The following is a 138105-nucleotide window of genomic DNA, read 5'->3' on the forward strand; positions in this document are numbered from 1 at the left end:
AAAATTGTTTGCTACAGTATATTCTGCACTTTTCTCTGAAGCATATAGTACTGGGCTGATGAACCCGTGTGCTTGATTTATTGGAGCACTCTCCATATTTTTATGTTTCTGAGCTTTTCCTCTCTGTTGCTCTCTTTCACACAGTTCCATTGGTTGCTATTCCCATCTTAGAAAAAAATGTACAGACTTTTATAAGCTTAATGGTCAAATGTTAACAGTAATAACAGCACTCAGAGTATAAAGTATTACAATAATTCATTTTAATAACTTGTTTATTAGGTCGTAACAACAACTATGAACATAAGTACCATTCAGCTCTTCTGCAGATACATGAACTTACTAACATCAAATCTTAACCAGAATCACGTATTCTTACAGGTGTCCCAGACACAACATTAACTTTATTAAGCAAAAGTTCATAAATAGTAAAAATGTCCTCTGTTTCACATTGCAGCGTTCCTCAAGCATGTATGTACAAGTCTGGAGTATCTTCTCCAAATCTATGTGTCATAAACTTCCTTAGCTGTTTTAACAACCATAGAGATGATTTTTTTGCCTGCAGCAAAGCCTTTTGTCCTTGAGCAATCTACAATTAGTATTGCTCTCAGCAGACATGAAAGTTTGTTTCTGAAATGAAAGTGGTGATGAAACACAGTACAAGATTATCTGCTCGTAGTTTGCCTACACACTCTGCCCTCATTATAAATCTTTCAGTTATAACACTGTCTCCCAAGAACAACATATCTCCCTTATATCAGTTCTTTATCCACACTACCTCTCTTTGAAGATCTTAAAATGGTTGGCTTCAAGCAACAGAGATATTATACTTAGGGTGGAGTGTGTTTGCAGTCAGTTATCTTCCTTTTTAATATTTACACAGTATTTTTAAGGTTGCTACAATTTATGAATCATGTACGTTGACATACATTTTCTGAAATGTTCACAGTGCAGTATTTTGTGGCCTAACCAAACCTTGTAAATGTCATTAAAAATAAACTTTTTTTTTTTTAATATAAAAATAGAATACTTTATGTGTTTACACCAACAAACCCAGTTCTATCCTATACTAAACAAGCTATACAGTAGTATGCACAGAATTCCACAGGAACAGAAATGACATGTGATGCTTGCCCTAAAGCTATAGTACTCCCCTCTAATGAATGAAAGTTTCATTTACTCTCTCTCTCTTCATTTTCTTTTTCTTGTTATAATGGAGAAATAAAAGTAGGTATCATAATTCACTTGGTTGTGTGATCCAAGAAGAGGTTAGGGGGCCTAAAGCTGTTTTCTTCTTTTGATCAGTCTTCTAGCTTCTTAGGGCTGGCATGAAAAAATTATCAACATGTCTGCTATGGCACAGTCTTCTTAGGTCAGGGCTGGCTGCAACACCTCCACTCTTTACTCACCTTTGGCAGCAGCTCCACCCAAGTGTAGGTGGCACACCTTCAGCTCCTTTGCTGTGTGACTCACCAGACAGCAGCTCCATATAGTAGCCAGCCTGCCTGTCTCCTCTACCTCTCTAGAATAATGCAGCCCATATTACTACATCTCAGGGATTAGCCTGGCATTTAATATGGATGCATTCAAGTTTTTAGTCTCTGAGAATAGTTACTTCTTTACTGAAAGAGTTGGAGGCTTTGCATTTTTTTCAGTGAGTGATCCGTCAATATAGGCTGTTGCTCAAGTGGTTGAATGTTGGAATGAAGTTGACACTAGGAATGCTTAAAGCTAGATGCTTTTCTGCTCATTTTATGTACCGTCTGACTACATAAGAGGACTGGCAAGGCTGACATGCTTATTTTACTGTGCACAAATTATTTGATGTTAATTTCTGCTGTTGAAGACATTCACCATGAAGCTGGCTCTATTGGCTGTTTATCTTCTAAGAAACCTAGTTAATATAGTGCAAAAATCCAAAGTTTGGACTGTGCAGGAGGAAAATATATTTTAAAACTCTTGTATCATTGTTTGTCTAAGCCTTTTGTGTGAAAACCATTTCTGCACTGCTCATTATCCTAAAGTACATGCAACAGTAATAGTCCTTCCAGCCTTATTGATTGGTATTCTACATTCTTCTTCATGGCATTAATGAGGAATCTTTGTTCTTGGGTCCGAGCTCACATTAATGAGAACTAGTGAGAACTAGCTCTGGATGGTAGCAAACAACGTTTCCATTTGGTAAATTGATGCAGTTGTCCAAATACTTGGAAATTACTGTGATGGTTTACAGAATCCCATAGCCTTAAACAATATGATATCACATCCTTGTACTAGTGCAACTTGGGCAACAACATAAACATGTGCAACAGTGTTCTCACAAAGACTGGGCAGTAAAAACTTGTGGACAAAAGGTTTCATTTTTTCGTTCATACAACTACGAATGGTTTTTCCTCTGTTTTAGACATACCCGTCATGTGTCTACATCCATGTCTGTATTGTCTTGTGATGATAAAAGAGAAGGATAGGGAGCAATGCACTTCACGTTGACATAAGTAGCATTGACATGAACATAGTGTTCCCCAATAAAAGTGGAGAAGATTGTTGATATTTTTGAAACAAGTTCAGAAAATGCTGGACGCATCTCAGGTTTTGGATGCCAACACTTCAGCATGACTTCATACCTGCCATTCAAATAAAAGAAGTGTTCAATTATGAAATTATGTAAAAAAGCAAACCAAAACAAAAAACACCCTATTTTTCCCCCACAGTGTCAGTTTCTGTAACATCAGAATCAGCAGCAGTTGCAGAAGGTTTTGCAAACTACTTACAGTGGATCAGGGCAGTATTCAGGTTGTAGCAGCCTTCTTCCTTGTAATAAGTAAACAGTTATATCGAAAGAATTTACATCAGGATAAGGTGGTGCCCCTCTTGTCATAAGTTCCCATAACAACACCCCAAAGGACCACTAAGAAAACAAAGAAATAAATAATAAATGATAGGTTTGGAGAGCTTTACATTCCAGTTTTAGAACATAGTTTGACAGATTTACGTATTCAAGTGCGTTGGTTTTCCTTTGAGAAGTTATTTTACTGCATTCAGCTTTCTTTTAAGTGGGCTAATAAACGCTGTAGGGACTTGAGGAGCCACTTAAATTAGAGCCAGAGAAACTCAACCAAATAAAAGAAAAGAAAAGCCTATAGGCCTACTTAGCTGGTATAAATTGGCAGACCTCTTTTGAGGTTAGTGGAGTGCTGCCAATTTACATGATCTGATGATCTGACAAAACCTGTGCAAATACATACTGAGGAGAGTATATGTGGTGAAAATTCTATGCTTCACAGGCTAATTTGAATCTGGATTGAAAGGAGGGCTAAAATACAAAGTAATCCAGCCAACTAATGACTTCAGATTATAATTTTTTCTTCATAAATGGACAGGTAATACTTGAGATTGCTGCAGGCAGTCAATAAGCATTTATAAAGCAAATAAGGACTTTTTGAGACCTATTACATTCTAAGAGTGTCAAAGTTAACCTGCTGTTTTGTCAAGCTTTCCAGAGCCCCTCCTATAACAAGGTTCAGCTCCAACTTGGCTCCTGGGAATGTCCTTAATTTCCCTTGGAGTGCGATTAAACTCCTAATTCTTTCCTGAGTAGTAACAGATAATTAGGTCAACATCTTGTTGCTTCGTGATTGGGACAAATGCTTTTTCTGGTTATAAAAACAGTCGCTTATTGTTACATGAACTAAAGTTAAATTCAAAAAGAAGTTCTGGTTTGGAGTTAGTCCATTCTTTAAATGCTAGAAGGCAATATGAGAGAAATTAATAGGTGATACAAATATGTTTCTACATTACCACATCTGACTTTGTTGTGAACTTCTGAGTTTGTAAACTTTCTAAAGCCATCCATTTCACTGGCAGTTTAGCTCCTGTTTTATTGTGCACACTGTAGTATTCTTTATCATAGACATCTCTAGCAAGACCAAAATCAGCAACCTTGACAGTGAATTTTTCATCCAACCTGGAGAAATGACAAAAAGTATTATCCTCAGCTGAGCAGACAGTATTTACAATGATGGCAGATTATAAAGACTGACTTGCATTTTTGATACCGTGACTTTGGAAGGCAGTATGTTGTCTTGGAACTATTAACTAATATTATATTAAAACAAAAAATGCAGCAAAGTATATTTGATACCCATTTAACAACAGTGAATGAACTCGGGAAATTACTGATACTGTTTTGATAATACAATTCAAATTACAGGTCTTTTGAAACAATTGCTCCATAGAAAAAGATCTTTGCTAATAACCTATATATCCTGATTAAGTGCTACATCATTTCTTCCACAGCTGTTTCTTCCCCTGTGTGCTTAGAAAACTCTCATTTTTATTTCCAAATCAAAGTATCACCTTTCCTATTCACTTTCAGTTTGGGTAAGGAAGGACGTATCATTATCTCAGTGACTGCCCACACCTAATAATTGATATAATAACAAAACCAATACCAATGAATCATAGAATCACAGACTATCCCAAGTTAGAAGGGACCCACAAGGATTACCGAGGCCAACTCCTGAAGGGAGAAGGAGGAAACCCTGATGGGTTGTTGGGAGGGCAGTTTATGACATAGCTGCTTCCTGCACCTCTTCTAGGATAGTGGAATAGATTCAATAGTTCATGGGGACTGTATTTGCATCCTGGTTTTCTTCTGGGGCTGCGTTTCTGAGTGCTGAATTGCATGAGTCCTCAGGGGAATGGGGGTCCTCAACCCTACATCTTCCTCTCATGTGGTAGCAGCTATCCAGTCTCTGAAGTACTGAGCCATATAAAAGCAGCCATTCAGTTGTCAATATGAGATATCCTGATAGCTGTTACCTTCTCCCCCAAGGAAGAGACAGCAGGTGAGAGGGAAGTGTCCTGTTGCTATTCCTTGGATTTAGATGAGACGAAACAGGACTCTTATTCAGTAACCCCATTTGTTCTTTGTTCTTAGGAAACCTGAAAATCATGTTGCTTGCTATTTTTTTGCTCACTGAAAAAAAACAAAAACCAGCAGCTGCAAGAAAATTTTCTTTTCCAGAGGCTGTTCAACTGCGTGTGTGCACACTTTGAAAAAGCATAAGAAGCCTAATGTTGCGAGTGAAAAACCTTTTTGCAGTCAGAGTTCCAAATTATCATGTTAAAAATAAACTCTATCATTTAGTACTGTATCTCATTAGTTCACAACATAGGTGATGAATCAGCATAATACTCTTTGCAACTACTGTATCAGTCTTTTTGTGAACTGAACTGTCTGGCTACCCAGAGACTAGTAAGATTCCTTGCATACTCTTATTTTTTAATGTAAATTTGTGTGCACATTTGAGACAAAGCAAACTCATACTTATGTAATGAAAAATTACTGTCAAGAAGTCTCACTGTTGTTTCTTTGTATTCCTGTTTTTCTCACAAAGTTCCCTACTGCTAGGCGCGGCAGCAGAGACGTGCTGCTTCTGAAGAGGTTGGGTGGAAGCACAGCAAGTTGAGACAACAGCAGTTTAACTTCCCTAAGGAGATGCCTTTTAAATTCTCTAACCAATGGTTTTGAGAGACTCCACTTTCACCTCAAAATTTCTTATTTCCCACACTCAAAAAAGCTTATGTGTAACAAGTGAGCCTTTAGCAAGCTGAGTAGCTCATCAGCATGCAAGACAAACACCGGTGTAATTGTGGAACAATGAAAAAACTCCAGTTTGACTAAAAAAGGAGAATCCTGGAAACCTTGATTTACCTCATCTCACTGTCTTACACAAAAGAGTGTGATAACGTAGCTAGAAATGTATGTTTATACTTACATACAGTTTCTTGCTGCCAAGTCTCTGTGCACAAACTTTTTGCTTGCAAGGTATTTCATCCCTTTTGCAACCTGAAGGCCAAATCCAATTAAATCTTTTACCGTTGGGTTCTGTAAAGTATAAACATTCATGGTATAATGAATGCAGAAACCAAATTGCAGACTGTTTTTTTTTTGCTGTAACTTTCAGTTTTTGACTTGCCTATCTTGTCACCAGAATGATCAAGACAAGTTGGTGCTCACAGTAAAACTGGCCTAAGTTCAGTCAGGTTCTTATGCCCAGTGAGGAAACACCTGAAGAAATCAACAGAACTGAAAGACTCCAGAAGAGTGGAGTTTGCAGCATAAGCAGCATTACTTGGGCTGGGAAGCTGAACAATATTCTGAAACTTCAACATCACAGCTGATAAACAGAATTCACATTTGTGAACTTAGAGCATGTAACTCAGTAGAAGTTGCTACCTGTGACCTTGGAGCTCATCAGTTGGAAATGGCCAGAAAAGAAGGCAAAATATCTGGGGCAAAATAAGTGCAAGCTATCATCAGTATGATGCCATGGAAAAGGTGAACGAGACCTTAGCAGTTACCAGGGAAAGACTGGTAATTCTGCTGGTCTACAATACACTGGTGAGACCTTACAGAAAATGTTAAATATAGGAATAAATAGAAAAATAAACCTGTAATTCCTTAATCCAACAACATGACTTGTTATGTGACAGTAAGGTCCAACAGATTATTGCTGTGTTGACATTGTTCTATATCCTTTTCTTCTATGCAACAATCCTGTTCAACTGTGGTTATTGTTCTATTTATTTCAGGGAGGCCCATGGCACTATGCACAGATAAGGTCTCTGGTGCTTGTAGAATGAAATAAGCTCAAAAGGGAAGAGGTACCTACCTTACAAAGCTTAACTCCTCCAACAATTTTTCAAAATGCTTTTTTAAAAAAATAAATTACTGGCTATTGTTGATTGTTATCAATGGCAAAATCCCATTGGCTCAGAAGTGATTTTATATTGCCCTACCATTGTGAAATGGGTGGATAGTACAGTAAAAAGTGCACCTGTAGTCTCATACTTGAGAGAAAAAAGTGAGGCCCGTATGAGAAATCTGTAGCCTTTCAATGAAAATTAAGAAAATCTCTGATGAGAAAGTAGTTTGTATAACAATTAAAAAAATAACAATTACTGGTTTACTCTCTTAAGATAAGAATTAAAAATATTGATAACAGGACTGTGACACTCTCTCGCAGGATGTGAAGATCCCTTACCTAGGAGCTGGAAGTGCAGATGGTGACAACTGGCACAGCTGTTACTGAAGCCAATGGAGATATGCCACTTTAAACCAGCAGATGGTTGGGCCCCTTGACTTAAATCTCATAACCACATTTGTTTATAAAAAGGCTTATGGATGGGAAATGAGAAATACTTATTGCTGATAATTTCTGGGAAACATTGTAGAAGGGAATTTGAGGGGGAAGGGAAGGAGTGGCAGCGCTGTGGTTGGGCTCGGTGCCAGCCTAGGCAAGTGCCAAAGGTTAAGGTGTAATAACAGCAGCAAGCTATATACGTAATGTAATTATCAGAGCTTATAACATGTGGTGTTGGAGCAGGGTGTGGCTAGACTTGCATTATTGTTTCATTGACCTCACCGTACTTACATGAGTCTCGTTCCTAATGAAGTTTCGAAGATCTCCGTGTTTCATGTATGGGAGGACGACTAAGGGGGATCCTTCATTAGGCAAACAGATTCCCAGGAGTGACAGAACATTGGGATGAGTGAAATCTTTCATGATTATTCCTTCTTTCAGAAACTGAGCTACTTCTTCCAGGTCTGTAATCCCTGAGAAATCCAGTAATAAAATGAAACAAATAAAAAAATTATTGAACTACGGTTCATTTCTGTACAGCATGTCTTTGCACAATTGAAACTGATAATGAGAAGCTACAAATGTGCTCCTCACCTCCCACATTACAACTAGGCTATGTGCATAGTTTTTCTTACAGTGACCAAATGCGCTGCTTTTAATTAATTTTTTTATTATTATTTTAAAATTCATTTTAATTACATTTCTCTTCTTCTTAGTATGAATGGAATAAAAACACTTGAATAAAGCCTTTAATAAATTTTGTTACAGTCTCTTCTTGTTTTTCCAGCAGTTTTGCCTGCTGCTCAGCAATTTAATTTCCAAAAGCAAATCTTAAGTAGTCAGTAGAATAAAAAATGACATTGTCTTTCCCTTATTTTCCTCTGTCCTGTTCTTTATAGAAAGAATACATGGTCATTTCATTTGATGAACAAATATATAACAATCTTATATAGCATATATTTTAGATACCTCATGGTATCTAAAGTCATTGGAGTTGCTCCATAGATAAATTTGATTCAGATGCAGCTAAGAATTTTTATTTGTGAAAGTACACTTCACTGTAATTGATTAGTTCACTTCAGTTTTCTTTGGAATTGAGGTAATATCTCACTATCAAACAGTTAACTCACTATTCAGTGACTTCACAGCGCAGTGAATTTTCCTGCCATCGTTATCCAGCAATGTCCCATGGTACACACACCCAAAATGTCCTGTATAAAAAATGAACAAGATTAGCTTTAATAAGTAAAATTAGCTTTCTTTTATTTTCCACTGGATAGCAATTATCCTTTAAGAAAGTAATCACACTCCATTTCTGTCCAATTCCCCACACTTGTAATGTGCACTTCAGAACTAACACATAAAACTGTCATTACATAAAATGAAAACTCTTTTTGCAGCATAATTGATATTTCTTTACCTAGATGAAGTATATAAATAATGACAAGACTGGCGCCACAACTGTTTCTTATTCTTGTAATGACTATGCACACAAAAACCACGTCAGCCCATTGCCACCATACTCCTGGTGGATATATGGAAAAGGGCACTGGAAGGTACAAGGCAGCAGCAGTTAGAAGGAGCTGATGTGCCCAACTTCAACACTTGTTCCCAGTGGTTTGTAATTCCATGCTAACTGGTCCACCAAATTGTACAGCCTAGATGTGTCTTCAGTGGTAATTTGAATAAGGAGGCACTGTGGGCTTATTATTTTTCAGATCTTGAAATAGAAAATGTCGGGTGTTAAAAGTGGTGTGTTGACCATGAAAAGTTTTGGAGTTGCCCTGCTGATCACAGATTAGCCACGTCACTGGGGGGTAGTCTATGGTTTCTGCCACGGCCTAGTGCCTAATGCAAAATATCACTGAAAAATGATGAGCCCAAATTGCCTTCTTGCTGACAGTCTAAACAGTGAAATAAACTGGAAGGAACGCATAACGCCTTCCTGAACCTGTTCTTTACTGTCAAAAAAATGGGGTAGTCTGCAGACTGAGGAGCCCTACTAGGAGAAGTCAGCTTGACCTTTTTGGAAAACACAGAGAACTTCGAGCTCAAGGCACATGCACGAATTCAACCAGATCAAATTATGTACATTCAATGGTGACTTTCCTTAACAGGTGTAGTACTTACTAGGCACTTTTAAAATATTAATATTTTCAGTTAGAAAGTAAAATAAGTTTTGTCGTTGTTGTTTGTTCATTTTTTTAGTTTTTAGTTTTTGTCAAGTGCGAGTTCTGCAGAGACCACAAGACTATTTGAATAATACTACTGTGTTCCAGTCATAAGCCCTGGTCAGAGCCTTGTTGGCCTTAATTTTGGCTTGGGGTAAAATTAATGCAAAGTTTGTTTTATAAAAGCAACTCAAATCCCACCAGACAAAGATCGTTAGGAGCCTGGGCACAAATCCTAAAGCTTAGATTGGGTGTGTCTGAAATATTTTTGGGTTTGGCCCATTTCTAGTTATGGAGGTGAAAATTAAAAAAGGCTTAATTTATTTGTTGTCATTCCTGATATTTTTCAGCATTTAAAAATGGGAAATTACTTGGCCTTCTCTGAACAAAAACGAAAAGCAAAAGGCCCACCCTTACTTTGGGGATGATGAAGTGTAATACATGGAAGGGAAACACACTGACTGTGTGTCTGATTTCTGGCTATTTTCCTGCAGAAGAGACACTAGGAATATCATATATAGCTATTTTTTATCAGGATTCTGATACTCAATGGGAGACCTCTTATGCATGATCTGAAGAAGTACTGAAAATCCAGTTTCCACTTGGGTTACTAGTGGGTACTCAATAGTATGGATTTTAATAAATGTCACTAACAGAAATACTGACTAGGGCTAGGAAACTGGGAGAGAACCCACTTAAGAAGTTGTAGAGGAATAGGGGTGACTGCAAAAAATCAGAAAAATAGGAGACTTACTCTATCAGGGACAAAAATAAAGGGATGGGAATCACGCGCTACACAGACCTGCTGTCGCGATGAAAGAGGAATGAAGGGGAAGAGAGAGCCTTCAACAGGAGGAAACAGTGAACTCTTCAGAGCTGGGGGAAACTCGTGAAGGACAAATGGGTGTGTGCATTCACCTGACCCATGGGGACTTTCACTGAATGCATTTAGTCACTGCGGGGATTTCAGTGTCATACAGCAATCCTGCCAGCTCTCAGGGTAGGAGTTTAGGACTCACTGGTGCTTCCTCCTTAGCATCCCCTGCTATTTAGGCATTTGCCTTCAGCTTGTGTAATGTTCTGCTGTAGCCTCACTCCTGCTCTGCAGCCTCATGGATCAGACTAAGATTTTTGGTGGCCTGGAAGAGGGTAAGAGTGAGGCAGCTGTCTCAAGCAAGTCTCTTGAGTTCAAAGGAATCTTGTTAAATGTAAGACTCCTTCCCTTTTCTGCTGTCTTCTCCAACTCATCAAACACACAACCCCTCATCTGACTTCAAAGAACCTCCTCGGTTCTCCCCTTGATTCAGTGCATGGGATGCAGTTCTGTAAGAGGTAAAAAGCCTGAAAAACCTCCATATAGATCCCTTATTCAGAATATTTTATGATGAATGGGTGTGCAAAAAGAACACCAGACTGCAAGGCAAAAGTCACAGTACCTACCTCTTCCTATTACTTCGCTGAAATGCACAATCAGGCTGTCAGCACCAATAACCACATGCTGGACTTCTTTGACCAGGTCAGGATTTAACGCACTGATATCAATGTGGACGTTGGTTTGAAGAAGTGGACTGGCTAAATCTGAATCCCCACTGGACAGAATTGGGGAGAGGTCAGAGTGAGGATACTGGGCAGGTCTGCACGATCCATTCTGAGACATGCTTGGAAACTGATCTGCAAGATGAACATAACACGAACTGTTATAATACTTTTAGGCTTCTCCTCAGAAAATGAAGAACTTTATTTCATTGGTGAGCTAGGGTTTGAGTTTACTGGTTAGGAAGTAGCTTAGATTTGCAAAAGTTTTGCTCAGAAAGGGAAAACAAAAATATGAATTGCTAGTCTGCCAAACTCCAGGAAAACCATGTCACTAGAAACTTATACTTGTCTCAACTCTACTTAAAAAAATAAAAAAATAAAGTAAATGGAAATTTGAAAGTAAATGGAAAAAAATCCACTTTTCTGAGGGGATCGAATGAGGTCTTGTCACTTCTTGCCAAGTGCAGTTTATGGCATTTCTAGTAATTGGGAGTAACAAGAGTAAAATGGAAATATGACAATAATATGGGAGGAGGAAGTAGTGAACAATTAAAAATATGAAAACTTGTATTACTGTCATGTTCTAATTTGATAGGTAGCTCTACTTTTCATGAAGGTTTCCAAACTGCTGGTGACTAGCTATATTTATCCAATGGTAAATATTCAACCAGGGAAATGCCTAGAGGTGATTCATATCCTGTAACTACTGAAGATAATACAGTTGGTGCTACTCATGAAAATAACATGAGCCAGCTGATTTAAAAGAGCAGAAATTAAAATGCTTCAGTCAAGAAAGGAGTATTTATTTGAGAAAATTATTTTTGTCAATATCATGTTCACGTATGTTAATTTGCTTTTGTTTAAATGATTTTTCATGGCATTTTAAGTGATAGAATCAAGGAACCAAGTTTAATTTACACCAATTTTGGTCTGGAATGATTCCAGTGGAGTCTGTGAGCAGGAATTAGCCCAAGGTCAAGAAGGAAAAAAGGGAATAAATCTGACAACAGAAATTATCAGTTACCTTATTGCACAGACATGCTTTATATATTTATGTATAAAACCTGAGAGATTTTTACATAGTGTTATCACACTAGGTGCAGAGAAAGACTCAGTATTGCTCTACCTAGAAGCAAGAATAAAAACTCTTCCATTTACAAAACCACGTTTATGTCACCAAAAGCAAGTATCTATTTAATAGGAATGATAAAATTAGCTATAATTGTGAAATAATTTTTACAGCTGCTACATGTAAGAGTCCATGTTTTCTAATGTTCCTGTCATTTTATTCTTTTACAGTAATTGAAATGAACATTCCTATGGCAATATTCAGTGAACAAACCTCCTTCTTTGGGGTGTTATCTGCAGTGCTTTGCCAGTGAATAGTGGCCCCAGGATCACTGATGATTTACCCCCCAACAAAGATCTTTCCACAGTTTTGTCTCTTGTATCACTTTCCCTTCTGAACACTGGCACAGGCTTTCCTTTCCTTCAGGAATCTTTCGATCAAGAAGCTTCCTGTGCCAGCTGATGGCAGCAATTACAGAATCATAGAGGAAGCTGGGAACTGGTCTGGCCCTCAGACAGCTCCATGTTTGGGAATTACAAAGGTAGAATAAGGATTTGGAGTGATTTCTATTAAGATGCATATAGCCGTCTTCTACCTGGAATAGTACAATAGTGTGCGTACACAAAGACTAACACACATCTGTGATATCTCAAATACCTTAGTATGGTAACTCCTAATAGTTAAGGACTGTTTAGTGGTAATCAAAATCATGGGTTCCACACATCTTATAGGACATTTTCATGCATCCTTTGCACCTCAATCTTTGGAAGCACCAGAGAAAATCAGTTCAAATAGTAAACCTATGAACAGTAAACCATGCTAGTCCCTATACAACAGAGACACAGGCAAACCAGATCAAAAATTGAAATTAAGATATCAGTCAAAATAGCTATAACCTGAAGACAGATGAAAAGCAAGATGTATAAAATGGCATTATCTGTACAGATTTACAGTAGAGATGTACCTTCTAGAAAAGTTGATCTGTAATCTACAGATTCACTTGAGACCATTTCTGTTGTTGGACTTACACTCCTTGCGCTCACCAGCCTGTCCAGATGAGGAGTGTGAACTCTGCCATCATAGCGCACTAGATCACTTCCTAGATCTGAAGGCGGAGGAGAAAGAAATATTGGAAAACCCTCATGTTTACTGTATGCCAGCGTTCATTTAGGTATTCATTTAATTTTAGATGTTCTACTCTGCTGGGAAGAGGGTCAGGTTGTTGTGGAGGCAACTATGGGCAGGACCTGAACTTCAGCTATTTCAGTAATACAAGAGTTGCTGTAACTTGTATTAAAGCCCCATTGTTGGCCATACTGAAAGATCCAAAGGAGCTTCAAAGCCTCTGGGGCCGGCTTCGTGACCTGACTGTGATACCACATTGGGACAAGACCTGGTTATATAGTAGCTCCCTCCTTCCCACTTGCATAGCACAGCATTTCCCACTGGAAGGAAACTCAGACACAGGGGACAGAAAGGAGGCACAGTTTGACCAAGTTCCTGATTTGGGTGAACAGGAGACCAGGATACTGCAGTGCTCTGTTTTGCACAATCTAGGCACAGCCTGAAGGACTACAAGGCCATTGGATGAAGCTGAAATACATGTGGTTGCAGGCGTGTCCTTTACTTGTCCCCTCTTCTAAGGCTGACAGAGGAAAAGAAGTTACTAAGTTTCCCTAATAGCTCAGAATTTCCCTCTGTAAATCCTTCTGTAGGCACAGCATGGCCCTTCACCCAGCTCAGGCAACTGCCAAGGGCTGAAATGCAACTGAACATTGGACTAGATTGTGAAAGTTTGGCTGGCAGGTTACAGAAGGGTATTGCATGGCACTTAAGCAGATCATAAACTGAAGTATATTTAAAATCTAAAATACAAAAACTGAATTATTTGATGGAATTGACTATGATGGACCTTTAATTTGTTTGTTCTTTCTTCTCCAGAAAAAAAATACCAAAATGATAAAAATTAAAACTGATGTTGAAACAACTCCAGCAATTAGTCCTGTGAAATTCTGATCTTGCTTGATGAGCACTTTTCCAATAACTGTTGACAAAACTTCTTGCTTCCACTGAAAAAAAAAAAAAAAGAAAAAAAAAGTAGATAGTGTGATGATATTAAAAGACAAGTAAGAAGTAGATTATTAGTACTGAAGTAAAGCTGATATATCCCATAAGAATTAAATCTTGACTTTATGATGCTCTACTGAGATAAGATACTGGGAGTGAAGAAATTATTATATTATAAAAATTATTAAAAATTATATTATTATACGTGAAACCAGTTCTACATTTTTATGATTCATTTTATACTTTCAAGAGGGACATGGCTATGTATGTGCTACACCACACAAATGGCACACACACCCTGGATAACAGGATCCCACTGCTGTCAGATGCTAATTCAAGATGCTAAATTCACACCTTTACTCAAATGGTGCAGGGATGGAGGGAAGTGAATGGGTCTGTGGATACATGGGCTGAGATGTATGTTAGAAAAACGCCCAAATGTCTTTGATATGTGTCTTTCTGGCATAAACACTCTGTAACATCATACTCTCTTTCTGTTGACAGTGTGCCTGCATTTTAGTTCCCAAGGTCACGTGAGTCTGTCCCTTGCCAGCTTCTAACTTGTTGACAGTTTAAAGAAACAAAACAAAACAAAAAAACAACCCAAAATCAACAACCGAACAAACACCGAGCAGCTAACAGGGAAAAACTGTTTTAAATCACACGGCACTAGCTCAGTCAGTTGGAATGCATTTGGCCATCTTTTCTCTTCCTCCCGTGGAATTCATTCCTCTGGGTACTGTAATGATGGATTTGCCCGTCAAAAGAGCAAATTTTCTTCTTCGCTGGGCAGACTTCAATTTCTGAGGCTCCTTGCCAGTAAACAAGCAGAAACCTTATTTAACCCCTTTATGCTGTATCCTTTTCTACATATGGAATATGTCACACGTATCTGTTTCTTAGAGGTTATGTCCTACCGTCACATTGTAGAACAGACTGAATGAAGTTGAATATGTAAAAATACAAATAGGTGCAGAATGTTAAATATGCACAAATATTGTATGAAACTAGGCATTTACAAATAAGAGAAACAGATTTGCCAAAAGGGGAGCTCATTCTAAAGTTGCCAAGAAACTGGATTTGTACTTTTCAAAGCAAATTCATATTAAAATAAGTTAAAACTTAATAGTTGCTCTATTAATAAAATAATTTAATGATTATTATTTACTTAGATTGTAGTAACACGTAAAATACCAGGATTTCATTGAGTTTACATAGACTTCGATCCTGGTCATACTTAGCTGACTTCCAAAGTTTCCACTGTTTTCAATGAATCAGAGTCCATGCTCTGCAACTTTGATTTGTTCAAATGTAACCCCCTCCCCATGCTTTTACATTTTTATATATATATAAAAAAAATAGATTCTGAAGGATTTGTGTCTTATTCTATGAATCAGTTGGTAAAAACTGCCTACAGTTTAAATCTGCTGTAGAACTCTGAATGACTCTAGTGAGACCACATTTACAGCAATGGTGAAACTCAAACATTTCTTCTCGGTGTCTGCATCTTACAGAACTAAAGAAACTAAATTATATATATTTATAATATATACATATATAACATAGAAAAAAATCCTTCAGAAAGGATCTGACCCTATTTACTGTATCAGAATATTTTTCTGAAAAAGGATTTGTGAACTCAAAAGTAAACCTACTCCATTACAGTTTCCTGTTCTTCCCCATACAGTTCCTCTCGTCTTTGGACTAAGAACTAGCATTCTATTTCTGTGCTTCTTAGTTTAGGTTCTGTTTTGTGCCTAAGGCTCCAGAAAGTCTCTGTACAAATGGGTAATAACAGCAATGATGATAACATTTATTTTAAAAAAGTCAATATTATTTGAATTTCCGTCCCAAACACACATGGATAGAGATATCTCTGTAAACACAGGCTTAGGCCTATATTTGAAGTTTGTAGGTTCAACAGTGTCATTGGCATTGATAATAAGAGTGACATGAATATTGCATGTGCCGTGTAGCTGCCTCACCTCTATATTTAGCTCACTGTTGGATTTCAGGAGATCACTTGGAACCGTACACAGAATTGATTCTGACTGCAGGAGGAGGTTTTCACAGCTTTTATTTCCAACTTTTAGCACCTCTCCTTTAACAGCTTCTGAATCAATATAATTTCCCTTGGAAAGAAAAAAAAAAGAAAAAATCAATCTAATATTACATAACCACCTCATGAAAGTTAAGGAGAAGGCCTTTCATTACCTTGTAAAATGTTTTTAATGGAAAAACGATTGTGAAATAAAACAGACTAACACAAGTTTATATTGCCCTGTCGATGCGCATATAACAGGTTTATTCATGTAAACGGGAGTTTGACTGACAGGCCAGAGAGGGGGAGATGATAATGTTTAAGGGTAAAATCTCCTGTCACTAACACTCATACAGCCCATAAGGACTTCTAAAAATGCAAATGTTTGAGGAATAATTTCTGATGGTCCTGTTTAGATTTTTGCATAATTTGCACAAGAAAGAAAGCATTATGTGATCCTGTTGTTTATACAAGACTGTCATTATATTATCCACAAACTAAAGGCATCTCAAATATTTTGTTTTGCAACTAGTTACGGTTGAGGGAGTGAAGCTTTCAAAAAAGAGCAAGCAAATTGTAATCATAAAAATGCACAAATCTGTCAGAACCACGTTCCATAGACCGAAAGCAGAACAAACCCTGGTAAAAATGACATGAAAAGTGCACTCTCTACTCAGAAAACCTGCCTTCACATCCTAGACTTGGATGAAATATTATTCCTTCTTGTATTGTGGCATAGTAGTGTCCAAAGGCCAAGGTCAGGATCTTTTGTGCTCAGGACTACATCGGTATTTAGGAAGCTGCAGTTCTGCCCTGACCTGTGTACAGTTCAGCTTAGATAAGATTAAAGAACAGGCATATTACGAAGGAGTAAAAGGGGAAAAGGGAGGATGGGGAGTAACAGTAATATGGTCTGTTGATGTGGGCTGAACTGGGAGTTTTTCATGAGAAGGGAGAAAGGCATCATGCCTGACACTGATGTGAGGCTTCGTCTACTGAAATGAAAACAAGAAACCCATTCTGAAGGGCAAAATAAATGTTATTTTGTAATATATTTTTTATGTCTGCTACAAAATCAGAAAGAGCTCTGGAGAAATTGTAATAAAAATATAGGAGAGCCAGTTTAGTGTCCTATTTTGACCAGCAAAGCCACACCCCAGGTGAGTGCTTTTTAACTGCTGGCAGAAAAAGTCCATTTTGCTCACTTTTGTCTATCTAAGCCATTCGTGGAGCCATTCTTTTTGGTGTTGAGTATTCAGTGGACCAGGGAGCATTGATCGACTGTTTAGTGTTTATTAGTCTGGAAACTTACTGCAGACTGTGAGCCATTCAAGTTCAAATCTTTCTTTCGAATCATGTATCTCAAAAGAACTCAATTTGGGTCTTCCATCTTCCGGATAAATTTATTGTCCTAGAGAGTGTGGATGAGTTGCCTCTCTTTTTCTTCTGCACTACATCTCAGAAAATTTTCTCCGCCAAAACTGTTGCTTACTCAAAGGAAAAAACATACTGACATTTCCTAGGGTGGTCATTAGCTAGTTATAATGAAGGCAGTAGTTTTTATTTATTACCATTACCATTATATTACCACTAATATATCATAGTTTCAAAAATATTCTGTATAATATCTGTCTATATAAAAAGTTTCAGAACTCTTTCAAACAGTTGTTTTGTTCTTCTAAGGACCAAAGAATTTACATATGATTTTAAGAAAATGAGGAAATTGACTCCAGTGAGAACCGGGAAGCAATATTTCCTATTTTAAAATGCATATTACCTCCTACTTGCTGAGTAATGTCCTTACCTGCAAGCTGAAGTATACAGTTATTATTCTGTGTAGCTGTCACAAACCAATCTGATAGACTAGCTAACTACCTTACAACTTTAGAGACAGAGGAATAATTTGGATGAAAGTCTAGAAGCAGTATAAAAACTGAAAACTGTGGTGTGGAAATTTTGATATGAGTGTCAGAAGAATTTTTGGGATTCCTAAACAGAGCAGATTAAATAGGGAAGAATGAGGAGTTACTGCAGTAGAGCTTCCACTTAAGCTTGCTCAGAAATATTTCCATTGCACTCTCAGACTGGACATTAACAGAAACATAATTTTCTGTGACATGTGAAAGAAGATGAAAAACAGACTGACCTGTAAATGAACAAGAAGCGTTTCTTAAGATTATCTCACAATGGATGTGTTGGATTGGTTTAGCAATAGACTAGGGGATTAAATCTTGACCGATTGTTTTAGGACAGATGTGGCAGAGAACAGATCTCAAGATCTCTGATGTGATGTGTAACATAACAAATTGTGCTACTTATTTCCTTGTCAAAGGTTTTATATTTATAAATAGATGTTAGTCACCTAGGCATAGGCCTCTTCAGGAAGCATGCAGAGCTCCAGCGCTGGCTTGGTGCATAGAATCATGGAATCATTAAGGTTGGAAGAGACCTCCAAGTTCATCTGGTCCAACCATCCCCCTACCACCAATACCACCCACTAAACCATGTCCCTAAGCACCAGGTCCAACCTTTCCTTAACACCCCCAGGGACGGTGATTCCACCACCTCCCTGGGCAACCTGTTACAGTACCACTCCTGACCATGCCAGGCCTCTGCAGGCCGTGCACCTCAGGCAATTACCAGAAGTAAAACAAAAAAAAGTGACACATGGGGAAAGGCAAGGCCCCTTCCCCACTGGTGCCTGCTCTGCTCACACTAGTGCTCCAGGACTGGGTGGAGGGAAGCAGTGGAAGAGCTGCTGCAGCCCTCAGAGGGTGAGGGTAAGTGACCTGACACACAGTCCCAAAACCTTGAAAACCTTGGGTCTGCTGCAGCACTTGCAAGAGCTGCCTTTCATCAAGAGGCCATTGAAGTACATTTTCAAGGGCCCCCAAAGTGATGCCATGGCAGAGTTAGGACACGTTCCCCCATGGCAAATACGAGCTGCCAAGCAATGCTGATAGGGGTTATCTTGTGTCTGCAATGTGTTATCGCTCGCAATATCTAAGGACAGGTTGCTTTCCTCCCCTGACCTCAGGTGGAAGTTCCCAACTGTGCAAAGTGACCTGAGGCTTTAAAGGGAAAATGACTAGACTACGAGTTTCTTTGTTCATACCCCAACGGCGCTTGCAGAGAGATCAAATGCCTTTTGCCAAGTCTGGGGGATAGTCTTCTGAGCAGAGGCATAGAGGAAATCAGCACAGGACCTAGTCCTCTGTACAAACTGTCCAGTTCTTTCTGGCCCAGGTCAGTGGCTCCTGTGGGAGGTGGTGAGCAGATTCTGTGCTCTTTAGCAGACTCATTTCTTCAGTTATCCCCAGCAGAGAAATGCCGGAATTTTGCCCGCCCTGTGAGCTTCCCATGTTGGCAGGAGATGGGAGCACTTCTGAAGTAGCGTCTTTGTGGTGTTGAAGCAGGGAAGTGCCTCAAGCCACTCTGCCGTGACCGCTCTGACCGGGGAATGGTGGGCAGCGAGAGACTTCAAAGAGTCACATACTTGGCAGAGGAAGGCAATGATGATGTAGGTCCTTGAGAGACTTGGTAGTGCGGAAGACAAAAGGGCTGGCACTGAAGACTAGAAAGGCTGGCATTTGTGGCGCACAGTGCCCTGACTGTGTTTAGATAGAAGACTTAATGTTTCCTTGCATTTAACATTTTCTTACAAAAACATCTTATGGTCATCAGGGGAAACCAAACAGCACCTTTCAATCGGTACCCACCATCATTTGATGAAAGCTAAATATGTCACAGTAGATTAGTTTGATTGAAAAACTTGTGATAAAAGCTCCCTCCACCTCTCTGAAACTAATTAAGAAAAAGATAAAAGAACTTTGGTTTGGTAGAACAGTCTGTTCACTGAAGCAAGCTGCCATTTAATTTCATGCTGAGCTTGCTTAATTACCACACAAAATATGACCATGAGGCATGTAAACGTGTGTGTATTTTTGTATGGGAGTACGGGGCTAGAGAAAAGTGTTGCCAATATGGCTTGTAATGATCTTTTGGCTCCCTACAGTAATTTCTGAAAGCCACCTCACTGTTTTGATGGAAGCATCCCACTATAACTAATTCTATTTAGAAGAGGATGTTAAATTGGTGCTTGTTCATGCTTTGTTCTAGGAGACCAGCTTTCACTAATGTCATTCTCCAGTTGGTTGCCAGGAAATAATCAGGCTTAGGTAGACATCTGCCTTGCGTGCCATGACTACAAGGTGACATCAATCCTACAAAATTGTTACTTTGGTCAGTGGTCAGTAGGACAGTCCTCAACCAGCCTTTCTATCTCATTATCTTCTTCTTTACAATAAATAGCACTAGGGACTTCTCCTTAAGGGAGAATAAAGGGTTCAAAAGTAAAGTAATAAGAGAGTTTAAAAAAACACTTAATTTTTAACCTAAGTGCCTGGGGAAGATTATGAAGCAAGTTCTCATGGAAGGATTTCCAGGCAGAGGAAGGACAAGAAGGCAACTGGAAACAGCCAGAACAGGATTCCCAAAAGTAGATTTTGCCCAAGTGCTTTCTATAAGGAGATGACGGGCTCTGTAGGTGAAGAGAGGGCACTTGACAACGTCTACCTTGCTTTTAGCGAGGTTTGCAACACAGTCTGTCCTAGTATTGAAAACAAATTGGCATGATATGGACTGGACGAGTGGACTATAAATTGCGTAAAAACCTGACTGGACCATCAGTTGAAAGATTATAAGTCTGACAAGTGGGGGATTTCTCAAGGGGGGATGCTGGGACCAGTACTGTTTAAAATCTTCATCAACAACCTGGACAAAGGGACAGGATGCACTGTCTTTTGAGCTTTCAGATGTCATTAAACATAGGCAAATGACTGATACTGGAGAGCAGAATCACTGCTCAGAGGGCCTGCAGCATGCCGGGGGAACGTGCCAGCAGAAAACTTATAAATTCAACAAATACAGATACTCAGTTCTGCACCTGGGATGGAATAAGCCCATGCACCAGGATATGTAGGGACAGCAGGGCAGAAAGTCACTTTGCAGAAAAAGACTTGGGGGTCCTGGTGGACCACGAGGTAAAATAAGGTGGCAACGTGCTGTTGTAGTGATGAAGGCTCACCAAGTATTTTAGCAGCAGCATAGCCATGAGATGGAAAAAGGTCATTGTTCTTCTCTGCTCAGCACTTGTGAAGCCACACCTGGAGAATTTTGCTGAGTTTTGGGCCCAGCAGTAAAAGAGAGATAAAGACAATCTGAGCGAATCTCAGCAGAGGGCCACTGAGACGGGAAAGATGCTGAAGCACAAGGTGCATAAGGCAAAGCGAGGGGAGCTGTATTTTTTTTTTTTTTTTTTAGCTGTAAAATCTCCATCCTTGTTGGAGATTTTCAAAACTCATCTGGACAAGGCCATAGGCAACCTGACCAAATTTTTAACTTTGCCCTGCTTTGAGCAAGGGGGTTAGACTATGAAGACCTCCAAAGGTTTCTTCCAATCTGATTTATTCCATGATTCTTCTCAAATTACTCTCCCTTCTTTCCAATTGGTTGAAATACATGACCTGGAAATCACTGGAAACTGCTGCTGTCACTGCACAGAGGCATTGAGCCATACCAAAGCTATGTATTCCCAGCTCTCTGTTAATCTGCACACCAGAACTCTTTCTAGTCTTTTTCCATGAACAGGCAAAAGTTCACCCTGCATTGAGTGATTTTGCTCAAAAAAGGACCTGTGAGCTCCTAAGTAAACCTGCTCCATTATAGTTTCCTGTTCTTCTCTACATGCTTCTCTTTGTCTTTGGATTAAGAACTAGTATTTTATTTCTGTGCTTCTAAGTTTAGATCCCAGAGCGATCATTCTTTGGAATTTGCCCAAAACATTTTGTGGTGTCAGATCAATATTCAGAGGGTTTGACTGGAACCCAGCATGACAGACAGAGACTCTCAGGTAACTGTCCGATTTTCTGCAGCCCAGAATTGGGTCACCAGATCATCTTGGAGTCAAAGACCTCAGGCGTCACAGATTTCATGGCTGGAAAATGTGTTGGCTCACAGAGCTCATGAAAAAATGACCCCACCATTAAGGTTGATTCTGTTCTTTAAAGATTTTTATATATTGTATGCCATACAAATTGTAAACATTCTATGGAAATGAAATGTACATAATAACAAATTTTCATCCATGTTCATTATAAATTAGAAATACCTGTATTTACCCTGTTTCTATTTGAAACTTTAAATCAGTAACACACTACAATTCAGGAAATCAGAATCAAAAATGGATTTAACTTTCTCTGCAGCACTTTATACAAAGCAAACTGTGCCTCTGAGGGACCCAGATTCCTGAGAGATGTTTCTCAGTGCCGCCTAGGCTATTCTGAGTTCTCTTTTAACTGGCACTCAGCATCAACTTTGCATTTTTCATGGGTCCATAAATATTTAGGCTACAGTGGTGACTGATCTTCATGAGTGACTTTGTGCACAGACCGGAATTTCCCTCAGCTCTAGAGAGCCAAAGTTGCTGGGACACTTCTCAAAGGTAACTCCACATCTTCCATGGGGAAGGATGCAAAACCGTATGACAGTAAGAGCCAGGACTCACACGCAGACCGCACACTTCAGGTTCTGGGCTGCTGGCCATGTTTAATTCTGAACTGTTGACGTAGCTTGTAGTAGTCAGAAGCTGATGCAGCCTGGTCGCCCCAGCTGGGGCCCAGAGGACAAGGAAAGCCCCTCTCCCTCTCTACCTGATCACAGTAACAGCCCTGGTACGTCTTTGGTTTCACCTCTTTATCTTTTAGGTTGCAACAACTGGGGACTTCGATGAACGCAGTCCTGAACACACTGTACTCAGTCCCTCCCTGCCTTTGTTTCCTCGGGGCTTCCTCTACTTCATCAAAATGTCTGTTCCACAGAACACTGCTGATGTGTTCTTCACAACTTTCAGTGCATTTATGAATACTTCTATTGTGTAAAAAAATAATAATTTAAAAACTTACTTCAACATTTCTTACCTTAATTTCCAGAACATTTGGGTTGCCTCTTGATATGAACACTGGCTTTTCAAAATGCTTAAATACAGGATTATTTACATAATCAAAATCAAAGTACAAAGAGCTGACACCATCAAAAATAAAAAACACTTTGGTTACAAAGGGTGGTTGAAGGTTGAAGGCTTTCAGGGAAGGAGTTGTACAGCAGATTATCTCTGAGCTAGAGCGGTGGCTACATGCCTATAAGAAAGAAAGAAATAATTGGAGTAAGTGCGTGCATAGGAAGTAACTGATGAACATAGCTTTTCTTTAACAATATACATATATTGAAAAAATAAACACCAGAGGTCTTGTTCTTCTTTAACCACAGCAAAATCCTGAGCAGGGCTACACAATGTTTGTTTAGAGTTGGGAGAAAAGTGTAAAAACTCAATGGTGTTTGCACTCTTGTTGAGGAAATGTTCAAGTAAACAAGCTTCCTGGCCTGATTGTTCACAGTGCTTTTAAAGTAAATATTTTGAAGATAATTAGTGGAAAATGATTTCCAATGCCAAGGACCATCCGGAGGCTACCCCTTCACTGGGCTGTACTGGGACACAAAGCAGCCATAACTCAGTTTATCCAGCCTATGTAAGAGTGACTACAACATGGACTTCTCTTCCTTTTATACTACAATAGCAAGGGACCAGAGGAGAAGATAAAAATAGGGCCAATGCATCTGACTGAAATAGTGGAAAACAAAAGTAAAGCACTGTTTACTCACGGTGCAGCTGAGCTGCTACGTTTCTACCAGAAGGGAACTACGGACTCTGTGAGAAAGTGCTTTAAAGCCAACACCTCTGTGGGAATTTGGGCCATGAAAGTTCAACAAAGCATATCTTCTTTCTAAAAAGGTATTTGTAAGACCCTGAAAGCGTGGAATTTGGTGCTTAGGTGTGCTGGTGTAATACAAGTCCCTCCTGGGACTGTTGGCTGCAGGACATGCTTCATGCTGTATCTCCCCACATGAGTGGGGATGAGATGTTTGCACCTCAGTGCCATGCAGAACCTGGCTGACAACAGGTGTGAAGCCACGTTTTCCCCCAGCTTGCAATTATTCCCACTTAAGGCATGCTCTGGACCAAGCAGTGCTTCCCAGGGGAAAGATGCTAGTGAGCCGCATGCTCCAGAAGACCTGCCAGGGAGTGCTCTGTGCCCTGGAGCTGCGATCCAGAGTCAAATATCTGGCCAGGGTGCTTCTATCCATGCTGTACCACTTTGACACGGGTCTCTTGAGACAGATGGGATGGACCCTGGTCCTCCACCAAAGGATTCCCGTGTTGCAAGCAAGGCAGCTTGATCTGAAGCTGAGTTTGGTCAGTTTACAGGGACAGCATGAATCCTTGCAGGTGGGATTCATCCCGCCTGCATCCAGTCACCTACACTGGAGTTAGTTGTCTAAACTCCCTTATAGTCAACAGAGTGAAACACGCTCACCTCGAGAGAAGTTCGTCTGATCTGTTTTGGACAACAGCTTTAATTAGATGAACAGCACTCCAGAAGGATCAACTTTTCTCTCTTGACTGTAGAGGTTTCTAGATGTCTAATTGGATTATAATATCAACAGCACATCTACGAGCCTCGATGGGAGGCTTGGTGGGAGCTGGGCAGCACCACACATGCTGCAGAGCAGCTTTTTTGCTTTTGCGTTGTGTAAGCCTTGTGCAAGTAGTTCCCTGTACACTGTCCCAGACATTACACTTTCTCACTTTCTTTTTTTTTTTTTTTCAATAGAGTGGCTGACGTGGCCCAGTGACAATGGGGTTTATAACCTAGTCATCATAAATCTTACATTTGTTCTACAAGGAATTTCCCTGGAAACCCAACAGTGCTGTTAAATGTCTTTGTGCATCTAGAGAGGGATAAAATATATATATTTTTTCTGTTTTGTTTTGCAAATTAAATTGGTTCTCATTATAAAATGCTGCCTGAAGAAGCTGTGAAATTAGTTTACATTTGTCTGTAATATGCTAAATTAATGCAATGTAATTTTGCTGTGTTTCAAATCAGTGACATAACAGTTCAAACTGTATCAGTTATATATTCACATTAACTTTGAAAGTATGATTAAATTAGATATCAGCACTTTTTCTTATCACCATAGTAATTCATGTTTCTTCGCATAATATTATGAAAACTTTAATCTGCCCAGAGAAACATTTTTAAGGCTCTGAAACTGAACATTAGACTTTTAAAGCTCTACTGCAAGGTCTACATATCTGTGAGCCATGAGTTCTGTGCTCAGTTAAATAACTTGGTGTAGCTCTCAGTGACACTAGGGGGACTTGCACCCATGAAACTAACAGCCTGGTTAGATTCCTAGCACAAATTCTGAAATATATGTGCACCCTCCCATAAAAACAAGGTAATCTGTGGGACACAAGTCAAGGCAGATTTTTCCTCCGTTTGCTTACAGTATTAGAGTATTTTTGTCCTTCCTTGATGTACACCATTTACCATATCTCATGCTTTGTTATGAGATGCCATGGATCTAGAACTTCATTTGAATCAGTATGGTAATAATAAGGTGCATCATTAGTATAATATATGATCAAGTCATGTTTTCCCATGATATATGAATATTTGTAAAGTTATCTATCATATTGTGTCGATTCTAAAAAGAAATTACTAAAATATATAATTATAAAACCAAATATGTCCTAGGTAATCATTATATTTATTTGATTAATGTAAATTCATTAGTCTTTTTATCTACTGTAGAGTACTGATGTCTGTTAAATGAATAGCAGTGGTATTCATAACTTTGTTTGTGGCTATCCATTAGAACCAGATACTTTACTTTATCAGGCTGGTCTCTGAAGAGGATGCTTTCAGAGAATGATAAAAATCTAATAATACTCTTTGGAGGGGATGCAATGTGACTGATTGGTAAGGTCAAGAAAAATCTTATTTGCAATGCCCTTATTGGTACATGATTTGACATGACATTTTTACCTTGAAATTGGTTTTAGCAATTGAAGAATATGATGGTTTAGTTTTCAAGAAATATTGGATTGAGGATCTATAAGAAAAAAACTAACTCAATCTATTGCCTACTCAATTAAGATACTGCCTATCACCCAGCACCTTTAACTTTTATTTAATTAGACTTTAAAGTACATTCCCTTTAAAAACTAAACCTGCACTCGTCCTGCGAATATAATCTACATCTAAGGACAATAAGGAAGAAAAGATGTAAAAATTATGGAACATTTCACAAGCATAAGTAAATACTATACCCCAAAGGGAATAATAATCCATTGCACAATGCATATGACTCATCACTTAAAGGTATGTATTCTTGCTTCATTTGTAAAATATGACCCTTGAGGCAATTAATTCAAACCTGACCTACAGAATCTGAACTTCGGTGCCCAATTCAATTTTTTTTCATCTGAAACAACAACAGGAAAAATATGAGGGAGGATCTCAGAGCTCCAAAGGTCTCCCAGCAACTGACCCAGATAAGAGAGGGGCAGTCAGATGTGTATTACAGGATCTGTAGCAGTCAGACAGGAGAAAAGGGCCAATTTGTCCTTTTATAAAAAATCTAAACTTTTGGAGTTCCAGTGAGAAATGAAAGTTGAATGAGGTTAAAGTCAGACTGGGAGACTGTCCAGCTGTGTCTGCCAAAGGATGATCTCTCAGAAGAGAGATGGGAAGGCAAGTCCAGCTTGAGGAAAACCCGTTCAGAAAGCTTTTATGTGTAGGTGAGAAACTGAGCAGTGACACTCAATCAGGATATCTTCAAGATTTTTCAGAGGACTCATGGGCTTTTGCTGTCATTTCAGGTGGTGCAAGAAATGGTACTAATGGTTCAGTACCATTTTTATTCTAGTTGTCTGACTGGATGAAAGCAAGGGAGATGGTACTTCCAGTCTATGAGATCACTGGACCAGAAGGTAGAATAAACCCTTTCTTTCTACTGAGTCTGACAGCCAGCCCTTCACACAACATGACTGATACTGACTGGGAGCCCAGTCTCCTCCTTGGGTTTGGGATGGTTAACGTGCCTGACAGCAGTGCACCCCAGGGAACCCTATGAGTTCACAACTTAGGCTTTTCACTGACACCTGTCACTGAACTATTTCCTTTGCAAGAGATGTACATGAGATACAGATTCAGCACAGAAAGGCCATGGTTCACCTTCATGAGGGAAATTCTTTTCTGGGCTTCTGTGGCAGCTTTAACATACAGAGTCAACATAACTGGAAGATCTGAACCTCAGCATGTTTGGATACATAATCAGGAATAACTTCGATAATCACATGCTCACCATCCACAGTTCCCAGGGAATTTCTTCTCTCATTATTTAACAAATCTAAGCTAGACACTCTCAGGTGAATTCTAGGCAGTTTGATGGGTATTACGAATAGAGATTGTTAAGGGACTTTAAATGTAGAAAAAACTTTAGGGTATTTTAAAATTCTCCTGCAGCACAACAGGAAATGGCATCTAGCAGGGAGTAATTAAGAAATACTATAGATTATTCAAGAGGCTACTTATTGAAGAGATAATTAAAAGTCTGTGGAAATAGATGATCTTGCATAGCTACAGGGTCAGTTGTTGTTGGAGATCATTCATTAAAAGGTGCTTTTCCTTAGGTTTGCAACCTTGGACATGTTGGCAGATTCATAGTTAGAAGGGATTAAGCAGTGGGAATATGTATCTGAATTAATTAATGGATGGAACTTTCAAAATGCTACAGCAAAGGATCCCCAAATGACAACTTGTTTGTTACTGGGGAACCAATGCAAAATACATGCTGTCAAAGAGAAAATATTGGCCTCAAGCTTCTAGCAGGACTTATAGCAGAAGTTAGAAGGTACTCATTTTGTAAATAGGCTCCTGATCAAACATCATCCCAAACCACGCCAAGCTTTTACACAGGCACAGTACAAAGTGAGTGGAAGGAATAAGCTGCTTCCTTCCTTGTGCATCTCACACTGGAACTGAACACGTGAGCCTAAGTGAGAGGGTTAGTGCATCCTTATGCATTATCTAGAGCTCTCGGGAAGAGTAATTTATGCAGAACTCCCCAGATTCATATTTTTTGTTCCTAATCGGAACAAATGGTCAAATGAACTAATGAAACAGAAATTAAAAAGAAACACATTGCAAGTGCTGAAACATATGGTTCAATAACTGTAGAACATTTTTTTCACTCGTGTTGAAATACCGAATTTGAAGAAGGCAAGACATATTATTTTGATAGTGTTAGTGGAATGTAATATAAACAAAATTAGTGTGAACACAGTATTGAATAATTTCAATGAAATTTAAATAAATATGAAAAGAAAATGATAAAATTGAAGCAAGGCATTTTTACCTTATAGAACAGAAAATTTCAGAAATACTGAACTGCAAGCATGAGAGCTGATATAGTCAACTTAGAATAGTTAAAGAATTATAGAATGGTTTGGGTTGGAAGGGACCTTAAAGACCACCCAGTTCCAACCCCCTGCCATGGGCAGGGACACCTCCCACCAGACCAGGTTGCACAAAGCCCCATCCAGCCTGGCCTTGAACACCTCCAGGGATGGGGCATCCACAGCTTCTCTGGGCAACCTGTGCCAGGGCCTCACCACCCTCTGAGTAAAGAATTTCTTTTAATCACAGAGTGGATAGGTGGTCTGTGGGCCTGAACCTGCACCACAGTCGCTTCTGCTCAGACCTGTGTGGCCTGTGAACAGTGGAATCGCTAAGCTACTACCAGCCCTAAACTTAAATGTTTCTTCTACAGGAGGCTGGCATATTACACACCAAACTTTTCAATTCCAGTGAAACTGCATTTCTTACCGGGAGTTGTTTCATAGAAACTCATTTGCCAGCTCTACTGCTCATCTCTCCCTCTGGGATGGAAAGAAAGAGGCAGAGGAGAGCAAATGCCCCAAGGCATGCAAGTTGGCTCTGCCCCCTGAGGCTTTGGGTTGTAGAGCACCCCTTACAGCTCCTGCTGCTCATGGCAGTGACCCTCCACTCACACCGTGACTCCACTGGGGATCCAGACCACAGTTAAGCCTGGTGGAGTGAATTAAGAGTTTGGGGACAAAGAGATGGCAGCAAAAGGAGAGAGCTCTTTTAAGTCAGATGCAACCAGTTTTACGCAAATGAGAGGATGTCTGGGAGGTGGCAGAAAGAATGAGCAGAGCTCTAAGAAACAACAATTATCAGGCAAGGTTGGAGCAGCTTGGTTTGTTTAAACCGGAAAAGAGAAAGGCTGAATCAGACCATGGTATAAGTAAAATTAGCAGGAGGGACAGGTAATCTGTTGTTTGTGTCCACTGAGGGTTAAAAAAGAAGACAGAACATTAACAGCTGGGATTTTGGTTAATTATTGGAAAGAAGTCTTTCCAAACCACTAGGTAAGCAGGTAGAGCCTCTCTCTCCCAAACTTGTTTAAGCGAGGTTGTGAAATTTCCTTCACAAGGAGCTTTAATAACATCCTAGACAAATATCTGTCAGGCAGTGGTCTGGGTACATTTGCTCCTGCTGCAGGGAAGTAGGCCAGGCTAGGTCTTTATGGTCCCTCCCAGCTGCACTTTCCTTTGATGCTCTGGGATGTGTTTCAGTGCTGGGTTTGGTTTTCCCAAGAGCCAGAGTTTCTGAATGCTGACAAAAGCAGCTTCTTGGAGGAGGCTGGTGAGAGAAAACTGAAAAGAAAAAGGGCTAAAGGAACAATTAAAAAAAATGACTCAGTTAACTCCCCTCTCAAAATAGGGAAGCAAAAAGGTAATTTAACCTCAGCTAGAGGACTTCTTGATCATTTTGTTTTGTATTGCACTGTTTGTCTGGGTTTGGTCTATTCAGGACCACAACCTGTTTTCTCATTTGTTAACATGATAGCTGCTCATTGCATTGCTCTGGATCCCTGCTGGAAAGAGTTCCTCATCCTTATTTGTTTTTGGAATGACTGGATGAAAGTTTGTTTTTTGCATAGGGTTCAGAATCTCCCACACAGAATGAGACAGGTTGCAACATTAGGCATCCTTCACCAGCAATTTCCTCACTTGCATAGTGCAACCTTGTTTTGTCACTTTTAAATCTTCCCCTTCTCCCTGAGAACAAATAACCTTCCTTGAGAAATAGGCTTGAGGTAAAGACTGGTGGCAGAACAAATGACAAGCAGAGCTGGGCTGCCACAGAGGGAAGCCACTGAGTGCTAGAGGCCTTTAATTTCAATAGAGCAAAATACTTGGGCAATGTCAAAGCATAATACACTCTTGATTACAATCTGTTTGAGGTTATAGTCCATCCCTTAATGCAGGGGGAATGACCACATGCACAGCTTCTTTTATTCTGGGGCAGATTTTTAGAGCTATGTAAAGAGATAGACAGTGGTAGGGGACAGATATCCTCATGGAAAAGGAGGCTGAGACCTGCCTCTTCTTCTATGTTTGCAAATATCATGGACACTGCAAGGTATGAAAGCAAAAGAATAAGGGACATAATTCTGACTATCTACATCCCTGGCTTTTTTCAACAGCAGGTTAAATGGCAGGATGGGAAGAAACCACTACTCAAAGGAAAGTGTGGTCTCAATATCTGAAGAAAAGAGGAAACTCTACAGCATTCATTGTCTGGACTTCCCAGTCACTTTTAGACAATGAATATACTTCTTTACATTAGATCCTTTCAAATCTGTGCTAATTCTGACAAAGTCTCCAAACACAGTCTTCATGGATTTTGAAGAATACGTTGTTGTTAGAGTGAGAATTTTATCAATAGATATATAAAAAAAAATCTAAGTCAGACTAGGAACTCCGGTGAGTTCCAAATATTATCTACTCTCTTTGACTGGGAATCTGACAAGCAAGATGTGCAGAATCAGGCCCTGAAGAGAAGCAATTTTGCATATTCTCCCAGAACAGAAAATAGAGGAAACAGGTAAATTAAAAAGAAAGCTCATATCCATGCAAAGCAAAATCTAAAGAGGTGATTTCAGCAATAATCTTTTACTTTGTAAATCTTTTGGACTTAGAAATAATTGTACTCACAATGCTGAAAATTTATGAAATTCTGAGTTTGTTTGATTTCACCAAAATGTTTTATTTCCCAACTCATAGGTATTTCCCAACTCATAGGTAAAACGTCTTTCTGATAACACTGAACACTGCATTTCTTTGCAGGGGCACTAATTTTCAGATTAAAATCTGTACCCATTAAATTACAAGCCATGATTACATCCAGCTCAAATTCAGGTCCCGACACTCATAATATTATACAAATCAGGATCATGAAGAATATTGTGACCTTGAAACTATAAAAGACTGCAAATTTGCTGACAAACCATTTAAAATGCTTTGAGCAAACCTAGGTCTAATACTTAGAATTCAGTACAGGAAATATTGTATGATGATCATTAGAAACAAGCTAAGAATATGAACAGTAGTGTAGCATGTCATAAAGCGTGTAGGTCAATTTAGCTTCAATTAGGCTAAACAGACCATACAGGATGAGAAAATGTCAGAGACAAAAGACAAATGTGTAGGCAAAAGGTTACAGGAAACAGTTCCAGTCCAAGTAGCCAATAAATGTCATCTTTGCCTTATAAAAATTAAAGTATGTCACATGACCATATCTGATCACGTTATTTAAGATACTGCACATTATTAACTCAGGTAACAAAAGATGGTTTTGAATTTATCTTCATGAAGATGATCCAAATTGCAGATGCCCAAATCTTTCTTAATATTTAGTTACTGAACTTTGGCAAGTTAGGAAACATTTACCCCAACAGGTAATTTGGCAATCAGCATTTTTTTTAAACAATGCTTACTCTTGATTTTACGTATTTAATTTTCCTATTTATTTGACGTTTGTTCCATTTTCCTTTTCTTTTCACAGTCACCATTTCAATACATTTCCTGCCTATCACAGTAACACTTGAACTTGCTATGTCTGAATAGCAAGTGAATCTGGCATACCTGTATTGCATTGTTTTGTGTTTAGTCATTGAATTTAAATTGTGATATAAAAATCTTGTTATTGGGTACTGTGAAAGCCTAATTTCTTTGCAAGAATTTTATTAGAAACTGTTGTTCTCCTCCCCCTTTAATTTCCAATTTATTGTTGAGTTTTGCCTACACAAAACTATGTTTCCACTGAAAGGCTCTTTGAAGAAAACATCAAAAAGTTGGTGGAAGCCCTGTAGTTTCAAGGCAAAAATTGAAGTGTTTCGACTGAAAATTCTGTGCCATTCACAACATGAAGATGACAAGATAACAGATTGTCTTCTCCAAGACTGACTCACCACAGAGAAGTTCATTCCCAGTTTAGGTACAGTAATCACCATCTGAGGAAAGCACACTGAGTTCAAGTTGATTCCCTGAGCTGTGATTGTACTTCCACCACTAGGGAAAATTAAAAGAAGAAGAAGAAGAAAAAAAAGATAAGTAGGATAATGATACATCTGCTATGATAAACTTAATTACAAATTATATTTTAGAGTAAATGACAACATAAAACCAGAATTAGGGATATACAGGGTGATGCAAATGCATAGCTCTGAGCAGTGATATTATTTTTCTGTGAAACAAAATTTACGCTTGTTATAACAACTAACCATATACAAGAAAAGAAAATTAATTTTAAATACTGTGGTATGCCAGGATATAAAACAAATGTGTGTGCATTTAAAAGAGAGTGCATTTAATATTTTCTAACTTACTTGTTGCTTTCAGTGGTGCTGAAAAAAGTGTCTTTTTTACTGCTGACATTTTTTTGGCAAAGGCAGATGGCTTGGATTAGAGCTACTGAGACCATAAATATGTCACTTAAAAACACACACATACTACCATACATATATATTCATAATATTTATGTATTGCTGGATTTAGACTATTTTAAAATCCATTTGCTCTCCTGAGCACCGCTGACTTGTCACATTAAATGATTTTCCTCACTAATCAGTGTAATGTCCAGACACAGTGTAGGAGACCCACTTAGCTATATAGTAGGTATCTCAGCAGGACATCACAGGTACAGTCGGCAGCAGCTAGGAGTTAAATCACATAAAGAACAGAGGTGCCCTTCCCCCTTCTCCTTCACCTCTGAAAGGAAATGATCTGCCCTCTGCAACTGCACCATAATAGAAGCAATTGGCATGGCAGATAGAGATAAAAATGCAATTTCTTTTGATAGATTGCTGCACAGCGCAGCCATTCTTCTTTCATTCATTACTTCTCTTATTTCTATGAGAAACTTTTACTCACCTAAGAAAAGATTTGGCTGGATGAATGTTTAAAACAACGGGGTCTTCTCTGTAGGTGAAATGACCTTTCGCGGCTCGGCTAGCTTCGTCGATTCCCACCCTCACGCGATATTCCTGGGGGATTCGTTGTGCTGGAGTGTAGCACTCCACCGTGCTCGCTGATATGCTGGAAGGACAGAAAAGTGCTTGCTTGTCAGCACTGTAAAACACAGATGCTGTTTAAAACATTATCATTTAGTAAGCTGCAAACCCACCTAAGAATCCACATGTGAAAAAATGCCATTGTTTACCATGTTGGATGATCACATTGCAGAAAATAAGCAAGGTGTGGTGTAGAAACAAGAGCAACACTTCTTAGGTTCCATATTCACCTCAGTTTGACTGACTCGCACCTTGCCTGGTGGAAGGCATTTCCCCAGTGCCTGTGACAGCCATGTCAAACCCTGCACTGTGCAAGGGCGGCTTCCAGCCTGGAAAATGAGAGCATGCTCCAGGTTCAAGGAGAATGACTTGTTCTGCTGTAACCAAGAGGTTATGTCTTTCTCTTTCCAATTCACGGGATTTACCCTGTGTTAAAAAAAATCTCAGGAAAAAGGGCTGGCAGGGTATATACACTATCTTTTCAGAGGTGTGCTGCACTGGGTGCACGCTGGCTCCAGACACGGCTGAGGGAAAGGCAGGAGAGGGTAAGAAGAGAGGAGAGGGTGAAAATTTATGAAGAGCTGACCAGATCCAGCACAGAAGCAGAGTCTCAGGGATATTTGCCTTTCCCTCTTTCTTTCACTTCTTCTGGAAGTCCTTCTCCTATCCTGAGCTCAGTGGGTGAGTGAGCAGCAGAGGGATGAAGGATCCTGGAGCTTGGAGCACATGAATCATGGCCACAGGGAGCAGGGCACATCAGGGGCAAGGGTAACAACTGACTGGAGAAGCAAATATAATTCCAGTGGTTGGGTTCAGTGATTTGGGCCAACCCACATCCAGGAGCCCTTCAGGTGAGGACGTTCTCAAAGGATGTGAGCAACTGTTTCCAAATTAGACAAGAGGGACATTTGCTGCCACTTCTAAAGCTTTCCAGGAAGGCAGTGTTCACTGTCTGCTGTTGGGGTTAGTGGTTCATCCGCAAGTATCTAGAAGTTTCACCGTCTTTTAAAGGAAAAAAAAGCCAACTTGATCTAGCTATGCTCAGAACTGGGCAACGCTCCCAAAAGCAAAGATCACAGTCAGTTTAGGTAGAGAAACACCTATCCTGAAAAAGTGCTCAAAATCTGCATAGATGTCTCCAGACTATTTTGCTAGTGAGAAGGGGAGTGCTGGGGTTGCTTACCGGGTAAGCCCCAGGGAAGGTTTGATACCTAGAGGTCCCCCTGACTGAAGCAGATGTCTGACTCTGAGCTGGCGGTCATCTCATCCCCACAGTTAGGTGTCTCAAATGGATCAGATGAATCATTCCCCAAAGGTTCATATATTTGTCCATTAGCAGACCAGCTGAGATGATATCAATAAATCCCATCCTAAAGTATTAAGTAGCAGCTGAACATCTTGGTAGTGATTAAATATCAGTCCTGAATACCTAAATCCCTTTGTTGATTTAGTCAGGAAACTTGGCTGATTTGATCAAGAACATACAATAAATCATTTAGCAGCAAGGAATAAAATTCATCTCTCCTGACTTTAAGTCTGACATTAACTAATAGGCTACTGCTTCTCTGCATCCTCTGCAAGTGTGATGTTTCACCACTATGACATTCCATAATCATTAGGAGAGACCCAAAATTTAGATAAATTGCAGGACACCCTGTTTCTGGAACGTGGTGGGCCTGATTCTGCACTTGGCTGTGAAGGTTACAATTCTGTTCACTCCAGTGGAGCCACCCTACTGTACCCAACAAGAGGACAAAGCAGGATTTGCATCATGGTAGAATGGCTACTGAATTCAGAATACTTGACAGCCCATTGCAGAGAATCTGTGCTTATTATTTAACTTTATATTCTGACAAGATTCAACGCATTTCCACACATAGCATGTTGAAGGTTCTTGACTGAGCTCCTACTGGATCCAGTTCAGAGCCGTACAGAAATTTTGGCTCAGTCCTCAAAACTATTTTATACATTGCAGGAAGAGTCCCAAACTGATGCTGTCTCCAGTTAGGAGGCAGTTCAATGATAGTAGCACAGAAACACCTGCTCTGACATATAGGATACAGTTCTGCAGAGGTCTCATGTTGGCCAGGAAGAAATGGCAACCTGCACACAGTGCTCATGAGATGTTCATTGGATGTTGCTGCACTAACAGCAGCTCTGACTGTAGAAGAGGGGATTGAGCATGTGGGAATGGGAATGACAAAAATGATAAAAAATGGGTAATTTCTAGTCTGTTAGAAGCTGATTTGCTATTTTTCAATGCAATGTTTTAATGAGGGTGATTAGGCATTACAGAATAAACAAATCTTCCAGGGAACTGTAGTCCTTTCTAGGAAGATTCTAGACATCCTAAACTCAGGACCTAGTCCCGAATTGAACACTTACTGCAGTCTGTATACTCTGATATGTAGTGTTAGGAGAGGAGAGCAGTGTTTTGTACACCAAGACATTTTAATCAACACATTTCAATATTAAAGCCATCACTTCTTTGTAAACACATTACCTTTTCAAGATGCATGGTTTCTCACCAACAAAAATCTTTCTGGATTTTCCACTGTTTAGGTATTTGCCAGCTACCGTTAGCAATGTTCCTCCAGATTTGGGGCCGTAGGTGGGAGAGATACTTGTTATTATAGGATTCTGAGGGGAGTAAAAACAAGAAGAAAGGACTGCTAAATTATGTTTCCGTATTTTCAAAATATGAAGAGGAGGGATCTTCATACATTTCTTAGCACTTCCAAGAAGTAATAATAAAGCAAACAGCAATATAGAATATAGAATTACCAGACTGGATAAGACTCATGAGGATTCTTCTTCCAGTTCATATTGAAGCTAATTAGACAGTAAAGTTTTTAATTATAGTACTTACCACGTAAGAAAATGTATTGAATAACGTTTTTCCGTGTCCAACAGAAACACTACTGGATATATTAAAACTTGCATTTTTTGCAGCAGGAACTGTGCATTCCAGCCTTTGGAAAGCAAAGAAAAAGATGGGATTACTTTTTTTTTTTTCTTTCCTGGCTTGATCATTTTGTATTAAAATTGAACCAAATCAAACTCATAATAATCCAGGATCCATACTGAACAATTCATCAATCTATGTGTGTCAGGGATATTTCAGGGAAAAACAACCAACCAACCAACCAAAAACAAACAAAAAACAACAACAACAACAAGAAAAAACACAGCTAAAAGAACTGTTTTCTTCTTCTTTAATACTAAATAAACATGGTGTTTAAACACAGACAGAGAAAATGATTTTAGTATGTGAAATAGATTTCTGAAAAAAGCATGCTGGAGAAAACAAATACCTCCCATTCAATGGCTGGTTTGATTTTTGGAATTTTCCTTTAGTCTTAGATTTTGGCAGACAACAGGATTACTTCCTATACTGATTTGCTGTCTAAATTTAAATATTACCAAAATTTGAACTTTTGTAGCAGTATGTGCCAATGAACTACTTTACATTTACAGTGTCTCATATATGAGCTATTCTCCTTATAACGTTTAGTTTGCATTGAGACTGTTCAGAACAGCAGTTAGGAAGGAGCTCAAGACTCCTGGAGGATGACCTCTCTGCTGCTATAAATGTGGCTAGGGAAGCCATGTCGTGCTTTGCACATAGCTTTGTTAGGACACAGCTGAATGCTCTGAATTGAGAGAGGATATTCATTGAACTTACTATTTCTCTGAGATAACAACCAGAATAACCTCCGCCTTGAATTTACGCAATTATTCCACTGTCTTGAATACATATTCCTGAGGAGGAGGAGAGGTACTGCACAGGGTCATGAGCCTCTTGATGACCAAATTCTTGCATCTTCTCACATTCTTCTCCATCTCACAGATCCTCACAGATCAGGAAGATGGAGGTGCCATACCTGAGCCCTACAGGATCCTGGTTGAAGGAACCTGCCACCTTTTCATACCTTTGAATAGTTTCCTTTTTTGCTGCTCCCACAAGTGTTGAACAGCATTTTACAGGCAAATCAGAATAAGCTGCTGCAAGAGCTATCGGCAGTCACCAGATATACTGGATCTCTCTTTGGAGCACTGTTTTCATGGGGAACTTATCAAATCAGGGGATTGTTTAACACCTAAATTTTCTGTTTGAAATTTCAGAATTGAAGGATGATACCCACTGACTGTTTGTATCATTACATAATCCATACCACATAAAGAACATTTCTATAAAGGAAACTTCATATTTTAGGTTTCTTACTTGTTTTTGTTGCTAGATTTTGCTTCCAGAGAACAAATTTGTCCTCCAATATGGACTACTGTATTTTTTAATTCAAATCTATTATTTTTGCTGAATCCAAAGTCCCATCCACACAGTGTCAGTTTTGTCCCGCCTTCTAAGGGAGCGCTGCTCGGGAGAATCTGTTAAAAAATATTTCGTTACTTACATCAGGTTTTCTCAAACTTCAAATGGAGTTAAAGAATGTGCAAAGGAATAATTTTAGAAAAGCATTTCTTCTGGCAGACTATGTCCTACCATTCATCTTAATTGTTCTTCACCTTTCATTTGTCACATTATGAGCTTTCTCTGACAGTAGCAATAAATAACAAAACCTATACTAGAAAGCTTTGAAGGATAGTGTTTAGGGGCACTGAACAAGCTGTGCATTGTAATAGTCTTTTAAATCCTGCCGTTCTTGTCTTTCACATCTTATTTCTGGCATGTTAAACATACAATGTACTTATTTTGTTAGAAGCTGAATGCTGAACACAAAAGAGTCCCCAAATGACCATTTTTTGTTAGCTTGATGAAAGTCAGGTTCAGAGTGAAGTAGCTTCAAAGACACCAAAATCCGATATTGCATTGGCTGTGATAAAGTTAACGTGACTTCTGCTATTCTTTCCTTAAATCTTTTACATTTGGTCACCTCTAATTCCGAGTTAAAAATAAACTACCTCTCAGCAACATAGAGACAATCTACAAAGGAAATGCTTTTTTTTTTCTTTTTTTTTTCTTCTGTATATTGTAAATTGTCCTGTAAAATATAACAATGGTGGGAAAAATGTAGGAACACTATAGAGGTCTTGCAAAAACTCAGTAAAAGTGCTGGTCAGTACTGCCAGTAAAAGAATAAAAAAGACATTGGTTTAGGGTTTATGGGGACTTTTAACAATACTGCATAATTTTGCAAACGTATCAGTACTACTGGACAAACAACAGAGAATGAAAGACTGAATTTATACTTGTGGTCATAGTGCCTGAACGTCTTAGACTTAAGGCTTTAGGGATAGTAATTTTGCCCCTAAAATGTAATACAGCTGTGCCTTTCAAAGGACCTGACTTCATTTTCAAGCTGAAAAGAAAGTGTTTGAGAGATACTTGGCTATTATTTCATCTGGAAATCCAGTAAGACAGCACATTTCTTTTCAACTCTCTTGTAGCTGTACTTCCAGACTCTCACAAATGAACTATTGTGGATAGAAAGGCAGCTGAAGAATACTTCTGATTAGGGAAGCTGAGGCGATTCCAGATAAGAAAGGGTTAAGAATGTAACTATTAAAGGAGAACAGAACATTAGGTGTAGGGCAGGAAACAGATGTACGGACAATGTATCTCAAAATAGGACATATACAGGCAATATATCTCGAACAAGACATTGGAATCCAAGATAAGAAAATAATGAGCAGAAGATTCGAAGAAAAAACAGTCCTTGCGGTTAGGAAGAAAGCTAATTCAGCAGAATCCTGACCAAGGGTGAAAAGTACACTGTGAGGAAGACTTATGGCCTTCCTCTCTGAGACCACCGACCACAGCTCGACGACCCCTGCCCAAGACCACTGAGAGGATCTGCGCAGGCGCAGGACACAAAAAACTGATTAGCATGAGAAGCGAGAGTAGGCGGGGTTAGATAATGAATATGTATAGGCGTTAATAAAATATTAATCACTGTGATGTATAAATTTGGGACGGCTTTTCACTTCGGGATGCACGATAGGCGGAAAGATCCCCCGTGCATCCGGCGCCGTCAATAAAGAATAAATCACTTAAAGAAATTGGATTTATGATCTTTGAATCAATCTGGCACCCCAGATGGGACTTCTTCTCTGTCGGACCGCAGGACCCGCTGGGAACAGGACTCCCTAGGGTACCCCCGGGATTTCCCGGAGGGACTCCTCGACTCAACGGATCACTGCGGAGGCAGACACGGACCCCATCACTGTAAGTGATTATATTCTTTATTTTGGTTTATTTGGTTGACCGGTCAATTGGGGTCGTCTGTAAGTCAGAAAGTAAAAGTTTTCTGCAGGACGGCATTTGGTTTTTTGGAAAGCACTCAGTTGCTGTTGGGAAACAAGTAACCTTTGCATGCGAGGTTGGTATTACGTTGTGTTTAAATGTGGAACTTGACCTTGGCTATTGTCTTTGGGATTTTGATTGTACTCTTTATAACGTTACTAGGATCTTGGTGTTATTGTGGAAAGCTGCCGGCTTGTATTGTGTAACAAGAAACATTCTGAACTGTAACATGGGGGGGCAGCAGAGTAGTGGGATTCCAAAGAAAAGCCCGTTGGGATGTATCTTGAGTCATTGGAAAGATATAGGGGGATCCCCCGGTGGAACTGAAAATAAGAAAACGTTGATAAAATATTGTAATCAATGGTGGCCACTTTATAAGTTGGATTGTGAGGAAAAATGGCCACTGAATGGAACCTTAAATTATAATACTTTACTACAGTTAATGTTGTTTCTAAGGAGAGAAGGAAAGTGGGATGAGGTGTCATACGCAGATATGTTTTTCACTTTGAGAAACCACCCGGAATGGCAGAAGGAGTGTGGAATTAACTTAGCCCCACAGGATCCTTTGATCCTGGCAATAGAAAAGGATATGAAGAAGGAAGGGGCAGGAAAAAATGAAAAGATGTTGTTCGGCATGCAGTATCGGGCAGAGATGTTTGAAATTGAATGAGTCAGAGGAGAGAATGGAGGATTATGTCCTCCCGCCCCAGATAACAGAACGAGGCGTGGGGGCGAGCCCAGGAAACGGCAGAATAGATAAGAAAAATGAGAGTTGGGGGAATGGAGACTTTACCCCGATCACGGCTTGAACCCGAAGTAAGGTCGGGCCCGTTATTCAAGCCCCGTTACGACAGGCTATGGGGGCTAACGGACCAGCTCGGATAAAAGTACCTTTCACAACTGCTGAGTTAGATTCATGGAAGGAAGCTGTGAAAGGATACCGGGATGATCCAGAATCAGTGGCCCGGAGGTTTGAGCTGATTGTAAAGAATTTAGATCCCGATTGGAAAGATATAGAGATAATGCTGGCAGCATTATCGGAAACTGGAAAAGCAACTGGTAATTAAGAATGCACAAACTCAAGTACAGACCCAGGTAACGTCAGTTTTACCTGGAACTGTGGAGGTATATGTGCCCAGAGTGGACCCAAACTGGGACTATAATGATGAGGGTGATTATAGGTTATTAAAAAGATATCAGGAATGGATTAGGATCGCCTTGGAAAGTGCGATACCAAAGTCTGTAAACTGGTCTAGGTTATATACCATAAAACAGGGGCAAACTGAGACCCCGTCAGAATTTCTCGATCGACTAAGGACAGCAATGCAAAAATTTACAACGATAGACCCCTCTTCTGAGGAAGGTAAAGTCCAGCTAGTATCATTGTTCTTGGGTCAGTCTGCGGACGATATAAGGCGGAAGCTTCAGAAAATGAAAGAGCCGGATGTGAGAGATTTAGAAAGGCTGGTGGAAGAGGCATGGAGGGTATTTAGGAATCGAGAAGGGAATGAGAAACAAAGGCTGGGTAGGGCTATTGCTGCGGCAACTGTTGCGGCCTTACAGAGGCAAGAAGAACCTTTTCGGGGAAAAGGAAGAGGGAATGGGATAAGGGGAAGGTCAGTAAAGCCTCCCCTGAGACCGAATCAGTGTGCATATTGTAGGGAAGTGGGTCAGTGGAAAAGGGAATGTCCGAAACAATGGGAGAAGAACAGGTTGATGGTAGCTAGTGTATCTCCCGACCAATGAAGTGGACCGGGGGATTCTACCCTAGCAGATCCGCTGGTTAAAATTAAGCTAGGGAAATCAGGACAGGAAGTGGAGTTTTTAATTGACACAGGAGCGACTTATTCTGTGTTAAACCAGAAATTGATACCAGAGGATGAGGATTTCGTGACGGTGATAGGAGCTACAGGCCAGCACGAGAAAGCCTTTTTCCTAAGGCCTTTAAAATACAAGTTAGGGAAACAGATGGGAATACATAGGTTTTTATATTTATCAGGATCCCCGAAGTCTTTGCTGGGGCGAGATTTACTAGAACAATTAGAAGCGGAAATTGTCTTTGAAAAAGGGAAGGTGGGGTTAAAGGTGAGAGAAGAAAAGCTGATAACCGCGCTAAGCTTAACGCTGATACAAGCAGACCCCATCGGTAAAGTACCTTCGGAGATTTTAGACCAAGTTTACCCAGGAGTCTGGGCTACTGACATCCCTGGGCGAGCCAAAAATGCAGCCCCGATAGTGGTGAGATTAAAGCCAGGGGAAAGGCCAGTTAAGATTAAGCAATATCCCCTAAGATTAGAAGACAGGAAAGGAATTAAGGGGATAGTGGATAAGTTTTTAAAACATGGACTGCTGGTTGAGTGTGAATCTGAATATAATACTCCTATACTACCAATTAAGAAGCCAGATGGGAAGAACTATAGATCAGTGCAGGATTTAAGAGCTATAAATAAGATCACTGAAGATATACACCCTGTGGTAGCCAACCCGTACACATTACTGACTAAATTAAAAGATAATTTAGTTTGGTTTACCGTACTGGATTTAAAAGATGCCTTCTTCTGCCTGACTTTAGCCCCAGAAAGTCAGAAGCTTTTTGCTTTTGAATGGGAAAATCCAGACTCAGGACGAAAGGCTCAATTGACCTGGACCGTATTGCCGCAGGGATTCAAAAACAGCCCCACGATTTTTGGGAATCAACTAGCAAAAGAGCTTGAGGTTTGGGAGGCCCCAAACACCGAAGGAGTTCTGCTGCAATACGTTGATGACCTTTTGATAGCCACTGAGAATAGGAGCAGCTGCATGCAACGGACGATAAGTCTCCTTAATTTTCTGGGTTTGAATGGGTATCGAGTCTCTCAACAGAAGGCTCAGCTGATTCAGTCACGTGTAACTTACTTGGGGTTTGAGATTTCAGGGGGACAAAGGGAGTTAGGAACAGAACGGAAAGAAACTATCTGCCGTACTCCAGAACCACAGACCATTAAGGAATTACGAACTTTTCTAGGGATGACAGGTTGGTGCCGTCTATGGATTAATAATTATGGACTAATCGTAAAACCCCTATATGACCTCATCAAGAATAACCAATCAAAATTGGTCTGGACGGGGGAAGCACGGGCTGCCTTTAAGAAGCTTAAATTGGAGTTAATGCGAGCACCAGCTTTGGGTCTACCGGACTTGTCTAAACCCTTTTGGTTGTACTCCTATGAGAGACAAGGGATGGCTCTGGGGGTGCTGGCACAGAAGCTGGGCCCCTACAGGAGAGCTGTGGCCTACTTCTCTAAACAACTGGATGAAGTAAGTAAAGGTTGGCCGGGTTGCCTTCGAGCGGTGGCCGCTGTCATCATGAATATACAGGAGGCTCGGAAGTTCACTATGGGACAGAAGATAACCGTGCTGGTATCACACACTGTCTCGGCAGTCTTGGAGCAGAAAGGGGCACACTGGTTATCCCCTCAAAGATTTTTAAAATACCAAGCAATACTGGTGGAGCAAGATGACGTAGAAATTGTGGTTACTAACATTGTGAACCCAGCTTCTTTCCTTAGTAACGCTCCTGACGAGCCAGTGGTCCACGATTGTATCGAAACTATGGAAACTGTGTATTCTAGCCGACCAGATCTCAAGGAGGAGCCCTTGGAAGATGCGGACGAATCATGGTATACTGATGGAAGCAGCTTTGTGAAACAAGGACAACGCAAAGCAGGGTATGCGGTGACGACCACTCAACAGGTAATTGAGTCGAAACCATTACCCCCTGGGACGTCTGCTCAGAAAGCAGAAATAATTGCCCTTACGCGGGCATTGGAACTAGCAGCAGGAAAGAAAGTAAATATCTGGACAGACTCTAAGTATGCATTTGGTGTGGTGCATGCACATGGGGCTATCTGGAAGGAACGAGGATTATTAACGGCCCAAGGAAAACAAATAAAATATGCTGAGGAGATTTTGAAGTTGTTGGAAGCGGTAAAGCACCCAGAGAAGGTGGCTGTTATACATTGCCGGGGACACCAAAAAGGAACCGCTGACTTCGAGGTAGGGAACCGATTGGCTGACCAAGAAGCAAAAAGGGTGGCCGGATTGGCTGAGGCAGAAGCGCTCACTTTAATACCAGACGGTAAAATACAAACTTTAGGTGAAGGACAGGAACCTAGGTACACACAGGAAGATCAAAAGTTAATTGGGGACCTGGGAGGAAAAGCAAGGAGTGATGGATGGGTATACCTGAAAGATAATAGGGTTGTACTACCCTCTAATTTAATATGGCCTATGGTCATGGCAGAACATAATAAGACTCATTGGGGAGCAGACACCTTATATAAAAATCTGAGTCGAGTCTTGGTGGGAAGAAATCTGTATACTACGGTAAAACAAGTAACCCAGCAATGCAGTATTTGTTTGCATCATAACCCTAATACAGAAAATAGGGTAAAGTTCGGAATAATCAGTAAAGGAAACTATCCAGGACAACAATGGCAGATAGATTTTTCAGAACTGCCAAGAAAAGGGGGGTATCGATACTTGTTGGTTTTGACAGATACTTTTTCCGGGTGGCCGGAGGCTTTTCCCTGTCGAACCAACAAGGCAAGAGAAGTGGTTAAGGTTTTACTGAATGAGATAATACCGCGTTTCGGAATTCCGGCAGCAATGTCCTCGGATAGAGGCTCTCATTTTTGTGCGCAAATAGTTCAAGAAGTAAGTAAGGTCTTAGGGGTAGACTGGCAACTCCATACCCCTTACAGACCACAGGCAAGCGGACAAGTGGAAAAGATGAATCATCTAATCAAACAACAAATAGCCAAAATAGGGCAAGAGACTAATTTATCATGGCCTCAGTCTCTCCCTTTGGCTTTACTTAGAATTAGAGTAAAACCACGGACAAAGGAAAATCTAAGCCCTTTTGAAATATTATACGGAAGACCCTATCAGTTTTTGTTCAGCGGGGAGGACCTGACGCAACTGGGGTCGGGATACTTGTATAATTATTTAATAGGACTCCAAAAACAGTTGGATCAAATATCTAAAGTTGTCTCAGGAACCAGGGCTAGAGGGCTGGACCAACCAATCCACCCCTTTAAACCTGGGGATTATGTGTATGTAAAAGCATTTGCAGGTCGCCCTTTGGAAGAAAAGTGGACGGGACCATACCAGGTGCTGCTGACAACACATACCGCCATCAAGATTAAGGAGCAAACGGCCTGGATCCATTATTCGAGAGTGAAGAAAGCTCCAAAAGCCCCCTGGAAAGTAACGCTGGGTGACGGTGAACTGAAACTAAAGTTCAGTCAAGCAAAATGAAGACACTATGGTCAGGAGTATTTAGTAATGTAGTTAGCAGAAATTTAGTTAACAGAATTGTTTTATTTCTGTGGCTTATAGTTGTAATTGTGATTCAAGAATTGGAAGGTGCTTCTATGATGATAGAGAATGGTGGGTGGCCTTGGTCTGAAGCCGTAACCACGGAGGATAAGAACATTAATGGAAAGTTAGCTGTTGTGGTTATTTGGCGAACAAATGGTGATCATTTACATGCATTATCAGAATGGCAAAATTTAGGGGAAGGGTGGATACACCAAAGAACTGTAGGGGACGAAATTGAAATAGGGTGCCGAATGATTAATGGAACAGCCCACGAGAAAGCAACGGGGATTTTAGTAAAACCGACTTCCAAAAGTGGCCAACAAGAAGGTTGTATCCGCCCAGGTAAATTAGATTGTTGGTATAATTTTATATTAACACAGACTGTAGCAGTTAACTGTTTTTGGACTAATAGTGGTCAAAAGCTCGAGATCAAGGAAGGCGAGAGCCTCATGATAAATTTTACAATATATGCTATACTTCCTACGACAGTGAGACCCCCTATTGCACTTCCTTCCCCTACAACCTATGCCCAAGCCCCAGTCAAGCTGGAACCCAAAATTTATGAAACAGGCCCATGAATAAGCTAGCCACAGACAAAACTAAAACAGCCCCTGCAATCATCCTTACTGGCATTGGGAACTAGCCAATGGCAAGTTTCAAAGGTGTTACCAATATGGGAAAAGGCTGAAGACCAGGACCACAGACTAATAATAGATGCACTTAGTATGGCCCAAGATAATGTATCCTTAGCTCTTAGTTGTATACAGGTACAGTTATGGATGCAGGCAACGGCTGCCTTGATCATTAGGGAAGGAAGTGAAGGCATTTTTCCGGCTGAAGTCCGAAAGATTGTTTGGGACAATGCCAATGATTTTGAAAAGAAGTTCCAATCTTGGTGGACTCTGGTAAATTTTACCTATGATCCCATTATTAACATGGCTACTGCCTTTGTGCTTTCTATACGTAATGCTACAGTTTATGTTATCCACCCCATTGTTGCACTAGGGTTAAATCATGAGGAAACAGTGCTCTATCCTTCGGAGCATAGAACTTGGGCCCGGATGAAGAACGGGAAATGGCAGTCTGTGAATCTAAAATCATGTGTTACCCGGGAACAACAAGGATTTATTTGTGAGAGCAACACAATTGATGCTCAGGATGTCTGTCTTGACACTGAGCAAGGTGTTTGCCACTTTGAAATTCATCCAAATACTAGTCAAAAGACGGTGCTTGTATATATTGGTCAAGGCTGTGTGTGTTTAAGAACTGCTTGTGCTTTTGTAGAAGTAGATAAGGAAAACATAACTCTACCTAGCAAAAATCACTCTAACTTTTGTATTTGTAACTTTGTTAGAATCATCGGGTGTGATTTTTTTATATTCAGCACCAGTGGTATCCCACCAGTTGATCAAGTCCAACCACACAATGTATCACAAGTTATTACCCACACCTATTGGGATGAACCTCACGCTAGTGAAGCAATTACTTAAACACCAAGACCTGATCAAAATTTTAAAAGGCATTCAGGAAGATGGAGAGAAGACTTTAATCACTGTCCACCATGATACAAAAGAAATAAACAGAGTTTTGCAAAGAGTAAAACAAGACACAGATCATAGCTGGTGGGACAAACTCTTTGGATGGTCGCCAACTGCAACTGGGATTTTGAACACATTGTGTCACCCAATTATTGTTCTATTGATGTTAGTTGGTATAAGCTTAATATTGTCTTTTGTAATACTTGTTTGGAATTGGAAATTGTTACAACGAATGGCAATATTAGCTTCCCTGACGAAAGTACATGGCAAGGTATTGAGGGATACATATCGTAGAGGCTGGGAAGAAGAATTTTTGTATTCGGAAAGGTCTCTACCGACATAGAGGAAATATAGAAACAAACAAAGGTTCTGTATAAGATTAGTAAGGATAACATTTCATGGGGCTTTGAGGAAATATGGAATAAGTTAACCTCATGGTTACCCAACTTTCAATAGTTAGAACAAGTTTTTACTGATCTGGTTATGTTATTGGTAGTAGGAATATTTGTATGTATGTTACTGCGATACTGCTAATGATAAGGGCATGCAATGCAAAAGAATTTGCATGGGGAAAAGAAAAGGGGGGATTGATTAGGGAAGCTGAGGCGATTCCAGATAAGAAAGGGTTAAGAATGTAACTATTAAAGGAGAACAGAACATTAGGTGTAGGGCAGGAAACAGATGTACGGACAATGTATCTCAAAATAGGACATATACAGGCAATATATCTCGAACAAGACATTGGAATCCAAGATAAGAAAATAATGAGCAGAAGATTCGAAGAAAAAACAGTCCTTGCGGTTAGGAAGAAAGCTAATTCAGCAGAATCCTGACCAAGGGTGAAAAGTACACTGTGAGGAAGACTTATGGCCTTCCTCTCTGAGACCACCGACCACAGCTCGACGACCCCTGCCCAAGACCACTGAGAGGATCTGCGCAGGCGCAGGACACAAAAAACTGATTAGCATGAGAAGCGAGAGTAGGCGGGGTTAGATAATGAATATGTATAGGCGTTAATAAAATATTAATCACTGTGATGTATAAATTTGGGACGGCTTTTCACTTCGGGATGCACGATAGGCGGAAAGATCCCCCGTGCATCCGGCGCCGTCAATAAAGAATAAATCACTTAAAGAAATTGGATTTATGATCTTTGAATCACTTCAAAAGAATTAAACCATATATTCTATATGGGGAAATTTACTGCCCCCATTAGAAAGCAGACAAAGAGTCTGATCTAAAATGCACTGAAGTCAGTAGGAATCTTTTCTACTTTAATGAGGTTTGGATCAGCTCTCAGTGAGCACAGGAGAGGGAACCTACGCAGGAACAGTGCTTTTGCACAAATCCTATAAAAAAGGAGTGACGTTCACACAGACCTCTGTCAACGAATGCTGCAGCTTAGTGTGGGGAGCATCCTGTGGAGCCTGTGCCATTCCCAAATTTAAGTTTCCTTTTTTTTTTTTTTTTTTTCCTCTTCAGAATCTGGATTGACTTCAGATAATATTTTTCCACTCCACTTAATATCTCAGCACAATATCTATTTTTGGAATTACAAAACTAAAATTGCTCTGTGGGGGTACAGGATGTCTTGTGTTTTGTGCAATAATGCATAGACTTCTGGCATTTGAGGAGACTGAAATGTAATCCATTAAGTTAGCAAAATAAGGGGGTTAAAACCAGGCTTCACAAAGCCATACAGAATCAAAAACTAAGGCACTTATCTGCTTTTGAGTGATCTTACCTGCCAAAAGAGACTTGTGATAGCAGCTCATGTGCCTTAACTGAGGGAAAATTAAAGTATTTACTGTGTTCTACTAGCAAATTTAGGAGGTATGACTTCAAAGTAGAGCAAAAACCAAAAACAAATACAAAAAACAACCCACCCCCAAACTTGTACTTCTGTATTTGAGCTCTCAAAAAAATTCCCCTAGAGTGTTTTTATGCACTCCTTTATTTATTTCATTTGTTTTGTATGTTGAAACCACTGCAAGTCAAGAGTGGTTTCCAAGACTTTTCCCTGGGAGAGATGACAGGAATGAGCAGTGAACCTCCTGGACTTTGAACCAAGGCATTTGTAGGCATCGTCTTTGCACTTGCATTGTGCAGGTAGTAACAGAAAATAAGCAAAGCCCAAATCAGTTATAAATGCAATGAAAACTGTTGAAAATTCTCTCTGGCCAGGAAACCCCACTGACAACCTGGAGTAAGTCCTTCTGTGAGGCCTGAAGTTCTGCATGTCCCTGCTGCTCCCTGGGCTTTGGGTTACGGGGGAGAAGGCTTTTTCTAAAAATGTTAAAGATTGTGTTTTTCTTTTGTTTATGTTAACAGCCATTATGCTAATATCCACTCACATACCTTATAAATTGTTGGAAGAAAATATCTATTTATTAAAGTTTCAACAGCCCATTCATTTTAATTAAGAGGCAAGAACATGCACAGGCCACATTTGAAATTTCCAGCAGAACCTCCAATCTAAACAGGCAGCAGAGGGCTTGATGTTCTTGATACTTCTGAGATAAAAGCTGACTAAAATGACTCACTTTAAAAACAACAACAAACCATCCCAGGTTTTTAACCACAACAAAGAATCCGAAGGGAGACCAGTTTATTTTTCCTTTTATGCAGTTCACCTCTCAGCGTGACCTGAACTCCGCATGCAGATGCCTGCAATTTGTTTCATTACGGAGTTATCTCCAGTGTGACTCCTCAGAGTACCCCAGCGTTCCTTCAGTTTGGGCTGACAAAACGTGTACCAGTGCTAGCAGGGGCCAAAGGTGGAGGCAGGTCCATGAGGTACGGTGCCCAGCTGTGTATGGGGCTGAGCCAGGCAGGGATGCAGAGCTGCTCCCCACCACCCGATGGCTCCAAGGAAAAGTGCTTAAAGCAGGGCAGAGACCTGAAGGGTCTCCCAATGGGAGAACCTTGTGCTTCCCCTCTGTCATTCCTCCTGAAAGGAATATCTCATTTTTTTTATTCTTTTATTTTTTTTATTTTTCCACTGTGCACTGGTCTGTGTAATAACCTGGGAAAACTTTCTGAAGACTTATCTAGTGTCCTTTGGATCAGACCCTCTGTGTTACCCTCAGGTTAAAACGCTCATATGACCTATCCTAAGCAATCTGTCTCTCTGAAATCTGCAAAATATTAAGGGGAGTGGGACAGAATTTCAAATACTACGCAAAGCAGGTCATCCTCTGTTTGTTAGGAACAAAACAAGCTTGTTTCTCATATTTTATGCATATGGGTTTAAAGACAGATCAGAAGATGATGAATAATCTGTTTTATATTTTTTTTCAGTAATAATGTTAAATGTCATGGTCCAGCAGAGCATGAAATCTGTCTTAACAGCTAGCAATCCAAAGGGATTTGAGTACTCAGCTGCATTTTTTTTTTCTTTACAAGCCTTCTAGAAGCAACTTCCACCGATGTGGGCATACAGTAAATCAAGATTCCCTTCAAGACCCATCAGAGCCACAGATCCATGTTCATTACAGGGGCAGACTGGGCTTGTGCTGAGCGGGCAGGGCTTGAGCTGTGTGTGGGGAAGGGCAAGCACGTGGCCAGCCCCATGCCTGCTCCTGCTGCCCACATCTATGGCCCGATCCGTCGGATGAGTTCTCCCAGCAACTCCAGAGGGACTCGAGAGGTGGCTCTGGGGACATACCTCTTGGTCTGCACGTCTCTGCATGGGCTCCAGGTGCTTGCTTCTTGAAGCTGCTGAGTGCACACGCTCCGGGTTGAAACCAGAGAGGGCTGTGTGAGCTCAGCACCTCTGAAAGCCAGAAGCAAGGCAGTTCTGAACCTTAGAAATCTTTTTGGATGCATGGCAAGCCACAGCAGCTGTTGGAAATTTTTGCTGAGAAAAAATGTTAAGGGTTGCTGCTTATGCTTGAGCTCTAGGAAAGACCAAACAAGCTATGCAGGGCAGGTGTGAGCAGTTTGGTTCTGCAGAGGTATATAAAAATGGGCCAGGACTAATCCCCAGTGCATGCCTTTGTATCAGTGATTCACAGTCTCTTAAAAATTGGGGACAGAAAGGACAATTTGATCATCTACTGCAGTTTTTCTGAAATGGCTGAGTTCTTGTATAAAGTGAAAGTAAATGATTCACATTTGGAATAGCGGATTTTTTATACCTCCTTTGCCCAAAGGTAAATGGTAACTGAAGGCAAGGTAAACACACTTACACGCACACTCGCACACACACACATCTCTCCATCCATTTTGGGTATGATTCCTAGGGTGCTTCATTGTCTGTTCAGTGAATTTTGTCTGATTTAGCCCTAAATTTTGTATCTGAAAGATGAAGAATACCACCCCTGAAAACAAGTTTCTAGATTACTATTGAATCCAAACTTTTATAGCAGTTTTGCCTGGCTATTCTTAAAAAAAGCTGTTGTCCATGAAATCATCTGCCCAGTTGAAAGAAAGCACTACTTGCTAAGGAAGAACTATTACTTCCCTTTCTCCCTGAGAGTTTAGCATGTCAAAGTTTCATTTCTGTTTGCAAGCTGTATACCCAGAGGAAAATGTATTTTTTGGCCACACAGTATAGTTTAAATGTGTTAAAAGTAAGTAGGTGCAAGTGCTGCCAGAAAGCTCTCCGCTTGTTCCTCCCTCAGTGTACCAGTACATCTGCTGCTCCCTGAGCCTTGGCCTTCACAGCCGTGTTGCACCTCACTCGAAGTGATTCGGTTAAACGTACAGTCTGCCCGTCAAAATCTCACACCAACCGTAGCTAAATGAAAACAGGGGCGAGCCAGCAGGGCTCTGTGCTCATCTGCACGGCGTTGTCCCTGTATGCTCCTCACAGGAGCCCACGGAGAGCAGCCTCTGGCTGTCCCCTCTGCCAGGGCGAAGCTGCTGGCTTGCTCCCCTCCAGCTGCCACATCCGTTGTGAGGGAGAGCAGGCACTTCATTTGCTGTAAGTGCATAAAAATAAGAAGTGGAACGAGCATGGGAACTCCTCTGTTTGCTCCTCATGCTCACCAACAGGGCACCTGAGGGCACCTCTTCCTATATATTTACCCCAAAGACTCACCCAACCCTTTAGGCTCCTGATGCAGTGTCAAAACAACGATGGCCACACCGCAGGCAGCATGGAGGGCGCTGCTGGGCCTGGAGGGCTCTGCCAGCTCAGGGTTTCCAAGGGGTGGTAGGCAGGCTGCCCTTCACCCCACACACCACCCGAGACATTGGTATGGTCCCCTGGATGCCGTGTATCTGAAATTACGTGGAGGTGAATACCAGAAACATGTATTTTACCTCGTAGACTCTTGGCAAGCAGGTCTCCTGGGTCCAGGTCCCTCCAGCGCACTCTGGAGACCTCAGGCACCGCTCTCCGCACCAGCCGCACCGCATGAAGGCAGGTGCCAGCAGGCACTGGCTGCAGGACTGGAAATGGTGGCAGCCCGGCCCGTTCAGCGGCACCTTGGTTATCTGTCAGTGGAAAGAGATGGTGCACAGAGCCTTTGAATGCGCACACTCGCCGCTGAGGAGAGTCTCAATTTATGCAGCGCGCTGTGGCACTACTCAGATTTCAGCTGTGCAAGTTGTGGTTCGGCTTCTCTTTAGCTCGGTAATTATAGGATCTTATAAGTAATTTAAGTGACATGATTTTAAATTCACTTGGGAGAAACCCTAAAGGCATCTTAATGTTATATACAGTTACTACCAGCATCTGGTGTTTACAGCAAGATAGCATTTTTTTGCTGATGGAAAAAGAAAACAGCAGCATGCTCCTCCCAGTTCTGTAGCAATTCTTGGAAAAAACAGTGTGTCTCAGTATGTCTTAGTTCATATGTTTATAAAAATAGGCATGATGGCTATTTCAACTTTTGTGAGGCTACATTAATTTCTGTGACACACTGGGCACACGACTGACCAAGTACTTGGTGTTTAACACATACCATCAAAAAACCTAACCTATATAAAAACATGATTTAAAATTTATGATAATTTTCAAAATATCAAAATAGGTATGATAATAGTCACTCTAAATATCAGAAGTTATCTTTGATCAAAGTATTAATATTAGCATTTAATTACATCACTATATAATTTATACTTCAGTACCTTTCTTAAAGATTTTTGGGACATTTTCTTTGAAGGTTACTCTTGCAAATAGCTCATAGTTTCTAGTAAATGATTAATAACCATCTTTAGTAATGGCTGATTAATTTCTTTAAATTCTTATAGAACTCAAGAGGTCAAATTATTGCTTATGGTTAAGGTTTAGGATTATCTGTAATATTATCTGCTAACGCAATGATGTTCTAAATCCACCTGATAATGCACATCCTAGTTATGACAATATCATATGTATGATAACTTTTCATCTTTTATTAACCCTTTGTAAACTGCCTGATAAAATAATCTTCAAACCTTACCAAGAACAGCATCTCCAATTTTAAACACACCCACATAACACTTGCACACACAACCCTCTTAAAAAAGTTATAAAGTTATGACACAAACCAACAAAAGCCAGGAAATTCTGAACACCATTCTTTTCTTAAGCCATTGTGTGTTTTTCTTTGCAAGCACTTGAATTAAGGACAGACTTTCAGCTTTAAATTTGCATTTCCTGGCTTTTGTTGGTTTATATCACAGTTCTTACATTATTTAAACATTTCTCAATCTTAGTCTGTTGGTTTGTTTAGTAGGGAAAAAAGTCTCGGAGGAAACTTGCCCCTCCAGCATTCCCAAGGGAATGGAAGGGCTGGGAGGATGCAGAACATAAAGCAGCAGTATGAATAGTTGCCCTTAACGAAAGTTGCTGCTTTGTATGCAGGTTTGCACAGAGTGAGGAATGATTAGATTATGTACTGCTCACCTTTTTTCCAGTCACTACCAGGGTATAGCCATCTGCTGCTACTGAGTTCTCAACAACAACCTGGGGAGAGACGGGCTGGGAGTCCAGCTGAAAGCTGACATGAGGAGCTGTGGGCTCTGAACGGGAAACCACTATCTAAGAAAGACAGAAATTCAGAAAATCAGCAGGCAGTGTGTGACACAAATGCTGCTCAACAGCCTTACATCCCTGCCACTTTTCTGCTTGCATTAATTACTTTGCATTACATTGCATAATGTTTTGCATAATGTTCCATCATGATCTGATTAAACCTCTATAAAATCCACTTTATTTAACAGAGCAAAATCATGGCTCTTGGAGGATCCTCAAAATGCATCATGTTTACTAAAATACCAAGGAGTCACTGCTTGCTTTGTGGTCTTCAATTTCAAGTATTTATAAATCAACAATAAAAAGTGAAGATGGGTCACTTAGCCTTGTAGATTTAAGAGTACATGTGAGAAAAAAGAATTTTATCTACAATGTCTATTTAGAGGAAAGTCCAGGACTTTGAAGGTCAGACATGTTTCCATTTATTTTCACCTTGGTCCTACAGCTTGAACAGTGCACTGTAGCCTGTGTTGTTACTATCTGGTCATGGTGCATGTGGGGCTGCTGGAGTGCAAAGCTATGGCAGGTGCAGATTGTCGCAGTGAGCAGGGCTATGAAGACACAAGCAGTCAGAGCATGATTCCCAGAGCTGCTGAGATGGCTGTTACTGCAGACAAGCGCTTGGCAAAATCATAGTATCACAGAATCACAGAATGGCTTGGGTTGGAAGGGACCTTAAAGATCATCCAGTTCCAACCCACCTGCCACGGGCAGGGATGCCACCCACTAAATCAGGCTGGACACTTTGAGGTCTAACTCCCGCTTATTTCTGTGGGAGCTGGGTGTCCAGGACAGTCTTGGCACCTCTTAAGCAACAGGGAGAGTAGGAAGCTCTCTGGAAGATGTTCCAAAACAGGAGCCTAATTTAGTTGTCCTGAAGCCCCTTTGCAAGAGCACTTTCTCTCTTGATTTCAGAAGATCTTAGGAAGATTAGTCACACCAGTATGAAATTCCCCCACTAGTCATCTCTCTTCATCTTAAGTTACCTAAATACTTCTGAGAATTTGGGCCTATTCCTGCAAGCGCATGCTTAACTTTACTACTGTAACTTTGTTGACTTTAATGGGATGAGTCATGGCTGTTAAGCACAGGCATAAAGCATCTGCAGATTGGGGTGGATATTTGATAGCAAGATTTTATAGGCTTGGGCCTGCAATCCAGAAGGATGTGCACCCAGTGCGATAGCATCAGGCAACAAAGGCAGAGGATTGTTTACATAAGGGAAGATCATGTTCATGTTTCAAAAGCTGCATCACGTGTAGTTTACTTAAGGAATTTAGATAATCAGCATTTGTTGAGAAGTTGAGATTCAATGGAGTTCATTATTTAAAAAGATCGAAGCCATTTTGGAAATAACTTGTATGTCAAAAGTTTAATTTTTTCCTATAATGAAGCTTTTCTCCTGACTCCTAAGGCAGCATCAGAACAGCCAGGACATTGACTTACATGATTTCACTGGCATTTCGCACTGCCAAGGTCTTTCAGCAAGAGGGCTGACTCCAAGACTCGACTTAGAGATGCTGTAATTACAGCTGATGTTTTGTTGTAATTCAAGACTTAAATAAAATATATGAGCAGTTAATTCATGGTGATAACTGCTTCACATCTCAAAGATATTTACAGTTTGGGGTTACAAGAGGCTTTTTTTCCCCTTAAAATGAAACTGGCTTTGTTAAAGTATTTGTTACAGGTTTGTTTCACAGTACAGAAAGTACAGCTTTTAGAAATCGATAAGGTCTGATCATTTTCAGTGACACAGAAGTATGGTGTCTGACTCAGTGTATTAGGGCATGAGCTCTGTTTTTATATTCAGGACAATGAAAAATAGAATGGACTGCAAAGCTGCATGGAAAAGCTTGATTAATGTTGGCATTATGGGGAGAGGTAGCACCACAGCTGCAAATACCTTTTTAGTTGATCATTAGCCATGTCTCATCTCGGATACCCACTGCTATAAAATGCTAAGAATTCTTTTCTATCATTAATCCAGGCTTCCTCTTATTGCCAAGCATTCTTTCTGATTGAGCCACAGTGTTAACCCCTTAAACACATCTGTGTTGCAATCTCAGATGATATATGAAAATTTGGACCCCATCTCTCTACAGTCTTGGAAAATTACTTGGTAGTTTAAAAACCAAGTGACCTTTATTGTACCGAGGCTGATAGTCAAATCACCTGCTCAAAGCCCAGGTGGATAGACTTTGACCTCATGACATAAAGGGAGCTCAAATTACACTTCCTAACTCATTTGGAACTATGGAATAAAAGTGTGCAGTTTTCCTAGAACTAATCCACCAGCCTACAGAGTTGCAGTAACAGACTCAAGATGCAAAAAATGCTCTTTCTGGTCCCTGTAACTGTGCAATTTCTGCACACATCAGCCTAGTCCTTGAAATTCTATCTTACCCTTATCCAACATAATCCTGAAGAGAAAGGCAATTTTAAGACAGTTGCTACAGCATGAAGAAGAGGCTACTTAGGACTCCAGTGTTGTTCTTAGATACCTCTGATTTTTACTGCTTGGGACTGGGCTGGTATGCGTACCTTTTGGCATTGCTGTATTGTGCCCACACTACCATACACGTGCTACTTCTGCAATGGAAATGTTTCAGTGCTACGAAAGGATTTATCTATGCAAAGACTATAAACATGATTATCCAAGTACTGTTTTTTTTTTTTTTTTTTTAACATTTTAATGAGATATCAAGTATTTCTCCAGGACACACAAGAAATGAAAGTATATCTATGTGCCTGCACTCAAGCAGTTAGGAGAGAGGGAAGGGCTTGTGCAGACAAATAATTGACTGAAAGAGGACAAACATATGCTAGCTGTAAATGGTCAGCTCTTGCAATAATGAGAAGTTGCCAGAAGTGTTCTGCAAGGGTCTGTGCTGGGATCTGTACTGTTTAATATATCCATAAATGAGTTTGAAAAGTGGGTGAGCAGTCCAGTGACAAAGTTTGCTGAAGATCTGAAAGTATTCAAGGTGATAAGGATGAGGACAGACTATGAAGGATGGCAAGAGGACTTTGCAAGACAGTGTGTCAAGGCAATAAAATGGCAGGTGAAACACAACAAAGAAGATAAATGTAAAGTGATACATGATAGATAGTTCCAGGAAAATATCATCTCACTGTTCAGCAGCAGTGCAAAAACAAAAGTTAGGAATTATAGAAAAGGATTAGACAACAAATCAGAAAAGATCCTTATGTCATATGAATTCACAGCTTGTCCAGTCCTTGAATTCTCTGGTGAAGTTCTGGTTGCCTCATGACAAAAATAATATGTTAAAATGGGAAGAAGGTTCAGGGAAGGGTAACAAAGGTGATCAAAACGCTGAAACAAGCAATGACTGGGTTAGAGTGGAAGCGCTGACTTTGTGGGTGGGATGTGGAAAAGACATACAGGACTATAAGTGACATGGAGAGAGTGGATAGTGGTTGACCATTTACTCTCTTCCAATAAAAGTACTAAATACCATTGAAAAGCAAAAGTAATAGGCATGTTCAAAATAAACAAAAGAGCAAGACTTCCTGTCACTATGTGATGAACCTGTGTGACTCCTTGCCAGAGGATGTAAATGCAATGTACGTGGAAAGAACTGAAAAAACAAAACACAGTTGCTCAGGAAATCCCAAGAACCGAAGAACTAGAAATAGTTGGATGCTTGAAGCAGAAGGTATTGCCTATATTGCCCTGCTCCCTAGACATCCACTTGTCACCATGGCTGGAGAGAGAACACTGAGCTAGATGGACCTTTGGTTTGATGAACCCATGCAGCTGTTCTCATGCTCTTTCAAATAACCCTCCACAGTGTCTCACTGTGGCTCAAATGGCCAACAATTAATTAATTAATATATTATTTAATATATCTTTTATACTGGAAGCCAGTGATCATTTACGTTGATGAACAACAAAGTAATTCATTTATATACAATTTCTTTACCATCAGTTAGTATTAATGGTAAGTGAGAAGCCTCAAATCTAGGTTAATTTAAGGATAATATGGCAAATTTAGACTGTAATAACTTGAGTTGAAAAAGAGCATACAACAGCTTCTTTTAAAAATCATTCTGATGCTCAGTTCTGCTAGTCAGCAGGATTGAATTACATATGTTACTGAGTGTATGGTGAAATATCTTCTGCAAAAATGAGAGGCCGTCTTAAAGCAATCCCATCTAAGTATCACATTGTTATTTTTTTCCCTAGATGTCTGGCAGGTGGAGGCCATTACCCAGCAGAGATAGGCTCAGGGTTAACTTTATTGTGTAACGCCTTAAATGCCTTGGGATATGCAGCAAAATCTTGCGGAGGGCACATATGTAGCTCTCTAGATGCTGTATATCACTCTAATCCATGGAGAGTATAATGCTCTGAAGGGTGTAAGCTTCTCTGCTTGAACTGAATATTAAAACATGTGTGCTCTCAAAACAGTTATTTGGCAGCAGGTGTTAATTTTAATTTGACTCTTCTGATTTTGCGTTATGCACCATTTCATAGTTTTGGGGGGAGCAGGATACTCTCTTTACCACAGAAGGAGCTGCTATTACAAAACTGTTAAAAGTTGAGTATAGGTATGAAAACATCACTTACATAGTTTTTGCCACAGATTTCTGCTAGTTGAAAAAATTATGAAGTGGGAAGGGTTGCAACAATTCACATTCCTACAAACGCATGTGTGCATGCTTTGCATTTAAACACATCATACGGACAGTATTTAGAAGCCAGGTGAATTTCTGGTCCACAGTGGCAGGACAGGAGTGGGCACTGAGTAGGACAGCTTTTGCAATGACTGCTTCTATCCTGCCATGCTTTCCTCCCAACACTGCCAGGTTTAAGGTCTGTGCTCCTGTACTTTGTGACCTCCTCACACTTGCTTCCAACATGGCTTGCCACTTGCTATAGTGGGTTTTGTTACAATTATTTTTATCCAATGGGAAAGGAATTAGGTCAAAAGAAGCTTGATCAGTCCATAGGTGGAAATAGCTTCCGCTGTGCTGTGATACAAACTGGAGTTGAATGACTATGCTGAAGGATGCAAAGCTCTGTACTTCCTTGCTGCATGTCAACTCATTTTGCTAATAGGCACCAGGGCTTTGAGCCTTGATTACCGAAGCAGCGAGGCCTTTCCATTTTGCTGTTTGGAAGAGGAGAGCAATGCTGAACGCCTGGCTCTCTTCTTGAATTCTGGGACATGATTTTCCAAGCTCTCTTTGAGTGCAGTTACAAATAAAAAGCAGATGTGATTATTTTTGTCTATACTCATTTCTGTAACATGCATTGTGTTGCCTGGCATGTAATCTATGAAAGCAGCTATGACACATGCTAATTTTTCTCTTTTCAGGGAAATGAGATGTGAGTGTTATAGTTTGGTGTTGTTGTTGATTGTTTTTAATCATAAGTATTCCCGGGAAATGACTGTGACTGTCAAATATTCTGTACTTGGATAGGAAAGCCAACAGATTTCTGCTCTGCACGTGAAAATCTCCCAAACAATTGATCTGTGAGAGCTGAGTCCCTGTTCCTCATCATACAGAACAGGGTGCACCAAACGAAAAGATAAGGCAGCAGGTGAAGGAATCTCTTCATCATTCAAAGCATGATGAAATTCTGGACATCATTGTCACGGCATACTATGGGGAGCAAAACAACACATAATGGAAAAGGATTCCTTTATGGACTATTAAAGGACTATTAAGGACTACTAAACTCCAGACACAGGTTCAATTTCCAGCTCAGGAAATCTCTGGGCCACTGAGTACTAGACACAGGAAGGTACTGGGAGAAGCACCAGTGTGTGCTTTTACCTGCCCCTATCCACCCTGAAACCTTCATTCTAACCCCATACTTCCTTTCTTAGCTGAAATATCTGGTTAAAAGTGCTGGGGTGTAATGTGTCTCTAGAACAAAACTTGCTATTCGTTTTTGTTCTGTGCCAGGGAGTGCAGGGAGGCCCTGAGGAGGGTGAGCGGCTTGTTGTGCGAGATGCACTCTGTGCCAACGAGGACTATATATGCTATCATGCTTTGGTTCTCGTGCCCCAAGCCATATTCAGTCCAGAAGCTGCTCAGACATGACATTGCGTGACCATGTTTTGCTAACGCTTGGCTTCTCAGCTAGAGCTGGCTCATATCCAGCCAGATCAGACAGGACTGCAGCCAGCGTGTGGCTGACTGCATCTCAGGGTGTATGTATACACATGGGAAGACCGTCTCCGTACCTCCAGGAGCAACAGGATGGACATCCTACTACCCTGTAAAGATGAGAGGACACCTGCAGGAGGTCCTCATCCTGCTCGAAGCCCAGTGCTGCCCCACTGAGTTGGCGCATATAGTCAGAAGGTGCCTGGGTGACATGAAACTACTGCCAAAAATGCACATGATGAGAGTGGTTACCTGTAGTACATGTAGTACAAAGCTTACAGGGAAAAGTTTCTCATCCCTCTTCCTGAAGCAGGTAACCAACGAGCGGTACATTTGCTTGGCCTTGACCTCAGTGAGGCCAGCTTCAGGTGCGGGGTGCATGTGCAGTGCTCTGTTTCCAAACACTGTTATGCCGAAAGCCAGCCTCTGCAGACGTCAAAGGCATCGGTCTCTTGTCTACTGTTAAGGCCAAACCAAGTGTGAGCTTTTCGGAATAAATCTTATAAAACTTTCCCATATCCCACTCTGCCCAGAGCTATCAGAAAGACTAACCCTTCCTGAAGAACTTTTCGTCACTCAAAAGTCACTCTCTGAGGTAATTTCAGGCAAAGAAAGAAAAGCTTCACCTTGGAACCAAGCAAAATAGAAGATATTTAATCTCAATATAGCATGGATTTTTTTTCTTTTTTTTTTTCTTTTTCTTTTGTGACAAACTCAAATGGCCCCAAAATACTGGCTGGTAATGAACGTGTCTTTTCCAGTTATGAGTTGTATCCTTAGTGTAGTTTCTTTGACTCGAGGGGAGTAAGACTGGTTTACACCAGCTGTAAATCTGCTTCCACGGCTACGGCAGTGTGACTGTGTGCTGTTTTCTAATCAAATAACCACTGTGAAATACCTGATTCACTTTGCACCCAACAGCTGTACTTTCAGCCCATGTTCCCAGTCACACTCTGAAAACAAGCACAATAAGAAAGGCCGAAACAGCTGCAACTTTTCAACAGAAAAAAAAAAAAAAAAAGAAGGGGGGGAAAAAAGCTTGTTGTCAGGCCCCAGCTTAGGAAGGAAGTAAAACCATTTTTCTTTTCTGTCTCATGCATGTCAGCTGTCTTTGAAAAATTATTACTGCTCTGTTTTGTAACAGAAACTCCACAATATTTAGAAAACTACAAACTCCAATCTATTCATGGCCAAATACAGATTTAACATTTCTGATGCAGCCAAAACATGCTCAGTTTGTCAATGGGCTGCAATTATTCTCCAGGAGAACTCTGGAATTCACCTCCCGGCCCCAATTATCCTCCTTAAAAGAGCTCATGAATCTTCTGTGCTTGGACGATCTAGATTGATTGGATTTTAGTTTTAGATTTTGGCTGAAAAAAATAAACATTTAGCAAAGGAGGCAGTATTTCCTTTCCCGTATTAGTGTATCAGTGCTTTTCAGAGCTGCTAAAGTGAAAAATTCTATTTAATCTCACTAAGAGGACAAGTAGAAAACAACAGGTGACTATTCACTGGTTGGGTAAGGCATACCTGCTTTTGCATTCCAAATATTATTGGCTCTTCCGATGCTTTTTTTAAAGAAGCAAAATACAGGCTGTACTCTGATAACAGTTGGGTCATTAGCACAGCCATCAGCTTCAGTGGAATCACTTGTAAAGACAGGAGCTATTCAGTATGATATGGCTCTAAATACATCAAAAGCCTCGAGTCAGCTAGCCATCATTTACAGAAGGAAAAATCGTGTTCTCAGAAACTACATATTAAACCTTCTCTTGACTTTTGCAGAAATGCTGTGCCGTAATTGTGTGGTAAACAGAAAAATATGGCTGGAAACAGAGATGAGGCATTGGTAGGAAGGAAGAAAGTGATGAGCAGAAGGAAGTGCAAAAGGATCTGGAAAGAGAGCAAGAAACATGAAAGAAAGAAGAGAAGGAGAATCAAATGGTTGGCTGCTGATCAAGTTTAAGCAGGTATAATAGGAGAATGTGAGATACATTTTCAAATACATTTTTCTTGGTTTGAACATCAGGAGCTTGATTCGGCACCTACTGGCTTCCACAGCACAGGCTTGGAGCTTCAATTGAATTTACATGACATGATACTGTGTTTTAAACATCTACTTTTTTACCACAAAATGTTCATAATAATTAAAATGAACCTTAAATAAATATAACAAAATTTGATTAAAATTCATTAATTTCACCCTTCATTTTCACCAGTATGTTTCATATTTGGGCATTGTGTTGCCAGAGACAGAGGTACAGTATTACTATTTCTTTTAATCTCACAGATAATTGGTAGTGCTGAAGTTTATGTCACAAACTAAATTGTCTAAACACAGACTCAAGATCTGATATTTCAAAGAGGATCTAAATACAAGGTGAACTGTGTTCACTAGAAGTCTATATATGAGTATATATTTTTTCTTTTTTTTCTTTTAAATAGGTTCCATGAAAATATATTATGAAGATAGTAATACAGTATAACCAGTTGTAACACAGGTTTGCTGATACATAGAATTTTCTAGAAATTCTGCAACTCATTTTCTCTGAAAGCAAATCTCTCTCTGAATAGATATAGCCAACTCTGAATAGCTATGAGATACAAATAGGTTGCACAGGAAAATTCAATATTAGCATGTACAAAGAGCTAAAATATTAGTGCAAATGACAAACTGTGCAACAGGTAGGTGTACAATAAGGGAAAAAAATGAGGATTTTTTTGCAATATGTTCCAGTATATTTGTGAATGAAATAAAAAAGAAAATAGTTACATTTCTTTGCTATAAAATATGGGGAAGTGATTAGGGATATTGTTTTGATGAATTAAATAATTGTTAGATTATCCTGATTCTTTTTTAATCCATTTTACTTCAGTAATGTTAGTTTAATAGCTCAATTTTTAATGATCTCCATCTCATTGCAGTTAATAGCTATATTTCCATAGAAACACTGCAAATCTGCTTTAGTTGGACATTTGCTAATGAACATGTTTGAAAGCACTTCCTAGATAACTATTAGTGTAAAAAAGAAAAAAAGACTTAATGTAAATGTACTTTGAATTCTGGAAAAAGTGATGTCGTCTATATTCTAGAGACATAGTATTCCTTCCAAGACCATTTAAAGGCAAAAGAAATACTAAACATATTATCTGGAGGTAGTGTCATTAAAGCTGGTTGGTATGCTTATTCTCCTGCTGGTTGCACAAAATCCTCAGAGAAAGAGCTCCTACTTATTATAATATGAGCCCAATGCTAACTTCCCTCTGTAACTCAAGCCAATCTAATTCAATGATGAGAATATTTCTGCTAATGGCAATATGCAGTTTACACAATAGCCTTTCTTTTGATCTGTAACTGAACCTGGAATGGGAAATGTGTCCTGGAAATATTTTAATTGTTCCAAGAGTGGGTAAATGTCTGAATAAGATGTGTGGTGCAGGACTTGAATGAATAATTTAAGGAATGTTACAAATAAAAAATAATGCTGCCTTGTGCTTTCCATCACAGCTCCCTAAAAGCTTTGTGGCAGCCCAAAACAAGTGCAGTGAATAGGACAGTGGCTGTTATTAACTGTATATTTTAGATAAGGAAATGGCTTCAGAAAGGTTAAACAAATTGCTCATGTTCACTGTGTGAACCAGTATCTATGTTTAAGAACAGAGCGTAGGTTGCTCCTGTGCTCAGCATGTAGCTCTTAGCGTTTGCCTTTCCTGCGCTGAAGACTAGCTGCAGCTTAAAGATAACGAGGTCGTCAAAGGAAGTTCAGGTAAAACTGGCAGGGTTGTCACTGAACATTTTGTTAAATTCCTGTATTTTAGGGGGAAAGGAGAAACGCAATTTTCTCTGATTTTCTCGTGTTTTCCACCCGTTCTATATGGTAAGTTACTTTCACCTCCCTCTTTGCAGGAGCACTACGGGTTGTGCAACCCGGGGCAGGTTCTGCACCCAGTCTGTGCAGAAGGCAGTAGTGGGGACGTTGGATACCCTTTGTCCAAAAAGGGTGCCAATTGTGGATTAACAAATACTGGGGACAATATGTAACCCCACTTACTGGATGTGGTAGGGACTGAGAATGAGAGGAAAGGAGAGAAAAAAGAGAAGGCTATTATTTAGTCTTCTCTGATGACTCATGCTACACAAAGAATTTTACGAAAAGGTGTATGTGCCCAAGGGGTTTCTAATGGAAGGTTAGCAGATGTGGGAAAGCTGGAAGGGCACAGCAGCTCATGATGGCCTTCTTATCAGGAGTCAGTTAATGATGGTTGAGGGACAACAGTGCTAAATTTAATGACTCTGTAGCCTACAGAGCAAGACGAGTCAAAGACTGCCAATACATCTGGAAGTCCACTAGAGGACAAATAATACTGGCAGAGTAAAAAGGACACGGATCCTTGGGTGCAGGTGAGATCCAGGCCGAGATACACCCAGGCTGGACCCTGTGGTGGCTGGAGAAGACAAGCTCTCCAAAGTGGTCATTCTGGGTTGACAGTGCTTGAAAGAAGGTGGGTAGGTAGAGGAAGCCCTCATTGTTTTCAAAGTATTTTGTCTTCTCATGTTTGACTGCCAAATTTTTAAAAGACTGTTGGCTGTATGGGTTAGATTTATTTTGTTATTCACCTACAAAGAAGGTATGTAGGCCAATCTACCTGTCTAGATTAGTTATGTACTCAGTGGAGGGAGACAGACCTCTCAGGAGGGTGATTTACCACTTACTATGGAAAACCTGGTTTAGGACAGGAAAAATTGATGTCCAAAAGAACAGTGAGAAGACAACGAGTCCTAAAATCTGAGATGCATTCAGAGAGACTTGCAACTGGGTGGTGGAGGAGTTAATCTCAATTATTCATCTATTAGTCATAAACGCATATGGGTACGAAGCAAGTAGTTTGCTGTCATAGAAGTGGATCAGTATATAGAAACAACTAATGCTCCTTCTTCTACACTATAAACTGTCTGGGCATTTTACTTTAAACTACATATAATCTGATCTTCTAGATCAACTGACCATATGAAGCATGCATCTGAAACTGTTCAGAGAATCAATCATTGTTTTAGAGCTTTTTTTCCCCCAACTGGGGTTGGACCATGCTTGATATGTATCTACGACAAAAAGTTCAGTTTATATTCCTTTCAAAGAAATGTAGTTTGTACAGACCAATAAAGATCTCTGGATTGAACCAGCCAGACTAAGTGGAGATATGGCGGATTTTGCTCCAAGACCGTTGCTCCAAACCACAAAGCCCATGTGAACATTTAAAATGCTGAATGCTCTATTAGATGCTTTGTCTATGTTCCAGAGGGTCTATTTTACTCAGCAATTTGAAATTTCTAACACCCTGTTAAACTGGATAACACTGCTTCTTGTTTTTCACTATTCTGTTTAACTCCAGCGTTTTTTACCATGAAGACAATATTTACCTGCATGAAGCGTCCCTCCGAAGTTCCAAGGTTAGCAATGGTAAGGTTCCCGTTCGTGAAGACAGATATTGAAGTTAACAGGACATTGTTGAACTGACCCATGAACAAGTCAACCCTCTGCAAAGGAGTTGTAACTTCTAAGCGATATTCATCATCTTGTGCTCTGCAGTATGAAGCATTTCTTGAAAAAGCCTGTTAGAAAATGAAGTACAGATGAGTACTGTCTTTATGAGTAGGAATAGATCTTTGTCAGAGTGAAGTCATTTAACACAAATGCATTTGACCAAAAGTATTTTAAAATGTTTCAAACTTAATTGCTTCATCAGTTATGATGTTCTTTGAGGAAGGCAATGACTTCTTAACATTATGGGAATGCCTCTTTAAACTTTTTTATTCCCTCTGTAAGGAAAAAGCCTGTAAGGTCTTTATTTAACTGGATGATATATGTGTAAGCATATATATCAAGGTTTTTTTTCTCTAGGTGAATTTCACAATGCTCCGTCTCCAAAGGTTTCAGAATTTTTTGATTGTAAACCTTGACCAGTGACACACCTGTTTCTAAAACAGTGATTCCTAGAAAATGATTCTCTAAAAAACTTTGCATTTTCACTTTTTTTTCATTAAAATACGATTTTCCAGCATTTTTTTTTCTGTTCTCTTTTTTTTTTTTTCCTACATTTTTTCAGTCATAGGCAGAAAAAGGGAGAAAAAGGTGGAAAAAGAGGAGGAAATAAAGCAGGAAAAATACGTTTCTGATTGTATATTTTAATGGAAATATAGTGAAGCCAGCTTTTTATAATTACTTAGGCTGTTATATTGATCATTTATTGCTTATGTGCTATTTCATCCAATCACTGTATTTCTCAAGTGCACTGCAGTAGTTGCAGTTTTTGCAGGATTTTCTCTTTTAGTTTGGGAATAGAGAATACACGTTTTTAATTTTCATTGGAAAAATTCCTGAACAATACACTTTAAGGTATCTCTAGAGAAGAATATAACCTTCAGTTCTGATAATTCAATAGTAATCTATTAACTGAAAATTCCATTACTATTGATACTACATCATCTGTTTTGGGGAAATTGTATAGATAACAACCAGAAACCCCCTAAAGGATCTCTAACCAGTTTAAATTTGGAAGTCATCTAGTGTGTTCCCATCCTTTATGAATAAACATGTAGGAGGATTATAGAGGATCTTACGATGGTTCCTTCTGTTGAAATCAATACAGAGCTAGGTTTTTCCTAATTTTTTTATTGATTTGTTGTTGTTACAAACATGTTTAAAAATCCTTTTAAAAGCTTGAATTAAGCCTTTTAAAGACAGTCAGAGTCTTTCTGTTAAAGTCAATAGACCTGAATCATGCAGTTAAAGAACAAGTAGGAATAAAATTTTATTTTCATATTTTCTTGATTTGGGTGGTTTTCCTTCTACTACTGAGAGTACTGTGAGGAAGAAATAATGAATCGCGAATTTCTTGCTGGCTTAACTGCTGAATTCTGGAAAAACCCCAAGGCACTGGAAACTAGCAAACTGTTGAACGTAATAGCTCAGTCCTTTGCTGTCAAATTGTTATGTTTCTGAACTGTGCCCAGCAATAGCACTGGCAGGTGAAGTTTCTTATGATCCCTGGAAGCTCCTGCCAGCAGTTGTGACAGTTTTCTCTCCAGGTGTCCTGTCAATTTACTGTATTGTTTATGTAAAATCCTGTATAAGGCCAAACAAGTGCAATTGAAATCTATGCCTAAACATAGCCTAATGATACAGAAAGAGGGCTTCCAGATTAGATCTGACACAACAGTGACTTAAAGGTTTGGTTAGCCACATGCTAAAGCGTTTGCTCTATTAGTTTTGATATTAGCTGTTAATGTATGGTAGGAACTGACCTAGGAACTTTGCACTAGGCACACCGAACAGTCATTGAACAAACTTTACATATTTTTAACCCAGTACTTGACTGGGTTAAATCATCAACAGGAGACAAATTTAATTTTGCTTTGTTTTGGCCAACAAACAAGTGAAAAGCTTTATTCTTTTGCACTCATATCCTATCCAGTTGAAAAATATTTCTGAAACATCTGTGCAAAGATTACTCATACAATGAGTATGAATAGTTCAAGTGCAGAAAGATGTACAGTTTTCATGCTTTTTGAAATAAGGCAGATTTCTGAGTTTACCCTCCCCCAGCTTGGGACCTCTGCTCTTTTCTATAATTCCTTTCCTTCCATGAGCAACCAACTTTGGGGAGAATGTTTCAGTGTTAACCCTAAAAAAGTACTTCCTCCTGTGTACTTATCTTAACACGATTTGAGCATCCTGATGGTCCTTGTGAAACTCTGTTTGAGCTCTTTTATTTTTTTATTTTTTGTAACATGGCTGCATTTTCCTATTTGCCCCAACACCTTTCCTAGCTTTCTTGAAGTCATTTCAGCCACAAAGTCATTTCAGCCTTCCTCAGAGATGTCGTAATTTTGGGTATCTGCCCAAAGACCTGCAGACTGTTCCACATATGGCTCTCTTACAAAACCTGGCGCTTCATGGATCAGCATAACATAAGGTTAGCTGTTCAAGAAATACGAATGCTTTGATCTTTGAGTAGAAATACAGAGATTAAAAGGCTACTTAGAAAACTAAAGGAAGATTGATAACACAGAAAACTTCAGCAAAGAAGCTGCTTTAAATTAACTCTTTGAAGATTGAATCTCTGCCTCCCTCTCTCTCTTTCTCTCAGTGTACACGTAAGTATCCTCTTGGCTGTCAATGTGGAAAAATAACTGATGTCAGATGATGCACTCTGGATATTACGCCAAGTTGCAGTGACAAATCACACAAATATTGAAATGGACGATTAGAGCACTGGTAAGTGCGTGGGTTGGGCTATATTGCCTCTCTTGTGTGATGAGAGGTGCCAGTTGGGTGTGATTCATAGCGAGGGCTTTGTGAAACTGGTGTAGGTGTGCCACTGGAATGCAAAGAGGTGCGGGAAAGCCCTGCCTTTTGTCTGTATCCAGAAGGTAGGAGATAACACACTATCTTGTTCATAGGGGAAGTTTTGGTGTTTTGGAATTTTCCCTGGACTCAGTCCATGGAGGACAAACACACCGAAGAAGTCCCTAGACATCTTCAAGCTGGGCTATCAGGAGCTGTTGCTACTTGGCAGTTAACTGATGATTTACACATCATGTTCAGTGGACTTAAAAATATTATTTTGGACAGAGTTGCACATTTGAAACTAGAAGTACAAAGTAAGGAGGAAAACTTAAAGTTGTTAATGAAAATCTCAAAATAATACCCCGGTAGGTCAGTGTCAGTGTCTAGTCTCTGGTCTGAATAACTAGGCTCAGGGACCAAAAAAAAAAAAGTTTAACCAGGGATTTTTTCTGAGCTTTTCTGATATTTGCAGCGACTGCTGTTTGGAGAAACAGTTCAGTAAGCATTCCTCCAGGCCTGTCTTACTACAGCTGGCCAAAACCTCTCTTCTTATTTAAGTGCAGTGCTCAATTAGATAGTGATATTATGTCTTGATCTGATGCTTAATGTCTTGAATAAACTAGAAATTAATGACTTAATCACTGCAGAACATCTCATGCTGTCTTGCAAACAATTTGGAAGACATCATTAAAATTAAAATTTAATTTGACAAATTGAAGAAGTAGGCTGAAATTAACGAGATTTACTAGTGTGAATTGTAAAATGCTACAGTTATGAAGGATAATTCAAGTACATTCGGAATATGTAGGAGTCTTATTTCCCACTGGTTAGTTTATGTGACTTTTAACTTGTTAGCTCTCAGGAATCAAATGCCTAATTATCAGCTTTTGTTTTCTTCTATGGATCCTGGGAGCCTCCCTCAAGACAAATGAGCACCCAGAAGTGCCTACAGCATTTCTCCTTTGAGCATTTCTATGGCATAACATGGTGGAAATGTGCTACAGCTGGAGGAGATAGAGTCTGATATCTGCAAATAGCAAAAATCCATTTTCGATGAATAATTGCCATAGTGGGAATGAATAGATGATTCTACATAACAAATTGACTCCCAATCTGATTTAAAATGGAAACAGTGTACGAAGACATTTAGGAAATCTCCTGAACAGTTTCTTATCTCTCCTGTTGTGGAGGTCAGTGAGTCAAGATAAATAAACTGCAATTTTCAGGAGCGTGTCCTGTTGGAATCAAGTATATAATGATGTAAAACTTACATATATAACAGACTGAATAGCAAGAGTAACTGCGAGGAAGACAGAAAGACCTTATCAGACTTTTCTCTCTCAATTTTCTTGAATATTTTTAGCCAATAAAGTCTTGCTATTCTGTAATGCATTCAAATTTTCTGGATAGTTTGCAATATTTCTCTTCAGGTGAGCAATGCATTTGATCACTGTGTCTTCTCATGTGAAATACAAGAAGTGAAATTCTGGCTCCAGTAATGTCAGTGAAACCAGGATATTGCCTGAAGGGGATGAGTGACTTGATCAGCATCATACTGGAGTTAGACCCTGCACCATCTCTTTTCCAGTCCCAAGTTAAAAAATGTGAAGTACATTATAAAGCTCTCCTGTCTATTGTTGTTAACTCTGAAAGGAATTACTCCTTGGATTTCATAAAATTCATAAATCTTCCCAGCTGTCACATAGCAGTCTCCTTCATTCTACACTTGGTTAGAGAAGACTACTAAAATCCTTGTTCTTATAGCTCCAAGACAAGGTGAGGAGAAAAATAACCAGGACAAACTTTCTAGCCTCTGGCCCATTTATGGACTCTGTTCACCTGATGCCTTCTTCTGCTGGTTCCCTTGGCAAAGAGACAATCTCCCTTCTCCTCTCCCGTGTAGTTTCATGCCTTAGCCGGTCAGACTGAATAAAGCACAATGGAGAAGCAGAGATATATCTAAGTAGCTTTCTACTCTGGTCCCATGGAAGAAAATGTTCTCCTCTGCAACTTGCAAGAAGGAAAGTTTGTGAAATGGACCCAATTTTACTACTAGCAGTTCTAAAAAAACACAGTCGCATTTGTTTTTCTCACTATACATAGCTGTCACAGGCTATCTGAATTCTTTATGGTTATGGGCAAAATCAATGATCATACAATGAAAAATTATGGACACATTTATTTTTTGGAAGTAATAGAGGAGAAAAGAATCTCGTGAACAAACTCCAGTGCTGTACAACAGGCAGGAGTGAAACCAGCCAGAATGGAGGAGCATGAGAAACAGAAGTTCTTTGGATGCAGCAAGTTGGCTTTTGCCAACAAGATCAACTGCAGTTCCACAGCCAGACTTGTCATCTGTTGGATCGGCACAATGGCAGAATGAGTTCCCAAAACTTGCTGCTGCATTTCCAAGAGAAGCAACTATGCGTAACTAAACAGGGATGGCCAGTACTAGTTGTATGTACTGTCCAACAGCAGGCTAAATGTACAACAGTGTTCTTTATTGGCACCAAGATTACATTACCTTCTTATTCTCCCACTTCATTTCCTTTATCAAATATTATTAATGAAGAGCCTGGGTCTTTCATTTTGAACTATTGCACACATTTATGGTGGAGGGCTCAGTATATCCTTGGAAAGAGGTATTCCAAGGGGACAAATCAGCTATTATTTGCAGTAGGGAAGCCAGACTAGAACAGTATGCTGGAGATACGCTGTGCATAGCCCACCTGCTGCTCTCACAGCACAGAAAGACAGCTAATGTTCACGTGAAAGTGGCAGCGTTAGGTACTGATATGCTGTAAGCTTGCCTTTTTCAAGCCATATTCTATCAAAAAACTACCTGGATTCCAGAAATCACTCAGAAGTCACATCACAAGAGAAAACCAAAATGCATCAAAATGCAATGTGACTTTTAAAACAGATTTTTGCAAAATATCAACAGACATCACTACCAAGCGCTTTTTGTAATACTAAGGAGGGGTAAAACAATAAAACCTGGAGTGGGCCAATTTTGTCAAATGGACACACATTTCTGCAATAAACAATTACCACGAAGCAGATCTGTTGTGTTTTTGATTTCTTCATGATGACTGAAAGACACACCTAGACTGTAGGTGCTGTGAACTCAGTCCAGTGTTCACCGAGAACTGAACACATCTGAGGCAGGGGACTGGGTTCTCCTGTTTCTAAGAACTTATGCTGGGGCACTGAAGCTTTGCTTTAAATGGGAAAAGAGTTTTTTCCTCTTTTTGTTTTACACAAATAATTGTTTCCCTCTTCCTTCCTCTTCTTCCCATTATTCCTCATGTATTTGAAAGCAATTTAATTTTTTTTTTAATAAAATACAGGAGAAGTATGTTCCCTTTCTGAGAATAAACTTTCAAATTTCAACTGCAAAGTAAGAGACCTGAAGTAAAAGCAGCTTGAAACAATACTTTAAAACCGAAACAGTCAAGCAACCTTAATTATTCAGTGGCCACTACTAGGTGTTGCCATTGCCTGCAGATAGTCTCAGTTACAAAGGAAACCAACCCTTCAAAATAATACTTGTTGCAAAATAAGGAGAAATTTAAAGGGGATTACTGAAAGATCTTTAAGCTACACTTTCAGCTTCCAGGACTTGATCTAGAACTCGCTGAAGTCAATGGAAAGATTATATAAAAGTTTATGACTCCCAGAAAAAAAAAAAAAAGTTTTAAACAACTCTATTGATGCATCTTACGTAGTATCATTCCACTATCTCCTATACTTGTTGCTTTGATCTGCTTCAGTGCTCAAACAGGGGGGAGGCGGTTACTGTAGTGATGCTCCACTTAAGGTAATAAGGTAAAAAGACATCCATGTTAAATGTAATTAGTTAATACAAATTAAGATGATTACATGTTCTATTGTCAAGATCATTCAAAGAGTTATTTGCTTTTGTCATTGAACAGTGCTGCATAAGTTTTCATAATCTGGTTAGTGCATTAGCACTAAGTAAATCCTATTGATTCAGCAGATAAAATGGACCTGAGTAATCTTTGCATTTTGCTTATTTCCCTTATATTAATTTAACATTTAACTCAGCATACAGATTGTCAAAGGAGAGGTGTTGAATCATTACAGATTTTGAAGAAATAAAATAAGGTATAAGAGCAGTCGATATAAGCAGTTTTGCTGTACACTGATATAGTACATCAGGTGAATTTTTCACATAAGTCCTTATTTACATGGAAGCTGTGATGAAATGGAAAAGCTGTGAATTCCATGTAGACCAGCTATCCTAAGATAATTTTGAGCATGGAGACTTTTATTCCAAGATAACATTGCACAACAACTGCACATCTAGCCAAAACAGTGGTACGAGAGACTCCTGGGATAGAAAGGAGTCCAGAAAGTAGGAGAAAATCATGTGGTTTGCCCTACTTCCCACAGTCAGAGCATTAAAGAAGAGTCACATCTTCCTTGAGAGAATGAAGCTCTCATTATCACTTTCCCCAAGATCATTCTTCCTCTAATGGTTCATCGTATTCACCTACTGCATATCCAAGGCAAGTAATATTTCTTAGTGACCTGCACTTGCTTTCTGAACCATTTGCACAATGATTTTTCTTCATTAGCAGTAATTTTATTATTATTATTATTCAGTGTGGGATTTGACTCTGGCTTTACTTGTGTCTATGGAAATCAGGAGTAATTCCATTCTGATGCAAAAGCTGTCTGAGTTCAGAAACCCACATACCACCTAGAAAGTCCAAGTAACACAGCAGTCTCCTGGATACTAATTGCTCACTGTTGCTTTAGTGAGCAATAGTGAAGGTGATACGGGGTCCTGAGTCAGATCAAACTGTGAGTAGAGAAATGCTGAGGTAAGGTTGGTGCTGAGGGAGCTGAAAGGCAGATGTCTGCTTTGTCAGGATTTTCATCCTAACAGCAGACAGGATAAAAAAGTGTTGTTCATAGAGGGACAGAAATGGAAAGCTGGAAGCTTGTTAGACTCTTATGACAGCATAGTATCTGAGACGGGTGCCCTCTGGATATGCCCCTTCATCATTTGGCAGCAGAAGCTGAGGGAAATTCATTCCTAATTTAGATGTCTCAGCTAACTTCCAAAGCCAGGTGGGATGAATCCAGGAGTTAGTAGATCTGCATGCGATGCATTGCAGCATCAGCTTTTCTTTCTCTGGGACATGGATTTGCATCCACAGAAACCCAAGCGGCTCTCTCAGGCAGGACTGGCACAGTCCCATTACAGAACATCCATCAGCACACTGGAAAAGAACTTAGAGTGGGGCAAAGGACAATTAGAATTTGCTTCACACCCAGGAAAATAGACTTAGATCTGAACTTTACATCTCCAGTGAGTGTCCAAAATGCTGCATACCTGCTAGTCTACTTTTTGGAGACCTCTTCTTGTGGGGCTGCAAAGTCTTCCAAATTTTTTCAAAGTTACATGGGATGAGAAAATTATTCTCTGTACAGTTCTAATCTTTAGAGTTAATTAAAGGGCTTCAGAAACTCTGAGAAATAAAAAACACATGACCAGAGAATCCAGACATCCACGTGAAAAAATAAAAGTCACTTTCTGCTTGAAATGATTGTGTGTGATTCCAGAGAAACGCAGCAGTCACTCTCCCACAGTAATAACCAGGGAACCCTGCCTTCAGTGGAAGAATTTGATTAAAAACTCTGGAAATGGAACATTATTAGTAACTCTGGATGATAAAGCAGTGCCCTTTGCAGAAAATGGTAGGTTAACGGGTACCACTTTTTCACAGAGAAATCCAGCTTTCATCGAGAAGATGATAAAATACCACGCAGAAGCACTGGGAGGCAAACAGAGACAGGTCCTTAACAGGAGATCAGGGGAAGGAAAACTCTGTAGCTTTTGCAACGCTCAGAATAACAGGTCAGCTCTCAAGCCCCATCGCTGCTGGGGCTTGGAAGAATCTGCAAAGATGCCTACAGCTCAGGGCAGCGCAGTACTTTCCAGAGAAGGTCCCTGACCTGCCTTGTTCCTTGTCATGACTTTTTCTTGGGAACTCCCTTGTGATGGTGTCCCTGGTTGGTCCCAGGGACAGAACAGCCCTTCACCTTTACAGTTTACTCCTCTGATGATTCTGGCCCAGCCTGAGCTAACCTTAACCACAGTCATAGCCATACTCATACCATACCCATGCACGCACCCGTACCGCTTCTTTCGTTACAGCTTAGGAGGAGTTCAGACTGTCCCCATGATCCTTCAGGCTGTGATATTTGCCCCAGGCAGGCCTTGCAAGGCTAAGTAGGTAGATGGCCGTGTACCTAATGCTGGAGGGGCTCAGGGTGGTGAGCACACCATGCCTGGCACCCTGTGTCCTACAGGACACAATGGACACCGTTGGGGTGTTTCCTGGATTTTCAGCGAGTGCAGAACAGAAATGTGGATGCAGCCCATCACCTTAGCACTAAGATTCAAGCCTGTTTTAAAGGACGTTAGAGCACATCGCTCATCACCAAACTTGCTCTTCATTTATCCATCTGAGATGTCAGAACCCACTGAGAAGCTTGCACAAAATCTGTACGGATGGGAGCAGGCTTCATGCCCAGGCAGAGTGCTGTATGCCATTTGATATAACATTTCCAGAGGAATAAATGACAACCAAACAGAGGGATTCTGGTGCCTGACTTTGAGGAAAAACATTCAGGCAAATTCTACTTGAAATATAAAAACACATTTCCTCCATGCTGTGAGATTATCCAAATAAGCCACATCAGCCCTTCCTAATCAGAGAGATGTGGTGTTATTTTTAAACCTGCCAATTTTTTATTTTTATTTTCAAAGCCAAATGGTGTGGGATATTAGAGTTTCAGGACCTCAAAAGAGTTATTTGTCTCTGTTTATTTTATTAAATATTCCTAGACATACCCTAAGGATGACAGATCAATAAGTGCCTTTGTGGTTTCCTGATAGAAGGCAGCAATTATTTTCTTCCATTACAATATAAGCATAACCCAATTTTACTCATCTATCTTGACGTGTAATGGTAATAAAGAAGCATCAGCATGTGTTCATTTTACTGTCATTTTATCTTTTGTTTTGGTGATCTTCTGTTTTCATTTCATGTTCTTCCAATGTGATTTCTCTCTCTTTGTGCCTTCCATTCGACAAGGAGTGGCGACCAGCTTGTCTTGCTTTATGACACTTGTGGGAAACACAGTAGCAAAAGCCTGTCTGCGGTTTCTCTTTTCCTGGGCAGTAAATGGAGTATGTCAACCTTTCACCTGAACTTACCTGCTGAAGGAACTTTACAGAGCTGAATTTTGGTTTCATTTTTAGAGGTGCTTTTCCATGAAAGTCAGTAGGGACTGAAGCTATCAGAAGGTATCAGAGGAGAATTGGTCTCACAACAGTTTACTAATAACAGACAGAAAGGTTAAACAAAGCCCATAAAATTAAAATCTAACTAATGATAGTTGAAATATACAGATGAGATTGTCAAGACTAAACTCAACCCATCTTCCTCACATGGAGAATCCCATTTAATCCACGATAGAAGTGCAGACTACTGGACTATGTTTGCAGATGAAGTAAGTAGTATTTGTCTCCTCAGCTAAGTACTCCTCCACTCTAGCACCACGGCTGAAAGTGACTAAGTGTGACCAAATATAATTTGCTAAAAGCCTACATCCAGTTTCCTCTTCACTGGGGGTGAAGAGATTCCCGAACAGTGATTCAAAACCCTCCACAGCAGCTACCTCTCAGATATCTTTGTCCCGACTCGAGCAATAAAACCACTTTAACATGACTCCACATTTTTCTTTTAATTCAAAGCCACTTCTATCACCTCCTTTCTGACATTGAAGTGACAGCCAGCTCTTCACTGAGGGAGATTCTCAGGATGTGTTGACTGGTCACAGCTCCACTGAAGTACATCTGATAGCAGCCAGATGCACCATCCCATTGACTTTTCCTAACTCTGACCTCAATGAGTCCAGGCTTTGCCTTTGTAAGTATTTCACTTGAACACAACTGGAAATGTTTTATTTTGATTTTAAAATGTTTTCCATGAGCACTGGAATAAGTGAAGCGTAGTTGTGTCTGGATATGTATCTTGTGGTTAGTTGACTTTACTCTCCGACTAAGCTCTGATGGAGAGTTTTTCCATGAGTGAGCAATACCTGCTTTGGTCCCTATTAGTCCCTCTGATGTTTATAAAGGGACTTCTTACACTTCATAGGTTTCCACATATGATGGATCGTTCTCTAGATTCACACCTGGATTCACATCTTTAAAATTTCTTACTGTTGAGTTTGTCAGGACAACTACAAGAAAGATAGGCATACCATAGCACAAACACACAAACTTCATTGCTTTAAAAAAACAAAGCTAAAAGCTAATGAACTTTGTCATCCACATCAAAATTAGTCAAATTGATCATTTTTGTATAAATGCTCAAAGTCTGAGAAGAAAGGGTTGAGGAAATGTTTTGGATGTTTTATTCTAGTTTATTTTGTAGCCTTAGCAGCTTTTAGCAGCCTTAGACTAAACAGTACTGAGGGACAGCCTCTTAAAAAGATGGACTACCCCAAAGTCCAACCAAATTATGTACAATTTTCTTCTGGGACTTTTTTGGTAATATGGAATGGCCCTCATCAATCAGACTGCAACTGTAAATTATCAGATACCATTGCACTCCCTTGCAAACATTGCTAAAGGCACTTTTATTCTTTTTAATTTTGAAGTTAGTGGTATACCATATGCACTGCCGTACTGTTTTCACTGTCATATGACTAAATGTCACAGTGGTCAGTGCCTTTCACTTGCATCAGTGGTCTGTGGTTTCATTCTGTCAACGTTAAAAAGAAAAATCATCTTGGCTGCATTACAAAAAGCAAGTTTTTAATTTTGCCAAAATAAACTGTGACAAACTTTCACAGTTTATAAAAGCTTTCTTTAAAGTTGAAGGTGACTTATAAAGGGGAAATTGTGTTATGTCCTTACGTGAGTTTTTATAATGTACAAAAAAGGGCATAAGAAGAGTTGAGAAGTTTGGGATTTTTAGTTTTGTTTTTATCTCTAGAAAAATCAAGGGAGGTCAAATCTGATGATAATGTAGTTTCTTTCTTCTGCCTTCTCCTTCCCTTCCTTTGCCCTCCAACCTTGCAGGTCTGTTTTGCACACCTGAGAAAAATGGGTTCATAAAGGATGCCTGGCAAATTCTTGTGACTTATTTTTGGCCAATTGAAACCTGAAAAAAATCACAGGACTCTTTTCATTGGAGCCCTAGTGATTCCTCTGGAATAAAGTAATGAAAATGAATGTCAAGGCTTGACAGTCTTGATATCTCTGGGTTAAGCAAACAATCAGGACTAAAAAAATCAGACTGCCTTTATGTCATTTAAACGAACCACAAGAAATCACAGCAACGTTTTTCCCTTTATCAATTTAATGTAGCAGAAATCAGAGTTCTGATGACATTTCTTGAAAATGGGCAACTATAATAAACCGTCTGCAGTATAAGACATTCAGTTCTGATATGCAAAGCAGCAGCAGACTCTGGAAAAGCTTTTGAAACAAGAAAATACTTCCCAGCATGTGAAAAGTGACAAATTATTCTGTCAATATTTTAATGGTATACTCTGCAATGAAAAGCTCACCTTATGAAACAGGTGTGTAGGCAAGATCAGAATGAGATAAGTTAAAGGCCACAAGCTTTAAAGACAGTCACTCACAAATAAAATACACTAGGAATAAGAAAAAAAAAAGGGGGGGAAAAAAAGCACTTTCAAGCACTTTCAGAGAAGAACAAAGTTCATTGTGAAAAATGAAGTGAAAAATGAAAATAAAAGGATATTAAGAACTGGAATGAAAAATAAGGACGGCAATAAAGCAGTGAACAAAGACAAGAAGTTACTGTACTGCGTGTTTGCTATGTTGTTTTCAGCTACTGAAAATTGTTTTCCCCCTCCTTAAAAAGGAAATAAGATGCTACATCTGTTGTGGTTGCTGTATTAGCATCCACTGGCAGCGCCTAGGTCTGGGCTGAGCATCTGGTGCCTGCAACAAGCAGTCAGTCCCTGAATGTGGAGGCTGTTGTGACGCTCTGGCTGGGTTGGACCCCACATCTGGGCACACTCCCACTACTGGGGAAGAGGCACAGCACCTCTGCAATGGATGCTTCTGCAGAGATGCCCCACTCCCACCTCTGGCAGTGAAGACCTGCCCTCCCCTTTTTCATTCAAGAAGTTCCCAGCTCCCGATGGCCTGGGCTGGGCAGCCAGGCTGAGGAGGATGCTGGTGGCATTGCAGCGATGAAGGCCTGCTGTTCCCACCCTCACCCCAAGCCTTCCCCAAACGCAGGCTGAGCTGTTGCTGTCCTGGCCCAGCTCTATCCCTGCCCGTGGGGCTGAGCAGCTTCTTTGTAACCCCCCTGGCCCTGCACTGTGGCAGAGGGCAGCGTGCCACCTCAGAGCTCCACGTTTCATTTATTTGAGAAAAGAAAGCTCCACAGGGAGCACCTATAAGGCCCTGCTGCATAATTCCAGGTGAGAATGTTTTATGTTCCAGAATAAATTTTAAAAGTACCCAATTCCAGATCCTGTATTTCCTTTACAAGTGCTGCCATGGGCACAGACACTGACTCGAAAGGAAGAAATCATTCCTGTGGTTCTTTCACCTCGGTACTTCAGGTGGTTGGAAAGCAGCAGCCACCCAAACACACAGTGCACAGAGAGGCCACCTTTCCTATCCAGGACTACCGGTATCCTCATTCAGACACACTTCTAATAGACACTTCTTTCATTAAGAAAACTGATTTCAGTGGGACCGTTTATGTATCAAGCATGAGTAATTGGATTACAATCTGGCTCTTCATGGCATGTTCCAAACCAGCTCTTTCATTATTTTATTATTATTTTTTTTTCTAAAGAGGGCAGTGATTCAGCATTAACATAGTTTAAAATATGAGTGATATTTTCAGGGACACCTCAGTGCACAAGGAGATGAATGTTAATGAAGACTTCTTTAAAATAGTGAAAGAAGTAATTCCCTTAATGTTCCATTTATCTGCAGCACAGACTCTTGAGAACACAGAATAACAATTACTTACAAATAAAAAGAAGTTTTTTTTTCTTTTTTTTTTTCCCAGTTAAACTAATACTTAGCACCATAAGGACCTCAGTGATTTTCATAGTCAATTTACAGGAACTTGTTCTTACAAAGATGAATCATCAACAATGCTAAGTAATCTGAAATTATCGGGGTTTCGCATTTTGCAACCGAAGCTGAAAGGAGAGCTACATGACAATGGCATAGTCAAAGAGAGAACAAGAGTCCTAAAATGTAAAAAAATTAATCATCACTTACCCTGTTCAAGCAGTATTTGCTGTCTTTCCCATAAAAGTGTTGGAGACATTTCATGTTCTGCTTGTCGACGATTTTGTTGAAGAACTCGTTGATTGTTCTCACGGAGACAGCACAGACAGCAGATCTGTTTGTTGGTTCTGAGGAATCGGGTTTACTTTGTGCAAAAACGCCATAGAGAATATCGTCGTTCAACCCAAGGCCCATTTCATGGGCTAGAGCTGCACCCGGCTTGCTTACATACGCAGCTTGCAAGATGTTGAACACCTCCTTTCGAATGGACCTCTTCCTCCTCTTTTCAGTAAAAATACACTCAAGAGGCATTTCCATGTAAGAACGCATCTCTGAATCTAAAGTGCAGAAGCGGATAATTCTAGTGTGGAAAGCCTGGGAGTCGAGAGATTCTCTCTGGACAGTCAGAAAATAGGCAAAGTGGTCATTTTCAAAGGCATGAACATACCTAATGGGATAAGAGTCGCGGAACTGAGGGAGTATGTCTATGTAAGACTGATCTGTCAGAAATTCAAACCCATCCTGTGTTTCTTTTAACCTTCTAACTGATATTGAATGCAGTACATGGGGAGGTTGAAATGCAGATGTCACAGTGTTTCCAACAAAGAAGTTGACAAACCTGTCCTTTTCAGTCACCAGAACTTTGGTTCCTAACGTGCTTACAACACAATCAGGACAATTATCTGGTTCTCCGTCCACCTGTGGTGAATACATGCAGTGCACCTCGCTTTCTATGTCAGCGGGGTTGTCGGGGGGAATGATGTGACGGTGACAGATGCCTCCGGACACGCTACCACAGCTGATGAGCTGATCATCGTAATAGGTTTCTAAGAGCAGTGCCATGTTGACATTATCCTTCCATACACTGCTAGATAAATTGGCTTTATCTTTGCAGTCCTCACATGGTGTGCAGTCAGGATTCTCCAAAACAGGCCCAGTCTTGTACACAGAAATGTTCTGGAGAGTTTCATTTAGTACATAAATCTTGTTGACGGCTCCAATATAAACATGATTCTTGTATAAAACTACATTCTGAATTGGTGTCTCTGTGATGAAGTTAGGAAGATCATATTTTACACTCAAGTTCATCTCTGATTTTTTAGCTGCTTCTTTGCATTGTCCATGGCTTCTCTGCAGCAATGCAAACAGGAGTAGGATAATCCCAGAAGGATAGGCAGTAACAGGCTTCATTGTCAGAGGTTTAATCTGTCAAAACATTTAAAGGGAAGAGTCCTTATATTTCTTAGAGTAAAACATGAGTTTATCAGTCAACAGAAATCTGTTTCTAGGTTGCACATATTAGCTGAACTATTTCAGTTTAAGAAGTGTCATAATCTTGTTTAGTGTCCTTAATAGCCTTGTGCTAAAAACTGCTACAATTACTGTTTTAGTGGGTACCTGTTTCACTGCTTTCAGAACAATTCACAGCAGGATTTTATTATGATAAATTTTGCAAGACCCTTTGGTGTATTTTACAATGGTAGAAGAGAGATGACTACTTCCACATTGGCATTAAAACAGCTGACTGGTAAGGTTTAAAACAAGATGGTTTATAGGTAGCTGAAAGCAAATGCGCTCAGGACACTCTCACAATGCACACAAAGCAGATATAGCACTTTAGTGTGTGGATATAAGGCACTTGGCAAGTACCCTAAAGGGCTGAAATGGTTCCTGACACAGCTGCTCAAAAATAAGAAACAGAAGAGATTAAATAACGTGCAGAACTGAGCTGGTAGTGGGCTTCTCTTTTATTCTGTTGGCATTTTTGGGTAACCATGGAAGAGGCTTTTCTCCAAAAGAACAGAGGAAGAAACCCCTCTCTCTCCCCCTCCAGCTCCCCAGATCACTGTCTTTCATAAGTGCCCATTTTGGAAAAAGAATGTTTTTTTTTCAGCCAGCTCTACTTCTTGGAATAGTAATTTTCCCCAGTGTTGACAAGGTTTTGTAATATATTGTTAGAATATTTTATGCATCATGTGGTGCCTGGCATGTGCAAGTTTTATTTTAGGCCTTGTACCACAGCAATAAGTCACTCTGGTGAACCCTTAGAAGATAAAGGCATATCACTGTATCGTAAACAAAGGGGTATCAAGTGACCTAGAGCCATTAACTGATGAAATAAAAAAACTAGCACTTTTCTTTTTTAACTTTTCCACACAATTGTTTGATGTGGCTTTAAAAAACAAAGACAGATGACTAGTGTGATATTTCACCCCCCTGGAAGATCAATTAAATGGACTGTGGTTATGAGCGTTTTGGTGCAGTGTCCACACCATGCCCCGTCACACCAGACATTTTCTGCTAATGTCATGACACAGTTGTTAAGCTAAATTTAGCTGCTTCATGGAGAAAACAATTCTGCATTCTAACAGCAATATGATCACATACTTTGGGAAAATGCTTATAGCTTGGCTATAGTTAAAGCAACTGTTACTAATAGGGAAATGCTTAAAGGTTTCAAAATAGACAACCTTGAAAATTACAAACTAATAGTAGAAATCAGGAGCTCTATATTGACTTTTTATTTCATTAAGACTTTAAGCAAAATGAAAAGATGACTATAGACCAGACCTATCTCAGCTGTATATAAACTCAGTGTTTTTATTTGATTAATTAAAACAATCCATCAATAATTCTCCTGCACTCCTTGTGACATTCTATTTCAGCATCTACTGAATTCTTTTTCTGGCTTACCTCATTAATTACACAAAGTGATAGGTTTTGGAAACTAAGAATTGTTCTTTTTCCTTGTTATCTGATAGGAGTCATGATCGAGAGCTGGGGATAAAAATCAGAAACAGGCTGTTTGCAAGTACTAGCTGGTAAGAACAATTCACACTTCTCGTATTGAGAAATGAAGATCTTCCTTCAAATCAACAACATTTTCTGATATTAATTAGTGATAACAGAATCCTGGAAAATAACCAAACATGTGTTTATGTTCAAAATAAAGAAATAATAATAAAAAAGAACAGGAATATTATTATAATTAGAAAATAAGCGTAGTACAGAGAATGCTGACTTCATATTTTATAGGGCAGGAAACTGTTTTCTCATCCCGTGAAACTTCTTGCTGTTACAGATTTTTTCCTGCTCTGTACTGGGATGAAACCAAAAGCTTTCGAAGTTTGTGTGGAACACCCAAAAGTCATAAGCAATCCAAGAACAACCGTGTTCACGTCCCTGCATCAACAGTGCTGAGCTGGGAGGAATGGGAGACTGGTCCAACTGTCTATCTCCTTTCAGCCAGCATTTCCACCCTGAGAAACTCTGTTAAAACTGATACATTCCTGCAGATTTAGTTCTGACAAGTCAACATGTTCTGGCAAATACTAGATTAAGCAGAAAATTCCAAAAGTGGTCAATTTCTGACACAACACAGAGGCAGATATATTCTTTACATCAACAAGTTTGAACCCCAGTGACAGCAGTGGCTCTGAACATGAAAAGAAAAACAATAGTTGGGACAAGAGTAAGATGAGGATGAAGATGATTGGCCACCATTACAGGAATAAAGACCCAAGGTTACTTGTCAGCCAGACACCGACTTTGTTTCAGTATATTCAGTGTTATGTTCTTGTTTTAATATGTTCCCAAATAATTTCCCTCCCAGTGTGCCCAAATACACCCCCTCAGTCTCCTGCTTACAATCCTCCCTGTTCTTACAGCCTCTGAAAAAGAGGATCCCTAACTGTCTGACAGTAAACCCCAGTGTGCACTTCAGGGGGATTCAGAGCCATAAATACAGACTGACTTATTCTTTCCCTCAAACCACATCTTGGGATGTGAGGCCAGCATCCTCAGCTTATATCCAGCTGGTGAAAGAGCACTGGTTTGAATCTGTGCTCTGAAGTCAGAAAAATTCCTCCTCAGACTCCTTTAGCAAAGGAGATTCAAAACAAAGAGCTTAGTAGCAAGGACAAGGGTGGGATTCAGTATAAAGCAAGAGATGCCAGGAATATTAGGTATTGTATTTCACCACAAAGGGGAGGAAAATGTGAGTGATAAATGACAACCAAAGCATCTTTGCTCTTATATCTGAGCTCTATCATTGTCTCTTCCTTTGTATGCTTTTGAGGTGTTTCAAGCATCCTCCTAGGCAGAAATCTGTGGATTCTCACTTACAGGAACCTCAGGCTCAGTATGCATGGACAGCTTTAGGGAACACGGTTCCCCACAACGTGTATCTCCAGCAGACTGCGAATCTTTCCTCAAGGTTTCTGAAATCAGAAGGCATGAGTTCTCTTCTGAGACAGATATAGCTTAGGGAGGACACAGAAGTTGTGTAAAGAGTACAGTGTGCAACTCCTTTTTTTTTTAGGTATTTGTTTTTTCACAGTCCTCACCTCATAGAAGCTGGTACTCAGTGAGACTCCTGTGACATTCAGTTCCTCTTTTCATTTGCATTTGACCCAGAGTCTTTCTCTACTCCATAGCTGCAGCCTCCAGCACAAAGTTGCTTTTTGTAACCTTCAAACCAGGTCATTGCAAACACACTTCACTTGAATACATCCTGGAGAAGCAGGAAAACTTTGGAAGATTAAAAACTCAGTCCCACTTACTTCAAAAGTCCAATAGTCCCACTTTTCTTAAACACATATTCAAATGCAATTTCTGTTGAAATTAAGCACTTAGAGTTTTGCTGAATTACAACCAAAATACTTAGGCTATAGAAACACTTTTTCAATACAGGTCAAAGAACTATTTGCTGTCTATCAGTTGCAAAAGGAAAACAAGTAATCCCTTTGTTTCTCTGCTTGATTTGAATGATGGATGCTGTTCATTCTTTTGTGACCTTCCTGTGACTTCTGTGTCAGTGACTCTTTCATGTGCCTTCAGAAGACTCGAAAGCTTTGGCCTGTGATAACTATCAGCAAGCAATAGCTGTGGATGGATTATGCCTTTTGTAAGAGGTATTTTCAAAGCCTATGTCATGATGTGCTCATTTTTCCACCCCTCAGCAGGCACTAGCTTGTATAACTAATGAGAAAAAGCATTTTGGTCAACCCTTGCAAGTGGCTAGTAATGATGTGTCATATTAGTGTGCCTAGCAACTCCAAGTGTTATGGATGAAGCTTTCCACAAGGCTTGGCTTGAGTGTTTGTGTACCAGTAATGGCTTCCCAGTGGCAATCGTTTTCCTACAAGTCTCTTTCTCCCTAACTAGGGCTTAGATGATAATTTCTAAACATTGAACATCATGTCCCTCCTTCATACCATTGGTTGCCACTGCACTGACAAGTCAGACCTGGCCTGACTGTTGAATAATGCTCAGGCTGTCCTATACGAGGAAGCCAGAAAACGGCATTGTGCTTGTATTCCTAGCCCGCATTTCAACAATGAAGATCCCATTAAGTCTGATCGCAAGGCACTCCATGGATCTGCACAAACTAAGACAACACGCTGACACAACAGAAAGGTTTTCATAGGTTGTTTGGTGTACCTCATCTTTCCTTACTGCGTTACAGAAAAGGAAACACTGGGGTCCTGCTGATCCTATGCACAGTGTGCAATGGCATGATTATACAAGAATACATTGACTCCTCAGGTCATTTCAGGTTAGGTACAGCAGAGCCACGCTAATTTTTATTTCACAAACCCTATTATCAGCTAATGTACAACAAATGGCAATGTTTTCCCATATTTAGGACTTATTTGGTAATATAGTTCTACCTTCCCCCCCCCCTTTTTTCTTTTTCCCAATGGGATCGTACGTCTTGTTACTATGGGCTCTGACAGACATGTGATGGCGAATTTATGTAGGATAACCACCGTGATTACTGCTCCTGAGAGTTCAGTTTACTTTACTGTCCTGGACTGAAAACTGTGCCAGTTCAGGACTTGATTCCCCATGGATCAGATGCCCTGCCATGGAGACAGCACCATTACTTAACAGGACAGGGCAAATAAGAGAGGGAGGTGGTAACAGCTCCATCCATCCAACTTTAATCTTTTGTTGCAAATCTGTCACAACGCTGGCACCAGCTTCTGCAGAGTAAGCTCACAGTGGACATGTCCTCAACAGACTTTTCAATTAACCTATTGCATCTGCAGACAGGATGGGTTATAAGTAAAACACTTATTGAAGTTGATTTTCTATTTTGTACGTCCACAGACTAAAAACGTTCTTAACACAGAGCTGCCAACCTGAATTAGCTACCTTGGAATAAAATAACACAGGGAACAAGAAAATTTGACTCAATAACTCAGCATCAAACATACAAATTATCCTTGAGTTGAATTTAAATGGCTAATCTGAGTTAAAATCCATATTTCTTTGCCCTAAGCACTATTTTCACCCCACTTCCCTGATTTAGGTTGCTCATTCTGACTAGGACAGGAACATAACTTTTCTGCGTGTACACTAACATGATTCATTTCCCCACTGCAAAGAGTCACGGGACTTAGTATCAGTGATTTAGGTCACAAAGTCATTCATAATGTAGCTGGGAGGTTTCCATGGTATGCTAAGAGGTAGCTATAGTGTGTGCGTGCATGCAGAGGGCTTACGATGAAGAACTGGTGGGCAGGGTACAGCCTAGGCAATTGCTGGGGAATCTACCATTAAATAAACCTTTTACATCTCCAGTGCACTAGTGTGTGTCAGAAGAAATTGCTTTCATTAGCATGTTCAGCTGATCTGTAAGCTCTTTCTTACTGTATTCAAATACAAAGAAACAATCCAAATCTCAGTGCATAAAATATACTCTTTAATATCCATTACTGGGTCCAACACACCACTGTAATTCACAGCAGCTTATAACAGAAGCATTTTTGTTTTCTACTGGGTTTACGTTTAATAAGCATTAAAACATATGCAAAAAACGAATGTATCCTTTGCTATGGAGAAAATGTTACTCTTATACTTATTTATCATTAATTTTCTGTAGGTGTCGTGCAGTGCAATAAAGTGCAGAGTGTTTGCTTTGAAACTTGCAGCAGATCTTAACATCCTATTACCAACTCATCTCTTGGGTCTGTAGCACAACTGGATTTATTTAATCACTTTTTGTTTTGATAAGGTACAATGGCACTACAGGTTGTTTCATAATGAACCTCAGCAAACACTCACTGATATATTACAAGCTAGTGGAGCAGATCAAGAGCTATACCCTGTTCAGGAAGACTAATTGAAAAGGTGGAATACAGCATTTGTTGGAATTCAGTGAAATTTCTTGTGTGAGAAAGTGGTACTTACTCTAAGGGCTTAGGAATCAAATCTACAAAGAACAGAAACCAAAAAAAGAAGTTCAATATATATGAAGACTAACTGAAAAACAGGGAGGAAAAATCCACAGTAAGGTAAGTCCTCCGTTGTTTGTTCATGCTTATATTTCCAGATAGATTTGGAGCTTTAAATACAGGAGGACTGCTTTCCACATCTGGAAGCATAAGAATGGGAGGATTATTATTATTTTTTTTTTAAAACAGTGATATTGTTTGGCAATAGTGGGAAAACAGAAAGTAGACTTTAAACAACACAACATTATTGATCCACTCTGTTTATCTGAAATGCAAGTCAGCAACTGTGGAGCTTCGTTAACAAAATACCTGTGATACTATTGTGGTTCTCCACCACTACTATTGGCAGTAAAATAAATCCAGTACTAGCACAGACCTAAACTCTACATCTGCAGCAAATAATTCAGTATGACAACTGACGTGTAAACATTTTAGTCCATATGTTCAGTCCAAGTAGAAAAGGAGATTTGTGGGTTGCAGAATAATATGTTATGCTTGTTGTTGTACATGTCACAACCAATAATACATAGTAGGCTGGTTTTCTGTTTCAGGTGAGTGAATATGGAGATATTTGGGTTTCACTCCCAGTTTCTTGTATTTGGACAGACTAATACATCTCTATGTATTTTTACTGCATATGCAAAACAAAGATCTTTACTGACTCTAGCCAGTTGAGACAAATACAGACGTGTCCTGGTTGACTGAGGATGTCATACAACTTCAGGAAGAAACGCAAGTCCTTTTTGGTGAGTATAAAAATACCTTACAGTAGGAGGAAGCAGTTTTTCTGAGCTGATCCTGTTGATCAACTTTCTGCATGAGTCTAAGCATTTTGTGGTTGTCTGTAAAGAATGGGGACAGTGTAATTTTCTTGGAATGTAGTTCCGCCTTTCTTAAAGAGCCAAGTTGGCAAACCTGGCCATAAGCACAGCTTTAGATCCATTCCCTTGACTACTCTCAGCACTCACTTAGATTTTCTACTTTATGCTTTATGGTTACAACATCTATCTACCTGAATTCTTGTACTGAAATGCAGAACGAATTTTGGAAGCCTTTACTGTCTTGTAGTAAAACTACATACTGTGCCTTCCATACTGTGATAATTAAAGGAATGGTATGGGTCATAAAATGAAAAAGATTAAAAGGCAGATAGCAATGAGTAACCAAGACAGCATACAGATTTGATCTAAATGTTCTAACAGCAATTATGAATGATCTTGATGCAGGGCATTTCCTGCAGTTTAATTGTCATTTGGTGCTAATGGTTCTCAGGAGTCCCTGAGACAATAACTCTTCATAGCCAAACATTAATCCTAAAAAAAAAAAGTACTTATTCACATCAATAGATAGTGACGATAAAGTATATTATATAAAATCAGTACCAAAAGATCTACATGTACATCAAGTTACCAAATTTTCTTTTGACGTCATAGTAAATATAATATTAATAGCAACAAAAACCCAACAAGTTCCTGAATTCCTCCAAGGAGTGGAACAAATATCTAGGATACCAAGTAAAAGAAATTGTGCTGGCTCTGTCCTTTTCTCTGAAAGGGCTGGTAGGGTAGTGTCAAGCAGTGGCTTTTCTGCTGCACGACGCACATAAAGCATGCCACTGGGTGCCATGACTTATCCCTGCTCAGTGTCAACGTGTCTCTGAGAGCACAGTGGCAAAACCTAGGATCAAGGATGTCCAATATGTTGCTGACACCCTGCTTGATAGATACCTCATCAAGCCAAGATGTTGTGGTCAAATTTTGTGCTGGGTCCCCATGAAATCAGCACATGTCGGGGGTGAGCTGAGCCCCCAGGTTTGAAGAGCTCGCCCCAGGGCTGAAATGCAGCACTCGCTTCCCCTCTGCTCAGCCTGCTGGGTTATGCAAGTAGTGGAGACGTGGAAAAAGCACTGCTTGTGGAGCACTGCACAGAGACTATCAGGTTGCCCCCAGGCCTACTCCTTGCATCTAGGAACTTTTGGGAGGCTGCAGAGCCAATCTGGCCTGGCACAGCCTGTTGTGCTGACACTGTGATTTGTCCACATTATTATATTTAGCAGAGTGCTAGAAAGCAGACTGTACTCCTTCCATGTCCAAGCTGGCTCCACAGGCAGTATAACCACAACAATATAATGTATTGGAAATAACTAGCCTTGTCAAACACAAACTGCCCCTGAGCAAAAAAAGCTTGGTGCTCTTTGCCCCATGGAAAAAACATGGTGCAAATCCTCAGAATGGCTACAGAAAAAAATGAACTGGCTGTGTTTGTAAACCAGCTAGTAGAAGCAATGAAGTCTATATTTATGTCTTAGCTTAACAGAACACATCCTTTATCTGATACCAAAGTTAATAATTTGATGGTCTACCTAGCTTCATAGCAGTTTTCTGATAATCAAACAGGAGTAATGTCAAGGATAGTGTTCACTTCACGTCTGTGTTTGGTTAGGAGGTTATGACCTTTTCTTTTTAATGCTGACCTCGCTTTTGTCACTGCAAGATTATGTTATTGCAATGCACTTTAACTGATGCCCTACTTTCACTCAGTTTAGAAAGTGAGTTAATGATGGCTCATTGGCTAGACTGCTGCCTTGCTGTGAACCTGTGATTCATGATCTGCTTCCAAGGACTTTACGGTATTGGTATTCATAAATCCCGAAATGGCCTGGGACCAGCCTATCTGACATACTGGCTCTCACCAGAGGCAACGGTGTCACAGCTGCAATCAGCAGAGTGGCTGATCTGGAGCAGCCTGGGCTCCTTTTCTGGCAGATCTCCCTCAGCAAGGGTCCGTCAGCCCCAGCTTTCATTCTGAAATATTGTGCTGACCTTCAGAAAGAAGATGCTGAAGCTTGAAGAAGGTATGCTGGGATGGCTGAGTTTTCTCATGCTAATGGAATATATATATATATTTTTTTTGGCTGAATGGATTTTCTGGGTGCTTCATTTACCTCCTTTCATCATCCCCCCCCCCCTTTCCTCCCCTCCTCCTTTTCTTCCCCTTATTTTGGGGGCAGCTGGAGAGCTTAAACGTGCAGGCACTGCTCCTGGGGCTTCTCATGTACACAGGACTGCTAGCAGCTCTCAGACGTGTTCAGGCGCCTTGTTTGGACCCCAGAGTGTCTCTTTTGGAAAGCTGGAGCCAGAGTCAAGGAGTTTGTGAGATAAGCAGAGAGCCTATTCCCAAACTTCAGAGAGTATTTACCTTTCTCACAAGGGTGACACGAGGATAAATTAGCTCATTCTAGCAGAATGCCTCCGAAATATGAAGGACTTGGTGGTAGTGCCTCCAACAGGCACAACACAGCTACTCGTGGCAGAGCTGGCAGCCGTGCTGAGCTGCAGGACAGTGCCTGCCGCAAGGGGTCTGATTTAAAAGCACGACCTTCATTCCCTCACAAACAGGCTGGCCAAAGGTCTAAAATCAGGACCAAGCCCTGGATCTGCCCCCCTCTGCCTTTGCCCTCTTGCCGTTTGGCCATGAGGGGCAGCCAGGGTGACACCATGATGGCCGCTGCTCCCTCTCCTCCTCCTTTCCTGAAGAGGAAGGCATGGATGTTGGTCCTCCCTGGCAGAAGACGTGGTTTAAAAGCAGTCCTCACACTTCGTAGCCGAGCGGGCTGGGACTGTGTGGGACTCGATGCCTGTTGGGCTCCGTCCTGTCTCGGGACTTCATGAGGGCTCGGCCAGGAGCTGTGGCCTGGGCAGGCCCCAGGGCCTCCACTGCTCCACGTGGTTTTTCCTCCCGTGGAGCTTGAGCTCAGGTGAGATCCAGGGAATATTCAGAACCAAGTGCAGACGCCAGCTAATCTAAGCACCTGAGAGCTTTGTGGCCACAGAGTATTAGGTTTCTGGATGCCTTCCTTGGACTTGTGCCCTGAACTCACTCTAAACCCCATTTGAGATGCCAAAGTAGCCTCTCTGGATCTTTCCCATAATTTTAAGCTTGATCTGCTTACCCAAAAGAAAAGTAAAATGGCAGTGGTAAAATTGGAAACATCAGTTAATGCATGTTTTTAATTTAAGATTTTATACTATAACAATTATTCCTGGGCATGAGGTTTTCTTAAGTAGTTGACACAACCGAGTTCAACACTTCAGGCACTGAACAAAGGCCACTGTCATAACAAGAACACTTTATTTTACATTCCTGTTCCTACTTATAATATTCAAAGTACGTTGTTGTGCTTATTTAATGCTATGTAAAAGCTGGACTACTCATGTGATTAATAATTACTCAATCAAGCAATTGAAGTTTGAACAGGATACAGCTCCTGGGGTGACAATGAGAAAAATAACTTGTTACGCACCTGGATTTTTGTACAAAACCTGGTTTTAGTCCTAAGGTTTGCCTAGCTAAGTTACATTCCTTTACTGTGAAGCTGCCACCTTTTCCAAGACTGGACTCCACAGTCTTTATGCAAACAATATTCTCATCGATTCCTACGATAGTTCAGCTGAGTAAGGACTAGAAAACAGGGTGCTTAAAACAGCCTGAAAGGCAGAAGATCTGTTGACATGACAGAATCTCAATATTACCTCATTTAAAATGAGCAACAGATGACACAGGATAAATACTGAGATGCAGAAGGCATAACTTAACAGGGATGATAGGTGCAGAAGAGTAAATCTTTAAAAATCTTATATATTGTTAATGAAGAAAATCATTATGCTTTAAAGAAAAATTGAATGAACATACACTGCATTTCCAAGTAAGTAGCTAATGGACACGGGCATTACCTTTTTGTATGTCTTTGAAATCCCTATAAATAATGCCAGTGGACAGTCAGTGGACTGATAGGTTTTTACCCCTATTAATAGCATGCAATGGTAAATAACTGTATTCAGATTCACCTTTACAGAAGACAGAAGATACACCCATACTCTAGCAGGGAAATGGGTACTGTCTTTTTCCTTACCCACCTCTTATTGCTCAGTGCTGCTTCCTGAAAGGCTTTTTGTACAGTGAAAACAATTCACTGGTTGTTACTTTTATTTGGTGCCCTGAAGGGATTTTAGGCTAATACTCCCAGATAAGCAAGAAGCACTCCCACTGAAGTCAAGGGAACTTTGGAAGCCATGCATGCTTATCTGCAGGCACAGTTTGGCCCAGCTTGTATTTAATTTACGAGAGTGTGGTATTATTTGCATAAAAGGAGTTATTTCAAAGCATGCTGTATGAAAACCTCTCAATTTGAAAACAAACAAAAAAAACATGCAGTAATTTTCAGGAAGCAGCAAAGATGTCTCTAAGCTATCCACAAGCTGATTTTATCATGGCAGCTTACATCTGAAGAAGAACAAACATGTACTTATTTTTGTAAATGTGTTTTCAGAACGAGAGAAAACTCCAGAGAAATGGCAAACAGTCCTTCTGACTGATAATGACCACGCACAGTGTTTTTCCCTTTTTATTTTTAAAAGAAAAAAATAAAGGAAAGAAAAACATAGGGTTCGATTCTGCAATTAGGAGGTCGTTTATGAATTTTGTGATTTCATGCACAGTGTGCTGGCTTCACACACCTCCCGCATGGCTCTCAGCTCTCTCAGTTTCTGTTAACATGCTCTACATTCAGAGCTCCTCCTCTTATGTAGGCTGCCAGAGTTATCCTGGAAAATGACAGCTATGTTTGGGCAGGTCTTTCTGAATTTAACCAGAAGAGGAGGGGAAACATCCTTTTTCTCACAAATTGGCATGCCTTGCAATCCATCTCCCTTGTGTATGTAATTCTGGGACAACAAGGACAAAATCCAAAGGAATATGATACAAATAAGAGTAGCTGAATTATATAGGATTTAATGGAACATGAAGTGTAACAGGGCTTTTAACATCTTACAATCCTAAAGCAAGAACAGAACCAGTATTAAGTTTTATATGATGGTTCAAAGACTTACAGTAAGGTTCCCGTATTGAGTAGATTCAATAGGATTTTCCCATTGTGGTGATCTGACTGATGAGCCAAGGTGCAGACCTGGCAGGATCTGGAGAATGTCACAGAAGAGGACATCCCCAGGCAAGGAGCTATATAATCCTCTGAGAAGGTAAAAGGGCACAGTGAAATGTTGCCACTGCGCCATGCTCTCTGTGATTCACATGTAAGGGCAGTGTTTGCAATACCAGGAAAAACAGACATTTGGGAATTTCAGATTAAAACCACAGTGTGCTTAATAAACACTAAATACTAGGAAATGGGGAAAACAACACAATGCAGAGAAATAAAATCGTAGTACAGCTGTGGGTCCTCTACCTGTTCTCAGCACTTACATATTTTCCACTGAAGGCTACCATTTACTTGTATCCTGACGCCCTTATTTTAACTAAGAACCTACACTAGAACCTCCCCTAGGCTAAGGGAACACCCTCGTTTACAATCTGGAAGCCCTGCAAACACAAACAAGGATAAAACTCATACCATGCAACACTCCGTCCTTGAACATCTACGGGAAGGCAACAACAAAACGTGTGCCAAAGCTTCCCTTCATCACAAGGGTTAAACAACCGTTAAGATAAAGTTTTCGATCAGCTACTGTGAGCTAAATTGCATCCTCCAACATGCTCAACATTTTCCACTCATTTGAATGGGCGGTAAGCACATTTTTCAGGGTGGAATTTGAATTAAATTCTCTGATGTGGAAGTGTTTAATCGCATAGTGAGCTCCACACTGGCTCACTGCTTCACTGGACTCCAATACTGTTTGCATTCTACCTATTTTTAAAAGCATCATTAATATTGTGATTGTATTTATGTTTTTACTGCAGCTTTGGACATTTGTAAGAATGATATCAAATACCGAGTACCAATGAGAATCATTTTTCCCAAAGAAAAACATTGGCCTCTAATCCAAAGAACAAAAGCAATAAGCCTAAAGACTTTAACCAAAGGTTTTGCAGGACAGTAATATATAACATTTAAAAATCAGTATCCACTTTCCACAGACAGGAAAACTGAATATAACTCCAGTAATTCATTTAACATTTTCAATGACATTAGGAAAGAGGAATTAATCAACTTTTGACATGAATTCAACTACCAACACCTTTCATTGTCTTCAGCAAAACTGCCTCCCTGTTCCATATCCTGCTAATAGAAACTGGTATTTTTGGATGAGAAGACACATGTCATGTAGACACATAAGAAACTGATATAATAAAATGATAACAGATACTAGGATATATAATGACACATAAAAGGATATATAATTCCCATAACAGAAGGCCTAATACAATTTTGGCTGTGTAACAACCTTAAAGATAGAGAGAAATTCAAGCCTCAGTTATGCCAGCGTATGTCTGAAGACAGATGAAGCTTGTAAAGTTATTCCAGTTTTATAGAGCAAGCCATGTTCTTTTCCAGTCATGCACTGGGGACAACCCACAGATTTGGGAGTTTTCTCAAAGTACGAAGTTACACGGAAACCTGCTACCTTTACCTTCATAGGGTCATCTGGGTGGGGAGGAGGGGCAAGTAAATTCAAATAAATATCTCTAATGGTCCTGAAACTTAGGTTATTTAGCTTGGGTCAACCAGACCGAAAAGCATTCCTATTCATGATAAAGCTAAATACAAAGTAGTAAAAAAATAAGTATGCTACTAGGCATTCACAGTACTATAGATCTACGTAGAGCAAGCATGAAATCATCTTAGTTAATACACTTATAATATGGAAAAACAAAGGTAATGAAAGGTGAGGTTCAGCACCCAGCTCAAACAAGCTAAATAAAATAAGTAAATAAAAGGACATAACATTTCTTTTTTCTTTTTCTCAAATAAGGGGGAAATAAGGAATTTTGCAGTTCTAAGTGTAGCCTGCAATTATTTTCATCTGCTCATTAGACACGCTCAGAAAGGATTTCTGTTTCCACAGAATCTAGACTGATATAAATCACTCTTGCGAGAATTATCTATTTGTACAAATATTAACTAAAAGAATTTCATGCGGCAAAAGATACCTCAATCTTCCACACAAATTGAAGGAGAGGAAATGCACTTTGCAAATACTGTGCAAACACACCCAAAGGCAGAGCAAAGCCCATCATCCCTGAAAACTCAGTGTCACGACATGTGACGACATCTCTGGGGCCACCATGTTGCTGGTGGCTATCAGGCAAACAGCACAACCCAAAAATATAAATGTAAAGAGCAAGTTGCTGGAGATCCAATTGTGCTGCGGGCCCGAGCCCCTGTGGCAGGAGGCAGAGGGGCTGGAGTTGTGCTGAGGAAGATGTTCTGCCAGACGTGGGCACGGGCAGCGGCCAGCGCAGCTGGGGCCGGGACATCCCACACCAGGGTCCACGCGGCTCTCAGCCCTAAGAAATGCTCCGTGTAATCAGTCCATTAGTCCAGGTTTCTCCCAGGCCCAGACAGTTGTTTAAAATGAGCATCATTTGAGGCAAACCAGAAACCTTAAAACTGTATTTAATAAATAACTATAACTTTACTGCCGAAGTTCAGGGTGGTCCAGCCCTGTTACTGTTATAGGCAAAATGCCTGGTTTGAGCCTTGCAACAACAGCTCTCCCCTCTCGAGGGGGTTCAACTATGGCACGAAGGGTGCAGAGGCGTGCTGCAAGGTCACAAACCTAGGGCAGGAGTGGCTTTATTTTCTGGTCACCCCGATGTCTACACAGCTGAAAGCCTTTCAGGTTTTCAGCCTGCAACCCTCCTGCAGCTCCTGCCCAGAGGCCACCAGTTGAGCTACCCTTTGCTCTGTACAGAGAAGCAGAAGGTCTTAAAGGACTCCCTTCAGACACAACCAAAGCCATGATTCTACCCATTTCATAAAATAAATTATACATTTGGCAAATATCATATCCTTATGTTGAAAGAACATCTGCCTGAAGTCAAAAACTTCCTGTGTGGGAAGCGAACAACTTACATTGTATAAAAATGTCAATAAAAGTTAATTACTTATTGCCTAAATCTATCTGTCTTTATAACTGTGCAGCCTCAATTAACTGAGTCTGCTCGTAGAAGTGTAACTGAGAGGCCCCTATGCTTCATCACCAACTCCAGAGCCATGCTATTTTGAAATATAAAAGACCTGTATCCTGTCCAAAAAATAAACTCCGTAGGTGCCTTGCCATGTTGCCATTTTGGATTACAAAAAAATACTCGGCCAACACACAGGGGAAGCCTTAATTCCAGAAAACACACACATAAACAGGAAATCTCTCTCCAGTCAGAAGGTATTTTTCCTTCATACAATGGGGTTCAAAGATGTGTCATCATACGGTGTAAAACAATTGCTAAGTAACCTTCCCACTCCGATAGCCCACGAGCACAGTCAGCTCGCAGGCTTCGGAGCCTGTCACAACTTGCACGGGAGGAACACGCACACAAACATCAGATGTGTGCTGGCTCGGACCAGGGCAGAGGTTTTAATCAATACGCGTGTCGAGCTGGGGAGCAGGCGGGGGGGGAATCAATTTGCAGGAGGCAAATGGGAACAACCATAGATTTAATCAAATTGCAGGCACGGTCCCTCGCTATTCTCAATGTTTTTGAAAGAAAGTAGCTCCATGGCAAAGAATGAATTTCAATAAATGTCACATATTTAGTTACGTTGCTGATTTTTAAAATTTGCCAAGCTGGGTCACTGATCCTTTGCAGAAATGATACCAATACATGTCAAAAAGACTCTGATACCGTTTAGTTGGATAAACGTCAAAATGAAGGAGCTATGGTAGAGGAAAGCAACTTATGTAGGAATTATTTCCCCGTGACTATAAGGAAAAAAGATAGGTTGATCTGACCCTTCAAACAGAGGTTAAAGCTGCAGCACACACAACAAAATGGATAGCTATCAAATACCATGGCGATGACCATGGTGTGAACACTTGAGCAAAATGAAAATCTTCTGAAAGCATTAGGCAATTTTCCTTTCACATCCATTTGCAACCGAATTGATCCTGAATTCAAACAAGACCCCTACCACTGCCTTCCACAGAAAAGGGCAATTTCATGTTAATTTTCTTGGGACAAACAGAAGGGTATCAAAGAGCTGCAGGACACACAAAGAGAGCGTTTCGCTTAAGTATTTAGAGCTTATTAAACTCCTCAGCATTACAGAAAATCTCCTGCTATCGACACCTGCCTGAAAAATGAAATGCCCCGAGGTTACGCAGGCGCACGCAGCCTCTGCTCCTTCACCCTCCATCCACGCCGCCCCGGCCCTGGTTACAAAGCCCTCCTGGTCTCTGTCTCTCCACTTCTACTGCCCACACCAATATTTGGGGTGGGCGATCCTAGCAAATTGAAGGAAGGCCCATCTGAGCCAGGGGTCTCAGTCACCATCCGGTTGCATCAAGTAACTGAAAGGGATTACGGGGCAAATAAAAAGTCCCAGAACAGATCAGAAAGCAGACACCTGAAAAGGGCAATCTACTTGGTAGCACTCTTTCCTTCAAAGAGTTACATCCTCGACCAAATTGGTCTGATAACTTTGCCTTTCCTTTTTTTTTTTTTAAATGTTTGAAATTGGAGGAAAAAATACTTTATCTTCTTGTACAACATCATAGTTTTCCTGAAGGCAAATAGCTTGGCAATTTGCTAGATTTGTTAATGCTAGAGGAAACAAGTTAGCGCACATACCATGTGTTTGAATGCCTTTGGAAATTAGATTGAAACACTGATTTGATTTCCTAAAAGGTATCTTAAACAAGGCAAGGTTAGAGATTTGGAGAGTAATGAGAATTTGTGCGACTTCAAACAGCTCTACATAAAACAGACCTGATATTCTGGGGGGAAAAAGGTCACCTAATTATTCGTTTCCTGAAGGCCCTGTCTATACTACATTTCCCCTGGGTAAGGAAACTGATTTAAAAATGTCTTCTGCTAACACGCTTGCATCACTCGCCATGTAGGAGATACAGATTCATTAAAACCATTGCCAAGAAAAACACAGCACTTTTACCAGGGGAGAACAACAGCAGGCCTCCTGGCACGGCCGTGCGGGGAGGGACAGGCAAACCAGGCAGGGAGACGCCACTTGTGGAGTCCTCCACGGAGCTGTGGTCCTGCTCCGCCACGGCGGCACGCAGGGACCACCACGGTGCGAACATCATTGGTGAGCTCCGTGGATGTGATTACTGGCTGCCAACCCTCGTGTGGGAGGTGATCGCAGGCTGTGGCCACAGCAGACAAGACGCACGGGTTGACAGCTCCACTGCTGGTAGTAGGCTATGAAGCGTGGAATTGTGTCGGTGGCTCGAGGGCCAGCCAGAGGTGGGAAGCTTGGTCACAGGGGTGTCACAGGAACCAGCTACAAAGGTGCAGCTGCAAGGCATAATCTCAGGAAGGGTCTGAAGCATGGCACTGTAACCCATTCCTCTCTGCTGCACCGAGCAAATCCTGTGGTTCCCTTCTGGGTTTCATCTTCCTGCCCAGGTTGTTTCAGGGGACACCACTCAGCTGCTCGATCCCTCTCCAAACCAAGAAGCGACGCGTGCTGCTTCCGCAGCGCAGGCTGGGAGAGCCCGGGCAGGATTTCCCTTCTGCTACACACTGCACAGGCACACATGGAGATGCAGTCCCTCCCCTCGCTTTCAGTCTGAAGTGAATGAAGTCTAGACACATCAGCACGACAAGGCAGCCGTGGCACAAAGCACATCATCTGGAGGTCTGGGACTCCCAGCCCAGGCTCTCTGGCTCGGCCAGCCCAGCCCGGCCCGGCACGTTGCCGGCATCAGGTTCCCTTTGCAGCCATGAAGGCAGGGCTGCTGCTCCTGCGCTGCAGCCAGCTGTGCGAGCTGCTCTCTGGGGTCCGGGAAGCCGGATCTGGGAGGCAGCAGGCTTTGGGTTTCTGCGCCGAGTTGAAAAATACAGAGCAGCCCCTTGCAGATGACAGAAGAAGGGGGGAGAATAGGTGGGCTGGCCCCTTTGGTTACACTGGGCCAGTGGGAGGAGGTTACAGCTCCTCAGCTGAGGCTCCAGAGAGCCATAAACGCGGGAGAATCAGTATGGGAAAGGCGTTTCTGGGAGGACGACGTTTGCCACTCGGCTTCGCATTCGTGAGCTGCTCACTGAGCCTCTGCTGAGCTCCGGCTTCCTGGTGGGCTCGCCGGGACCAGCGTGCCCCATCCACCCCCGGGCACCAGCTCGCCCAGCAGCCGCGCTCCAGCCACAACACGTGCAGTGCTGTGCACAGATAACCACCTGCTGTGCCGCGGTCATCCTTAGAGACAGGAGAAAATGGAAAAGAAAGGGAAAAAAAACAAGCCCTACGGGGTAATAAAGGCAATTCATCCCCTCCTCGCCAGAAAGGGAAAGAAGCTGACTATTTTCTGCAAATAGAGAGATGAATGTTTTATAAAGTATTCCTTCTTCCAAATGATTCAGTTTGCATTAGGAGACGAGTCAGAGGAGGAATCAGAGCGCTGAGGACGGATTAGGGCACACAAAGAACAAGTGATACAGTCATTCTCCAAGTTACTTTGTTTTCAACACGCAGCTCCTGCCAAAGGCTAGCTTTTTGCTCTGGCAGTGTATGATCTGTAAACATTTAACCAGCTCTTAGAGAAACATGTGAGAGACTTTCCCTCGCCCGGTTATGAACCCAAACTGCTCAGATCTCAGAGAGAGAGGAAAAAAAAAAAAAAAAAAGCACAATCCTATTTTTGCTGGCGGACAATGCAGAAAAGCACTTTTAGGCTGAGAGATGAAAGCGGATGAACCACCACACACGGCACAGGTCCCTTGGGAGAAGCAGGCATCGCAGCCCGAGCACCCTCCCGCGGGTTACAGGCGCGCCGTGTGCGAGCCACCGCCGGTACCCCCCGCTCCGCCCCGGGGTGTAGGTGGGCAACTCACAGCTCCCGCCGAGCACCGCCGGCACGCGTAACGCCGCCCGATTTAACGCCGGCATGCAAAGAGCGGTGGAATGCTGTCGTACCGCGGAGCTGTGTCCCCTTCCCAGCAAAACCCTGCTGGCAGCAATAAGGCGATAAGGGCACACGCATGCACCAAGCCCGCGAGAGGACTGCGGGAAAGCCTGCGAACGCCCGAGGACCCAGAACTTGGGGAAAGCCCTGGGGTCGCACCGAGCCCTCCCCAGCCCCTCCTGGGGCACCCCCCCCCGGGGCTCGCAGCGGGGCGGGGGAAGCCCTAGGAGGGAGGGGGGGGGACACATTTTGGGGGAGGACCCGGGGATTGGGGGGGTGCAGCGGGGAGCACGGCTCGGGGGGCGCCCACCTGCCCCGGGGCTCCGGGAGGGGCCCCCCCGTCCTTCCCCGCGGCTCGCCCCATCCTTACCGGTGCGGGGCGGGCTGCTGCCGGCTCCCAGCTCCCCGTTCCCGGCTCCCGGTTCTCGGTTCCCGGCTCCCGGTTCCCGGCTCTCGGCTGCCGGCCCGGCGGGGCGGGGCGGAGCGGAGCGGGGCGCAGCCCGCACACACCTCCGCGCCCCCGGGCTGCCCCGCGATGCCGCCGGTGCCTTTTGGGGGGCTGCTGCCGCCGCCTCCCTCCTTCCTTCCCTCCTTCCCTCCCTCCTTGCCCTCTTCCCTCCCTCCCGGCCGGCACCTGGGCTGCGGGGCGGCTTCTTCCCTCCGGCGCCTCCGGCGCGCTGCTGGCGGCTCCCAGCGGTAAATCAGCCGGTCCCCTCGGCTCCCTCCGCCCCTCCGGCGCGGTCCCGACCTGCCCGTGACTCACCGCATATCGGGTGTGTGTAGCCTCCGTGCCTCCCGGCCGGGATCCCCAGCCCTTGGGGTAGGGGGCCGGCTGATGGAGACACCCCCCCCCCCCTTCCTCCTCCCGCCCAGCCCTCGCCCCGAGCCCGGGGGAGGCGTTCTCGGGAGGAGTAAGGTCAGGTGCCTGCGCCCGAGAGGTGGGAAAAGCTCAGCCCGAGGGGCAGGGCAGGGTTGTGGCACCCCCAAGGTCTGTCCCTGGCCCTCCCGGGATGCGAAGTGGCCGATGAATTTAGCCCCGGTGCCCGCGGTGCCTTGGCCTGTTGAAGGTGTAATTCGGATTAAGGGACGGGTGTAATCCGGATTAAGGGACCCCGTTTGGCACAGAGCAGCAGACACCCGCCTGCCTCTGCGCATGCTTCCTTTTGGGGTGCAGGATGCCCAGAGTTGGGGTTCCTACAGCAAGCGGTGCCTCCGTCTTCCAGAGGCACGGGGAAACTGAGGCACCGAGCGCTCCTGGAGCTGCCTCAGCGCCGGGGCCTGCACCAGAGGAGCCATCTCCTTATGCTAATGAGTTTCAGCAGCTACTGATTTAAACCAGATTTTAAGTGAAAGGCCCCATGTTCCAATAGGAGTTATTGGAGACATCTATTTTCCCTCGGCATGTTTCCTTTTTTGGCCCCGGTTCTGCTCCCCTTAATCATACCATTTAAACCGTTGGATGTTTTGCATGAGTAAAGTGAGAGGAACTGGAAGAAACACTGCCCAGCTTCGTGATTAAGCATGGGAAAAATGTCAGCATCAAACCATTCTGAAAGGAAAATTAAATAGTGTATGCACTTGCTTTGGGCCCGGGGTGTCAGCACGACGGGTCTGTGGACAGAGCTGTACATCAGGACACGGGGCTTTTAAAGAGCAGCCAGCCAGCCTCCCACTAATCTGCATCAACAGCGCTTTCACAATTTGTTTATCTGTCTCTCTTTCCTATGGGCTTCTTGGCACTGGTGATAAAGGCATCTAACCTAGCTATAAACTAATTCTCCGCAAAAAAACAAATGTATAATTGAGACAGCATGCAACCTTTTATGTGCTTAACTTGTGAAATTCTTGCTCGGCAGGGTATTTTACTGACAACAGATAGCAAAAAAGTCAGCCCGTTTCAATAAAAAGTGCGCAATGGCTACGGGAGAGGTTCTACTTTCTGCCTCCTCACTTGGTGTATGTCAGCAACACACTAAAAATTACACAAAGTGAAAATAAAACCAGCCCCTTCTCCTGTGCCCTGAGAGCTGAAATTGCTAAAAAGGAACCAGCAATGCAAATGTTCTAACTGATCTGATCGCATTTGTTTGAAGTCACTGGGAATCTGTCCATTTACTTCGATGACCTTTACCTCCATTAATACTCAGTAGTAGTTAGAAAAGGAAGACTGAGATGCAACGCCAGCCCCTAGAGGGAAAGGCATGGTCGCAGTTAAATCGCACTCTTCACTGGGCTTCAATCCCCCATCGGTTAATTAGGGTGCGTCTGCGCAGTTCCACCAGCTTTGGAAGAATCTTCCTTATTGCTTTTGAAAGAAAATGATAAAGAAATAGTTTTCAACCTGGTGTTTATCCTCTTAAGGACAGCCCCACGTATTATCTGGTCTCAGTCTGCTCTTCAGATCCCGATGCACCTGCCTGGGCTGCACAGCCAGCCCCCGAGCTGTTATCAGTGGGACAGTCTGTGCTATTCTAAAGCTAACAAATGGATTGTCACTAACATAAAAAGGAGAAACAGATGTTTCCTTTCCATTTTGACCGTGCTGATGCCATGTTATTTTAGGTTAGCTGTATGAGACAACTACACTGCAGCAGGGCTTTGATAATCCTCCCCTCACTGTTCGTGCCGCGATGCGTATGCACCGTGAGCAGCTGCCTGGGGGCTTGAAGCACCTTTAAGTTTTGGGTGAAGCGCTCTGTTACCTATTTATTACCACGCTTTTCTACTAACTTCCCCTTGCTTCTGCCTCCCGTCCAAAAGGCGCTGGTCATCTGCACTTCGTTAAGAGGGCTGGCATAAATAGCACAGTGTGGCACATTTTAGCAAGCTGACGGCACTGGGGAAAAAAATAAAAAAATCAGAAGTGTAGAGGAGAGTCTGTCGGAGTGATCTGTTCAGCAAGAGAACTGGAATGCACAGGGGAGAGCACTGGCACATGCAGCCCTGACGTGTTTCAAGATAGGGAGCTGATGAGCAAACACATCACTTGTCCAAGAATACGGGCATGCAGTTAGAAAAATGAATTGCGGGGCCATGCTTAAGTTGAGCTTTCAAATGTAAAGAGGAATGAAAACACAGTACAAATTACTTTTCTAAGCATCAGCAGTAGTGCACCCAGAACTTACTAAGGGGACCAACGCAGTCCTATGGGCTTGATTGTGACTTGTGTTGAGAACCTAAGATATTAAGTACTGTGAGGACAGGTAGCAAAATGGAGTCTTAAGACCAGATTCTCCTTGGTACCCAGTTTCTATTCAATATCAGTAGGGAGGAGATATTTAACTGTCTCTGTCAATCTGGATCTAACCACCTTTTTAAAGCCTGCAGTACCAAAAATGAGATGCGTTTCTGGAGGACCACACCACACCACAAGGCACCACAGCTACACAGCACCATCAGTGGTTTCGATCTTTGCCCTCTGCTGCCGTCATTCACACCTCTGGAAGCGAATATAAAATGCAAATGTCATTGTGAGACTCTAGAGACTTCTGACTTAGCGGGGCTTGCTCATGAGTAAATGATTTCACCGGGAGCAGGGCGGTGGGAATGAATTAATTTAAGGCTTAAGGACATGGGGGAGGAATATCTCTGGAGCTGAGCTTAGTGCTGGTGGGTATCCGACAAGCCTTCTGCAGCAGCACCCTTCCAGGTGGCCTGCGAGTAGCTCGGTCTGAGCCTCCCTAGAGGGTGATATGCAAAAAAAACCGAGCCGTAGGTGGCTCCACCCAACCCAACTGTTTTACAGACCGGTGATCCAAGGCGTCAGTGCAGCAGCCTGCTGGGGTAATGTGTAACTGCAGCTGCTGCAGACCCTTGCTTACAGGAAGGCTGCGAGCACCAGGGGCGGTTCTGGGAAGGGGCTGTGCCTGGGGCACCTTTCCCTCACATTACTCTGCCCCTTCAAGTCACCCTGATATATTCCATCTTCCACTTCTGTCCTTCCTAGGCTCAAAACCCACACGATGGGCAAGGACAGACGGTGCTGACTGGTGGTCTGGGCTCTGGGGGAAGAACGACCGTGCCTGTTATTCTCCCTGCCTGAGACAGGGACGCAGAACAAACGAAGTATCACAGTTGATACTTAGAAATGTGGGCTCCCAAGATTCGATCATCACTGCACTTTATGGCTATTTCTTAATTACGTAGGCATTTATTAACTAGGCTTGTAAATTCTGAAAGCTTAATAAGTACTTTGTGTTTGTTTGTGAGAGGGTCAACAGTGGCACCAGAAGAAATTTCAGCTTGAGGCTGAAGGTTGCAAAAGTCCCCTGCAAAGCCAGAAATAGAAGTCCCCTGGTAGAAATCCTAATCTCTGACCACTGAGCTGCCCTGGGCAGTTCTGATTTATATGGCAACACTAGGCTGATTGTAAGATGGTAGCTGAACATGTTTCGTTAATTGTGCTGTGTATCACAGGTGATTTCTGTATTTATTGACTGCGCAAAGGGAAGTCCTTTGTTTAACTCGATGGTGTTTTCCTCCTTCTTTGTCTTTCTGGCTTTAACATTGCTACTGAACACCACAACTGAGTGAATCTGAAATCTGAGTGTGTAGGCATCGGTTAACTGGATTGCTAGAGAAAAGAGGAAAATATGGACGTGGCTTCTGCATCTGAAGTCCAGATTGCCAGGGGTCTGTGCCCCTGCTGTGCCAGCCTCAGGGACTTGGTGACCACGTGGGCAGCTGGCACATGAAGTTCAGGAATCCAGGAAAAAATTAATCACTTGAAAGAACAAAGCTTAGTTTACAGGCAGATCAGCTCTTTACATGCATCTGCTATGCAGTAACATGAGTGCTAGTGCCTGCAGAAGGACGAGGTCAGAGACCGAGGAGGAGGGTGGGCTCGCAGCAGCCGAGATTTATATTAGTTTAAACCGTGGAGGCTCCTCACCCTCTGGAAAGCAGCAGGGAACTGGGAGGAGATGGTGTGGATTGCAGCCCTGCTCCCCACCTCCACCATGCCTCCTTTCCAAGCTGTGTTGAAATGAGCTAAATCCCTGAATGAGTATCTCTCAGCGTACAAAACCAAGAAATCATTTAATGGATGAAAAACTATATCCTTTATGATTCTGTGCTCACATCCCTGAAATAGATTCAGCTGCAGTAGCCCTTGGTGTGTTTGGTGAGCTCAAACAGCAGAAGCAAAGGCTTTCAAGCACACACCGTGGAAAAATTCTGGCACATGAACTGCTTCAGACAAAGCACAGTAGCAAAACCCCAAACCGATATCATATATGTGCCACTCTGGCATGGTCAATTTGTTTATTTGTATAACTTGAAACAAACCCTATGATAGTAAAAAGCAAGATGTTTACACCTTGAGGAATTTGCTATATATTAGGTTCATATTTTCAGTGGTGTTATTCATTCAGCTGCCTTAAAATGGTCTGATAGCTGTAACTGTTTCCGGACATACTTTTCAGTACATTTTTAATTTCCCTCCGTATTTTGACTGCAAGCATGTTGCTCCTGTAGTAAAATTACTAGTTATGACATTTCCAGTCTTGCAGGATTATCTTTGGACTAACTGCTAGAAAGTTTCCATATGTCTCTTTTCAGCCTGATTGCTGTGACTCAGGTACAGCGTTTTTTTTCCTTCAGTTTGCTGTTTGTATTTACAAAGGTCATAGCAGACAGATCACTGCCCAGGCTGGAAATAGAAAATCTGCTTATTTAAAAGCAGAGGGACAAATCCTGCCTCCAGCTATGTGTACACCTGGTGATCAGGGCAAGGGAGTGCCTGCACCAACACACGTGTGAGCACGCGTGAACAAACGCCGTCCTAATTCAGCCCACTTTTGAAGGATGTAAGCTTCACTGGAGATACTCACATGCCTAAAGTGAAGCACATACCTAGGTCTGGTGCTGCCATGGGCATCTCCAGGCTGGTTTCTGTGCTCACCGTGCAGCTCTACCATTTGCACAAGTAACACCTTTGGTCAGTGCCTGCAAGTTGAAAGAGAGCTACCACCTTCCGATGTTTTCTTTATCCAAAAACATCTCAGGATACTGCAGCCTAAAGAAATGCTGCTATAAGCAGTATCCCAGATGAATGAAACAGAGAGGATTGAGAAGAAAATCATTTTATTTTCTTGCTTGCTTACTTCTTGCATTTATAACACCTTGCCTATTGTCAGAATAGCAGGAAGAGTTTTCCACTTAATACTTTTTCAACATGCGTGAGAGAGGAAAACAGTTTAAAAACAGTAATAATCATTCTAAAACTTCCATAAAATTCCAGGGAATACAGGAAATATAGATCCTGTATTGACCTACATTTCCTTGGCTTAATGTTGACCAGTCTTCAAGTGAAAAGAAAAGAGAAACATTAGAGAACATTTAGTAATGAAATTAATCTCATACATAAGTATTTGCAGACGTGGGAGCTTGCATTTTATCTGTTGATAATGACCAAAATGGATGTCTTTGGCAAAACTTTGACTGATTTGGTTTATAGTGAGAATTTGCCTGGCATGCTCAGTTTTGGGGAGCTGGATCTAGGTTCCATCAGTATCTTTTTACCCTCTCTAGGGGCTTATACAGAGAATTACTTACTGGTTTGCAAAATCTGGTCCTTTACGCACATATGACTGCATCAAATTGTATCACATGTCTTCTATGTGGCCATGAAGAAGAAGAACACAGTTCTAAAACACTTTTTAGTTAATGTCATTAAATATGAGCTATTTCCCAGATGTGGTTTAGAATGTGTTGCATTTTATGCACAATACTTGTTTTAGTACGTTTTTAAAGATAAAGAAAAGTATTCTGTGACAAAGTCAGTTGTAAGTCAGGGCTGGATTTGGCTCATTATCATTAAAGAATCTGCATTTTTAAGTTAACTTTAGAATAACATTGTTGATTCTGTAATGATGTAAGTATATGATATTTGCCAAAAGCTGTATTTCCTAAGGCTCCTTTAGGATACAGCCCAACTCATAAGAATTTTGATAGGAGATTATTCCTTTCAATAACTTTCATAATTTAATTAGACTCATGTGCTGATTATGAATTTAATACTATGGAGAATGAAGTCAACGTTAAAATCCCATTATTTTAAATTAGGCAGAAGCACACCCATACTGTGTAGCCAGGAAATATTTGCACACATAACAATATGACTATGCTGACAGAAATATATTTCTTCGTACACACAGACAAAATCAAATTGTCCTTGTACTATTATTTGAAATTTACCTGTTGTATTCCAGTGGGAGCTATTAACAGTGCTGTGTAACATCCAGACAGAAGGCAACTTTAACGTACCAGCAAGGACTCAGGTGAGTTTAAAGTTTAACTTTGAGTTTAGGAACATGTTGAAGTCAAATCAAACAAGAAGTGTCTAGGTGCTGAGCCAAACCAAAAGTGATTACTCCAGCGATGTAGTTTTATGTTTCACTTTCCTCTACCTGATGCCTAAGAGCCTTTTCAGCACGTGGTCTCAAGGCAAAATACAAAGTTAAAATGTGTTTTTTGTAAGTATGCCTTCTGATTTTGGTCAGTTCTGTTGGATTTATTTAACCTCTAAGGTCCTCATTAGGACCAGAAATGCTGCACCAAGAACTGGACCCGGAGGGCAGCAGGAAAGAGGGGAACAGTGGGACAGAGCCTGTCAGACCTGTGATGAGCACATCAGAAGCAAGGGACTGGAAGGCAATGCTTTTGTTTCAGGTTAAGTAGCGGTACTCGCCCTGCCTGCATGCCCATCCTGCTTGTGGAGGACCAGGCAAGGCCAGTGGCACTGGCCCAGGTGCCAGTTTGGTCGTAGCCATGAGCCTGCGCCAGCCCGTCATAGATATGGTGACTGTGTCTGCCCTCGGTCTGGCAGGGGTGTTTTTAATAGCATGCTCATTATACAGAAATATTTTCATTTGACAGACAATTTAAATGATCCTATAAAAGCTGCAATTACCATCAGGACAAATCCAGCTCTGATTGACTCCCACGTTAGCTCCCAAAGTTTGACTCCCAAGGAAGAGACAAGAAAGATTTTACCCTTTCTTTCTTCTTTCTTACGTACGCTCTTCCCCTGGTATCTGCCTCCCATGTTAATACCCTGAAGAATGTCTCAAACTCCAGCTGTCTTAATCTGCCCCAAAAGCCACTGTTGAAATAGGAAGCACTATTATCTTCACTTTACTGATGAGGGACCAAGGAACAAAGAAAACGACTGCCTTGTCTAAGGTAAGACAAGGAGGAAACCTCTAGAGAAGCAGAGGGAAGAAAGTAGGTCTAAAATGGAATTCTTTTTCTGAAGGTCCAAAGATCCTGAAGGATTTTTTTTTTTTTTCTGTCTAAATAGGTCACAGAGGCAACCCTCATGTGAAAATAAAATTAAATCCACAGGTTTTAAATTGGGACCTTGAGTTATGAAGCTGATTCTGAAGCTGTTTCCTTTTGCCTATGTTTTCATGCTAAGTGGTACATGAGTAGCTTGTTTGCATTGCTAGCTGCTCACATAACCTGCTTGCAAAGGTTACTTGCAATTCAGGGTTGCTTATGCAATTCATATCCTGGCCATCCTGGTCACCGAATGCAGCAGGTCAGCTCGGTCACCTCAGACAAGTCAGGCTGTGAGCTTAGCTGGACACTTGGAGGCACCCAGGTCACCAACTCTGCAACCTCAGAGCCCTGAGACATAAAGGACCAGTGCCGTGAGGCTCCTAGAAGGGACACTGGAAGTGGTGCAGAAAGATTCTCCACGGGTTGGGTGCTTGCAGTTTCCTCTGAATGTGCAAGCTTAGGCAGGTCTTTTAAATCTCAAATTAGTTTTTACTGCTTTTCTCAGAGCTAAAATGTATTGCAAATGTTTTGCTGGTATATGCTTTAATGGCAGTAATGATGTAATAACCGTTAACATTATTTATCTTAGAAGACTGCAATGTGTCTCACCGCACACATCCTATTGGCATTAATCAGGGAAGAGGCCTATCCCAACACAAACATGTCAGGGATGGAGGTGTGGCTGGAGATGAAAAGGAAAGGCTGCTCCTTTTTAGGAAGGAAAGGAAGGTCTCCAGCCCCTCACCCCAGCTGGGCTGGCCTCCTGCTAGGCGTGGGCTCACCTTTGTTCCCAGCCTCCCCCCGCACCTGGGCAAGACCCAGCTCACTTCACTTCATGTGTGTTTGGAGATGCCCAGTCTGGGAATCCTCAGCCTGGCCTCCTCTTAAAGTTAATGGCAGCGCAGAGGAAAACATCTGACAATGTAATCCAGCTCATCTAAGACATGAAACATTTCCTTTTCCTTCATATATTACATATGAGATGCATGACATAAATGCTTCTTCTCTGGGTCTGTCAGCTGAATACTGGTAGTTCGACAAGAAGAACCCAGCTTTTTGCCTGAGTGCTGTGAGGGAAACACCGAGGCAAGTGCAAGAGAGAGATTTCAAACCAGTTATCTGGATAAAATCTCAATGGAAATATTCCTGCTAAATGTTGGTACCTGCAGCTTTGTCTAAGAGACTTTGAAGTAGTTCATTTTTATTTCAAGAGAGAATGCAGACAAAATCCACAGATAAAAATATAAAACCCCAACCCTTATGCAGCTCCTAATTTTCTCCTAAATTTCTTGGCTCAAGACTGCTGATCCTTTTTCCCATTATGAAAGGTAACATTAAAGACATCACTGTATAGTTCTCTCCCTTTCTTCAGAATAAAGGTGCTGCAAAGTTTATATGGATAATTTCACTAGCTGTGGTAATTATCAGCTTCATTAAAGTGTCATTAAAGGCAGGGCTAATGAGAAACATTTGGACTACTGATCTATTTCTGAGATGGTGTTGTTGGAGATGGTTGTTAAATGGACACCTGGCTGAAGGACTATCTTGTTTCTCTTTGCTGTGCCTATCTTGGTAGTTCCAACAGTCTGATAAACATTTACTTTACGTGGAACATTTAAAACCTGCACGGGGCATTGAAAATTACCATTTTTGAAATTGAAACTTTTATTTTTTTCTGTCTTGAGTGTATACCACACATAAGACTTTCATGGGTAGGAAGTCCAGGAAAGCGGCCTTTTAGAGGGATTCAGAGCTGGTTCTACCTGCCCTGCCACGGCTGCCCTGTCTCAGAGCAGACCCACCACTTTGAATACGTGCAGATGAATTATAAAGGCTGCAGAGGCTGAATCTGCAATTCAGATTGCCAGGCCAAGTGCAGGCATCTGGAGGCAGGACTGAGGTGAGGCTGGACCCCTGGCAGGGCACACAAGAGACCTGCACGTGGTGGTGGCCAGAGCACACCACACAAGGGACCTGCACGCGGTGGTGGCGTACCTGGGGCCTGCTGCAGGACGCAGGTGGCCAAGCTCTGAGGGCGGCTGAGAGGTGCGTCAGGTGTAGCATGAGCTGCTGGAGATGGGAGACGTCTGCAGGGAAACAGAAATGCCAGTTTGGACAGAGGGGGTGGAGTGTGTCTTGTAGACAACGAGACTCACCTTGGTTGTCTGCAGGTTTCCTGAGCAGGGTGACAGTACCAAGCGTACCTCCACACCGTGTGGCCTGAGACACCCGCAAGTAGGCACCTCTGTGAGGGTGTCCTCATCACGCAGCTGAGCTCTGCCCACGGGGTCTGGAGCAGAAAAACAGCAGAGATCTCACATGGGTGAGATTGTTATGGAAAAGAGAAAAGAGCGGGGGATTCAGAGACAGAGCCGCGTGGAGTGCTGGAAAAGGGAAGAGGGGCAGATTGCACTGAGCAGGGATCAGAGGAGAAGGAAAAGCTGTGATCACAGACATGAAACTAAAGTAAGTTTGCAAGAAGAGGGCTGTAGCTGCCACGAAGCCTAACTGGTCACTTGGTGGGGAGCTGATGGGTTGAGCCAGCTGATGGCACAGCACAGGCTTTGTTGAGAACAACTCCATTTGTGAATCCCTGGTGTATACTGCAGGGCTTGCTGGAATAAGGGAGGAAAGCTCACACTGGGCATACAAAAATCTGGAACTGATATATTGCGTTTGAATAAGATTACATTAATTAATCGTCCTCTTAGGAAAACTGACAGGCCCTGACAGATGGGATCTACCCAATGGCATCAATCTTCCCCCCGTGACGGTAGCTGTGCGTGGGCCGCACGGCTCCACCTTGGCACATGGCCAGCAGCTCCAGCCCTCACGACGGAGCACAGCCCTCATGACAGAGCGCAGGTCTCAACACAGCAGCCTCACGGCATTTGTGAAGGCGACGGGAGCCAGGGAATTCAAGTGAAACCACTTGTTAAATTCTGCTTGACCTCTTCCTTAATTTGCAATAGGGATGTTGCGTTTCCCTGGGAAGACAAGAGTGGGACAATAATGTGTCTTTCCTCAGATATTAAAAAATATAGTGTGGATATATTTTCATGAGTATGTTTGTGGTCATATTTTGTATTCCACTTTCCCAGTAAGATACATTTTATTAGAGAGAGCTGATATAAATTAACACAGACCTGGCACTGGGTAGATTTGCTAAATAACAAAGCCGGGGAATGATAAGGTTTTCTAAATAAAACTGAAATAGGGATAAATTGTCATTCCTTTCTTATTTTTCTTTTATTACTGAAAATGAAAATGGATTCTGAGGACTGTCTGTTTTCAGGGCATTATGTTCTGATTTCTGTGCAGGATATGATCACGCCTGAATTCAGCATCCTGCACAAGCCTGTGCAGACACCCCAGCACTGTGCACACAGGAACATGACAGATGCCTCACAACAAGATGGGCTTCTCATCTTTACACAACAGTTTCTGCCTTTTCTTAGGAAAATAATTTTTCATTGTCAGCTTTTGGAAATAAAGCAGATGTCTCAACAACTTCCCCAGATTTTTCAAAACTGAGGTGATAAATATCCCAATGACATTTAGATATTTTAAAAGAAAATGCGTTTCAGGACGTAGTACCAAGAAAACTATGACACTGCCACCTCGTGGATTCCGAGATAATATCTACATCATATTATTTGTGTATTGGCATAAACATGCATGGCACGCCATGGTCAAATAATAGCTCATTTCTTTCCCACAGAATTTTGCTATAGAGCATCCAAATTTTTGTAAATATTTAGGTACCTAATGATATAGATGGGCATCCTACTATGATATATGTAAACACCTGTGTAAGTTAAGTTCCTAATACTTTCTTTCTGTTTAAGAAGTATATTCTCACCGAAACAGTGTTTTAAAAGCAATATTGGTCTAAACATGCCACTGACTCAGTTCCACTATACCAGCACTGAAACTTAATGCTATACTGAGATGCAGTGATTCCTACAAATTATGCTTGGGATTAAATTCTTCTAAAATTGTTGAAGGCTGTTAATACAGGGAATAAAGGACTTGTCCATGTGTAATTGTTTATTGTAGTTTAAACTGAATTTCCCAACTCACCTCTAAAACAGTCTGGGGTATACACACTTGAGGAATCTTTTAATCTCTGGTATATTAGTATATAAATAACATGAACTAAGAAGTACTCTATAGTACTAGAGCAAATGAATCAATCAAAAGGGAGAAAAAAGCAAAAACCAAAAGAATCTCTTTTATTCTGAAGGGTCTGAATTGTTCCTTCAACACATTATCAGCGACTGCCTACTAAATCATGGCACAAGGAAAAAAATAAATAAAACCTACAAAATATATTATAGCAGCTTCAGTGCTGTCCTTGGGTTTTAAGTTTGGTGAGAGCTGCACCAGGATGACAAAATCCTGTACCTGTGTGTGCCATTATATGACGCAGAGTTTCTCACAAAACATTGCTGGAGAGTGATGTGCAGCACAAACCCATTCTGAGACCAAATTATTGGCAGCTGTAACAAGCCAGTGATATCAATATTTGTATCGAGACAGCTTGTCTCTTTAGGGGGATGAAAAAATAGCCCTTCTGCATGTTTCAAAATCAGATATGGAAACATTTGTGAAAAAAAGAACTGTTGTGCTGTACAAAGACAAAGCAGAAGCTAGGGGAAGGGCCATAAACCCCTCAAATAAACAATGCCTGAAGACTGGTTTAGTACTAAAATGGGAAAACAGTCACCATCACTGGCATAAACTCCATTATGGTTCATATTTAAGACTAGACAGTGATTCATACTGTTTCACTAGACTCAGCATGCTGCAAACGGCACTTGAAATAATTAACACTTAGAATTAAACTACTTAGATTTCACATCATCAAACATTTAACTTTCTGTAATTCCCTCTGCAGCTGTGATTTATTTGCATTTATTATTTTCTCTATTTACCAGTTCTCTGTTGCTTTTTAAGTTGCTCATACTTCCTTCTTCTGTAAGTCTGAACACTGGCCTATTGTTTTGTTTTTAGCTCTTGCATCTTACTCATACTCACACTTCTGCTGGCTAGTTTTAAAAATGCATTGCAACAAATATGGTCCTCAAATTGCTGAAAGGAGTTTTCTGTTTATTTATTTTAATCATTGCTGTAGCCTTACTTGGTATTCATAACGTGCTTACTCATTACTGCAGTTTGATTGTTTAATATTGGCAAGAATATCACTAAATATATTTTTCCTATTTCTCTCACAAAAAATATTCATTTTGTTTTGATTAGGTTTAAGAAAAAACACACATGAAGAGGAAGTCTCATTGTATCCAAAATCTTGTATCAAGAAATATAGATCAGAGTCCTCAATGTGACAAAGTTAGTGAATTTGTAGAGACAAAGGCCCAACAGATAACTCAAGAAAAAAAGGACCTGTGAAATATTAGAAAATTCACCAGCTTTGATGAAAATGCACTTCGAAGTAAGGTTACACTGGAAAACTTTAGAAAGTATTTATAAACAAAGCAATGAAATAGAGATCCAAAGGGAGACACCAACTGCCTAATTATATAAAAAGTTCTGTACTGGATCAGGACAAGACCCCTCAAAACTTGTCAGACTTCTAACAGTCACCCAGAGCGTGTGTTTGGGGAAGAAGAATAAGGACAAGGCAAACAAGCAGGGATGTTTTCCCTAGTTTTCCTGCCCAAACTTCCTGAGCCAGCTGTTGATTCCTCTGGCTTTCGTTCTTGATGGATATTCCTTCTATGAACCTTTCTTATCACTTTCTGTATTTTTCACACTTCTGGCCTTCACAGTGTCCTCTGCCAATGAGTTCCACTATTTAACTAGAATCTGTGTGGGAAAAAAAAAAAAAAAGCCCATGTACTCTTGTTTTAATCCCTCTGCCTCTTGGTTTCATTTATCTTTTCTGATTCCTGCATTTTGAAAAATAATGAACAATTCTCTTTATATTTTTTTTTCTCTGTGATGCTTACACTTCTTTGTACCTCTTGTGTTTTGCCCTCATTGTCCTTTTTCTAGGCTGGCAAATCCTAGTCAATTTAGTCACTTTTTTGAGCACCATCTTTGTCACTGTATTCAAAACTTTCTCTAGTGCTGCTCTGTTTTAATGAGAGTCCCAGAAGTCTCTGAAAGCAAACATTTTGAGAACCAATAAGCTTTCCTTAATAATAAAATGTTTCAGATTCTGAAGATATGCATGTTTCTTTTACAAGATATTTTCATTTCAACATTAGCTCAAGAGTTTGTCACTCAGGTCTCAGAACCCAAATTAATGCAAGCTGGGTGTGAACTGTACGCTCACACGTGCATAATTGTTTCTTCATTGTTTTTACAACTTGTGCATGGATCTGGCTGCATAATTCCTAGCCCCGTGCTTTCTCAGTCAATTTGGGGAGAATCTGTTTATCCCTCAAGGGAAATTATAGGAAAGTACTGGCAGACTATCAGCTTTCGCATGAGTTAGTCAGCATCCTCGCTGCTAAGTACAAGTTAAAGGAAAATATGGGTCTAACTGTAGTCTGCAGTGGAATAATTTATTTGCTCTCAAGGTAATACTAAAGTAAGGTAAACTATTTTTGTTTGTTTGTGTGTGTAGGTGGAAGGTAGGGCTAAAATCTGAATGAGAGCTTTGCTTTATTCTGCTGTGTCTTTAGAGGGCATTTTGGTGAAAATTTTCACTAACTTTTGGAAAATGCTGCTATTATTACCCTTGCTGTGCTTGGTATTTGTCAAAATAGTAACAGCAGGAAGACTGCCCAGAGAACACTTGGATTAAAGTGTGGAGTAAAGACAGAATGTGCTGGTCAACAGCTCTGTATGGAGCAGGGGGCTCAGAAGAAACCAAGTGCTCGGGTCCACCTCCTGTCGATACCCACCAGAGTTGTTAAGCTGCCGTAGGCCCCCCATTCAGTTGATGAGCTGTTTTTCATAGAGCTCATCACCTCAGAATTCAAAACATAAAGCTCAAGCTTCTGTAATTGCTGAAAATGAGATTCTCCTCACCTAATCTTAAAGAGTGCAAAAGCCTGGTATGTAATGTAAACTAGTGAAATCCTATCTGTAGTCAGTGAAGGAAGGTGTACGCATCTCTGCCTAATTTAGTCTTTCCTTATGCTCTCAGCAGCCTGGACAGCAGCTGTAGAGTTGACTTTTTAGAAAGTAAGAATTGATGCCAGTTGAATCCCATCCTGAATGCCATTGTGGAATAATATTCAGATGGAAAACAAACTCACTTATAAAGGCTACTTCAACAGATGAGAAGCCTAAGGGGAAACCTGAGTCAACCTTGCCAGTCACATTATTCTCCTCGAGGCAGCTGGAGTCAGCTCTTAAGTGCACTCTTCAGTCGAAGTGCACAATCGAGGAGGAGAACGATGGTCATAACTCAGGCTTAAAAAAAGGTCCAAGCCAGAAAGATGGAAATTAAAAAGATAAATCAGCAATGATTCTCAGAGAGCAGATACCAAACATAGTACGTGGCTCTGCGGTCCTGCAGCTTCGCTTTTCCTTTGGCATTTTGCAAAACCAGGACTTACTTCCCTGAGACTCAGTGCGTGGACGTCTATATATGTGCACCGGCATGGCTAGTTCAGAGGCAGGATGAAGCGAGGTGCCGCAAGCAGCATCCCCAGAAAGCTCCAGCTCTTTGCCTTCATTACCTGCCCCTGGGGCACACCTCACCTACCAGCAGGGTTCAGGGTGATGGAGCTGCGTGGCTGTGCTGCCAGGTGGGGCTCCGCGATGACTTCGTCTTGGGACATTGGCTCTCGGCTCGAGGCAGATTGCCAGCACTGCAAAACAGAAACAAGCCCGTGTGTGCAACACTTCACGTAAGCTGAAGGAACTACCACGGTACTTTGGACCATATAAAAGTCTGTTTGGAGGCATGATGACACCATAAATTCCAGAAAGAACCTTATGGGGCAAAAATACAGAAAAAAAAAAAAAACCTAACAAAATAAATGCAAGACTGCAGGCAAAAACGAAAGCCAAAACAAACTGTAATAACTGTTAGAACTAAAAAAATAGTTTTTTTGCAGAGTTTGATTTTTTTTTTTTATGATGGAGCACTGGGCTTTAAACAATATTTTGGAGAAATGTGAGACTTGGAAATCATTTTGGAAGTAGATTAGAAAAAGATTTCAGCATCTTGCTTGTTTATCACAAGCAAGACATCTCAGTTTAAGGAGAACCTCTTATTTTTCCGAGTTTCTTTGAAACAGCGCCAAGAAACCTGCACATAGATATTCCATTATAAGGTTCACAGAAGATGTCGTAAGATACGGCTTGGGACTAGAGGGAGTGCCATCAGCCTGTTTACATGCCAGCGTTTCTTTACTTGAAATTACCTTTATGCTTAGTTCTCCAAATACTTATATATATTTGTTGTTCTGAGGGAAGGAATGGATCTCACTGCATGGTTGCTTATGCAGTCTGGCTTTGTTTGAATGTGAAGACTAGAGAAGCTGTTATATAGGCACATAATCTAATCCTGCAGTTATTATTTAATGGCTTTTTGTATCGCTGAAGTTCTGATTACATTTCAGCTGTTAGGATGCAATTAAGTTCACGGATAAGATTGTGTCCGCTACTGGTTAGCCCGTCTTGCTTTTCACAGAAGAAAATGTTGTTACTCTGAGAAATGCAGTTTTAGGCAGTCATTGCATAAAAAGTTTTGAGATTTGAGTTATTTATAGCCTTGAAACAGGGAGGGGTTGTTTAAGATTGTACTCCCTGAAGCAATGTCACTGTAAGCACGAATTTTTCTTTCTGAAGAACATAATTACATTCTCCCTAATGCGGTTGCACCACTGACCTGCGGTGCTCAGACAGAGGAACTATACCTCAGAGCAAAGAGCTGTCCCACCTGGAAGTGCTCAAGGTAGATATGGGAAGGAACAAGGTGTGACTGTTTCTGTGGTCTGAACACATCCACTAAAAACTGAGCTAAGGCTCTTGAAGTAATTTCAGGAGACAGCAGCTGATGGTTGGTTGTACCCAGGACTGAACCTCTTCATGCTTTCCAAAACACAGCTTAATGATCAGGGTCCTCAGCAATAAGGGACTGGGCTTGTAATGAGCCTCAGCACGAGCTGTAAAACGGGCAAGAACCTTAAGGACTTTGACCTCTTTTAGCCCTTTCCCCTTAGCTCTGTTGTCAGTACTCAACATAATTAAGTTAAACATCCTCAGTGAAGACAGTGGGGATGTACCCTATGCTTACAGCATCCCCAAGACATCCAGAAATCATGTATTCTCCTTTCTCAGGATGTTACTTTTTTTTTAATCTGATCACATGATATACATGGAGTTTTTGGAGGTCAGCACAGTTTGATTTTGTACTATGATAGTAAAAATATACATTTGTGTTGTGTCCAAAAAAACATACATTTTTGTGTCAGATCCATTGTAACATGATCCTTTATTCTTGCTGGCATCTCCCTGCTTGTTTGGATAAGCCTCAAAAGCAAGGGCGAGACAGTAATCAACCATATTATCAGAAAGAGGTGGATTGCAGGTAGTCCTCCAGAGTCTCCTGGCACAGGAGATGGCAGAGGTCTCTCAGTCAGGTCCCATCTGCATGGCCACCTTCCAGACTGTCCCATCGCTGGCTCCCAGGCTTCTTGCCTGCCCCTCTGAACTTTTTCAAAGGTCCCAAGGCTGAGTTACAAGCTATGTGCACTCACTGCTTCCCTGTTTTCTCATGAGCATCCAGCACATGCTTGGTGGAAATGCTGGGGCCATTGCACCCACTCTTCAGAACTGGCCAGCTTGCCTGGTAAGGGGTGTTACACACCACCAGGGCATCTCCATGTCCAGGGAAGGCTGGAGTCAGCCGACTACCTTCTCTGAGGTGGTTTGGCTTTCCTACCATGACCCCTACCCACAAAGCACATGAATAGAAATCTTATTTATTTCTCATACGACGTGCATTATATCCAAGATATATTAGCTTGCTTTCAAACAGAAATGAAAACGTATACTGCACGGCTATAGTCTTACTGTTTATGTGATAAAACACCCCTAAAGTGCTGAAATGAAATGAAATAGAAGAGTGCAGTTCAACATTATGGAAGAAAAGTATAGAGTAATTAGAGTTTACATTCTGAAGCTGGGAATTGGCTCAGAGATGGATAAAACATTACCATGACGTATTCCTGTTGATTTCAGTCAAGACAATTTATTCTGCCTATCCATAGTCTGTTTTAAAACGTACCTTTATTTTTCTCCTTCTACCGGTTTTATTCAAATGTAAATCTATTGACTTTAGCAGAGTTCTGATATTTATCTCATTTCCTCAGTGTATTTTCTAGTCTTATGCATGACTTTTCCCTCCTGAAAAAAAAACAAGCAAGACAAACCCACCAAGGTCTGTGATATGCAAACTGAAGCTCAGCACCTTCAAATTGCTGGGGCTGAGGATGCATTAGCGTGTGCTTGTTTTATGCCCTTTCCTAGGCCTCTGATGTAACGTGTTGTCAGACGGAGTAGTGGGCTGGGTGGACCCCTCTGTCTACATGACACAGTATTCATTATATTCTCCTGGCTGCTGCTCTACAGTCAAATTTTTAGGGGTACTAATCTACTGAACTGATTTTAGAGTTTACAAATAATAACATGATTAAAAAAAAAAAAACACAAAAAAACCATAATTAATAATATATATATTTTTAAGATCAATGACCAAAACAGAAAAATACTGCACCGAACAAACCCCTTTCTTCCTCATTCTGAAATGATATGTTGCTAAACACAAAAAAGAGAAATGGTCAGTCTTATAAATGCGACAAGAGAGTTCTTACTGGATTTACCAGAGCAATAGTCCTTTGAAGAGCCAGAAATCATGGAGGCATCCTAGGGAAGAATTTTTGTTTCTAGATAGGGAATGGTTAAGGTTACTGGGAAAACAAAGAAGAAAACCTGTATTCATATTGCTGCTACGAGAGCCTCGGATTAACACTCGGGGCTTTAATTCGAGCAGTGTCAAATACCATAGTGCTTAGAAGCAGAAGTACAAATATTTGTACTTAGAATTAATGTTTTTATTCTTTTACCAGAGCATATCAGCTGCTACACTTTTAAATATGGAATCAGAAGTGAGATAAACCTGGCAGCCTAGGATGTTAAAAAATAGGAAGGCACCACTTCAGAGTACTGCCTGGTGGCCTGGGAGCCTGGAAACCTTGGAAAGTTGGGATCTGTCTCCATATGGCTCGCAGTTTTACTTCAGTTAACAGAAAAGGACTGTTGCCATCCCAAATAGTGGCAGATGCTTTTTAAATCAGAAAATTAATAGGGTATCTCCATCAACTAATGGGGTATCCCCACGTCTTTATCACAGCATGGTTTCTGTGGTATTTTCAGTTGTCAAGTCAGTCCTCAGTGACGGGCAAGGACCACCATATTCTGGGACTAGGTATGGAGTAGTGCTACTAGATTTAAATGACAGATGCGTGCTCATTGAGTTCAGTGTTGCCAAAATGTAGGTGTTCTGGTATACTCATCTGCAGAAATGTGGAAAGGCACGAGTTTTTTTAGCTGCATCTCCATCATTAAATGCTTTGAAGGACATTAATTTAGGAGTCAGAACACTCAGATCCTATCGTGAAGACAGTAATTGGAGGCAAAAAGCTTTCCCACACAGCAGAAATCAGATTAAGCGTCCAGTTGCTTGGTCTGCATGCACGCCTATTTCACACGGTGCAAAATGTCCTCGCAATTGTACCCATTCAGTTGTGGCCACCAAATGATGAAGAATAGCTGTCTGGCAGCTTGGTTGGCCTTTAGCTATTTTTCTAAGCCTACAAGGCAAATTTGGCCAGCACAGTGGAAGAGCAGCTACACCCAAGTAAACAGTCTGATTCAGAGTTTCTTTCCCTTGGCTAAACGAAATGTGCACAGGAGAGAGTCAACAACCCCCAGTTTGGAGAGCACAGGATTCATAAGCAGCAGCCTACTGCAGAAATACAGGGCCCTGGTGGGGAAGGGTTTTTATTCTTCCAAGCTATAATAGCCTTTCTCAAAGCATGACATTTGTTCACCCTTTCAGAGCTGGCAGTGCCGGAGCTCCCGGTTTCCAGAGATGTTCCAAGCTCTCCCACAGCCCCGATGGCTGTGTCCTCTCCCAGGCCCAACAGATTATCCAGGGTGCACAGCACATCAGGGTCTCCCGGGGAACACCGGGCGATATCCAGCAAGCTGCCCCTCGTTGCCACCAGCCGGGGGCTGAGGCTGCTGTTGCACTTCTGCAGAACAATGGGCTGAGCCGTATTTCACTGTCAGAGCGGTGACAAATGTTGGCCTGCCGAGACTCCTCGACGTATGTAACTTGGCTGGCGATCAATGGCAAAGGTCACGAGTTGTCGTCTTGCATCTCCAAGCTCAGTGAGACGGTTTTGTGCCGTGTTAGTCGCTGTGTATTAAGTTTCAGCAAAGAGAGGGCAGTGGAGGAGGAAAGAGATCCTTATCTGGAGTTAGGTGATGTTAAATGTTCTGAATAATTAGATAAGATTGTGTGTGTCAAACTCCGTAAAAAAACAGGCTGTGTTTTCTGATAAGAAGTCTCTGGTTCCCTCTGCCTCCCTGCCCTCCAGGACATGCATGCATGCGTGCACAAACCAGCACATTTTAAGTACTTTCAGGGCTCATTAAGCAAGCTGGGCTGATAGCTGTAGCAAATGTCATTCTTTCTCAATGGAGCAATGAATCTGTGTTCTGCACATTTTTGGAAGTCTCAAAAAGTAGCCAAAGTAGGTGAAAATTCACTTTCCATGGCTGATCCTTTTATTTTCAATGTGCTTTTAGAGTCTGACCGAGCACACACTGCCTGGGAAGAAGCCCAGAGGTTACACCACAGTGTCTACCGCTGCAGCTCAGTTTGCTTTCAAAGCTCCTATTGAATTTCCAAAGAGGTGTGCAGGTCTTACCAGGAATAGGCGTGTGAGGATGCACACAATGTGCTTCTGGCTCCATCTGAAAGGAGCCTGGACCAAATCTGAGCCATGCAAAGACGTGATTGCTCAGGGGTCTCCCCATGGACTCCAGCTCCTTCCGAGGCTGGAGCAGAAGCCAAGGGGATGACTGGCCTTACCCCTTCCACCCCAAGCCAAGTCCACCCTCACTTAAGCTTCTCCTAAACAAAGTGACATTTTTAACATTTATTTTCCATATCCTTTCACTTCCCTGGCTGCTGTCACACCACTGTTATTAATTTGGGATCTATGGTAGTTTATCAGGCAGAATGGCTGTAAGGTCTATGCAGCAAACATATGACAGAGGTGGAAACACCAGGGAAATCACAGGAAGATCATTAAGTTGAAGAATGTTTAAAGACAGTACCACCACTTATGAGCTCTGTCAGCCTTGGAGAACTGCAGCTTGTTTTTTTAAAATTCATTACAGCCCAGTAAATCTGGTGCCAGTAGAATCTAGCAAGTATATTTAGGGGAGGACTTGCAATTCCTCTTTCTGGACAGACACCTTCTATAGCTGAATAGAAGGATTGTCTTCTGCTCCCCACTCCCTGCAGAGGGACACTGGGGAGCATCAGTCCCCATCTGCAGATGGCACAGGAGCTGCTGCGTGGAGTGAAAACCTGAGTGAGCATCCTTCTTACACGCTGTGGGCACCAGGTCTAAGCAGGGAGGCTCTATACCCCTTGCCAGCAGATGTGTTTGCTGACAGCTCCCAGCTGTGATGGGGTGACGGCATCTCTCCTGTGGTCTCATGGCAGTTTTCTCCTCACGCATCCACTCAGCAGTTGTTTTTCTTGCTCAGGTCCCTGATGACTACAGAGCAAGGTGGAACGTAGGGTGGTGGGGCTGTGGGGATCCCGGGGGGGTGACGGTGTGCTTCTTGTGGTTGGTGCTACCCCACACAGACCTCCCCGTGTCCCTGCAGGGGTGCTCCTGTGGCTGGTCCAGGGCTGGTTGTGATACATGATGAGAGGGCTACACTCAACCAAAAACTGTTGAAGAAGGGAAAAAATGAGAGCACCCACCCAGATTCCCTTCCACATCTGCTTTTCCAGTGCAAATACCTTCTGAGCGCAAATACATCAATGCTAGGCACGACAGCATTAGTCACTCGTTGCCCTCCTTCAAGCTCATGCTTGTCTGTGAGTCACCGAGCTATGGGCTGGAGAGCCACGTATGCGGGGCAAGCCCCGCGCTCAGGGGAGGGAGCTGGTGCACAAGGCCGAGGGCAGGGCACGGCTCCGCGGGGTGCCGCAGAAAGGCCGCGAGGTCCTGGGTGTGCTGAGGCTGGTGGTGCTTCTGTGAGCACGCTGCTGAGAGATGCTGAGCCCAAACAGCAGCGGCTCTTGCTCCTGGTGTTTACGCTCAGTACCGAGGTACCCTTGAGGAAATAAATATCGTTTGGAAGGCATCTATACACACACGACCAGAGCTGCAGCAGGGGCCGGGAAGGGGTGCACGCTCCCACTCCCAGCAAAGCCAGCGCCTGCAGCCTTGCCTGAGGCCAGCTGAAAATAAAAAGAAAGATAATACTCTTGAAACCGGGGCTGTAATTACTATTTATTTCAACAGCAATTTGCCTTATTATGGTGCGCGGCATTTGTTACCCGGGCAACAGCTTTCTGTAGAGGCCTGGCTCAAATTAAAGTAAATCGGGCAAGATCTGAAGTCGATATCACTATTGTATTTTAAAACCAAAAGACGAGGGAGTCAGCAATTTCACCTAAGTGTTGTATTTATTATGGTTGTCATAGGTAGATGCAAGGAGCCGTGACAGCCTGTGTCCAACTAATATTTCTCTGTGCTGTGCCTGGCTGATCTGCTCCATGCGCGTTTGCAAATAAAGTGAATTTTCCAGAACTCTGCTCTTCCCTGAGGAGGTAAGGGCGTGCACGGCTGAGTGACATGCAGCACACTGCTTCAGAGGCGTGCAGGAGAATGGCTACCTAAGTGCCTAGCCTGCTCTTTCAGCCACACGCCCTTGCCCAGGCCTGGCCTCCTGTGAAAGGAGCCTGAATCTAACAGATCTTCTTAGGTCTAAGGCAGACTGAATATAAAAAGATAGAACTAAGCACTATAAACTATTAGTATATTATCATCTTCATAATTTCTGCTTAAAAAATTCAACTCAGCAAACACCAGAGGGCTTAGAAATGAATTATTGGTAATTTTAACCTCTTTTTTTCCCACCTTTTCTCATTTCCTTTTTTTTTTCCCTTTGTTTGTTTCTTTAAGTACAGAACTTCTGTTAGAACATCTGTCTCGAAAGCTTGAAAAAGCCTAGAAAAAGTAATAGGAAGTTTAGTGAATGGCAATGTTGTAAGGCTCACATATCCCCCTGTTAGACAGCTCTGCAACTGTAATCCTTTAATGGGGGACTTTTCCTGCAGATTTTTGACCTATTATGCAGATTTGACCAGCTATTAGAGGCTTTCCTCTTTGGATCAAGCTTCTACTCTTGGCAAGCCACTGTCTCTGTTATCTGACCCTTCCTTGAGGCACCCGGTCAGCCTTTCCCCGTCCCAGGGCTGCTGACACATTCAGTCTGTCATGGCAATGACAGACAGACTCCCAGCTGTTTTGTCCATTTGTCCATCCCCGCCGCCTGTCTGTCCGCAGCCCTCTACAGACGGCAGTGCTCCGGCAGGGTGCCAGCCGGTGGGGCCAGATCCAGCTCGGTGTGCTTGCCCTCGGGGTGCTCACCCACCTTCTGCTACTAGGTGCTGTGTCATTTCGTGCCATCCTCACATACTCTCTGAGAGTGCTGAAAAGAAGGTCCTGAATGTTACAGCCCTTGGGTAGCAAATATTTTGTAGGAAAATCTTCATTAAGATACTTCGATATGACCCTAAGCTAGTGCCTGCTTTCTGAGAGCCTTTACGAGTTCACAGCTGCCAATAAACTGATGGCAGTAAACAACCACAGCTGCCTGGTGTTAAGGAACAAGAGCTTTTTAATGACCTTAAACTACTTCGATTGGCTGTCCTTCACTCATTTGGGTTTTCAAACACGTGCTTTGGGGAGCCGCTTCAGTTCAGAAAATGTCTGACACCTTCCTTGCTAACATGCACCTTGTCTGTGATTCAGTGCTCGCTGATAACAGCGGCAATCAGATGTAGGAAGGGCTGTTCCATCATAATGCAGATAGAGAAGGAGGTATGCACGTTGAATCATTTGCTTGATGGCGAAGGAAAGGAGTTCTGGCAAAAATAAACATTTATTAGTTGCTGAGATTCCCCTGAACCCCTCCTGGTTTCCTACTTCACCAGGTCTTAGGGAGGTGCAGTGTTTTGGAGGTAACAGGTTTTGGACGAGGTGTTATCACTGGCATCTATGGCTGTTAATGATTAGCAAAGGTCCCCTGGTTCTTTTTTTCCGAGAAGATCCTGGATGTGCCCCAATCTCATAACATGCAAATTCCGCACTTTGGTTTTAATAAGCCATTGAACTGTGTTTGCCACTGGACTGTTGTTTTTGGAGCTGCTCGGAAATAATTTTTCTTAATGAAAATTCTGCTTTATGATGAAAAATGAAGCTCATGTTTTCAATTGAAAATGGTTTTGTTTTGATACCTCAAGTGTCTCATGAGAGCAATAGTCTGCACGCTTCACGCTCCAAAATCTTCAGTTGTGTGGGCTTCTTAAACAAACCGCTCCTCCCTTGGTGGTTTTTTCCCTGTTACTGACCTGCTGCAGGACTCATTATATGATATCTAGCCCAGCTAGAAAACCTGGCCAACAGAGGGGACTGGAGACAGCTAAAGCTCTCATGAACCACCACAGGGACAATCTTGAACTGTTTTGTGTTTGTTTTTTTTAAGGAAAAAAATAAAAAATAAAAAGATGATTTAGATTTCTGGTAATCTGCTTTAAGGAAAAAAAAAAACATAATTAGATTTCTGGTAATCTGCTTTTTGAAAAACATGAAATGTTGTCCGGTAAATGGCCAGTTCTCACAAAAAAAAAAGAAAAAAAAAACTGTCAGAAACCAGTATAATAAGAAGAGTTTGCATATCATTAACCAGTCTCCCCTTTCAAGGAGCTATGCTAATTCTGTCAGAGAGCTGGTCGGTGCTGCAGTAGAAGAATGGTTTTGTTTTAAACTTATGCTTATGACATTATAAATGACTGCACTTGAGATATGCATATACAAAGTGCTGAGCACAATGGAAATTGAAAAACATGAACTGACCACCTGCTTCTGTGTGCTCAGACTCTCCTGTTGTGTAGTTAACCTGCAGGATACTTTATTGCCTGAAACTACTGAGCATTACACACTATCCACAGTTGCTTTCAAACAACTTCAGACTGATTTTTCCAAGGTATTGGGACCCAAAGGTATTGCATAGGATGGATTTTTTTCTTAACTCCTTGGGTACTATTTTGTTAGAGCTCAGTCTGACTGCTTCTTGAATGTTATCTATTTTTCTGCCTCTGTTCTTGTTCATGTGATATGTTGTTAGATTATTGTTTAAATAAATAAATAAGTAAATATATTAACTCATAGCCTGCAGCGTTGCTCCAGTTGCCCTGCGGCAGCAGCAGGTTCTAGCATTGCATTTCCAGTTACCTTCCTCTCCCACGTTCAGCCTGCTCTTCAGATCACTCATGCCGCTGTTTGCCCAAGTGGGACTCTCTCATGCTTTTGAACTCTTTAGCCTAACTCTCTGATTTCCTTGAGTTCGTCTCTGATTATTTTTTTTATTTTTTTATTTTTTTTTCAGTCAGCTACCTAAGCTAGCAAGAATGGGGAGAGAAATGAAAACGGGGAGAAATTTCCTTCTCTCCACACTGTGAATTTAAAATGTGTTGAGGTACACTATGCTCAGTTCCAGTTTTGCTTCCTTGATAAGAATCAATGATTTTCCACCTATAACAAAATGATTGTCTGGGCCTTGTGTCATAGTCTGAAATGCTTTATGCATTTATGATCTCCGTTAAACTTGTGTTTTCCATCTCAGCTGAGTTGCTTGGTGAGGTATTCTCACTTCCTAACGTCCCTGTGCTCACTTCTATCTGACCCCCTTTTTAAAAAAACCCAGTGGCAAAAGAAGAGTTCTTTGGTTAGTGGAAGCCAAGAGTTTGCAGCTTTGCAAAGTTTTGGGTCAAGTAAAGAGTGATCAATGGGGTTTAGGGATGTTGCCTGACTTTGTCCTAAAAACAAGCCATTGTGTCTTCCAGGATACCTCATATATCTTTTGTCTCTCCCTTCTGCTCCCGTGAGACTGATGGAGCAGACAACACTCACTGACTGATTCTTTTGATGTCAACGGGATGAAAGCCATGGCTGAATTGGGCTATGGGCTTTCAAGATGACTTGGAGCATTATTTTCTGATTGCATTAATAAAGCTATTGTAGGAAATCTACAGCTGCCAGGATAATTTGAATACAACAATCGTCTTTCTCATAGTGGTATTATGTAATTATATTGTGTCCAGGAAAAAATAACCTTCTCATGCCTTCAGGATATTTCTGGAGGCTGCTCATCTACAGTATTCATTTTGATTGCTATTCTGATAGGTAAACTAACAGGTTCACCTATCATGAAGGCAGTCTGTCTTCCTTTGTTACACATGACTATATCATGTAAGATCTCCCTTTGAATTAAAGAGCTAGAATTGGCTGACTGAAGATAAACAAACTGGCAGTCCTACTCTGAAAAGTGAGAATAGAAACTGCGGTGTTAGCTCCTACACTTGCTAACCCTTCATGATGTGATCAAATCTCAAGTTCAAAGATGCAATTTGCTTTAAAAACCTAGATGACTTTCATCAGCGTGGACAAGTCAGCTTTTTCCTGGATCCTGCATGGGTTCTGCATTTGTGAGCTGACAGACAGCGGTGCAGCTGCTGGGCTGCCAGCAGCAGGTGCAGTTATGTGTCTCTGAAGGTGCCTTGGTGGTTCTGCACGTGGTTCCACACGGAGTAAAAAGTAATAAATGTATAGTGGGGCTAGAAAATAAGCACGTGTCCAACTACTTAAAGGACCATGACATCTTCTGAAAAAAAAAAATCCCAACCAAAAACCAAACAAACATATTTACTGTACAGACTTGGAGAGAACAGATGAACCTTTTGGGTGGTGTTCATTTATTAGGGTATTCTGTCCCACATAGACAAGAATGTAGATTTTTGCTTCCCAGAGAAGAGGACTGCAGTGACTACAAACCTCTAAGTATTTTACATGTTCATTTCATTATCTCAAACAATTACCTAAAGCTCCTCGAAGATTAAAATTAATCAATTTATGTTTAATTGAACTGTGTTTTAAAAATCACATCATGAATATTTGCTCCTTAGGTAGATTTAAAAATAACCAGAAAAACATAACTACTGAGACTATAATTGAATAGTATTTACCTTTTTAATCACTTGCTGCTTATGTTCTCAGCTTAGCATCTGTATCTGAATATTCAACAAAACTTCGACAAGGTTTGCTTACTAGACCCCTACTGTAGTGTCCAAAATGTCAATTAGTTCTCACTTTTAGCTGCTAGTAATCCTGTCAGTATTCAGTATTTAGTATGCTGAATCTGTGACAGAAATATCCCTGCTCAGGGAAGAGTCTTTGACTTCTGTACAATATTAAATAACTAATGTTGTGACTATCCTTCAGAAATGTCACCACTCCTGCTTGTCAAACAACGCTTCAGCATTTTTGCAGACTGGCCGATAGCAACACAGCTTGTTAGCTCCACTTAAATAGTGTCTCTGAAAACATAATTTATGGATTGGAAGAGACTGAAAATCCTCATCAGGATGGTTTTGCAAACCACTGAGCAATCTGCCTGCTGATATGCGTGTGGAGCAGTCAGCAGGGCCGTGGGGCCATGCAGAAGAGCCCCATGCGGGTCCCGTGCCGCAGCCCCACCACCATCCCCGCCGTGAGCAGCAGTGCTCAGACAAGCTGCTCCTCAGGGAGGGCTTCTTCCAGATTGGCACGCACGTAGGCATCCCCATGCTCTGCCTCTCGCTGTTTATTGAAAAAATAAGTCTGAAAAGACTTTCTACCCGCATTGTTGTACAGCAGTAAAATGGGATAACCGCCAGTGGCTCTGATTTATAACCAGATTCCAGATGTAAGAGATCACGCAGAGGATTGTCGCTAACCCACTGCCATTTGAGCTTGGGTGACAGACTATTGTTTTCCATTAATATGTTGATTTTTTTTGTAAACAAACAACAAAAGGAGGAATATGGGATGAAATAAGGAGGTGGATATGGAACGGAAGTTTCTGTTCTCAGCAGTTAATTCATCTTTCCGCTTTATAACCTACGTCCAAACTCCAGTGGCTCTGAAGATGGACTTTCTACAGAGCCATGATGCCTGCCTCGTATTTTGAATGTATTCATATCTAATAAGTGTATTATTGCATATTTTTCCAGATGCTACCTTGCCTGCAGCTGTGGCAGCAGCGTTTTAGAAGAGTCTTTGTAAATTCAATTCAATAAAGTACAAATGCAAAGAGTGCGGAAGCTGTTCGATGAGGACAAGTGCATTCGAGGTGCACGAGGTGCTATTTTTCTGTGTTGACCTCTAATAATTGGCATAAACCACCTGCCTTAGTTTATCCAACTGGCAAATTGTTACAAGAGCATGTTTTTCCCCCCAAGGGCTGTGGACAGAACTCATTAATGTTTAATAAACATTTCCAAGTGCTTTTGTAAGATTATCCTATTCATAGTGGGTCATACTAATGAGATCTACTGATAAAAGGTGCCTTGTAAAAAGCAGGTGTTGTTCTCGTATTATCCACTTTCAAGCACAAATATTTTGTTAGAGTATAACAATCATGGCACTTTTACAATGAACAGTTAGCCATCATTTTTAATTAAACCACTATTTCTAATTAAAACAACATTAATTCTACATCAATAACATTATTTTTTTCTTTTTTTTTTTTTTCCATTGAGAAGCCAATCAAAATTCTGACACTGATAGCCAGAAATCTTGTAATAAAATTCCTTATGACACATCCCAGCTCCGACTCTGATTTTTATCCATCTCAGTACGCAGGGCTGCCAGCAGCTCTTCACAATAATTTAATACTTTCTGAGAAGGCTGCTGTTCATTTATAAGCCCCCCTCCCCACGCTCCGTGATATACACCTTTCCTACCAGTAAAGCCTGGATTTTCTTTTCTCCTCAGCCTTAGTTAAGAGGGTTATTGCCTATTTCCAGTGACTCCTGAAACGGGCTATCTGTATGGGTCAGTTGTTTACCAGAAGTGGTTAGCATTGAGGTGCGAGAGGGAAAGGCCTTATCCTCATTTCCTACAGCAGCTCCAGGTGGCTTGGCTTGGACCTGGCAAGCACGGGACACCAGACAGCAGTGTGCCTCTAGTGAGAGATGCAGGGCGCTGCGTGGCAGATGTTCTGTGCCACACAATACCCCCTCACTAGACACTGTGAAAGCCCATGTAGCTACTAATGCGCAAATGCACACAGGGGGTAGAATTTATCCTCCTCTGAATCACAGAGATTTAAAAGATTTGCTACATTACTTATGTTTTCCAGAGAAATATCTCAATTCTGAAAGTGGAAGTCTATCCCAGGCAGGTCCAAGTCTGTTTGGCACGGTAGGGGATGCCTTCGACTTTTCTTGAAGAGGATCCCTGCAGGTAGTGCCTAGTGCGTGGTGGAGGATGCTCCGTTCTCCAAAGCTAGATGTGAGGTTGGAACTGCATATGCTCACACAAAGTTCAGAACTGCTCCAGCCAAAGTCAGTGGAACTATGGCAACCAGGATTTTATAAATACATGAAACATACATTTCATCATTTACAGGATGCAAGGAAGATAGAGCCATACTCTATTCAGTGGTGCCTCGTGTCAGGACAAGAGGCAATGGGCACAAACTGGCACACAGGAGGTTCCCTCTGAGGACCAGGCAGCACTTCTGTATGTGTGGGTGACTGGCACTGGCACAGGCTGCCCAGAGAGGTCATGGAGTCTCCTTGGAGATCTTCAAATGCCACCTGGACATGGTCCTGGGCAGCCTGCTCTGGGTGTCCCTGCTTGAGCAGGGGGTTGGACCAGATGGCCTCCAGAGGTCCCTGCCAACCTCAGCCATTCTGTGGTTCCATGATTCTGTACTGCAAGTTTTTTTGATTTTTTTTTTTTCAGTTCCAGGACTGCCTAACAGTGTTAGCTTTGTTCACACAAGGTTCCCCAAAGAGGTGCCTTCTGGAGAGAGGGATCTGTGCAAAGATTTTTTCTTATCCTTCACATTTTAAGAGCCAGCTCTGAGGCAGGCTGTAGAAGGGAACTCCAGCTCTGTAGGAATTCCCATATTTTTAGGTAACTGATCATAGCAAAGCATGTGAAAATGCATGTTTTATGAAGCAGAAAAGCTGAAATGATAATTGTGAATTATTTCAGTACTGCAGAAACTAATTTGCAGCTAGCTTTTTAATTTACAATTACAATGAAATTAAAAAGTTGCTGCAGAATATTTTGATTTATCTCAAGCTATTTTGGATGGAAAAAATACAACAGCAGCTATTGGAATACCGAATCTGGCTACTGATTCTTGAGGCTATTTGGCTTTGAACTTCCATTCTGAGAAAAAAACAAACTTCTTTGAAGCAGCTTTGTTGGGTGCAGGTAACGTGCACAGAGCAGTTCAGAAGGAAAGTTCAGCTTAGGTGCATGGCATTGTCTTCTGGTGAAACTTTCCTCCCTTTGGCAGGGTGTTTAGGAAAGACAGACTGCAAACACTGGTACCTAGTTGAAGAGATCCAAGGCTCTTGCTTATATATAAATAAAACATTTCACTATGGACTCACCTCAACTCCACATTGTCATTTTCTGTAGCAGGAATGAGATGATCAGCAAGGTAGCAGAGGATATTGCCTGGCAGAGAGAACATCTTGATTTCTGAATGATGTTTCCTTCATTAACTGCTTGGAAAAAAGAAAAAGTTCTTTAAGAAGGCAAATAGGCTGTGATTTATAGGGTTGCCACGGACCCCCAAGGTACTCATGTTTAAAAGATTTAAAAAAAAATTAATTTTAAGCATAGGTGGTTGGTATCCACTGGAGGGGAGATGATAAAAAGCTACCTGATTTGTCTATCCCCTGTTAAGAATGAAATGAAAGCTGCATTTGCCATGAGTTCACATGTGAAGTTCTGCTGAAGAACTATAGCCCTGGCTAGGCAAATGTATAGAGCTTTTCTAACTTCATGTAAAAGCTTTTTTTTTATGTTAACCTGAAATACCTTTCATGAATTCTGAAGTTAATAAATAATACTGATGTTGCTGCCTTATGAAAAATACTGAGGCTCTAAGCAGGCCCCTTTCTTCAATACTGACCTACTGAATGCTATGAAATTTAAAAATGTGGGTCAGAGATGGCCTAGAAATACCTTTGACTGTGAATCCCTACTGCTATGGACAGAAGATGGTACCTGGTCATAAGGAAGATCTACAAATTACCATCTGTGGAGCGTTAAAGATCAAACGGCTCACTGCTCCCCACTCAGATTTTGTCTTTCATCATAAGAAAAGGGTTAAAAAATGATACAGATGGAAAGCAACTCACAGAGTGGCCCTTCTTTTCATAAGTTCTCCTGCTCTTGTCCCTAAAGTATACAAGGCTTTTTCCAGCTATATGGACAACTTTCTGAACCTTTGCCTTCTAATGAAACACAGAAGCAAAATATTCCTTTATGAGCTTGGAAAGAAAGTTTTTTTGCAAGCTTTCCATTTTACACAACATTTTTTGAAAGTCTGCCAGCTGTAACAGCAGCAAAACACTGGATTGTGTATAACAGAAGTTAAAAATATGATATGCATATCCCACAAACTATGATCACGTTGTTGACCCTTGTAACACAGTCATGGCATAGCTGTAACAAAACGTACTCCCTTTGGCTACAGGAGGTCTCCAGTTCTCACCAACACCTGGAGGTGGAAGTACTTTTGAAAGTATGAGAACAGCGATCCAGGTGCAGCAAAATTTCCACCAGAGCAGGTGAACCCTGCTTCACTGAAGAAATAGGTTGAGACAGCAAAGGGTCTCAACTTCACCCCTGGCACCTGCAAAGCTTGAGTGCTCCCCCACGAGCTTGAAGCCACTGACCTGGCAAAGCACTGTCAACCGAAAGTGACAGCAGCTTCTGTCACCTCTTATCTTTTCTGTAGCTCAAAGACCTAAAGTAAAAAGCTCACTGTAAAGGAGATCTGGAGAGGATGTCTTCTGAGTGTCCGACAGAGCCTTGCCATTTCATTGCTATTCTCTCTCCACATTGTAGAGGATACAAACAAGGCCTTCATGCTTTTAAACTAAACTAATTTTTTCAAAAAATAGGAGTCACAGTGTGAATGTGTCTGATAGCACTGCTAGAAGATGCTAGCATCTTTCTTGATGGCATACTCAAAAAGGGCAGGGATCTTTGTTCTTCTCAAACATGGAAAGCCACCAAGTGATACTAATTCTAATCTAATAGCTTTCTTGTTGGCAGTCTGTAAGCTAATGGAGTAGCTGTACTATATGAGGTTAAAATTGTACAGGTAAGAATTTTGTTTTTATTAGACGTACTGTACTTACTTAACAACCAGAAGAGCAGGGATGAATTTAGTTTTGTGGAGGAACCCAGAACTGTGCAGCTTCCATCATCACCCCACACTATCATACACTGATGGCTACGCTGGTGGAAAACCATCTAAACTTCATTTCTCTGAACAACCATACACACTTTGACATGCTAATGAAGGCTTACCGTAGGTCCTTCAATGTTCAACATCTACATTTTTGCAGATGATTACAACTTTATAGCACAAGCCCCTGTTTCTGCTTAGTTTAAAACAGTCATTATATACCTGCTGATTTGGAAGCTCTACTGTACCATTTCCAAACCTTACAAAATAATCACCAAAAGAGAAAACCCAGCACAGAACTACTTACTGTCACTTTCTGCTGCCCACAAGTCCAAAATGAATCTCATCTGAAGCATATGAGTACAACTTTGGATTGAAGATTGGCTTTAAAATTCATCTGAAAAATAAAATAAGACGATGTTAAAACCGATATCTAGCCTTGTGTGTGAATACTGATGCCCTCATTTGCACACACCTAGAAATGTGTGTACTGAGTGCACAGTGTGTGCACTGAATATTAGGGCTCACAGAGCAGACCTCTGGTTGTGAAAACGAATGCAATGATTAAAATCAGAAGCTCAGGTTCAGAATCAACAATAGGTCAGTGTTTACCCCCTGTGGCACCCATTTTGAGTCCTTTTAGGATCACTAGGCTCTTAAAGGAGCTGCAGAATCTTCAGCCAATCTTCAGGGCACTGGGCTCCTGGTGTCCCAAGCAGACCTCTTACAGCCAACATCACCAGAAAACCTCCAAGCATGAACCCATCCTATAATCTACAAATTGTATTGGACTGTTTCAGAGTACTGCATAACATCTTATACTTCAGGAAAATGAGGACGATATGAGCAGAATTGTTAGCTGCAAGCTGCAGACTGATTTATGAATCAGTGCTGATGACAGCCGTTTGTCAGATATGTTTTACACTTAACAACAAGCAACTTCAAAAACTCTCTGTTGATATCTCACTAATCTGAATTTCGTTAGCTAAATGTTTCCTATCATTTCTTTCAACACAGGAATCATGGCCTTTAGCATGATTCTTATCAAGAGAGTCCGGCCCTTATTTCTTCCCAGCAGACTGAGCTCTCTGTTGTATTGACTAGGAGGAGATTGTTCCATGACCAAGTATTAATAGCTCCAAAATCCAGGCAACAAGATTACCAAAACCCAGCAAATATGTACTAAAAAGTGTATTGGGTTTACCTGATAAGGTTTTGGTGGTGAGGGAGTTGCAGGGATCGCCTCTGTGAGCCAGCAGCTGCCCCATGTCAGATCAGAGCCAGCTCCAGACAGCTCCAAAAGGGACCCGCTGCTGGCCAGAGCCGAGCCAGTGAGCGATGTTGGTTGGGCCTCTGGGAGAGCAGAGTTAAGAAAAAAAGAAGCTGTGCAACAGCAGCTGGGGGAGAGGAGCGAGAAAATGTGAGAGGGAGAGAGAAAATGTGACCCCTAGTTCAGTGCAGCAGGAGGGCAGGAGGTGCTCCAGGCACACAGCACAAGTTCCCCTGCGGCCTGTGGAGAGAGGCCCCTGGTGGAGCAGGCTGTCCCCCTGCAGCCCATGGGTCCCACACGGAGCAGATCTCCACGCTGCAGCCCGTGGAGGAGCCCCCGGTGGAGCAGGTGGATGTGGCCTGGAGGAGGCTGCGGCCCATGGAGAGCCCCCGCAGGAGCAGGCCCCGGGCCGGAGCTGCAGCCCGTGGAGAGGAGCCCACGCAGGAGCAGGGGGTCTGGGGGGAGCTGCCGCCCGTGGGGGACCCGTGCTGGAGCAGTTTGCTCCTGGGGGATGGACCCCGTGGTACGGAGCCATGTGGGAGCAGTTCTTGAAGAGCTGCTGCCTGTGGGCAGCCCCCCCAGGCTCAGTTGGGGAAGGACGGCATCCCGTGGGAGGGACCCCACGTGGAGCAGGGGCAGAGAGGGACCGTGAAGGAGCGGCAGACCTCAGGGACTGACCGCAGCCCCCGTTCCCTGTTCCCCTGCAACACTTGTGTGTGTGGGGGGGGAAGGTGTTTTTAGTTTGCTTTTAGTTTCTCACTGCTCTAGTATGTTAGTAATAGGTAAGAAATTATATTAATCTCCCTATGCTGAGTGTGTTTTGCCCATGATGGCAACTGGTGAGCAATCTCCCTGTTCTTATCTCAATCCTTTTCCACCATATTTTCTCCCTCTCTTCCTTTGAGGAGGGGGAGTGAGAGGGCAAATGTGGAGTTCAGCTGCCTATGGGGGGAAACCACCACAAATGGCAATGCTAACAGTTTAACAATCAAGTTACAAGCAGCAAGTTACAAAAGAAGTCAAGCAGTCTCTGTCTTTCCTTAGTTTTCCCCTTAATGGTCTCATTAGTTTTTGTAGTTGGGCATAGCAGTTAATGGCCTCTGCAATAAATCCGGCAAAGTGAGGTTTTAAATCATCAAGGTAGATCTGTGCTACTGGTTTGTCTTGTTATTTTCCATGTTGGCCTCTACTGCCTTTATTTAGGTCATGCTCCTTTAATTTTAACTGTTTCAGAGTCTAACAGGCAATATCTAACTCTGAAATATTAAATCTTGACCACAGACACGCCAGGTCAGTGTGTGCTCTAGGCTCTACAAAATGATGAATCAAGGCTTTCCAGGCTCCCATTGGCTTAAAATCAGAAGAGTTTGAAAACAATGATGACAAAAACATGGTTTCATTTTATTTGTCTCTTGCAGTTCAAAACTTTACTATTCAGATTTAATCAGCAGCCCAATGAAGGGCAGAGAGTCCCTTTTAAAAACCCCACCTTCACATGACTCAGGGACCTGGGAGCTTTAGGAAGAGCAGCAAGGAAAAACAAAAATCACAATCAAACCTCAAGGTTGGTAGCAATTTGCCTGACACAAAGATCCTTCATTGCACTCTCAGGATCCACGTACTACAATAATAATCAAATTTGTAACAGAGATTGTTGTGTTTTTTGTTTCCTTTTTCTTGACAGGTTTCATGTCTGATTCACTGGAGTATTTATTTAGTTTGGGGATGTTCAGCCAGTGTACAACTGGAGTAAAACAGACATGAATCATGCTCTCTGTGCGCTCTGTACTGTAGCTGCTAACACTTTATAATGTTGTCTAGAAATCCAGAAGAATGATTTAGTCAAACCATGGCTTCTATTTCATTTTTATTAAACCTGGCTCTCTGCCTAAACTCTTGCCATTTTGAACAGTGAACTTAGGTTAGGATATATTGCTTTATTCTGAACATTTGTAACCTCCATTGATCTGCTCAGGTAAAAGCAGAGAAAAAAGGCTTTATTATTGATGTAGAAAATATTACTTCTCCATTGTTTTTCAGTCCACAATCATTTGTCACATTCTCCTTGATAAATCCTCTTGAGTATTCCTTGTTCTGGGCCTAGAAATATCATCCATGTTTATTTGGTGGGATTCAGGTGGTTTTTCATACAGTGAAATTAACTCCAGCACTTTCTCCATGTCTAACTTCTGAATACCCTCATTTTGCACTAATATGGGTTGCAGTGCCCACTCATCTCAGAATGGGGTGGTATATTCCTGCACCTTTGGTGGCTGCAGGTTCCTGACTCCTCTTGGAGACCTCGTGGCAGCCCTTGGGACGAGCATCCTTCTGCACTGCTGAGGGGCTGGGACCTGCCCCAGAAGTTGTGAGGCCAACATCATGGCTAACAACCTTTCAGTTTCATTCTTCTGCCTGCTACTTGACATCTCTAGTCCCTGTATCTGACAATTCCAGCAGAGTAAATAAATAATTTTCATACTTGTCATCAGCGCCATGACCTGGCCGTGGCCCAATGAAGTGCCTCAGTGCCTCTGCCCTGTGAAAGCCATGATTCCAGCGCCCTTTTTGCTCTTACAGCTTCTGAGGCAGAACAAGCTTCCCAAGGTTTGCGGTCAGTGCATGGCTGTCATGTTTCATTTTGCCTGATACATACCAAGGTGATACCTTCAGCAAGTGCATTTTACTATGCCATTTGTTGATTTCTGCCTTCTAATTCCACCTGCTGGGAACCAAACTGTCGCTACGTTGGTCACCAGGCTATTTTACTGGCTGTTTTCTGAGTCTGAATACATTTTTTTAGAGTTATTAGACTTTATAGATTATTATTTTTCAATGTGCATCCTGTGTGTATGAGTATGCATTCATTTATATTAATTGTCCATTCCTCTCTGGGCTGCATGTCAGTCTGTTTGTGTGTATGTGTTTGCACATGGAGGGTAACATAATTAGTTCTTGCACAGGGTGTGCATCTGCATGCATGCAAACAGGTTAATATATTAATCTCTTCATATATGAGCCATACATTCCCATCCAGGTTACACAAAGATAAGCTGACGTGTTTTCCTCTAATGCATGCAGCATGACTCTATCCGTATGTCAGTATTTCCCAGCAGCCTGTCACTTGAATCACACATTATGTAAGGAAGGCAGCACTGTTTCCCAGTGGAGAACATTTTATTTTTTTTTGTTTTCTGAAATGAATTCAAGATGATGCTCTGCTATTATGAAAGAAAAAAAAATGTTTTGCTTGACTGAACTATTTATTCAGATTGGGAGCAATGTCATGTGTAGCACTTAAGAACATTTCTGGATCTGGTGGGTGGGATCCATCCCTCCTGGTTTTGGCTGTACTAATGTCAGGTTAGTCCAAGTTGGTTATCTTGGCTCTTGCTATAGTCAGCGGAAAATAACATAGGTCTAGAAGCTCCCTCCCTACAGTAGACAGACATCCCATCCTACTGTAGATGCCTAAAGCACCTGGGAGGACTGCTGCCCAGCGACAGGTATTTGTAGTAGGTCCTGAAGCTTGCTGGCCTTTGCTTTGCTTTGCTATTGTAGGAAGAGAGTTTTACTCACCTTTTTATCTGATGAAGCGAGTCCTGGGACTCAAGAAAGGCAAAAAGAAATGAACTGAGCCTAGCAGTCTTTGTGTGTTTCATGACCGCAGTTTGCCTTGCAAGCAGGTTTTTCAAGCCTAGACATGGCCCAGACTGGATGAAAGGCATTAAAGGGAGTGGACTAGGATATATGAACTATAAATGGCACAGGCATTTAATGGCATAGATCCTGGAGGGAAGCTTCAGCAGACTGTGGACACAAGACCAATGAAATCCAATCCCCTTGAATTCATGGGCTTGCATCTGATCCTACAGGTGAATGATGATTATCTTGCAAATGATGACATCGTCTGATCTTTAGTACAGGGGCAAGGCCAGTGGCTTGTGTTTGCATTGTGCTGGAACTGCTGTGTAGGCAAACAGGACGGCAGTGCTGCAGCACTGATAAGCCTGATGTGGAATTTAAAGCAACTGTCCCCTAAGGAGTAAGAAGATGGTGAGTGAAAACAACAGGGCCCAGGAAATAAACAATTAATGTTCGATTTCTGATGATTTCTCCCATTTGCCTTCTGATTCCCTGCAGTATTTGTGAAAGGAAAGGCAGCAGTCCAAGACAAAACCTGGTGTATTTTGCTAATTTTGTAACTATTAAGACATAAAACAGACACAGATTTGGACTAAGTAAAACAACCAGATGATATCCAGTGGAACTGAATCTCAGTAGTTTCATCCTCAGCAAAAGGGTTTAGAAAGTCTAGAAGGATGCTCAAATTTGAAGAGAAGGGAATTTGAAGAGAAGAGATAGGAGCTTTCCCTTTTTTGGCCTTGATACGCTTGAGACGATCAGTAACTTTATGGATCTGGGGAAGCACATTTATTTATAGAACAGGAAGGTTTTTTTATGAGTTGCTGATATACATAAAAATTATAGAAGTTGGCTCTTACTATCTCTAAGCTTCTTCTGCGT

The 138105-nt window shown here is 41.4% G+C and overlaps 1 protein-coding gene and 1 long non-coding RNA gene across 10 annotated transcripts; both read right to left on the reverse strand.

The window, feature by feature from the left end:
• Positions 1-238: 238 nt before the first annotated feature.
• MET (MET proto-oncogene, receptor tyrosine kinase) lies at positions 239-100366 on the reverse strand. 9 transcript variants are annotated; one of them, XM_083800088.1, is made up of 23 exons: positions 100087-100118; positions 83686-83852; positions 82034-82117; positions 79331-80545; positions 65073-65264; positions 53378-53512; positions 51808-51981; positions 37604-37764; positions 36248-36350; positions 35882-36018; positions 33239-33403; positions 32278-32377; positions 23007-23225; positions 15974-16120; positions 13834-13990; positions 12886-13026; positions 10757-10987; positions 8276-8356; positions 7437-7618; positions 5778-5887; positions 3796-3961; positions 2769-2905; positions 239-2621 (listed from the first exon to the last, which is right to left on the reverse strand). In XM_083800088.1, exons 4-23 carry the CDS (start codon positions 80528-80530, stop codon positions 2411-2413), a joined length of 4149 nt encoding a protein of 1382 aa, XP_083656214.1. In that variant the 5' UTR covers positions 80531-80545; positions 82034-82117; positions 83686-83852; positions 100087-100118; the 3' UTR covers positions 239-2410. The 9 variants fall into 9 exon arrangements, with proteins under 9 accessions (XP_083656214.1, XP_083656212.1, XP_083656216.1 ...); XM_083800086.1 differs by lacking the exon at positions 100087-100118 and adding an exon at positions 99823-99948; XM_083800090.1 differs by lacking the exons at positions 83686-83852; positions 100087-100118 and adding an exon at positions 100216-100233.
• A 16990-nt stretch (positions 100367-117356) lies between these two features.
• Positions 117357-130460, reverse strand: LOC310882045. Its single transcript, XR_014572792.1, has 3 exons — positions 123417-130460; positions 122900-122989; positions 117357-122217 (listed from the first exon to the last, which is right to left on the reverse strand). It is a non-coding gene; the product is annotated as an uncharacterized lncRNA (long non-coding RNA).
• Between the last annotated feature and the right edge of the window lie 7645 nt (positions 130461-138105).

The sequence above is a fragment of the Anser anser genome (assembly GCF_964211835.1).
Source record: "Anser anser genome assembly, chromosome: 1".
Lineage (NCBI taxonomy): Eukaryota > Metazoa > Chordata > Aves > Anseriformes > Anatidae > Anser > Anser anser.

What these genes read in the sequence shown, in the direction of transcription:
- MET (XM_083800085.1), bottom strand. Translation starts at nt 80,530, where the DNA reads ATGAAGCCTGTTACTGCCTATCCTTCTGGGATTATCCTACTCCTGTTT. An exon ending in AAATCTAGCAACAAAAACAA is followed by an intron (nt 36,351 to 37,603) that starts GTAAGAAACCTA and finishes TGCTTTCCAAAG; the next exon opens with GCTGGAATGCACAGTTCCTG. An exon ending in GAATACTGCCCTGATCCACT is followed by an intron (nt 2,622 to 2,768) that starts GTAAGTAGTTTG and finishes TTTGAATGGCAG; the next exon opens with GTATGAAGTCATGCTGAAGT.